At 45.4% G+C, this 144,179-nt stretch overlaps 1 protein-coding gene across 1 annotated transcript; it reads left to right on the forward strand.

Moving 5' to 3' along the window:
• The first annotated feature begins 16,329 nt into the window (after positions 1 to 16,329).
• On the forward strand, positions 16,330 to 97,969 carry CLIC4 (chloride intracellular channel 4). Its single transcript, XM_075336086.1, has 6 exons — positions 16,330 to 16,663; positions 73,642 to 73,751; positions 83,383 to 83,508; positions 83,867 to 83,973; positions 92,637 to 92,818; positions 92,915 to 97,969. The coding sequence occupies exons 1-6, from the start codon at positions 16,595 to 16,597 to the stop codon at positions 93,077 to 93,079; spliced, it is 759 nt and encodes a 252-aa protein (XP_075192201.1). The 5' UTR covers positions 16,330 to 16,594; the 3' UTR covers positions 93,080 to 97,969.
• The last annotated feature ends 46,210 nt before the right edge of the window (positions 97,970 to 144,179 follow it).

Below are 144,179 nucleotides of genomic sequence, written 5' to 3' on the forward strand. Positions count from 1 at the left end.
ATGTGTGGCATCACTAGGTATGTAAATGTGGTGTGAGATCAGTGGCACAAAGCCATTTAACCCTTCAAAACACCAGTTACTTATTCAAATCTGTGAAAACTGGCCATTTGCCCACTTTGATGCCAGTTCTGATGCCCAGAACCTGTTTGGGCCAGGCTGGAGTGATCCGAATTTGATGTGTGGCATCACTAGGTATGTAAATGTGTTGTGAGATCAGTTGCCCAAAGCCATTTAACTTTTCAAAAACACCAGTTACTTATTCAAATCTGTGAAAACTGGGGTTTTGCCCAATTTGATGCCAGTTCTGATGCCCAGAACCTGTTTGGGCCAAACTTCAGTGATCTGAATTTGATGTGTGGCATCACTAGGTATGTAAATGTGGTGTGAGATCAGTGGCCCAAAGCCATGTAACCCCTCAAAAACACCAGTTACTTATTCAAATCTGTGAAAATTAGCTGTGTGCCCAGTTTGATGCCAGTTCTGATACCCAGAACCTGTTTGGGCCAGGCTGGAGTCACTTGAGTTTGATTATGGGCATCACTAGATATGCAATTATGGTGTTAGATCAGTGGCCCAAAGCCATTTAACCCTTTCACTAACATACATTGGTGCCCACTTTGATGCCCATTTATTTGCCAGTTTTATAATTTTCGCAGCTGGTTTTGAGTTTATTTATATTAGGGCACATCAGTGCATTGTATTTTATTATTATGATGTGTTATTTTTGTTGATAAATGCATAAAAAACTGAAAAAACTAAATTGCCGAATAAGAAACTGACTAATAAGAAACCAACTTCAGCCCCGAATAAGAAACTGACGAATAAGAAACCAACTTCAGCATCGTAGGTACCTTTATATAAAGTGTTACTTTTCAAGTAACTGGAAAGTGGCTGCCTGTAGAGCAGCACAGAGATCCATTTGGCACAGCTGTACTGGTCACTGAAATGTAATTATTGTATGGAAACTATCACAATTCATGCATAATCCTATGTCTATTATGTGGATAACAGTACAGAGTACGCTCGGCTCAATTGCTAGATCCTGGTGCTCAGAAAAAGGAAGATCCAATAATAGAAAATATTCTGGCACACAGTATAGAAAAAAGGGGCAGCAAGTCTATGGAATGCTTGTGTTTTTTATTTGCATGAAAAAAGTTACATCCAATACATAACATCCAAAGGAATTTTTGCTCAAGAAATCGTCCGACGTTTCATCTCAAAATAGAGCTTTCATCAAGGACACAATTATAATGCCACTTAAGGTGGATAAAGTAATAATCACGGAGGTGATGTTCAGTAATGTCAATTCTTCAATTGGAAAAAGTACAACCGCATATTATACGCCATGGGAATATTTAGTTAGCAGTAATTTTATGGAGGAAGGTCCCAGTGCTCAGTGACATATGGGAATCATATTTATGAAGTTCCAGCGTCACATATATCAATGTCTGAATAGCGTCTTATTCCGGGAGGACCTGTCAGGTGACTGGTGAATGGGGAATTATCCCAATTGAAAAGCCGGTCGCCAGGGTGGGTCGGAAATGTGGCTGGAGCATTTTGTATGGAAACTATCACAATTCATGCATAATCCTGTGTCTATTATGTGGATGACCTTACTGTGATTGGACTGTCTGATACTTTTTAAGCCCCCAGAGAACCCTCCATTTACTGTAAATAAGTACAAACTAGACCACTTTTTGTCCGATTCATGGGGCAATCCCAAGAAAAATGATAGCTTTTGCCAAGTAATATCCCTAATATCAAGAATGCTGTGAGCAACAGTTCATAAATATCATTGACATCACTTGTTCTGAGCACACCCACTTTTTAGTGACGGAATGCTCTAAATATATACATAGAAAAGTAATGAGGAGCATGTCACTTTTCCTTGATGAGAATGTCGCAATGTTCCATATATTTGAATGAACTACTGAAAACAAAAACATTGGAATGACAGCTGCATGTGAAGAAAAATAAGGTTTATCATACAGGGCAGATTTACTGCAGAAATGTCTGCTACTGTCCCTTTTATCTGAATGTAGTATACTAGTATTTTGTTTTTGGATAACCAAGGAACATAGTTCTTCCTTATAAAGCATCCAGTTTGGAAAGAAAAACAAAGTACAGAATGCTGCTACGCTGGGAAGGAATCAGTCTATTTTAGTAGTTCACTATTTTCTCCTCCTCTGGGATATTTTTAGATTTTGCCCAGTAAAAACACCCAGCCCTCCTAAACAGACATTATGTCATGTTCTATGACATCACCTCATCAGTAAAACATTTCCAAATAAGCAGTTAGTATATGGTCTTAAACTGTCACACACAGACATACACACACATTTCACATATAGTGTACCATCCACACACATACAGTATACACACTTCCTAAGACACACAACCCACACACACGCACAACCCATATACCATCCCCACATACATCTTAAGGCCAGGGTCACACTAATAGCAGTAGTAGTAGGAATACTGTAGTATCTCATGCGAGAGCATTGGATGTGATATTCTAATCACACTCGGCTCAAACTCTGCTGCGCACGTGAGCCGAATGTCATTATACTGTGATCTGATTGTCTCGCATGCTAGAATCGGAGCAGAGGTGCAGAGAAGAAGGGAAGATAACTCTCTCAATCTTCTCCACTACCTGTCACTGCATATTGGACTGTACGCAGATGTTATCCAATGTTTTATCTGCTCCCAAAGACTTGTATGGGTGCACATGATCCGAGACACACTGCCAATCATACCATACTGTGATTCATTCCTCAATCTCAGATCTGACCTGCAACATTGACTAAAGCGGGCTTTACACGCTACGAGATCGCTACAGCGATCTCGTTGGGGTCACGGATTTTGTGACGCACATCCGGCCGCTGTAGCGATCTCGTTGTGTGTGACTCCTAGAAGCGATTTTGGATCGTTGCAAAAACGTCCAAAATCGCTCCTCGTTGACATGGGGGTCCATTCTCAAATATCGCTGCTGTCGCGTGGGCGAAGTTGATTCTCGTCCCTGCGGCAGCACACATCGCTACGTGTGACGCCGCAGGAACGAGGAACCTCTCCTTACCTGCCATACGCCAGCAATGAGGAAGGAAGGAGGTGGGCGGGATATTCGTCCCGCTCATCTCCGCCCCTCCGCTTTGATTGGCCGGCCGCTTAGTGACGTCGCTGTGATGCCGAACGTCCCTCCTCCTTGAGGGAGGGATTGTTCGGCAGTCACAGCGACGCCGCCGACCAGGTAAGTGTGTGTGACGCTGCCGTAGCGATAATGTTCGCTGCGGCAGCGATCACCAAATATCGGCATAACGATATGGGTGGGTGCTATCACGCTCGCCATCACTAGCATCGGCTAGCGATGTCGCAGCGTGTAAAGCCCACTTTAGGCCTTTTTCACACATCCATGATTCCAGTATGTGTAGCATCCGTTTTTTTACACAGATGCCACATGTACCTATTGTTTCCTATTGTTTCACTCACATGTCCGTTTTTCACACGGACTGTGTGGCTATGCAGCACACGAGACATGTCCGTTTTTCTCTGGTCTGACAGCTCACACAGACCACACAGACACATACAAGTGTATGGGTGCGTGTAAAACACGGACAGCACACGGATGGCATCCGTGTGACATCCGTGTGGCACATACCGGATGTAAATTAAATATTTTTTTTTATGTGTAAAAAATGTGAAAAGCTATAAAAATGATAGATAAATGCTTGATAGATAGATAGAATAGATAGATGAAAATACATAGATGGCTATGTAGATAGAGAGATAGCTAGATAGCAGAATTAATGACTAATTTTAATTTTAGAAAAAAATGATGTAGGGTTCTCCCAAATTTAATACCCAGCACAGGGTACAGCAGCTGCAGGCTGCAACCCTTCAGTGTCAGCTGTCCCTTGGCTGGTATTACAAATAGAGGGGGATTCACACTGATTTTTTTAATTATTTGAACAAATAATTTAAAAAAAATGACGTAGAGTCCCCCCCATATTTCAAAACCATCCAAGGGAAAGCAGACAACTAGGGGCTGATATTTTTAGGGTAAGAAGAGCCATGGCTATTTGGCCCTTCCCAGCATAAAAATTGCAGCTTGCGATCACCTCAGAGGTTTTCTAGTGCTTTACCCGGCTCTTCCTGATTGTCCTGGTGTGGTGGCAATAAGGGTAATATAAGTGGTTTATGTCAGCTGTGATTTGTCAAAAATCACATCTGCCATCAAGCCATGGTTTAGAAATGAGGAAAGGTCTATGAGACACCCCGATTACTAACCTGTAAGTCAAAAGAAATAAACAGAAAAAATGAAAAATTCTTTATTGGAAATAAAAACACACACACACACTCGTTCACCCCTTTATTACCCCCCAAAACTCCCCTGCAGGTTTGATGTAATCGACATGATGTTCCACGATGATCCTCGGTCTGGTACATCCAGAGGCTGTAGTGGTGGAAAACATGACCGCTCACTACAGCCTCCATGAAACACTGACAAACGCAGTGAGCCCGGCTGTGAAAAGCGGTGACGCCACTGGGTTCAACGGAGGTCACAGCCGTGCTCTAATGGTACCAACTGTGACTGCCAGTGAACTCGCTGCCAGATTGCCCGACTGTCGGATTGCAGCTGGTCACGCAATCAGGTCACCAGAGATCACACTGGGAGCTCCCCACTACCCTCAGTGAACTCAGTTGAACCCGTTGACAGGTTGCAGAATGCGGTGGCACAGCAGTCAGGCAATCTAGCAGTCAGATTACTGGAGAACACACTTGGGGCACCTATGCTGCCGTCAGTGAAAGCTGAACCCACTGCTGGATTGCCGGCCTGGTGTGCGGCCGTGTCCCGCAATCTGACAGTCCAGAAATCTGGCAGCAGCTTCAACTGAGTTCACTGAGGGTAGCAGGGAGCCCCCAGTGTGATCTCCGGTGACCTGACTCCCCGTTGCCCTCAGTGAACTCAGTTGAACCTACTACCGGATTGCTTGACTGTTGGATTGCGGGACATGGCCACACTGCAGTCTGGAAATCCAGCAGTGGGTTTAATGTTCACTGAGGGCGGAGTGTGAACTCCAGTGACCTGACTGCTGGATTGCTGTACTGCCATGCCCCACAATCTGGCAGTCCTGCAATCTTGCAGCGAGTTCACCAGTAGTCATACGTAGTACCATGAGAACCTGGCTTTGACCTTTGATGAAATCACAAAGATGTCACCGCTTCTCACAGCCTAGCTCCCCATGGCTGTGTTTCCCGGAGGATGTAGTGACAGGTTGTGTAATCCACCACTGCAGCCTCTGGATGTAGTAAAGGCAGGATCATTGTGGGACATCATCTGGATTACGTTGGACCTGCAGGGGTGTTTTTGGGGTCAATATGAGGTGAAAGAAGGTGAATGTATTTTTTATTTCAAATAAAGGATTTTTTGTAGTTTGTGTGTTTATTTCTTTTCACTTACTGGTCATGTTTTCAAATGTGACCGCACACTGTGACCTCAGATGTATCAGAGCCAGGATCATCATGGTATGGATTATGTTGAACCTGCAAATGTGTTTGGGGGTTAATAAATTGGAGAAAGAGGAGTCTTTTTTAAATCAAGGATTTTTCTCTGCGTTTTGTGTTTATTTCTTTTTACTTACACGATTAGTAAGGGGGGTCTCATACACACCTCCCCACTACTAACCGCGGGCTTGATAACAGCTGTGATTTTTGACAAATCCCTATATTTTACCCCGATTGCCACTGCACCTGGGCAATCAAGATGAGTCAGGTAAAGCACCAGAATTGGTTCATCTAATCGATGCACCAATTCTGGGGTGGCGGCTAGTATTTTTAAGCTAGGAAGGGTCAATAACAATTGCTCTTCCCACCTTGATAATACCAGCCTCCACTTTTCAGCTTTACTATGGCGAGTTATCAAAAATGTGGGGAATACTAGTCAGTTTTTTTAAATTATTTATTTAAATAATTAAAAATACAGAATTGCAGCTCTTTTTTTGATAACCAGCCATGGTAAAGCATACAGCTGTGGGTTGCAGCCCATAACCGTCTGTTTTAGCAGTGCTAATTATTAAAAATAGGGCGGGAGCCCACACCATTTTTTTAAATTATTTTTTTTTTACACTACCATACAGGAAACTGACTGCAATCAATCACAGACGTTGACACAGAGGGAGAGGGGCATGTATAGCAGTCTGCAACCAATCACAGTCGCTGGCACAGGAGGTAGGCGGGGAAAGCAGTGAATATTCATGAAGCTAATGAGCGGGCCCGTAAAAGAGTCTGGCCCCATTGTCAGAAACAGTATGTATATCTGTCCTGCTCTTACCACCATTTAGCTTTTTTTTGTAGCACTACAACCATTTTACAGCACATAACTTTTCATCCCCATTGACTTGTTTGGGTTGGGGTCCATTGTTTGGGGTCAAGTTCAGGTCAAGTTTGGTTCCCGAGCCAAACTTTTTTTTTTCTAGTTCCTTCAGATTTGGCGAACCCGAATTTGATTTTATCCACCACTGTAAATGCTATGAGTAACTGTAAAACTGTTCTACAGCCTAATTGGATCAGAGACAAAAACAGCTGAACATAACAAATTCTGTGGTGCTGAAAACAACTATGATGCTTAATGCTTAAATTTGCTGATTAGCTCTAATTTTCAAGATCCAGAGGATCTTAACCTCATGTGCATGACCTCACCAGCGCCGTGCTCGTACCTGTCCATAATCTCGCGCCTGTGCATTTAGCTCACCGGCGCGAGCGAGGGCAGCTTTGTTTTCTGCTCTAGCCGCGATATGGCAGAGCGAACTGCGCCTGCGCAAGCCGACCTAACCATAGGCTCGAGATGTGAAAATGCGATGAGGATGATGACGGAGGCGTCATCCCGTCAATCAAGAAAGGAGGACGGCGATCAGCGGCAGGAGGGGCGACAGCAGCAGAAAATGAGCCCGCCCATCTGACCAACCAAGGTAATTAGCATACCTAATAGCCAAGTTTTATAAAGTTATTTTTGGGGTCTGGAAGGCGAGTCAGGGCCAAGGTGTACCTTCATAGAATGCAGCCCAGGAGCTGCAGAATGTGATTCTTTTAGTTTAATAGGGAAAAATCTGGTGACAGGTTCCCTTTATGGTAAAATGAATGGTGTCATTCATAAGTACAACTCGTTAAGCAAAAAAAATATGGAAGGAAAAATAAATAGTTATGGCTCTTGGAAGAAGGGGAGGGAAAACAACAAATGGAAAAACGGAAAAGCACCCCGTGGGCGAAGGGGTTAATAGATGCAGAAATGGTGCAGAAATTCTGTAACATCAAAACCTCACCAAAAACCATTGTGGGCACACAGCCTAAAATTACGTTCAAAACCCTGCTGCAAGACAATGGGGGACTTCGGCTGCGGGTGACCTGCAGTGAATTGATATTTAATAGAAATCTGTTTGGGAGCCAAAAGAGCTGTTTTTGCTGAGCAGAGCCAAATGATCCAAAACACCAAAAAGAGCCGGGTTGCCTATCACTACTATTGTGCTTGTAAGCATTGCTTTGAAACTACCCAGGATCATGGAAATGCGCTGTCACCTCATTTTCCGTACTTAGAAGTTAGTCAACAGCAGTGGATGACCTCTTAGGTAATGAACTGTAAGGGTACGCTCACACGAGTGTGAAAATCGGACGAGTGAAATGCGAGAAATTCTCGCATTGCACTCTGACCAATGTTAGGCAATGAGGTTGAGCTGTTGGTCAGCATGCTGCGTTTTGCTGCTACTGCCGTATCTCTTGCACCCATTCAAGTGAATGGATGCGAGAGATACATCGGACTGCACTCGGATGTTATCCCAGTGCAGTGCGATATACGCACAGGCTGACAGTGGAGGAGATGGGGGGATTAATCCCTCCCTCTCCTCCGCAGCGCCTGCACTCAGCTTCACAGCTGTGACCCGATCGCCAGATCGGGTTACAGTCGCATGACACCCGGCTCACGCTCGCAGCAGAGCCTGAGCCGGGGGACATTAGCATATCGCATCCGATGCCCTCGCATCGGATGCCATACGCTCGTGTGAGTCCAGCCTAAGCAAGAGAAAAGCCTTAATATTTCAAGAATGGCTGTAAATTTTAGTAAGTGGTAAAATCCAAAAGTACATGTATTTACCCGTAGTCCGTTAGTCGATTTTGTCCTAAGGCCTCCTTCAGTCTAACAAATTAGTATACCAATGGGAATGTTCAAAATCTGATTAACAAGTGTGCATTACAATCCCTTTAAAACATTATTTTTATTAATTAAATATTAAAATCGTCCAGGTGAAAAAACTCCAAAAAATAATAAATAAAAGGGGAGCTATTAAGGGTCAGGTGCAACCATATATTCTGAAGTTTACACAGGCAAATATAAAGATAGAAAAGCCAATCCAAAATTTATTTATACTAAAGTGACCCTAATATGTCACTATATCTGGCTCTGCCTGACAACGGAGGGTATGACGCCCTAACGTAGCTGGGCGCCCCCGTTCCTCGACGGCTGACCCTCACTCACCCTACTCGACCCTACCAAAGGATGATAGTATCTGTACCAAATACTCTCACCAACATAGTATATAATACTCCATTTTGATAAAAGGAGTACCTCAATTATCAATTCTATAGGCACATGGAGGGGAACAACTATAAACGGGTACAGCAATAAGTTATGATATCTGCAGGGGCAGATCAAATGACCAGGTCTGTCCAAATTTAGTAATGTTAAAGTGACCCTAATGTGTCACTTTACCTGGCCCTGCCTGGCAACGGAGGGTATGACGCCCTAACTTAGCTGAGCGCCCCCGTTCCTCGACGGCTGTCCCTCACTCACCCTAGTTGACCCTACCAATATAGGGATGGTATCTGTGCCTAATAATCTCAGTAATGGACACTAAATGTAATACTCCACAGAGAGTCCAATTAGAGGATAAATACCTCAATACACAATTTTACAGGTACAGTACAAAAACAAGGACATCTGCTGCCACAATCAGCCTACAGCATGTCTATCAGTATACAATGGGGACAAGATGTACTTCCCTCAATTAGATGCTGTTTACATGGCCTCAACGCGTTTCCCCGCCCGTCATCGGATCATCAGGAAGCCCACGGGTGATGATAAAAGATATACATCCCAGCATCATGTATGGTAGTGCAAAATGGAGTATTTTGGATTGGCTTTTCTATCTTTATATTTGCCTGTGTAAACTTCAGAATATATGGTTGCACCTGACCCTTAATAGCTCCCCTTTTATTTATTATTTTTTGGAGTTTTTTCACCTGGACGATTTTAATATTTAATTAATAAAAATAATGTTTTAAAGGGATTGTAATGCACACTTGCTAAGGCCTCCTTCACACATCATTGTTTTCCCATCATGCGCAATCAGGTGTTTCCGGCGCCTGATCCATTTTTTTCTCATAGACTTGTATTAGCATCGGATTTTGACGCATGGCCTCGTGTTTCATCCGGCGTGCGCCGGATTCGGCAAAAATTGTTTGTGCGGCTGCCGGAAGCAATGTCCAAAGGAATGTTTTTTGGGACCAGCGAAAAAATGGAAGGCGACGGATCCAGCGCTGTCCGTCTTATTCTACAATGGAACCCTATGGGCGCTGGATCCGTCGTCATCCGTCAAATTACGGAATCAGGTGACGGATCCGTTTTTTGTTTCTGGGCATGCCCAGACATTGTGTAAATTCACTTCTCGTAAAAAAAAAGTTCTCTCTCTCTCTCTCTTTCTCTCCTCAATAGCAAATAACCTTTGGACTGAAGGGGAAAAAATGAGATGGATTTGTTTTTTTACCGGATCTGTCGCATCAGTTTTGCCACAATCTGCGACGGATCCGTCACATGAGGCACAAACCGGATTGTGCCTGATGGCAAAAAACTGATGTGTGAAAGAAGCCTAAGGGTCCTATATGTGGTACATTTCCATGTGTAGGGTGTGCAGCATGTCCACAAATGGACCGTGCCCTTAATTTTCATTATTCTTCTAATATGACTACCTATAAAATTTTACATTACATCAGTTGCAGGTCCAGTGGCACTCTATATTGGGCTGTTTGTCCATGTGAATTTATGTGGGCATCACCTCACCAGAGTTTAGGGTGCGAGAATTGGAGTATATGTGGGATATAAGAAATGCAGCCAAGGCTAAAAAACCTGAAGAAATTCAAGTGCTAAAAAACATCCACAAACACTATAGGGAGGCGTAATTGCTATTGGCACCTGCTAAGACTTAGGAGCATTGATAGGGATCACTTGGGGACTTCAAAAATATTCTTGATCAGAAGGAAGCCCACTGGATCACGTTATTGGATACAGTTAAACCTAAAGGGTTAAATGATAGGAATAGTTTCAAACCATTTCTCATTTAATATTTGATTAATTTTTGGATCGGAGGTGATACGTTTTTTGTATTGTGAATCATTGTTTTTATATTATTTTTATTTGTCTCATCATGTCTTTTTTATGTATACTTCTTCAGAATGCGGCCATAAATGATTGCGCGTATATGTGTATGTACGGAGAACGACGCCTATGGAAAATATCTATGATCTCCACTAGATGGCAGCAGTGCTGTCTTAAGCTGGAAGATACTATTGATTATTCCGTATAACTTTTTCTGTATTTTGTATATGGCTGGTTATGATGTGTATATACTTATGTATATGCATAATAATCAGGGGCGCAACGACCGCAGTTGCAGAGATCGCAACTGCAACGAGGCATGGCGTCCAAGCTACAGACAAGCAGCTGGTTTCTCCCTGTGATAGAGAACCTGCACTGTTCAGTGGCAGACCACCACCGCTATGAGGCCCATGTGTAAGGGGGGCCTGATGCCAGTGGCAGCATGGTCTGCCACTGAATAGTGCCCTGCGGGCACAAAGTCATGATGATGGATAGAGCAGAATGCTCCGCTATCCTTCATCCTTCTCCCCCTGTGCCTGCGTTCGACGTCTCAGTGCAGCAGAAGATGGTGACGTCACTACTATGCGACTGCTGTTCTGAGATGTGCAGAGCGCAGAACGGGAGGACGCTCTGATTGGAGTAGCGAGGAACGACCAGAGAAGAGGACTTGTACATGGTGGCCAGAGGCCGATGGGGATGCATTAAACAATATGGGGACGGCATAATACAATAAGAAGGACACCTTATACATGGACTATGGGGGTGCATTATAATACATGAAAGACTATGGGGTGCATTAAACGGTATGTGGGCTGCATAACATAACATGAAAGACTATGGGTGTGTATTATAATACGTGCAGGATTATGGGGCTGCAATATACTATATTGAGGCCTATGGGTGTGCATTAAACAGAATGTGGCTGCATAATACAACATGAAGGACACCTTATACATAGACTATTAGGATGCATTATAATATATGGAGGACTATGGGATGCATTATAATATATGGAGGACTATGGGGGTGTATTATAATATATGGAGGACTATAGTGGTGTATTATAATACGTGAAGGATTATGGTGCTGCATAATACTATATTGAGGCCTATGGGTGTGCATTAAACAGAATGTGGGCTGCATAATACAACATGAAGGACACCGTATACATGGACTATGGGGGTGCATGATAATACATGGAGGACTATGGGATGCATTATAATATATGGAGAACTATGGGGGTGCATTATAATACAAGGAGGACTATGTGATACATTATAATATATGGAGGACTATGGGGGCGCAGTATAATATATGGAGGATTATGGGATGCAGTATAATATATGGGGGACTATGGGGTGCAGGTTATATATGGAGGACTATGGGGTGAATTACAATACATGGAGGACTATGGGAGGTGCATTATAATACATGGAGAACTATGGGGGTGCATTCTAATATATGGTTATGTGGGACCAATTATACTATATGGAATGCTATGTGGGGGCCATTATAGTATTTGGAGAGCTATATACGAGGGGGGACAAACATAAAAGCATGGGATGGGAAAGTTTTGTGCTGAGGAAAAGAGGCTCTTTCCCTCAGCACCCAGCTTTCCCATGCTCTGCTATAGATCTTTCCCTCAGCACCAGGGCTGTGGAGTCGGAGTCTGAGTACATTTTGGTGGAGTCTGAGTACATTTTGGTGGAGTCTGAGTCGGAGTCAGAGTCGGTATAAAATGGACCGACTCCGACTCCTAAAATGTATAATAAATTGGGGACAGTAGTTCAATGCAAAATGTGCTGAATATTTTTTCATAGGAATTTACGAAAGTTATGACATGTTCTATAAATGGCTATTCTATTCCTGATCTAAAGGGTGCTTTACACACGCTGCGACATCGCTAACGATATATCGTCGGGGTCACGGTGTTTGTGACACACATCCGGCGTCGCTAGCGACATCTCAGCGTGTGACACATCAACAATCGCAAAAACGTCAAAAATCGTTGACACGTCGCTCCTTTTCATAATATCGTTGGTGGTGCATGCCAATGATTGTTCGTCGTTCCTGCGGCATCACACATCACTATGTGTGAAACCGCAGGAACGACGAACATCTCCTTACCTACGTCCACCGACAATGCGGAAGGAAGGAGGTGGGCGGGATATTAAGCCCGCTCATCTCCGCCCCTCCACTTCTATTGGACGGCTGCCGTGTGACGTCGCTGTGACGCCGCACGAACCGCCCCCTTAGAAAGGAGGCGGTTAGCCGGCCACAGCGATGTCACAGGGAAGGTAAGTCCGTGTGACGGGTGTAAGCGTTGTTGTGCACCACGGGCAGCGATTTGCCCGTGACGCACAACCGACCGGGGCGGGTACGCTCGCTAGCGATCTCGCTAGCGAGATCGCAGCATGTAAAGTGCCCTTGAGGCTACATTCATAGACAGTGTTTTTGCAGCATTTTTTCAGGATACGTTTTTCAGCTGCAAAAGCAGATCAGCTTTTTAAAAAACCGCATCACCTGAAAGGTTTTTGAGCTCATAGATAATGTTTTGCATAATTGCAAAAGCAGATTAGAAAAATAACGGACAATGCTTCACACATGATAAGTACAATTAAACTGATGAATGAGAGTAATAAACAACAGCCAGAAGAAAATTTAGGATTCAGTATGGTTGAGATGGATGGCCACAGTGCTGTTTATGTAACTGAGTAACAAACAGATATTTCAACAGAAGAACAGCAAAATGATACTTTAGGATTAGATGATCTTGTTGAAGCTGCTTCAAAACACTTTCATATTCATCACATGCGCTTTGTTGTGCACACGCTGCAGCTGGCAATAAGAGATAGTCTGCAAGAGGGACTTGCTGGAGATCTGATTGGAAAAATGAGGAAATTGGCTATTGCCGCCAGAACCCCTAAAATTGATTCCATCTTGAAGAGACGTGCTGGGAAAGGGGCAATTGTCGATCAAGCCAACCGGTGGAGCAGCACTTATTTAATGATTGAGCGATTGCTTGAACTAAAACTGTTTCTTATAGATATGGCAAACCCTCAGGTAACCCTAAATGAAGGTCAATGGACACAGGTGGCTGAATTGAAGGAATTGCTCAATCACCCATTTACTGTGACTAAAAAAATTACAATTTAACTCCTGGCATTTTCATAAGGGAGTGCAAGAAACTGCTATTTTGCCTGTCCCAAAGAGGAGGTTTAATCGCAGATAGCATTTCTGCTTCAATGAAATGGAGAGAGACACAGCTATTGGAAAATAAAATACTTCTGGCAGCTGTTTATGTGGACCCAAGTCATCGTATACAGCTCAATGATCAACAGTTTACTAAAGGAAAAGAAGCTCTGACTGAGGTAGCAGTTAGGAAGAGTGGCCTACAGGACTGCCAGGTGCAAGAGGACTTGGGTCCTGACAGTGCTACTGCTGCCATATCTTCACCTCATCAGATAAGGAATTTAACTTTGACAAGTATTTGGATGACATGGAACAGGCAAAGCGTTGCCGCAAGGAAAAAGAGTTCACTGCGTCTCCAATAGCAGCAGATTGACCAGATTTCAGCAAAATTTTTCACTTGCTTTCAAAGAAATAGAAAAATTCAACCGTTCATCAAAACTGACTGTGCATGAGGCAATTCCTTTATACCCGGAAACTATTAGTGATGTTGCCCATGTGGTTACGGCTTTGCCTCCAACCCAAGTTACTGTAGAGAGGTTGTTCTCCAGCCTTAAAATGATTAGGTCAGATTTGAGGTCATCTGCGTATGAGGATCTGATGGAAGCAATTCTATCTCTTACAACAAATTCATAGACTGCACAAATGTTATTTAGTATGCTTTTGTTGAAAACTGCTTTTTGCCACTTACATAGTTTATTACACAGTGTTATATACTGTATATATATATATATATATATATATATATAAAATCTATATCACATAGTGTATTGCATATTTACAATCTATTACAGCTTTTTGTGTTCTAAAGTTGTATTCCAATAAATATATTTTAAGTTCTAACTAAATATCTTGATTATTGTATCATAAAAATGATTAAATGTTCGATGTTCACATGCACATGTTAATGTACCACAATACATTTTTCCCTTAAATGTAAGCAATATATGTGGGAGTCAGAGTTGGAGTCGGAGTTGCAGGTTTGGCTTACCGACTCCACAGGCCTGCTCAGCACCCAGCTTTCCCATGCTCTCCTATACATCTTTCGCTCAACACCCAGCTTTCCCATGCTCTGATGTCATGGGAAATCTGGGTGCTGAGGGAAAGATGTATATCAGAGAATGGGAAAGCTGGGTGCTGAGGGAAAGATGTATAGAAAAGCATGGGGAAAGTGCGTGCTGAGGACAAGATGGATATTAGGACATAGGAAAGCTGGATGCTTATAGAAAGACGGATTTCAGATCATGGGAAACCTGGGTACTGAGGGAAAGAGCCAAGTGTCAGTGACACTATCCTGTACCTCGAGTGTCGGCATCACTATCCTGTACCCTTAGTGTTGGCGTCACTATCCCGTACCCCGAGTGTCAGCATCATTATCCCGTACCCCGAGTGTCTGATAATAATTAACCATATTGCTTGCAGGATACGTCGGTTCTGCTGCGTATATTGTCCCATCATTCTATGGCATTTTGTTATGACAACCTGTTATATCTAATAGTATCCCTATCTAATAATAATTGTGCTCCAGTCTTGGCATATCTATACACACGGTGTATTATCCTGTCACCCGTACACACGGTGTATTATCCTGTCACCGGTACACACGGTGTATTATCCTGTCACCCGTACACACGGTGTATTATCCTGTCACCCGTACACACGGTGTATTCTCCTGTCACCCGTACACACGGTGTATTATCCTGTCACCCGTACACACGGTGTATTATCCTGTCACCCGTACACACGGTGTATTATCCTGTCACCCGTACACATGGTGTATTATCCTGTCACCCGTACACACGGTGTATTCTCCTGTCACCCGTACACATGGTGTATTATCCTGTCACCCGTACACATGGTGTATTATCCTGTCACCCGTACACACGGTGTATTATCCTGTCACCCGTACACACGGTGTATTATCCTGTCACCCGTACACACGGTGTATTATCCTGTCACCCGTATACACGGTGTATTATCCTGTCACCCGTACACATGGTGTATTATCCTGTCACCCGTACACATGGTGTATTATCCTGTCACCCGTACACACGGTGTATTATCCTGTCACCCGTACACACGGTGTATTATCCTGTCACCGGTACACACGGTGTATTATCCTGTCACCCGTACACACGGTGTATTATCCTGTCACCCGTACACACGGTGTATTATCCTGTCACCCGTACACACGGTGTATTATCCTGTCACCCGTACACACGGTGTATTATCCTGTCATCCGTACACACGGTGTATTATCCTGTCATCCGTACACACGGTGTATTATCCTGTCACCCGTACACACGGTGTATTATCCTGTCACCCGTACACACGGTGTATTATCCTGTCACCCGTACACACGGTGTATTATCCTGTCATCCGTACACACGGTGTATTATCCTGTAACCCGTACACATGGTGTATTATCCTGTCATCTTGGTGTGACCATACTGGCCTGCTATGTTTTTACGAGGGTTTTTCCTCTTGCACTCTGTTTTTGTACTAGTCATACATTGACATTTGATTTGCATTATTATGCAGTACTCTGGGTTATGGTTTTCTTTTTATAACTGAGGATTGGTGTGCAGCATGGGCACGGCCCTCCACCCACTGGAAACACTGTGACACATTGTGCGAGTGCCGGGGAGGCAGCGGTTAATGAGTCCACTTGCTCGCCTTGCCGCGCCCTCCTTCCCGCCTCCTCCCTTTCTCTGCCTCAGCTGCCAGCACCGTCCCGTTATCCAGTCTGCCTGTCTGCCGTGTGGAGCGCCTTTATGCTTCACAGTGCCTTGTCCACGCACGAGAGTGACCAAGAACTTAGAGGGTGCAAAGAGAAAGCCCACTAGTGGGAGAGTCGGTGAAGTCCTCCCCGGAGACAGCCCTGTGGGGGAGGGGAGAAGGTAGTGAAGAAAGTGGGACCAGCAGACAAGGAGGAGAGGGGAGCAGCCCGGGAGAAGTTGGCGCACACTACAGAGAGCTGCAGACATGTCTGTGCCCGTGCCGCAGAACGGAGTGCTGGAGGACAAAGACAACCTGATAGAGCTGTTCGTCAAGGTGAGTGAGTGCCATGTGTCCTGAGCTTCCTCAGCGAGGGCATCCTCCTAACTTCCCATCCTGGCACATTATATAACACTAATCCCATCAGAGGCGCCACTAATCCCTGATGTTACCTGGTCCAGGGTGGACGGGCTGGTGCTTCCATCCTAGTCACCATGGAGCAGGGTGGACGGGCTGGTGTTTCCATCCTAGCCACCATAGAGCAGGGTGGACGGGCTGGTGTTTCCATCCTAGTCACCATAGAGCAGGGTGGACGGGCTGGTGTTTCCATCCTAGTGAACCGTGGAGCAGGGTGGACGGGCTGGTGTTTCCATCCTAGCCACCATAGAGCAGGGTGGACGGGCTGGTGTTTCCATCCTAGTCAACCGTGGAGCAGGGTGGACGGGCTGGTGTTTCCATCCTAGTGAACCGTGGAGCAGGGTGGACGGGCTGGTGTTTCCATCCTAGCCACCATAGAGCAGGGTGGACGGGCTGGTGTTTCCATCCTAGTCAACCGTGGAGCAGGGTGGACGGGCAGGTTGGTGCCTTAATTATGGTCACCTATTTTGGATCCCAAGCCTGTCCACCCTGCTAGATGATGACTGTTGTATGCACCAACTGCAAAAGTAAGGCCTTACCCAAAAATAATCCCTATTAAGATTTTTGGGGCTTTTTTGAGTATGCTTAAAGGCAACCTGTCAGCAGAAATTTTGCACAAAACCTAAAAGTTTCCCCCTCTGCAGCTCCTGGGCTGCATTCTAGCAATGTTCCTGTTGTTATTGTGCCCCCTGTGAAACCAAAATAAAGACTTTATAAATGCATGGGGACCGCTGGAGCACTGGGCGGCGTTATCAGCTATGGAAAGGAGCGATGGGGGGCGGCATAAAGGACCAGGAGGGAGAATAACGGACGCCAGAAAGCCCGCCCCCGTGACTATAAAAAAATTTTGCATAGGAAAAAGGTAAGACTCTATAAAGTCTTTATTTTGGTCTCACAGGGGGAACAATAACAGGAACCTTGCTAGAATGCAGCCCAGGAGCTGCAGAGGGGGAATCTTTTAGGTTTTGTGCAAAGTTTCTGCTGACAGGTTCTCTTTAAGATATAAGCCCTGGTTGTGGCTCCATAAGGAAGTGTCCAAGCAGCTCAAAAAGCTAAAGAATACAGCACTACTCTTTAACAAGGAAAGCAGACACCCCCAAAAGAAAGCAGTCCACACAGCCCCCCCCCCCCCCCCCTGCCCAATCAGACCCCAAACAATTACAGTTGGCAAGTGCTGATGATGGATGGACTCTCGCACAGAGCTGTGTCGCTGTCAGGTCCTCGCTGTCCCAGCTGCATTGCCCTGCAACTCTCATATAGATCAAGATCAAGTACCACTATCATTCCTTGCAAGTGATACTGCTTCTAGTCACCAGGGGGACCTGACAGCAACACTGATTTGTATGTGAGAGCCCGTTCACTAGCCAACTCTAAAGTGGGCTTTACACGCTACGATATCGTTAATGTTTTATCGTTGGGGTCACATTGTTAGTGACGCACATCCAGCGTCAGTAACGATATCGCAGCGTGTGACACTGACCAGCGACCTTAAGCGACCTCAAAAATGGTGAAAATCGTTCACCATGGAGAGGTCGTCCCAAACTCAAAAATCGATAAGGGTTGTTTATCCATGTTGTTCATCGCTCATGCGGCAGCACACATCGCTGTGTGTGACACCGCAGGAGCGAGGAACTTCTCCTTACCTGCCGCCGGCCATAATGCAGAAGGAAGGAGGTGGGCGGGATGTTAAGTCCCGCTCATCTCCGCCCCTCCGCTTTGATTGGCCGGCCGCTCAGTGACGTCGCGGTGACGCCGAACAATCCCTCCCCCTTGAGGGAGGGATTGTTCCACAGTCACAGCGACGCCGCCGACCAGGTAAGTGCGTGTGACGCTGCCGTAGCGATAATGTTCGCTGCGGCAGCAATCACACGATATAGCATGTGCGACGGGGGCGGGTGCTTACATGCTCTATCGCTAGCAATTGCTAGCGATATCGTAGCGTGTAAAGCCCGCTTAACTGGTTGGAGTCTGGTAAGTGTGATTCTTTAGGGGGTGCTTGCTTTCTTTTGAGGGTAAACTTAGCAGTACATAGAGAATAATAAATTTAAGCAGGTAATTTAAACCTTTGTAAATATGGTTTGTACCCACCACTATAGGACGGGTTCTGTACCAGGAGAATTGCAGATAAGCAAATGTGCATCTGAACCAGTAATAGGATTAGCAGAAGTTGATGTTCCAGAATGTGATGACCCGATTACAATTTCAATAAATGTTGACAATTTCAATAAATGTTGATTTTGATTTTTTTTTTTTTTTTTTTTTGCCCTCAGAATAAATGAGGATTGTTGTTCTTGGGGATAATATAAGGCCTCTCCTGAAAATAAGCCATTGTGCATCTTTCCGAGCAAAAAATAACAAGACCCTGTGTTATTTTCGGGAAAACATGGATACTTTCATCAGAGTTACCATGCTACATGGTGGACAGGCTGTTGCTTCCACCATAGTCACCATGGAGCAGGGTGAACAAGCTGATGCTGTCACCCAGGGCTGTGGAGTCGGTAAGCCAAACCTGTGACTCCGACTCCAACTAAGACTGCTCAATTTTCAATTTCCCTTGCACCGACTCCACGACTCCGACTCCCATATATATTGCTTAAATTTAAGTGAAAAATGTATTGTAGTACAATGTGAACATCAGACATTTAATCATTTTTATGATACAATAATCATGATATTTAGAACATAAAATATATTTATTGGAATACAACTGTAGAACACAAAAAACTATAATAAATTGTAAATATAGTGTGTGTGTGTGTATGTATGTATGTATGTATGTGTATATATATATGTATATATATATGTATATATATATATATATATATATATATATATATATATATATATATAATGTATATGTAATACACTATGTGAGTGTCAAAGTTTTCAACAAAAATATACTAAATTACATTTTTGCAGTCTATGAATTTGTTCTAAGAGATAGACTAGCCTCCATCAGATCCTTCATAGATGATCTCAAATCTGACCTAATAATTTTAAGGCTAGGGAACAACCCCTCTACACTAATTTGGGTTGGAGGCAAAGCTGTAACCACATGGGTAACAATCTCTAACAATTTCCGGGTATAAAGGAATTGCCTCATGCACAGTCAGTTTTGATGAACAGTTGAAGTTTTGTATTTCTTTGAGAGCAAGTGAAAAATTTTGCTGAAATCTGGTCAATCTGCTGCTATAGGAGACGCAGTGAACTCTTTTTCCTTGCAGCAACGCTTTGCCTGCTCCATGTCATCCAAATACTTGTCAAAGTTAAACTCCTCATCTGATGAGGATGAAGATATGGCAGCAGTAGCACTGTCAGGACCCAAGTTCTCTTGCACCTGGCAGTCCTGTAGGCCACTCATCCTAACTGCTACCTCAGTCAGAGCTTCTTTTCCTTTAGTAAGCTGTTGATCATCAAGCAGTATACGATGACTTGGGTCCACATAAACAGCTGCCAGAAGATTTTTATATTCCAATAAATAGCTGTGTCTCTCTCCATTTCATTGAAGCAGAAATGCCATCTGCGATTAAATCTCTTTTGGGACAGGCAAAATAGCAAGTTCTTTCACTCCATTATGGAAATGCCAGGAGTTAAATCCTCAGCTTGTAATATTTTAGTCACGGTAAATGGGTGATTAAGCAATTCCTTCAATTCAACCACCTGTGTCCATTGACCTTCATTTAGGGTTACCTGAGGGTTTGCCATATCTATAACAAATGGTGTTAGTTCAAGCAATCGCTCAATCATTAAATACGTTAAGGGGGTCTGGTGGCAATAACCAATTTCCTCATTTTTCCAATCAGATTTCCAGCATGTCCCTCTTGCAGACTATCTTATTGCCAGCTGCAGCGTGTACACAACACAGCGCATGTGATGAATATGAAAGTGTTTTGAAGCAGCTTTAACAAGATCATCTAATTCAAAAGTATCATTTTGCTGTTCTTCTGTTGTAATATCTGTTTGTTCCTCAGTTACATGAACAGCACTGTGGCTCCATCTCACACATACTGAATCCTACATTTTTTTTTCTAGCTGTTGTTCATTACTCTCATTCATCAGTTTAATTGAACTTATCATGTTTGAAGCATTGTCCATTACAATGGCAAGAACCTGTTCTTATTTGAGTTCCTAATCTTGCAGAACTTTTTCCACTAAGGCCTGGAGAAACTGGCTGGTGTGATGAGCTTTACTATCTTTTACTGCCAGTGTCCTACTAACAATTTCTTTGTTGTCACAAACATATCGAACATTGATGGCAAAATAATTCAGTGAAATGCAGTGACTCTGGGCACCCCAGCAAAGGCAATGGGTTTCAAGATAGGACATTCAGACACAGCGTTTTGTGAGGATGCATTTTTGGGCTCAAAAACAGATCCTCACAAAGAATGAGCATGTCAGTTTGGGGCAGTTTTCTAATCTGCTTTTGCTATTGAAAACATCTATGAGCTCAAAAACCTTTCAGATGATGCGGTTTTTTAAAAAGCTGATCTGCTTTTGCAGCTGAAAAACGTATCCTCAAAAAACGCAGCAAAAACCATGTGTGTGAATGCAGCCTTAGATCAGGAATAGAAGAGACTTTTATAGGACATTTCATAACTTTACCAAATTCCTATGAAAAAATATTCAGCACATTCTGCATTGAACTGCTGTACCCAATTTATTATATATTTTAGGAGTCGTTCCATTTTATACCGACTCCGACTCCACCAAAATGAACTCAGACTCCGACTCCACAGCCCTGCTTTCACCATAGTCACTATCGAGCAGGGGGAACAGGCTGGTACTTATCAGGGTCTAAATGCTGCAGGGATGACAGGCTGGTGCTTCCATCAGGGTCACCATGCAGCACTGCAGTTAGCACTGACATCATGGAGAGGATTGAATTCACGATTTTTATTAAGTTCGAGTTGTCCCATGAAAATAAGTTATCACCTATCCACAGTAAGCTGCAGAGCGATGTTGACGGTTTTTTTTTCGGTAGTCACATAGGAAACGAATGTAGCAGCAGTTGAACATCCAACCTGTTGCGCCGTTTTGTAATGAATAAAAATCTCCCTCACTGCCAATCTGTGTGTGTCCCATTGTTGGAGCACACATTGACCAAGTTGTCACCTGTTGTGTGGATAGGTGTCAAAGGGAACCTGTCAACAGGTTTTTGCTCCCCCATCTCAGAGGAGCATAATGTAGAGACCAAGATCCTTATTCCAGTGATGTCACTTACTGAGCTGTTTGCTGATATTTTGATAAAATCAATGTTTTCTCTGCTGCAGGTCTAGCAATTATGGCAGCTCATGAATATGCTGAACTACCTGGCAGCATGTCAACTAGTCCTGTAATGATAATCTACTGCTGATTAATCAGTGATTTTATCAAAACTTCACTAAGCAGCCCAGTAAGTGACACACCGCTGGAATCAGGATCTCTGCCCCTATGTTCTGCTGCTCTCAGATTAGGTGGCAAAAACCTGGTGACAAATTCCCTGTGACAGCTCAAAAATGTCTGAGGCTGCTAGTACCATATATCACGATTAGTAGTGTAAGGGAAGGATAAAGTACAGCTCCCCAGAGAAGACTCCCAGATGCAGATGGACTACAAGCAGAGATTTCACATACTGCTCTCAAAAAGCAATATGCAAATCTCTACAATAGTGAAACTGCACAAAGAAAAAACTACCAGAAGCAGGGCATCTTGAGGATTTTGCAAAGTATTTAACTTTTTTTTTTTGCGCAAAGGACGAGTCCGCTTTAAGGCTGTGTGCACACGTTGCGTTTTTTACCGCGGAAACGCTGCGTTTAGAACCGCAGCGTTTCAGTGGCAAATTGCATGCGTTCAGCTTTCCAATCAAAGTGTATGAGAAAGCCGAAAAATCATGCACACGCTGCGTTTCTAAACGCAGCGTTTTGGATGCCAAAAACCGGTGCGGAAAGAAAAGCTGCATGTCACTTCTTTTGTGCGGTGTGGCTGCGTTCTCTCCCCCATTAAATCAAAGATGTGGGGTCAGAATGCAGCTACACCGCAGTGAGCTGCTTTTTTGTTGCGGTCCGCGGGCTTTGTCGGCACACAGAACGCAGGCATTTACCTGGAAGTGAGGTCAAGAGGTTTCCTGTTGACCTCACTTCCTGGCAAAGTCCTTGTAAGCCCCCGGTATCGCCAAAGTGCCCGCCCCGACCCCCGACCCCCCCCCCCCCTCCCCCTCCCGAAAATCCAACATGGCCGCGCGCACAGTAGCGCACCGGCCGCCCTGCTCCTATGATTTCTGTCGCATGTGCCTTGAGACATGCGACAGAAAAATGCCCCCCCAGGCCCTGCCCGGTCACCCCCTATTCCCCCGGTATTTCCTTACCTGTCCGGTCGCAGCGCTGATCCCCCGCAGCCCCCTCCTCCTTCACAGTGCACGCTGGCCGGTCACATGAGCAGAGCAGCTGACAGCCAGCACTGTTTTCAGTGTGAGCTGTGCTGGCTGCTCGGCACTCTGCAGCTGTGACCCGGGGAGAGTGGGTGCAGATTTTTGGCACCCACTCTCCTCAAATGGAGGGTCTGCCCTCCTAGAAAATGGGGGATATGTTCCCTGAACGTGCCCCCATATTCTAGAAGGTCCAGAGGCGACGTGGGACGTCCAAATGGATTTCTGCGGACCCATTTTTTTAAATTTTTGGATTAAATTGGAGAACAAGGGAATGATTTGGGGAGTGTTTTTTCTAATAAAAAAATTTTTGTCTTTTTTTTGCTTTTGTTTACTGTCAATTAGTTATGTCTGGTATCTGATAGACGGCGTGACATCACTAATTGCTGGGCTTGATGCCAGGTGACATTACACATCTGGTATCAACCCCATTTATTACCCAGTTTGCCAACGCACCAGGGCGCGGGATGAGTTGGGGCGAAGCGCCAGGATTGGTGCATCTAATGGATGCGCCACTTCTGGGGCGGCTGCGGCCTGCTAATTTTAGGCTGGGAAGAGTCCAATAACCATGGCTCTTCCCACCCTGAGAATACCAGACCCCAGCTGTCAGCTTCACCTTGGCTGGTGATCTAATTTGGGGGGACCCCACGTTATTTTTTTTTTAATTCTTTATTTATAAATAAAAAAAAAAAAGCCTGGGGAGCCCTCCAAATTGATCACCAGCCAAGATGAAGCTGCCAGCTGTGGTTTGCAGGCTACAGCTGTCTGCTTTACCCTGACTGGGTATCAAAAATAGGGGGGACCCCACGCCATTTTTTTCATTTTTTTTTTTTTTTTTTTTTTTTGGATAAATACTAAGCTAGGCACCCTTTAGTGCCACATGAAAGGTACTAAAGGTGCCAGCTTAGAATATGCAGGCTGCGGTGGGACGTTATATATATTTGACATCCCTTCATCCATTGACGCTTTTTAGGCTGTGTGCCCACAATCAGGGTTTGCAGCGTTATGGGCGCTGAGTGTTTTCTCTGCATCCATAACGCTGCGTTGTGCAGGAGAAGCACAGTGGAAGGATTTTTGGAGATCCCATGCCCACTGTGCTTCTTTTCTCCGCAGCATAAACTGACCAGTGGCGTGGCTTCCCGAGCCTCAGCATGTCAATTTATGCTGCTGAGACGAGAGTGTTCTCTGCAGGTAGCATAGAGCTCCACAGCGGCCTGAACCCAAATCGTGGGCGTGGGCATGAGCAGCTGCAGGAAGGCTGACACTGTGTACTAGACGCCGTGTCGCTGGATCATGGCCACATAGCCTTAGGCCTGTTTCACACGTCAGTGATTCTGGTACGTTTGTGCTTTTTTTTTAAATATACCAGAATCACTGACATACGCAGACCCATTATAATGAATGGGTCTGCTCACACGTCAGTGATTTTACACTGCACGTGTCTCCGTGCGGCGTACCCGCGTGTGCGTGATTGCCGCACGGAGACATGTCCATTTTTTTCTGGCATCACTGATGTCCCACGGACCACGCAGTGGTGTGGTCCGTGAAACACGTGCCAGAAAAAAAACGTGCTTTTGAAATAAAAATCATTTTAACTCACCCGGCTCCAGCGATGTCCTCTGCAGCCCGTGCAGCTTGCTGCTTTTGAGCCGGATCATTTCTGTCGCGCATATTCATGATGCGCGACACAGCCGACCCGGAAGTAGCTGCTGCGGGGGTCAGCACCAGCCGGATGCTGCACCGCGGGAGCGATCAGCACCACGGAGAGCGGGAGCGGGCACAGGTGAGATGATTACTGAGTGCAATCACGGGCCACGGAGAACGGAGCCCAGATTGCACTTAGACAACCCACGTGTGCCGTGATTCACGGCACACGGAGGGACATGTGCGTGTTTTACACGCCAGTGAAAAACATCAGTGTTTTTCACTGACGTGTGAAACGGGCCTAAAAGTGAGAATATTGTTGCTACAGCAACATTTTGGGGGAAGTAGCTGTGGATTCAAAATGCTTAATATACTCCTGAATAAAATCCTTGAGGGGTGCAGATTCCAAAATGGGGTCACTTGTGGGGGTTTTCTGACGTATAGGTACCCAAGGGGCCCTGCTAATGTGACATGGTGCACGAAGTATATTTCAACTTTTCCAAAATTCAAATGGTGCTCCTTCCATTCCAAGCCCTCCCATTTATCCAAACAGAATGTGGAGAAGGAAATGACATCACAGGTTTTTTTTTTCCAAAGGTCTGTGTTCAACCAACTTTATTAACACTGACAAGTCTTAAAAAACGCACCTAAAAAAACGCATGGAAAACGCATGAAAAACGCATGCGTTTTCGATGCGTTGTTTCTCAAAAAGCATTGTTTACAATTCTCCCCTCTGCCAGAGGGTGCGTTTTTTTCCGCGCTGAAAAAAAGCAACGTGTGCACATACCCTAAATCAGGTTTTTATGGTTGTTTTTTTTTTTTTTAATTTGGTCGGTTTTTTTTTTATATTTTTCTAGTATTTAAAAAATAGACATAGACACACACTCTAAGTAAACAAATCCAAAATTAGTAATCATGCATTTCATACACTAGCCACAGGCCTAAAGCCCCCGTCACATTTAACGACTTTCCAGCGATCCCAAAAAAGATACGACCTGATAAGGATCGTTGGTGAGATGTCAGTCAGATCTTCCCAATGACACAGCAACGATACAGCGACCATAGCTACCTGTATAACGATCTCTGTGGTCGTTGCACGCCTACGTGGCTGTACATTTCTGAGCTCTGAGTCGTCAACTAGGTCGTTGGTAAGACGTCAAACACACTGATGCATCCTGCCCAGCAGGACCTCAATGATCAAAAAATGGTCCAAGCCATTCCAACACGACCAGCGATCTCACAGCAGGGGCCTGGTTGCTGCTATGTGTCAAACGTAGCGAGATCGCTGGCAAGGTCATGTTGTGTCACAGAATCTCTGACTCAGCAGCGATCTCTCTATGTTTGAAGGTACCTTTAGATTCATACTTCCTGTCCTTTCAGAAAACATTTTCAGCAGGCTCCTTATCAGCAGAGTCAGGACATGTAGCACCTCTATAAGCAGCTGATAAGCATCACCCAATCACAATAGGTGATGTCACACCTGATCCTTCTTCTCCCTCACAAATGACCTTTGCACAGCTTCATTAGATGCCTCTACATAACAGATCTGGGTCTGGCCATTGTAGCTAATGTACATGATGTTTCCTGAACAAACAGGAAGTTACACTTTTTAAAATGCCAAAGTGGCCAATATAGAAATTGCGCTATTTCAATTAATTTGTTAATATAGATTGTGAGATGTAAAATAAAAATGTAAATTTTACTCAAAAACCTGATGTAATAAATAATTTTCTTATGCTAGCTTCCCTGTAACATTCATGGTCATTCTTTGTGCTGTCCGTACGTAATTGCCCAGTTAGGGCATGATAATGTCTTCTTAATTGGGGTTCAAACATATAGGAAAAGAATGAAAGCCAAACCCGTAGATTTTTGGTGACTTTAATTTCTGGGGGGAGTGGATGTTGGACGATAAGAAGGGATGAGCATGTTTTGATGTGAACGTGCCTGATCCTTTTGTTCTCAAGAGTGAGCGGTATCTAGCTGCAGCTTACTTCTCTTCCTCCATTCAGAACCGCCAAACCAAGAGAGCATTTGTATTGGGGATTTAGGAAATATAGCTGTTGGTCAAATGAGCATTTATAAATAAAGTCATTAAAGGGGTTTTTTCATGTCAAATATTTATGGCACTTCCACATGATATATTATAAATATCTGATAGATGAAGGTTTCACACGTTGAGACTGGACCACTTGTGCCACCGTGAATGAAGAGGAGGCCACACATACTGCTCTCTCCATTCACCCATCTAAGGTGTTCCTCCACGTACTGAAACCCACACTATACACATGTATGCTTGACTCTGCAGAGCTAGCATGTATTCCCAGTGGGGTGAGGACCTACTGGACTGTCTTGGGAATAAAGAATTTGACATCTTAAAATCTGACCTGCCTCATCCCGCTGTCCCGTAATAATGAACTTGTGTCTAGTCATAAATCTATCAGAGCAGCTGATGAATTTGACTGTTAAAGGGGGTGTACACAACCCATAGTCTAAAAATAAAAGAATCCTAATTCACTTTTGATCCTGTTCTACTGTACTAGCACCTGTGTCCTTTAATATCTCTTAGTCCTGTCTCGACGCCACATGACCGTCATTTATGTGAGGGCTCCAGCCAGAAGAGCAGACCTAGGCGAACCAGGATCTGTACAGAGGACGGGGGGAATTGGTAGTTGTGTGTTTTTACTAAACAAACAAACCCCCCATTCTAGGCCTGGTTTAGCCACTACATCCCATGTTATTTCCCCACCCAGAACCAGCCTCTTGACTCATTGTTCCGTGCCTGTGTGATGTCAGGAGCCAGACAAAGAAACTGGACCGTGCAAGCAATCAAAATAGAGGCCAGTGCTGGGTGGGGAAGCCACCTCGATAAGGCCGGTTTCACACATCCAGCATTTCGCTGCTTTGCTGGATCCGTCACACTCCAGTACAGTGCAATACAGTACAATGGCATCAAGGCAAGCTCCGGTCACATGCTGTCATGTGACCGGAGCATGTGACCGGAGCTTGCCACGATGCCATTGTACAGTATTTACACTGTACTAGTGTGAGATTGATCCGGCAAAGCAGCGAAATGCCAGATGTGGGAAACCGGCCTTATTAAAGGCTCCAAAGTGCTTTGTCCTGCTGATAGCACTTAAAGGGTTTATCCAGGACTGTTTTTTTTAATTGTTAGTTTTTAAACCCATTGGAAAAAAAACAACAAGCAGGCCGGTTATTAACTACCTGCCTGTTCTACCCGACTCAGTGGTCACCGACCACTTCTGCTGGCGATTTGTAAGTTGCTCCATTTCAACAGAGCAACTCTTCCTCTTCGACAGGGCGTGACTGCCGATGTCATGCTGATTGAAGGCCGGTTCATGCTTCATAGCGTTTGTAGGGCACTCCGTGTACTGAGTTGAGTGATTTGCAGTTGGTAAATGGCTGTATATATTAACGTATGGCTGCCTTCTGACCACACTGACATTCCAGAACAGATGAAGCCTAAATCCTTCAAATGCCTTGCCTCTTTCATTTTGACAAATATAGGGCTTATCTGTCAACATAGCCCAATGCCAGTGCAGAAGACATGGCATGCGACGTTTGCTTACATCCCTCTTTACTTTTTATATCTGTAATATAAAGCAGAATGGGATACACAGTGTGATATATAGTGTTACTTTAATGTTTGGTCAACCTTCTTTATCAATAGGGATTCGATCTACCAATATATGTATACAGCTTTAAGATTTCTATGCCATCTGCTAGGAGCATATAGGACATCACACAAAGCATTTCATTTTAGGTTAGCGGTAGAAGTAATGCCCCTGTTGATGGATGGCTTTCTTTTGACCTGATATTTCTCTTCTTTTGTCCTTATGTTATTTATTCAGACTGCACACTGAGTGTTTGCTCGAGGGTGAATATGTGCCCTATTTTCATCTGCTATCCAACAGCTCTGTTCACTGATAGTCTATATTACCGCCACAGTATAAGACATAACACAGGTTCTACCATATGTAGTGCAGGTAGATTAATTCTACTTTTTCTCTGTGTGCACTAAAATAGTCAGGGCCAATATCAACTGTGACATCTGGATGGGTAATGGCAAATTACTGGTTAAAGATTGATCTCCTAATGCTCATTATACAAGCTTACTTAGACTAGGGATCAGAAAAAAATCCATCAACCTGATTTGCACCTGCAGTTACCACACATCTCAATGGTAACAAGTGAATGGTGAAAGTAACATTTACATGTGCAATAGTTAAAGTGAAAGCTGATATGTTACATTATAAAATGCAAGTAAAAAAGGGGTTTGGCTGCTCTTTAGAGAGCAGCGTATGTTAGACACCATTTCATCCCTCAATATGACAGTGAAACTGCTCTTATGAAATCTCTATCGATATACAGTGGGTATGGAAAGTATTCAGACCCCTATACATTTTTCACTCTGTTTCATTGCAGCCATTTGGTAAATTCAAAAAAGTTAAAATTGTTTTCTCATTAATGTACACTCTGCACCCCGTCTTGGCAGAAACCCCCCCCAGAAATGTAGATATTTTTGCAAATTTATTAAAAAAGAAAAACTGAAATATCACATGGTCATAAGTATTCAGACCCTTTGCCTAGACACTCATATTTAAGTCACATGCTGTCCATTTTCTTGTGATCCTCCTTGAGATGCTTCTACTTCATTGGAGTCCAGCTGTGTTTTTATTAAACTGATAGGACTTGACTTAGAAAGACACACACCTGTCTATATAAGACCACACAGTGCATGTCAGACCAAATGAGAATCATGAGGTCAAAGGAACTGTCCAAGGAGCTCAGAGACAAAAGTGTGGTAAGGCACAAATCTGGCCAAGGTTACAAAAGAATTTCTGCAGTGCTCAAGGTTCCTAAGAGCACAGTGGCCTCCATAATCCATAAATGTAAGAGGTTTGGGACCACCAGAACTCTTCCTAGACCTGGCTGTCCACCCAAACTGGGCAATCGTGGGAGAAGAGCCTTGGTGAGAGGTAACTAAGAACCCCAAGACATTGTAGCAGAGCTCCAGAGATGCAGTAGGGAGATGGGAGAATGTTCCACAAAGTCAACTATCATTGCAGCTCTCCACCAGTCGGGCCTTTATGGCAGAGTGGCATGACGGAAGCCTCTCCTCAGTGCAAGGCATATGAAAGCCCACATAGTTTACAAAACACATGAAGTGCTCCCAGACTATATGAAATAAGATTCTCTGGTCTGATAAGTTTTTTTTTTTTTTTTTTTTTTTGAACTTTTTGGTGATAAATCTAAGTGGTGTATGTGGTGAAAACCAGGCACTGTTCATCACCTGCCCAATACAATCCCAACAGTGAAACATGGTGGCAGCATCATGCTATGGGGATGTTTTTCAGCTGGAGGGACAGGGCGACAGGTTGCAACTGAAGGAAAGATGAATGTGGCAAATTACAAAAAATATCCTGGAAGAAAACCTCTTCTAGAGTGCTCTGGACCTCAGACTTGGCCGAAGGTTCACCTTCCAACAAGACAATGACCTTAAGCACACAGCTAAAATAACAAAGGAGTGGCTTCAGAACAACTGTGACCATTCTTGACCGGCACAGCCAGAGCCCTGACCTAAACCCAGTTGAGCACCTCTGGAGAGACGCTGTCCACCAATGTTCACCATCCAACCTGATGGAAGTGGAGAGGATCTGCAAAGAAGAATGGCAGAGGATCCCCAAATCCAGGTGTGAAAAACTTGTTGAATCCATTCCCAAGAAAACCCATAGCTGTACTAGCTCAAAAGGGTGCTTCTACTCCATATTGAGCAAAGGGTCTGAATACATATGACCATGTGATATTTCAGTTTTTTCTTGTTTAATACATTTAAAATAAAAAAATTCTACACTTCTGTTTTTTTTCTAACAAGATGGGGTGCAGAGTGTACATTAATGAGAAAAAATGAACTTTTTTGAATTTACCAAATGGCTGCAATGAAACCATGAATAATGTAAAGAGGTCTGATACTTTCCGTACTCACTGTATATGTAACAAGCTAAATATCATTTACCCCCTAAAAGCTCCACTTATTTTTTATTTTACTGCTGGAGGTGTGCTTCTAATCTAAATTCCCTAACCCCGGTTATAGGCTATGTGCGCACAGTGCATTTTTCGCGGCGTTTTTGGCCTCAAAACTGCAGGACTTTGCTTCCCCAGCAAAGTCTGAGTTTTCATTTTTGCTGTCCGCACACATCTGTTTTTTTTACCTGCGTTTTTGAGTTAAAAAAAAAAAAATGCACATGTCAGTTCTTTTCTGCGTTTTTCTGCGTTTTCCCCCCATGCAATGCATTGGAAAAACGCAGCAAAACGCAGAGATCAAAACGCAGCCAAAAACGCACCAAATCTCGGCAAAAACGCATGCGTTTTTGATTCGTTTTTTCGACGCCAGTGCGTTTTTGTGCGTTTTTAGCGGCCAAAAACGCACAAAAACGCAGCGTCAAAAAGACGCAGTGTGCGAACCTAGCCTTATGCTCACCCTCTGGTATCTTCAGCTTCTATCTCTCCGCACATATTGTTCTTTTGCAGTATTTGACCTGCCCGGCTGCGTCACTGTTTCATGGAATGAACTTGATGTCACTCGATGTAAGTCTATAAAAGCCTCGTTCTTGCTCTCGTAGAGATGCATTGAGAGAGTGTGATGTAACTTGTGACTTTCAGCCAGTCACAATCTACAGCCACAAAATGGCAATGGCGCCAGGGGACCGGAGTGGCGTCAGTAAAAGGTCAAGATGCTGCAGTGTGAGTATAAAACTAGGGGCAGGGATCTTCAATTTAAAGCAGTTTTCCAGCACTGAAAAAAAACAAACAAAACAAAACGCAGGACTGGTGCTTTAATTGCCTTTTGTGAGGAAACTTAAAGGTGTTGTCCATTTTCAGAAAGTCCCAGTCCCTGGGTGCAGTTTGTTCTAAAATAAACTGTCCTTAATTTACTGTCCCCAGGTCCATCGCTGCTTACCTTGTCTGATATTGGCTGCAACTATATCACGTCAACAGTGCAGCTCTTAATGACTAAGCTCCATGATGTCAGCTCTGTAGCCAGTATCAGATACTGAAGCTCAGCAGTGAAATTTCTAAGAGATCACATCCCCTTTAATATAACCAATACAGGGGTTTTCCCAGTATCTAATGTTATGTGGCCTTTTGGGCTGTGGATCCATAAAATATTGTGACCCTCCATGGTTACAATGCTGTATCTGTGCTGCTGCTCCAGCCTTTCTTGATAGGCTACAGCGGTGACATTACTTTTACAGCGCCCGTCATCACTGCTACCAGTCACTGGGTTCAGTCTCTAGATTGGCATCATTGCGAGCCCAGTGATGGGCTATAGCAGTGACTTCACGTCTATTCCACTGTATCCAATCAACTGAGGAGCAGCAGCGCTGAACCCGGGGAAGTCAGTAGCAACTGATTATTACTTTATAGGCCTGCAACCCTATGATCTAATGGACAACTCCATTTACTCTAAGATCCGATCAACATGGCACAGATTTGCAAGTGTTGCATGTTTATATTTCGTATCCTAAAACATGCCTTTCACATACAGGATTGGTTGAATGTCAGCGGATTATGACAGAATTCTGACGTACGACTATGGTCCAATAGGTGATACAATTTAAGTATAAAGGGGTGTTACCATCTAATAGAGATTTAGCTGTATGATCTGTGGAGAGTCAATATCTGTAACTGGTATCAATCGCAGCTCTGCACCCATTTATTGTCCCACCCCTCAAAGTGATGACCACTTGCCAATATGCTACATTATCAGACTGGAAATCAGTATTTATTAAGGAGTAAGAGACTACAGGTTACACTCTCTATTTGGAGAAGGGACCCATGAACACCACAAAGATGGGTGATGGTGTCAACTATGACTGAGGTCACTGTTTTCCTTGGGCCCCACAGCAGCGAGAGTGCCCTTGACCCCCTACGTCATCTATGCTGTTTCTACAAAATCTATCAAACAATATAAAGCAATTGACAATCCCAGCGTGTGAGGCTCCAAAGCAAACACAGCTATGGTAGTTCAGTCAAACATTGCTGGATTTATTACCGGCATGTAAGGAGGCAGAATACAATGCGCCCTGGCCTGCCATGCATGTGCCACTCTATAGGGCCTCCGTGGATGGTTGTTGTCCCAGCTCTTTTGTGAGTAGCTGAGCAGTCCGCACTCGCATACAAATGTTTTCATCTCTTTGTGATGTATGGAACTACTCACATGGGACTAATTCAGCTATTGCGTTGATTGTCACTTGATTGACTTTTGATATGTGGTGTTTAAAAGCCTCTTCTGTGACACGGTGAAAGCTGTAACACTTTGTTGTAATGCTTTCAATGCATGAGGCCCAGTGTTGCCCATAGCAACCAATCAAGTGTGGGGACCCTTTTAATATCCCATGCTTGATTACTAGTATTGTAGTCCACGTGGACATTTTCTTTTACAATGCCTGTAGAGCTTTCTCTTATTGGAAAAATACTTAGAAAGTTTGTAGGATGTGTAATAAGACATTTGTATCGAATATAGAAATGAAATATATCCTTGGACCTGGATCTCATTGGGTTGCTTTCAGTTTTGTGAGAACATTAGTAAAAAGTAGGTGCATGTACTTATTGTGTCTGCTGTACCTGAGTTATTCTTATACATGGCACTGGTATTTTCCATGTTAATTAGGCATTTGGATTCTGTATGAATCTGAAGAACACAGGGTCACAGTAAGGTCTGTAGGTGCCATAATATATAGCCATGTTATTGAGGCTTGCTAAGGGTACTTTCACACTTGCGTTTATTTCCTTCCGTTACAATCCGCCCTTTTGGAAAACAGCGGAATCCGTTAACGGATTCCGCTGTTTCCCATAGACTTGTATGGGTGACGGATTGTACCAAAAGGACCTGCGTTGCTTCCGCTGGGCGACGCTCCGTTGATTCCGCCCAGCGGGAGGAACGCAGCATGTAACGTGGTTTTGAGCAGTGGAATCCTCTGGATTTCACTGCGCATGCTCTTCTTCTTCTTTTTTTTTTTTTTTTTTTTTTTTTAAATCAAACTTTATTTTGGCTTGCGGTGGCCGAACGTTCAGCTGAGCGACCGGCCGCCAGCATGCCTGGCCGCCGGCAAGTGACAGCGCTCAGCTGAGCGCCCGCCCGCCGGCATGCCCGGGCGCCGGCAAGTGACAGCGCTCAGCTGAGCGCCCGCCCGCTGGCATGCCCGGCCGCCGGCAAGTGACAGCGCTCAGCTGATCACCCGGCGGTCGGCTGCAGGGAGCGATCAGCTGATCGTTCACAATAGTCTGCCGCTGGTAAAACTGGAAAAAAAAAAAATCAAAACTAATTGCGTTGTTTTGCAGCATCCGTTGTGCCACTATATGCAACACATCCATTGCATCCGTTACACAACGCGATGCAACGGATACCGTTCAACGCAAGTTTGAAACTAGCCTAACTGGGCTATAGAAAGTAATGCCGTTGTACAAGTAGAAGTTGCAAGCTGTGACTTTTTTTTTTTTTTTTTTTGCTTCCTTACAAATCAATAGTAAACCGCATGACTGAACTGTACAGTATAAACCCAAAATAAACTTTTAAAGGTCTTGGTAATTTTGTAGAGAAATTGCTGCCAGGCTTATACTCCTATCTTAAAGCAGTATAAGGTAGTAACAGAAACTTTTTATTTGTTTTAGGTGACTTATGCTAGTGCAGCACTTTTCATGAGAGAGCTCTTTAAAGGGAACCGGTCACCAGATTTGTCCCTTATAAGCTGCGGCCACCACCAGTGAGCTCTTGTATACATCATTCCAGAATACTGTATATAAGAGCCCAGGCCACTCTGTAGAACATAAAAAAAATTTCCATTGTGCTCATGCGCATGCGCACCTTTCTCTGCCCTGTTGAGGGCAGAGCAAAGTACTGTAATGCGCAGGGAAAGATCAAAGACCGCCCTCGCATGCGTAAGAAAATACTTTGCTCTGCCTTCAGCAGGGCAGATTAAAGTGCGTGTGCGCAGGAGCACAATCCAGGCCTCTGTATGAACAATGTAGGAATCCTCCTCCACACGGAGCTGGGAAGGAGGATAGCAATGGAAGGAAGATGGGAGGCACAGGATCAAGATCAGCGACGTCCATCAGAACTGGCCGCCTGCAGGTGAGTATAATAAAAGATGGGCCTTTTTTTTTTCTTTGTTACACAGAGCGGCCTAGACACTTTTTTTTTTTTTTTTTTAAATATACAGTATTCGAGAAGGCAGTATATAAAGGCTTACTGGTGGTGGCCTCAGGTTATAGGGGCAAATCTGGTGATCGATTCCCTTTTAACCCCTTCATGACCTTTTACATTGGGGCTGTACCCCCATGATTGCCGCTGGGTCTCCGGCTTATCTTGTAGCCGGAATCCAGTTCTCACTGCCAGGAGCGGTCCCTGCGCTGATTCCGGCAGTTTAATCCCCTAAATGCTGCGATCTATGCAATCACAGACTTCAGATGGCAGGGAGAGGAATCTCTTACCTGTCCCTGGCGATTGGGTCCCTGTAACTTTAATCGTAGGAACCCGATCGCTGGCATGGCAACAGCTACGGAAAGCGTTCAGAAAGCAAACAACTGCGTTGTGCAGTACAAGCACAGTGGATGGAATTTCTAGAAATCCTATGCCCACTTTGCTTCTATTCTCCACAGCTGACATGCGGTGTGGCTTCCCTAGTTGCAGCATGTCAATTTATGCTGTAGAGACGTGAGTGTCCTCCGCTTGGAAAACGGAGCAAAAGTCCACAGCGCTCCAAACCTTGCTAATACAGACTTTTTTGTTGTCAAAGTTAGATGTTTGGACAATGTAAGGTTCTTCTTCCCATTGATCATTGAGTTTGTGAAGTCTTCTTTTTCTTTTTTGTACCCTTTCTCCAGGGGTCAATGGCACAGCTTTTGCTCTTTTGTTGTAATCGTTCTTGTTTTTCCCTACTTTGATCTAAATTCCTTTCAACACATTCTTGAACCTTCTTGTATTGAGCTTAACGAGCTGTATTCCAATCACTTTGTGGATGGTCTTCAAGGTTTAGGACTCCCATGTCTAAAGGTCCAGTCACACATAACGAGATCGTGAACGAGATCGCTACTACGTCATAGTTCCCGGATCGTTGCGGAGTTGTTGGTGAAATCGTATGTGAGGTGTCACACACACACACACACACACACACACACACACAGACTTTAGGAACGAGCATGCGACCCGTATAACAATCTTGTAAATCGTCGGGACCCTGTCACACAACGGGGACGCAACTACACGCCTACGTTTCACTCATCTAGGTTGTTAACGAAATCGTTAGCTAGGTGTCAAACATACAGATCCAGCAGGACTCCAACGAGCCAAAAATGGCCCAGGCTGTTCAGCATCGACCAACGATTTCACAGCAGGGGGCGGATCGTTGGTACGTGTCAAACATGACGAGATCGCTAGTGAAGTCGTTGTTGCGTCACAGAAACTGTGACGTAGCAACGATCTCGTTCACGATCTCATTATTTGTGAAGTGGCCTTAAGTCGACAGGTAGGGGTGCTTCACACACAGCGAGCTCACTGCCGAGATCGCTGCTGAGTCACGCTTTTTGTGACGCAGCAGTGACCTCATTAGCGATCTCGCTGTGTGTGACAATGAGCAGCGATCTGGCCCCTGCTGCGAGATCGCTGCTCGTTACACACAGCCCTGGTTCGTTTTCTTCAAAGGCGCTCTCCCGCTGTGACTCACAGATCGCTGTGTGTGACAGCGAGAGAGCGACAAATGAAGCGAGCAGGGAGCAGGAGCCGGCGTCTGACAGCTGAGGTAAGCTTGTATCCAAGATAAACATCGGGTAACCAAGGTGGTTACCCGATATTTACCTTAGTTACCAGCCTCTGCAGCTCTCACGCTGCCTGTGCTGCCGGCTCCGGCTCTCTGCACATGTAGCTGCTGTACACATCTGGTTAATTAACCCGATGTGTACAGCAGCTAGGAGAGCAAGGAGCCAGCGCTCAGTGTGCGCGGCTCCCTGCTTCCTGCACACACAGCTAAGCGGTGTGCGCTGGTAACTAATGTAAACACTATGTAAACACTATGTTACCAGTCTCCGCAGCTTCCAGACGGCGGCTCCGTGCAAGCGCAGCGTCGCTTGCACGTCGCTGCTGGCTGGGGGCTGTTCACTGGTCGCTGGTGAGATCTGCCTGTTTGACAGCTCACCAGCGACCATGTAGCGATGCAGCAGCGATCCTGACCAGGTCAGATCGCTGGTCGGATCGCTGCTGCATCGCTAAGTGTGAAGGTACCCGTAATCTTCCTGGTCTTGCTCGCATAAGATAAGCTGGGGTGAAGTTTGTAGACCCTACGGTGATGTTGTTATTGTGGTAGTGAGGAGAGCCTGCTTAAATGTACGTGGTACAGGATTACAGAAGCACGAGCTGGGCATAATGTACGGGCACTAAAATATACTGGGCACAGCAAGGACTTATTTGTAATTTTTAATTCTGCAACATTCATTGTATTTGACACCATTGGTGTCTTCTAGAGACCAAATCGTCACTACACCCATAGATGAATACCAGAGGGGTGTAGTTTCCAAAATGTGGTCACTTGAGGGGCATTTCTTCTGTTCTGGCACTTGGAGCCTCTGCAAATGGAGTTTGCAATCTACACTAGGAAAATAGTCCATGATGCAATTTTTTTTTTATTTCCCATATGGACAAAAAACTGATCCGATCAGCCCTATTAAATTTTACTGGTTAGTGTGCTGTATGATTTTTACTTGGACACCACACATCTATATTATATACTCGTATGGCTGAGCTCTTAGCCTAACTAATTATGTGCTCATTTTAATGCAGGAGTTGTAGTTTTTCCTTAGATGGCCAACCACAGATGGCAGACCACTGCTGAGAAGTAAAAGGCTCAGCATTTTCCAGTGTTGAAAATTGACCTATCTGTAGTAAATGTTTTACAGAACAGAATGATGTGCCGACATCTTAAATATCTCAGGCTCATTCCTGTAAGGTTTGGGATGGTAGTTATTCTGTGATCAGTTCTATAAACCATTCACAGAAGAATACAGCTATTCTAAGAATTATCTAGAAGTGCCTCTTCACAGGGGACTGGTAGCCAAGGGAGATATATCCCCAGGGATGGACTCTTATCAGGTTATCCCCTAGGCTACATGATTAGATGAGGGGTGTGCCAACTGTCAGTGCTGTCTAAAATGATATATTACAGTAATAAAAGGGATGGAATTCATTTACTTCACTTCACCCTACATTTTAACAATACAAAGAGAAGAGTAGAGAACTGAAAAGCATAGATAAGCAAGTTGAATGTCAAGATAAAAAAAGCTTCAACACTATAGAGATCCCAGATGGTTGGCATTGCTGCACTTGTCAGCTCTGGAGGCCACGACCTGTGGCTTGATGTAGCCCTGGCCATGACACCTCTTGTATTGAGCCGTATAATGGAATAATGGTACACGTGCAGCATTGGTGACATGCCGCAGCAGCCGAGGCTTTTCAAATATTCCCGGCTTTAAAGCTGATTTAAATAGACCTTTTGTTTTTACATAATTAAGCGGCAAAAACCCTGAAAGCTGTAAGAATTCCTAATCTCTTCCAACGGACACTGTGGGGAGACGGTTGTTCCAGTACATTCCCTACATTTCACATTTCTCAAAGTTTGTAAAAGATTTTTCATAGCTTCTCTGCTTAACACCCTTCCCCCTTCAGGATTTTCAATCTCTCTTCCACCAGCAGTTTTTCCACCTCTTCCCCCTCCTCTCTCACGCTCTCTTGACTTCTGGTCCTTCTGCTGCCTGTGTGCTCCCTCCCTACATCTCTTGACTCCCTTCCATGGAGGCTATAGCTAGACAGAGGCTGTACTCAACCTGCGAGCTACTGTTTGAGCAGCAGTCACTTTTTAGTTTGTATTAGATTTATCTACTGCTACTATTCACGTGGACATTTTTTATTGGAGAGAGAGGTTGATGCTGTAAGAGCCAAGATTCCGTAATGGCGGTTATATCTAGACAACCAGTCATTTATAAGACCTTCTGTAGGTCACTTGTGCCATGATATATACAGATTGGCCTGGTGTTTTGCCCACTAATACATTTCCTTTATGTTTAGGGTGGGATTCATGTAGTAAAATGAACTTTACACTGGTGTAATATCTCCACCCATGGTAAGCAGGGTGGCAACTATGATTAAATGTCGTTGGTACATTTTGTACCATAAGATTTTGAAATTTAACTTTCCTCCTTGAGTTATTCCGCACTGTCATGTCTTTTATGTTTCTGGTAAAGCTGGATAAGGCTGCTTTCACACATCCGGTTTGAGCCGTGCGGCTCAATCCGGCTGTGACACCTATGCAACGGATGCGGTGAAAACACCGCATCCTTTGCATAAGTTTTTGCGCAGTGGACAAAACCGCATGCGGCAGCCGGATGCTTTTTTTTTTTTTTTTCCGCATCGCGCCGCATCCGGCGTCCATAGGGATGCCTTGAAAAATGCGCCGCATCGGTTGGATGCGGCGCGATGCGTGTGTTTTTTTTTTTTTTTTTTTTGCTGGAGCAAAAAACGTGCCAGGGAACGTTCCATCCGGCCGCCGCATCGTCTAAATCTGCCGCATGCGGCAAAAACCGGACGGAACGCAAGCCCATGCAGCACAATGCGGCGCCAATGCAAGTCAATGCTGGAAAAAACGAAACCAGCGGCAAAAAAAAACTTTAGTTTTTTCAGCAGAGCGCCGGATTGTGCCGCACTGCTACAGCCGGATGAGTGAAAGCAGCCTAATACCGTGTGACCGTGTGACTGTATTTACTGCTCCCCAAGAGCTGTTGCACAGCTAACCAGAAGGCTAATATATTACATAGCACCGTAATGTGGAGAAGGTTACATTACAGCATATCTGGAAAGTGTCTGGAAAAGATATATTTTACTCATGAATAGACATGAGCGAACCCGTGAAGGTTCGATGGGTTCAGCTGGACACGTCAGATAGTTTTGGTTTGGGAATTGGACTTGACCTGAAGCTTTATGGGAGTCACTAATTGGGAAGTCCAGGTCTCCGCACACATGCAGCCAGCCAGAAACTGATCACTTCCGGGGATGGGTGGGCTGGCTTTTTTTTTTTTTTTTTTTGCACGTACATTACATCCGATGACTCGGTTCTTACCCCAAGTGTGAGCTATTCAAACACTGCAAGCAGCTCCCACTTGGCTGAGCACCGCACGTACCCGAGCACAGCAATGGTGGCTCAAGTGGTTTGCATACGTAAAGCCTCCGAACCCAAACTATGTTTTTTTGGTAAAGTCTATGTTCGGTACGAAAACTGAACACTGAACCTCGGGTTTGCTCATATTTGCTCATGAAAACCTCAATATCTCATTATGAAGTTTGTTTTTCTTTTAAATGCTATCACAAACTTATAGCACAAATTAGGGCTGAGCGGACCGGGACTGAAAAAGTCTGGATCCGCGCGGTTTTAACGTTGCCCGGGTGCCGGGCCTGGGACTCCGGATGTTTGATCTGGATCTGACACTCGAGAAAAAAATAAAAATAAAGGAAAAATAAAGAAAATAAGAATGAAGCGATGCTTCGGCCCGGCTATACGCTGCTTCCATGCTGCTCCTGTGGCCTCCATGGACCGCTCATTTCATATGCATAGCTTTCCCTGCCCACCGACCGTCCTGGCCTCTGTGATTGGTTGCAGCCAGACGCGCCCCCAGCCTGTGTGACACATCTCCCTGCATCCAGTCACCACTCATCACGGTTCATTCTCTGGAGCGCACAGCTAGCGGTCGTGCCCTAGGCCGCTTGCTGTAAGGTTCAGATGTAGCAGAGCTGAATCGCCGTGGGATCTCGTGTGGATTACTTCGTACCTGCATAGAACTATATGCAGCCAACCCCGCTCCTGTCAGGCGAGTGTGCGACCGTGCTGGATGATGCGATGCTAGACTCGTGCAAGTCCGTCAAGTGTGACTTGACTCCGGCCTAAGAGGAGCTGCATGCGTTTTTTTTTTTTCTTAAATTATTTACATATAATTTAAAAAAGCCGACGTGCGGTCCCCCTAATTTTCATACCCAGCCACGATAAAGTTGACAGCTGAGGCTGTAGTCGCAGGCTGGAGAGACTCGGCCTAAAAATATCAGCCTCCAACCGCCTGGAATTGTCACATCCATTAGGAATATGTGGATATATCGGCCGCATGACTACATTATGGAAGCTTCGTGCCAATTCCAAGTTGTAAAGAGTCCTAATGCGTGCCCAATTCCAAATAAGTTGAAACGCTTTGTTAGGATGCAGTGTGTGAACATAACCTTTCTTAAACACAAAGATGCAGCGCATTTCGCCCCAAAAAAATGCATTAAAAAAACACGTTTTTTTTTGTGTTTTTACCGCATTTTTCTAATGCGTTTCAGTCACATCTACTGACTGACTGGAAGGGCTCAAAAAGTCTAGAAAAACACAAAAAGAATTGACATGCTGCATCTTGGCTGAATCTTCTTAAATGCAGCCAAAAAAAGATGCCCAGTGTGGACAGCAGAATGGAAATCTCACTTTGCTGGGAGAAGGAAATGCAATCATTTAGGTGTTTGGAAATCACTTATATCCATATTTTATTCACAACATAACATATCGGAAATTTAAATTAGATCTTTTTGAGTTCATTTGAAAAAGTAATCAAATTAAATCTTGATGGCAACAACACGTCTTTTTTAATAAAAAAGAAAAAAAAAAAAAAAGGTTGTAACAGGCCATGTCTACTATTGTCTTTTTACAACATGAGCGAAGTACGATACTATTTGCTGGATATTTAGGAGATGAAAGTTTTCCCATTCTTAGCTGATGTAGGATTCTAGCTGCTGCACAGTCCAGGATCTTCCTTGCCAGATTTTTCATTTGATAATGCGCCAAATGTTTTCTATTTGTGAGAGGTCTGGACTGCAGGTGGCAAGTTCATCATCTGAACTCTTCTGTGAAGCCATGCTGTTATGATGAATGATGAATGAAGTATGTGGTGTAGCATTATATTTCTGAAATACACAAGGCCTTCTGTGAAATAGACATTGTCTGGAAGGGAGCTTATATGATTCTAAAGCCTCTATATAATGCTCAGTATTGATGGTGCATTTCAGAATATGGAAGCTACTTATGCCATATGCACTAATACAACACTGTATCATTAAGGGTGCAGGTGGATCTTCAACTGTGCAGTGATAAGCTGGATAGTCTATCTCTCTTTTGAGTCAGCAGGACACGGCGTATGTAGTTTCCATAAGAAATATTAGATTTTGATTCACCTGACTACAGAACAGTTTTCCATTTTACCTCCTATTTAAATGGAACCGGTCATTAGATTTTTCCCTTATGAGCTGTGGCCACCACCAGTGCGCTCTTATATACAGCATTCCAGAATACTACTGTATATGAGTCCAGGTTTCTCTGGTCACTGTCACAGCCTCTGCTTCTCCCTGAAGCAAAGTGTCATGAGTGAATCTTGATTCAGTAGCTGCTCTGCCTCTGCGTGCGGTCATTGTGTGATGTGCACAATGACAGTGCATTCTCTGATCAGTAGTAATGAGCACGCACTAGGATTCTCAATTGAAGCGCCATCATACAGGAAGTAGGGGAGAAAAGTACAATTACAGATACTGTAGTTAACCAGGTTTTTCCCTTATCAGCTCTGGCCACCACCAATGAGCTCTTTATATACAGCATTCTAGAATGCTGTATATTAGAGACTAGGCTGCTCTGTAGAATGTAAAAAAACACATTTATTATACTCCCCTAGGGGGGCGGTCCAGTCCAATGGGTGTTGGTGGTCTCAGTCCGGTGCCTCCTCCATGTTGTGCGATTTTGTATCCTCCTTCCCAGCCCTGTGTGCATGATGTGCCCTGTGTCATTCAGAGAGGCCTCTATTGCGCTCCTGTCTTTGACCTTTCCTCGTGTCTGTGCATTACAGTACTTTCCTCTGCCCTTAGCTGGGCAGATCAAAGTGCACATGCACAGGAGTGCAATGGCGGCCTTTGTGTGGATGGCGCAGGATATGCATCATGCATATGGGGCTGAGGAGGAGGAGGTGGTGGACAGAGACCAGCGATACCCATCAGACAGGACCGCCCCCTAGGTGAGTGTAAATCAAGGTGTTTTGTTTTTTTACACTCTATAGGGAGGACTGGGCTCTTATATACAGTATTCCGGAATGCTGTATATAAGGGCTCACTGGTGGTGGCCGTAGGTTATAAGGGAAAACCTGGTGATCGGTTCCCTTTAAATTATGTTTGGCCCAGAGAAAACGTCAGTGTTTCTGAATTGTTGATACAGTATATGGCTTCTTGGTATGATAGAGGTTTCACTTTAATTTTTGAAGTTCATGGCAGGTTGTGATGCTGAGTCCATGCAGTGATTTGCATGGCTGAATTATGCCCATTATTAATGCAGTGCTGCCAGAGGTTCCATAGATCATGAGCATCCAATTTTGACCTTCACCCTTGTTCTTTGTACACACGGGTTTCTCCAGAATTGCTGAATATTCTGATATGTACTGTAGATGGTGGTATATTTAATTTCTTTGAAATTGTACATTGAAGAGAATTTTTCTGAAATTATTCCACAATTTTTAGACCGTTGTTCACAGATCAGTGAACTTCTGACCATCGTTTCTTCTGAGAGACTCTCTAAGGCTATGTGCGCACAGTGCCTTTTTCGCGGCGCTTTTGCGCGTTTTTCGGGTGCGTTTTTGGCCTCAAAACTGCAGGACTTTGCTTCCCCAGCAAAGTCTGAGTTTTCATTTTTGCTGTCCACACACATCTGTTTTTTTTTTTACCTGCGTTTTTGAGTTAAAAAAAAAAATGGACATGTCAGTTCTTTCCTGCGTTTTTCTGCGTTTTCCGCCCATGCAATGCATTTGAAAAACGCAGCAAAACGCAGAGATCAAAAATGCAGCAAAACGCAGCCAAAAACGCACCAAATCGCGGTAAAAACGCGTGCGTTTTTGGATGCGTTTTTTCGACGCAGGTGCGTTTTTGTGCGTTTTTAGCGGCCAAAAACGCACAAACGCAGCGTCAAAAAGACGCAGTGTGCGAACCTAGCCTAACAGATTTTTATACAGTGTCCTATAACTTTGATCCTGTAGGTGTTTTTCATTAGTACCACTTACCTTTCCAACCTTTTGTTAACCTTGCCCCAACTATTTTAAGATGTGTTGCTGCGATCAGCTTCTAGATAAGTAATTTTTCTAAAATAACGTGAACATATCTAACTTTCAACTTGTGATCTGTGTTTTGTATATAAAATGACTATAGGAGATTTCCTAATTATTGCATTCGTTAATTTCTTTACGTTTTACACAGCATATTTTTGGCATTAGGGTTGTATGATATCCACATAATTTGGCCCCGATTCATCAACTTTTACTCCATAATTCTGGCTTGAAAAGCTTACAAAAGCCACAAACTTTAAAGCAACGCAAGACTGCCCTAAAATGTAACAACTTTTGGTGTTCTTGTTCCAGTTGTAAGTAGTATATGCGTTATTCCTAGTGATGAGCGAGTACTAAAAAGCTCGGGTGCTCGAAGCTCGGGCCGAGCCTCCCAAGATACTCGTGTACTCGGGCCGAGCAACGAGCCCAATGTTATCCTATGGGAGACCCGAGTATTTTTGTGAAATGACCCCCCGGCAGCATGGAGAAACCCTAAAAATGTCACAAAAGTCTCAGAAGAGTGCTCAAATGACATGGCAACAGCATGGGGAAGACCCCTTGAAGCATTTATCACTGAAAAGTCACAGCTGTGAACAATTTTGTCCGCGTTTTACGCCATTTTTACGGACTCACCAGAAAACCTTCCAAAATGACCCCAAAATGATTTTTCATGGCGGAAATGTTAAGGGCACATACACCAGCTCTATCTCACTATTGGGTATGTTACTTTTTGAGATTAATACATGAAAGATTTTACGTGAAAACATTGTGTGGCACTCCGATGTCTCTGAGAAGAGACGTACATGAAGGCCTCTTGAGTCTAATGTGCCCATTTTGAGGAAGTGAGTCTTTGTAGTATTTTCCTTTGCCAGGGCAGTCCAAAATTGTGAGGTTCACCAATGCCCCTGCATACAGACGTGCATGAGGGCCTCAAAACATTAAGTGTCCATTGTCAGGAAGTGGGTGTATTATAGTATAGCCCTTAGGCAGGGCAGCCAAAAATTGGGAGGCTCCACGTTGTCCCTGGATAGAGACGTGCATGATGGCCTGTAAACCTGAAGTGCCCATTGTAAGGAAGTGGGTCTATTGTAGTATAGCCCTTAGGCAGGGCAGCCAAAAATTGGGAGGCTCCACGTTGTCCCTGGATAGAGACGTGCATGAGGGCCTGTAAACCTGAAGTGCCCATTGTAAGGAAGTGGGTGTATTATAGTATAGCCCTTAGGCAGGGCAGCCAAAAATTGGGAGGCTCCACGTTGTCCCTGGATAGAGACGTGCATGAGGGCCTGTAAACCTGAAGTGCCCATTGTAAGGAAGTGGGTGTATTATAGTATAGCCCTTAGGCAGGGCAGCCAAAAATTGGGAGGCTCCACGTTGTCCCTGGATAGAGACGTGCATGAGGGCCTGTAAACCTGAAGTGCCCATTGTAAGGAAGTGGGTGTATTATAGTATAGCCCTTAGGCAGGGCAGCCAAAAATTGGGAGGCTCCACGTTGTCCCTGGATAGAGACGTGCATGAGGGCCTGTAAACCTGAAGTGCCCATTGTAAGGAAGTGGGTGTATTATAGTATAGCCCTTAGGCAGGGCAGCCAAAAATTGGGAGGCTCCACGTTGTCCCTGGATAGAGACCTGTTAGGTTCTTAGTGCCTCCGTGCTTGCATTTAAAAACCGCACGTGTGTGCCTGTTGGTGGCAGCTTTCCGCTGCATTTGTGTGAGTTTTGCAAAAACTTGGATATAACGCACAAGTCTAGTGAATACACATCAGCACAGCATTGCAAAATGCGCAAGGGCGTTGTCAACGAACAAGGAAGTGGACGTGATGGTGGTGCAGGCACAGACCGAGGTTGTGTGCAAGCTCTAATTTCGCCACAACAAAGGGCCACATCTAGTCGCTCGCACGTCCTGTCCCAAATTCTTGGGGACCGCAGCAGTACACCGCTCTTGAACCAAGACCAGTGTCAACAGGTTGTTAGTTGGATAGCGGATAATGCTTCCAGTCAGATTGGCACCACCACAAACACTCTGTCTTCCACACGGTCAAGTGTCAGTAGCCGTGATACTGCACCGCACATTTCAGAACCTGATCCTCCTTCCTACCACCAGGCCGAGTACACGTCCACGGACATTACTGATCCCACACTTGGACACTCAGAAGAGCTGTTCGTTCACGTTTCCATTCACAAATTCTGGCCTCTCGCCAGCTCCTGTTGAAGTGGGCCATGACGAGATTGTATGTACAGATGCCCAAATATTTGAGCAGCCACGTTCTCACGAAGTTGGCAACGTGTCTCAACAAGGGGTGGACGATGATGAGACACAATTGTCAGGAAGTCAGGAGGAGGAGCAGGGTGCGGAAGAGGAAGACGACGTGGTGGATGATCCAGTAACTGACCCAACCTGGCAGGAGGATATGCAGAGCGAGGACAGCAGTGCACAGGGGGAGGGAGGCGTAGCATCACAACAGGCAGTAAGAAGCAGAGTGGTGGCCCCAGGCAGACGTCAGGCAACTGTTCCCCGGAACAACACGACACAAGGTGCCTGTACAAATGTTAGGTCTTCCCGAGTCTGGCTGTAATACTATTGTATGTATTGAGGATTTCGATTGCGTTAGGGCAATGACAACCAGAGACGAGTTCTTGGTGCAAGACGTTTATAATATGCAACCAGCAAATATGTACATAAACGGAACAAAAACACAGTAGAACATAAATACAAGAAATACCTTCCAGGGACGGAGCGAAAGGGAATTCCCGGGACCGCGCACCGGACTCCCCCAGGGAGACCACCAAGAGCGAACCCCTCTACAGGGACTGTCTGGCAATCACCCCAGAAGCCCTAAATGCGCAGCAGCCGGGACACAAAAGGGCAATAGGTAAGTCCAAAAATGTCCGTACGTGATGTGAGTCCAGAGTGGTATTAAACGGAAGGAACCGGGCAGAAGTGCCGACCAAAGACGGCAAACGGAGTCCGGGCACAGCTAGATGATACCAGATGAAGTCCAGAGTCGGTGTCGGTTGTTTTCCAAGAGGATCCGAATAACAATCAGGAACCAAAAGCAGCAGGGCAGGAGCACACAGGAAGCAGTATACTCAGGCACTGGACTAAGCTTTAGGGGCGGCTTTTAAACAGATGGACAGGAAGTAGGGCAACAGAACAGAAAACTCCATGTTAACAAAGGGCAAGCTCTTTCAAAAGAAAACTGGAAAACCCGGAACTCTGACACTGGCAGTTTTTTAAGTTGGCTCCAGATGATTCTAAAAAGGCCATTTGCAACACCTGCCATGCCAGCATCAGCAGGGGTACCAAAACTAGCAGCCTGACCACCACCAGCATGATCAGGCACATGTCAGCCAAGCACCCGACTTTGTGGGAAGTACAACAGAGTCGAGGAGCAGTGCTTGCTGATGTCACTGCTACGTCTTCGCTGGTTGTGCATGCGAGCCAATCCCCTGTCCATGCTGCCTGCGAACAAGCCTCCTCCACTCCTGCACCTGCAGTTGCCTACGCAGAAAGAACACCATCATCAAGCACGTCCTTGTCCCAGCGCAACGTTCAGTTATCCATTCAGCAAACCTTTGAACGCAGGCGCAAATACACTGCCAACACCCCACATGCCACAGTTCTAAATGCTAACATTTCGCGACTGCTTGCGCTGGAAATGTTGCCTTTTAGGCTGGTTGAGACAGAAGCATTCCGCGACCTGATGGTGGCAGCTGTCCCACGTTACTCGGTCCACAGCCGCCACTATTTCTCCCGGTGTGCCGTCCCCGCATTGCATAACCACGTGTCACAAAACATCACACGTGCCCTGAACAACGCTGTTTCAGCCAAAGTCCACCTAACCACAGACACGTGGACAAGTGCATGTGGGCAAGGCCGCTACATCTCGTTGACGTCACACTGGGTTAATATTGTGCAAGCTGGGACCCAGTCTGAGCGAGGGACGGAACACGTCCTTCACACACCAAGTTTTGCAGGCCCTACCTCAGTCAGGGTTTCACACACACTCTACAGCTCCGGAATGTCATGCTCCTCAGCCTCCTCCTCCTCCTGCGCATCCTGATCCACTTTACCCTCCACACCAGTCCCAAGCTGGAAGTGTCGCGGGCGGAGGAGGGGACGGTGCGCTCTCCCACTGCTCGGGTCCGGCTGACGCTGCTCTACGGCTGCTGCTGCTCGTTGGCTCGAGCGATGGCCGGATCCCGGGGACTCGAGCGGCGCTACTCGCCCGTGAGTGAAAAGGGGTGGTTTGGGTTTTGGGGATATTGTCCGTGACGCCACCCACAGTTGTGGTGATTGTGTGGACACCACCGCTGCTCTGGACGGGGATCCCGGGAGCCTGTGACAGGGAGCAGCTTTGTTGTTATTTCTCCCCTCCGTGGGTAGGGGGGTTGGTTGTCCCGGGGCCTGGTGATGGGGTAGACATGGATGACAGGCGGGTTGCGGGGCCTGATGAGGTGCAGGGTCGCAGGGGCAGCGCTGTGCCGCACGGCACGGAGGTACTCACTCAGCCCAATGATGATGACACAGTTCACGGTAAAACAAGTGGCTGGATGGACGGGTCACTCGGACGGCTGCGGTTGTTCCTCCCTGCAGGTTAGTGATGACTGTCTCTCCCTGCACCTAAGTTAAGTGTTGGTAGTGATGGTTTCCCAACGGTAACCCGCTCCCCGACCTGGATATGGGCCGGAGGAGCCCCTTTTGCCCACAGGCGCTGGCCCTGGGAGACGGTTGCCCTTGGCGGTGGCTGTGTCTCCCCTTCACGGTTGTACGGTTGCCTTCTATCTGGACTTGGCTGTTTGGAAACCCTGAGGTTCCCTTCACTAACGGATTTGGCAAATTCACGGCGACACCAAGCCTTGCCGGGATCCGAAAGGCCCCTGCCAATGGTGCTGGCTTCTCTTTGTATACCGGTCCGGTACGGCCGGGTCACCACCCGTCCACGGTCCTTACGGCAGCCTCCAATCGGCCTCCACTGCAGACGGTCACCACATCCTGCCAACCTTGCTGTCCTGTCCGGGCCACACACCCGGACCAACTTCAGGCTCTTTGCTGTCACTTTTCTCCTCTCTACTACTTTCCTCCTTCCACTTCCTTAGCTTAACTCTCACTGCCTGTGTTTTCCCTCCTCCTCGGTGGGTGGAGACCAACCGCCTGGCTCCACACCCTGGTGTGGACAACAGCCCCTGGGGAAGGCAACAAGGATTTTGTGTTTTGACTATGATATGCCTGCAGGGAGTGTGGGGTGTTTAAGTGTTGTGCTCTGTGGCCCCTGGCTTGTCCAGGGCGACACAGAAGCACTGCAGCACTGCCTCGGCGAAGCGGCAACAGGCAGTGCTGAAGCTAATCTGCATAGGTGACAAACCCCACAATGCAGAAGAGGTGTGGACAGCTCTGAAACAGCAGGCAGATCACTGGCTCACAACTCTGAACCTAAAGCCAGGAAAGGTCGTGTGTGACAATGGCCGGAACCTGGTGGCGGCTTTGAGGCGAGGCCAGCTGACACATGTTCCATGCGTGGCCCATGTGCTCAACCTCGTGGTTCAGCGGTTTCTAAAGTCATACTCAGAGCTGTCTGATCTGCTGGTAAAAGTTCGCCGCCTGTCTGCACATTTTCGAAAGTCACCTACTGCTTCAGCCGGCCTTGCCGGCTTAAGACGCCGTTTGCATCTTCCGGCACACAGACTGGTGTGTGATGTCCCCACGCGTTGGAATTCAACTCTGCACAAGTTGGTCAGGATATGTGAGCAGAAGAGGGCAGTTGTTGAGTACCTGCATCACCTAAGCCGTCGGGAAATGGGTCAAACTCCACACATAACACCTGAGGAGTGGAGATGGATGTCCGACCTATGCACCATCCGCCAAAACTTTGAGGACTCCACCAAGATGGTGAGCGGCGATGACGACATTATTAGCGTCACCATACCGCTTCTCTGCCTTCTAAAATGGTCTCTGCTCAAAAAACAACCATGATGCATTGCAGGCGGAGCGCGATGAGTTTGAGCAAGAAACAGTAGTGGGTGTGGGTGATGATAACACACAGCCCAGCCTCGTCTCATCACAACGTGCAGTGGAGGACTATGACGAGGAGGAGGATGAAGACATGGAGCAACTCTCTGGCCAAATTGAGGATATGACATGCAGTCATATCCTCGGTTCAGCGTGGCTGGCCAGAGGACAGGGTAGATGAGGAGGAGGAGGAGGAGGACAGCATGTTCAGTCATCGTGTTGGTCAGGATACTGAAGTGATTGCTGTTAAGAGTCTGGCACACATGGCTGACTTTATGGTAAGCTGCCTGTCTCGTGACCCTCGCGTTAAGAACATCTTGGCCGACAATCATTACTGGTTGGTAACACTGTTAGACCCACGCTAAAAGGAGAACTTTATGTCTCTTATTCCCGAGGCGGAGAGGTCAGGCAAAATGCAGCAGTTCCAGAAGGCCATAGTCACGGAAGTAGGCAAAGCATTCCCCTCACAAAACGCTAGCGGCATAGGTCATGAATCAGTGGACAACCGAGGCGTACAGCCGAGAGAGGCACAAGTCCAATCCGCCAGAGGTAGGGGAACAGTCTTTAAGATGTGGGACAGTTTTCTCAGCCCCTCACGTACCACAGCCCCTGAGGTGCGGGGTAGTGCCACAAGAAATCCTAAGTTTGCCCAGATGCTGAATGAGTACCTTGCAGATCGAACAACTGTACTCCGACATTCCTCTGTGCCTTACAATTATTGGGTATCCAAGCTGGACACGTGACATGAATTGGCTCTTTACGCCTTGGAAGTCCTGGCCTGCCCTGCTGCTAGCGTTTTGTCAGAGCGTGTTTTTAGTGCCGCAGGTGGAATCATTACAGATAAACGCACCCGCCTGTCAACTGAAAATGCTGACAGGCTGACTCTGATCAAGATGAACAAGGGTTGGATTGGGCCAGACTTCACCACACCACCAGCAAATGAGAGCGGAATTTAAAGTTTGCCATGTACCTCCACTCACCCATGGGTACACACTTCTGGACTTTGGATAATCGCTGGACTGCTCCTCCTTCTCCTCAGGCGCCACCATGATGATGACCGTTACAAATTGCAATACTTAGGCCTTTGTTTCAGGTATACCCCCAGTGGTAAATTTTTTCGCCCATTCTTTGCAGAATGGACATTACAACGACAGGAGACCCGCTCCTTTGCAATGGGAACAATGTTTTGAGGCCCTCATGCACGTCTCTACCCAGGGACAACGTGGAGCCTCCCAATTTTTGGCTGCCCTGCCTAAGGGCTATACTACAATACACCCACTTCCTGACAATGGACACTTCAGGTTTACAGGCCCTCATGCACGTCTCTACCCAGGGACAACGTGGAGCCTCCCAATTTTTGGCTGCCCTGCCTAAGGGCTATACTACAATAGACCCACTTCCTTCCAATGGGCACTTCAGGTTTACAGGCCCTCATGCACGTCTCTATCCAGGGACAACGTGGAGCCTCCCAATTTTTGGCTGCCCTGCCTAAGGGCTATACTACAATAGACCCACTTCCTTACAATGGGCACTTCATGTTTACAGGCCATCATGCACGTCTCTATCCAGGGACAATATGGAGCCTGACGCTGCCACCGACTGCCACACACATGCTGTTTTTAAATGCAAGCACGGACGCAATAAGAACCTAACTGGTTTTTAGGAGCGACAATTACTGAGAAGTCTGACACTATCTGGACTGTTTTACACTGTGTACACCAGCCCCAGATATGATGAAGGCTGGTATACGGTCACCACTACCCTGCCTGCCTGCCTGTATACTGCTACAATAGTCCTGACAAGGACTCTTCTGGTCACTAGCCTGTATTCCGACCTGGCTATACCCTGCCTGTATATAGCAACAATAGTCCTGAGAAGGACTCTGCTACTGTACTCCGACCTGGCTATACCCTGCCTGCCTGTATACAACTAGAATAGTCCTGAGAAGGACTTCTGGTCACACTGTTTGCAGCCCTGCTCCGGAACTAACTATAAAGGGCCGCAAAGCTTTCCCTGAATCAGCGACACTCTCCCTGCACTGACTGTCTGGATAGTTGTGAGCAGAGCACAGCGCGCCGGCCGATTATAAAGGCTCGGTCACGCTGTGCAGGCCGGCCAATCACTGCAATTCCACAACTAACAGGGCTGTGGCATTGCAGTGGTCTGCCAGCCAATCCCTGCATGAGGGCTGGCTCTCAAAAGAGCGCCAACATGCAGAAATGAAGACCACGAGTACAGCACGAGTATCGCGAGATTACTCGGTCCCCGCCGAGCAGCCCGAGTACAGCGATACTCGTGCGAGTACCGAGTAGTGACAAGCATGCTCGCTCATCACTAGTTATTCCCATTAACAAATTTTATTAGGGTATAGAAAAAACACACCAGCAGTGTAAAAAGTATTTTGACCATCACGTCACAATAAACATGATACAATATAGACATACAATGTTTAAAAGAGAGGTTACAAAAATAGGGGATCAAATCGAGGCTCAGGACTTAACTTTGAGACCATATTATGTTCATCCAGGCAGCGCCACACAATAAATGAAATAAGATGCTTGCTGTCAATAAACGTCCAGATCGATGTATACCGATGCTCTCCAAAAGTCCCCTTAGTTCTTATAATAACAGAGATGAGACATCAAATCCTTCAATTTAGCAGAAGTGAGCCATCAATTTCATGGTAGATTTACAACAGTCTCCACCTCGACTCCATTGATCTGCATATCTAGTACCTCATCTCCCTGGCCTCCTGATGAACCACATGTATAGCATGTGGGGAAACGCGTCGAGGTGGAGACTGTTGTAAATCTACCATGAAATTGATGGCTCACTTCTGCTAAATTGAAGGATTTGATGTCTCATCTCTGTTATTATAAGAACTAAGGGGACTTTTGGAGAGCATCGGTATACATCGATCTGGACGTTTATGGACAGCAAGCATCTTATTTCATTTATTGTGTGGCGCTGCCTGGATGAACATAATATGGTCTCAAAGTTAAGTCCTGAGCCTCGATTTGATCCCCTATTTTTGTAACCTCTCTTTTAAACATTGTATGTCTATATTGTATCATGTTTATTGTGACGTGATGGTCAAAATACTTTTTATACTGCTGGTGTGTTTTTTTCTATACCCTAATAAAATTTGTTAATGGGAATAACGCATATACTTCATGCTGAAAAATATTCTCGGGCCTTGGTCCCTAATCTTGATAAACACTTGTTCCAGTTGTGCCCAGCTCCGGCAAAGTGGGCCTAGCTGGGTGTGGTCAGCCCCACTCTTTAAACTTGAGTGGCAGCATAAGATTTATATTGAGGTGCACACCACTTGTCAGATGCAGCGGGCATGCGCTTCATAATGAATCAGGAGCATCTGACACCAGCACGCCTCCTTATCGAGACCGGTGTGAAAAATGCTGGTCTTGATGGACTTGGGCCTTTGTTTGCAGCTGCCATGAGCATGAGGCCATAGAATTTTCTGTAAAATTACAAACGCCAATGAACTGCAGAACCCCTTAGTGATAACATTTCAAAGGAGGGTATACTAAGTTTCCATGCTTTCTGTTTTTTGGGATAGCAGGGACACTAAAGTACATTAGCCTAGACCATATTGGATTTCCTGTGGGGAATAGTATTAAATGGGAGCCACTTGTGGACCCTCGAAAGATACTAATGCCATCTTCGCACATCAAACTAGGCCTCCTGAAACAATGTGTCACAGCTTTCGACAAGGAATCTGTGGCATTCAAGTATCTACAAGATCTCTTCCCAAAGCTTTCAGAAGCAAAAGTTAAAGCTAGCGTTTTCGTTGGCCCTCAAATCAAGAAAGTTATGGAGTGTGAAGTTTCCCAAACTCCTCCTCCAAAAAAGAAAACAAAAAAAGCATGGCCCGTTTTAATGTACAGTGGGAGCCTATTCAGAGCAGCAAGGAGAGCGTTTTCATCAAGATATTCTACGTTTTGAACTTCGTTATCAGGGGGACTACAATGAAAGCATGATGATAGGGGACTACATTTAGGATATAATGCGTGAAAGTGATCTGACATACCCTTGCTAAAGTAAACATTTCTAGGTTCCTTTTCAGCAATTTGTAGCATTTTGATTTAATTATACTAATGATTTGAAGTATAATGCATTTTGTGTTTTTATTATGAACTTAAACCCAAACAATTGTCATTTTCCTTTAAAGACTGTATTCCAATTTCAACTTTTCACTTTCCTGACTTTAAAATCAGTGGTTTTTTTCAGGCTAATGCATTTTTTTCCATGTTTTTATGATTTAACAAATTAAGAAATGACATTTATTCCCTGACATTTGACATTTATTCCCTGGGAACAGAAATCATGTTACATATTTGGTGCTTTACTGAAATCCCAGAATTCTAACTTGTTCATTTAGGATATAAGCAAGGATGGGTACATAGCTACATATGGGTACATAGCTACATAGGAAAAAGGCACCTAAACCACCCGAGACATGATTGCCATTATTTGTAATAGTAGACATGCCTTATTTTACTCTGAGCTGACTAATATTTGTTTGTGTTCTAGATTTAGATTATTTTTTTTCTTGATATAGCACCATACTTATCCGTGGCCAGTACATCTGAGTAGGGCTAGGTACTACGAGACCGAGCGGTTAGACAAGAATGGAGTATTGCTGAAAATTTACAAATAAAGCACAGAAAGATAAAGCTACATACCTCCAGCAACTATCTACAAGGTGGGGTCCCTTACCTACCTAATATGCCTTGAGGATTATCGTGTGTACTAGAGAAATGTCAATAGGGCCATCCATCTCTACCTCAAGATAGGGGGGAATGAAAGCTTTGTTCAAAATGCCAAATCCTTTAAGACGAGACAAGCTGAAGGATACTTTACAGGTGTTTATATAATGGCTCGGATATTTTGATACTTGCAATTATTGCATGCATTACATTGGACTTCTATTGTAAATTCACTGCACCCACGTGGAAAAACACTTAAACAATGACATATTTATTGGCTTATTTACCCAGCAGGATGTATGTATAATACACTACTTGGCTCGTTCTTTCTCATTCTCTACTATGACCGTCCTGGATTGGTTTAGTCACTATATACATTGATCTTTCCACACATCTGTTCTCTTTTAATTTTCCTTCCATGAACAGGTGTCATCTTTATCATGTTCCATAGATACAGTCAAACATCAACCCTTCCAGGATATCTTGTAAGCAGGAAACAGGATTATATTAGAGTCACATATTCTCTGACCAGACTATTGCTTGTTTTCCTTTGTACCCAAAGCTGTCTGTATTCGGGTGCCAATTATTGTGTCTGCAGAGCAGTCTTTAGCTGTTTGTTCTTTCTACCCTTCCAAATAAGTCCTTGTTATAATCTCTCTGAAACACAGGTCTGGTATCCATCATAGGACTGGCAAACACTTCACTTAAAAGTCGCCAGCTGGAGTTTCTCTAGCTATATTATGGACATCTGGGAAGAGCCAGCCACGTTTTGTGGCTTCTCAGAGGCTGAAGATCATAGGCCTTTTTTATCAATATATGTTCAGAAAACAATGAGTGTTAGGACCATAATGTTGTTTCCCATATAAGCCTATTTTGTGCAAAAGAGATTGAGATGGAAGAACTTCATAAGATACCTACTTTTCTGTGTATTGGATACACATTCTTGATCACCCAGTAAATAGAATGAGTAGTCCAATAAACACAATGCTGCTTTAAATTATTTAATAAGCCTCTGTCACACAAACCTTTGCAATGTCAGCAGTGCTCAACATATTGCATTTTGTGCTAAAAGCATCAATAACAATAAGAAGCATAATGTCTCCATTTTTTAATTGCATTCTGTTTGCAGTGGGGATTTCCCCTCCATCTTTGCATCTATATTTCTATGTTCCTATACATCTGTGCACTCGGAGACCCTGAAATGTTTTTTTGCTTGCTAGATGCTGCAATAAAGCAGCTTTCTTTCTCTAGGTTATAAAGGTGGCACTTTAAGGGGTACTTCTCACATAGCGTGATCGCTAGATCGCTGCTGAGTCCCATGTTTTGTGACGTACCAGTGACCTCATCAGCGATCTCGCTGTGTGTGACACTAAGCAGTGACCTGGTCCCTGCTGTGAAATCGCTGATCATTACACACTGTTCTGGTTCATTTTTCGGTCGTCGGGCTTCCGCAGGGCAGCACTAGTCGGCGTGTTTCACACCTTACCCAACGACCTCGTTCGCAACTCACGTAGGCGTGTATCTTCGTTGTTTTCCGCGACCTCTCTGTTCCGATTGGTGATCACTACTGCGTTCGGATTGGCTGCTTCCATCCTCTGTTCTGGCTTGTAGATCACAGAACATTTCAGAGGGCTGAATTCACTTGTCCCGGACCGCGTGTAGCAGCAGATCGTAATACAGTCCATTCTGCATCGGGACTGTAGGATGAAGGATGGAAGCGCTATTATGTTGCCTTCTCTAAAGGCAAGGCCGCCCAGTCACAATGCAGTTGCGACCACCAATCCGGAGCAGAGGGGGAGCGGAAAAGGCAATGTAGATGCACACCTATGTTACTAATCAAGATTTGAATCGTGCTATGTGACAGGGTCCCAGCGACCGCCGTATTGTTGCTGCGTCGTTTAGAAGATCTGACTGTTTGACAGCTCACTAGCGACCCTATAGCGACATACCAGCGATCCTGACCATGTCGTATTGTGTTCGTAATCGCTGGTACGTCGTCTAGTGAGACGGTACCCTTACAAACAATGGAGCTGAGCAAATTTGTTAGTGAGGTCATCTTTAGCCATTGTCATTCATAATTAATTGTGTCATTTTAATCATTTTTCTCACCAGAGGGGTGAAATCTCCCACAGTGCCCCTATCTATCACAGGTCTTACAAGAATTGGTTTTCTCATATGGGCAAAGGAAACTGCAACCCATTAATATTGTTTCATGCTTTATTTATATAACACCATTAGTTGCCCACAGCGTTTTATAGACCACATCATCACTGCTCCCATTGGGGTCCACAATCTGAATTCCTTATCGCTATATCTTTGGCGTGTGGGAAGGAGCCGGAGTACCATCAGGAAACCCAAGATGGTGAGAACATCAACCCCCCTGGCAGATGTTGTCTTTGGTGGGATTTGAACCCAAGACCCCAGCATTGTAAAGCAGCAGTGCTAACCACTGAGCCACCGTGCTGCCATTATTGTTACTGTTTTTTGCTCTGTACATACACTGATCATTTTAGGTAACGAGCACAGGCATGAAAAAAATACAGCAAATTTTATTTTTTTTTACCTATTATGAGCTTTGAGTTTTCTGTCGTCCTGTTCATTATTGTATTGTTACCATAATCCTTTCCCACCCTCTCCAATTTTAATTTTTGCACTTTCTTTTTCTCCCTTCCTCTTCCAGGTTTGATGGCTTATTTTCTTTGTAACAAGTTTCAGTATTGAATGTACATTTTTTTTTGACTCTCATTAGGCACTGTGATACCGCTACTTGGGCACTCAGCTCTTGCAAAAAATATCACAGTCCATAGGAAAATCATTAATAGTAAATTGGCAGTCAATCCACACTAAAGTGTTTATATACTCACCATTAAGAGGCCAGTTCATGTGGGCTCATTTGCAAGGCTATGTGCGCACAGTGCGTTTTTGTGTGTTTTGGTTGCTTTTTTGGGCTCAAAACTGCATGACTCTGCTTCCCCAGCAAAGCCTATGAGTTTTCATTTTTGCTGACCGCACACTTTTTTTTTTTTTTTTTTTTTTTTAAGCTGCGTTTTTGAACTGAGAGAAAAAAAATGGTCATGTCAATTCTTTTCTGCATTTTTCTTTTTTTTCACCCATGCAATGCATTGGAAAAATGCAGCAAAACAGTGATCAAAAACGCAGCAAAACGTGTTAAAAACGCATGCGTTTTTACTGGTGCATTTTTGCTGCGGGTGTTTTTTTTTTTTTTTTTTTTTTGCGGCCAAAAAAACGCAGCTTAAAAAAACGGTGTTTGCACATAGCTCAAAGGTTCAACAAAACAGGTGAAATACGGGTCACTATGGATCCAACACGGAAAAAACAAATGATGTTACAGTACAGTGGGCGTGCCCACTTCTGGAAACATGATTCTGTGACCGTACTTGCATATGTTTTATATTTTTTGGGGGGGGGACCAAATGACCAGATTTTGGAAATTACACCCCTCTGGGAATTCATCTTCGGGTGTAGTGATTTAGTCTCTGGAAAAACCCATGGTGTCAAACAGTGAATGCTGCAGAATTAAAAATTGCAAATAAGCCCTTGTGCCCAGTACATTGTAGTGCCCAGTACATTGTAGTGCCCAGTACATTGTAGTGCCCGTACATCGTGCTTCTGTAAACCTGCACCCCATACATTTTAGTGGGTTCTCCTCAGTACAATAATGGCAAACGTGGACGCCAACTGTGGGGCTCAGTAGAGAGGGGGGCATTTGTATTGGGACCGCAGATTTTGCTGATTTTCTCTTTTTGACGGAAGAGCATGGTGTTTTTCGAGAGCTTTTGTGCTACCAGTAACGTGGAAGCCCCCTATATTTCCGTTAGCCGATGATGGACCTGAGTTTGGACTTGTGTTTTGTGGGTTGAGTTGAATACTATTTGGTGACTATTTTGGTACAGAACATTTTGGATCCGTTCATATTTATCCTATGCTCTGTGCTGAGTGCTTACATCAGGCTTTCCATCTACATCTACGAAGTACGTGATTCAGGTGAAACCCACGATCGATCTATTCACTAATGAGTCAGCATACTCTGTTTTCCCGGGTGAGGACACTCGCTTCTCCACAGCATAAAATTGACATGCTGCATCTAGGGAATCCATGCTGCATGTCAGTTTATGCTGTGGAGAAAAGCACAGTGGGCATGGGATTTCTATAAATGCATTGACTGTGCTTGTACTGCACAACGCAGCGGTTTAGAGGCAGCGAAAAGATGCTGCATCCAATATGCTGCTATTCCTGATTGTGGGCACGTACCCTTAGACATAATCCCAGTACAAGCGCTAAGCCTAAAGTGCAGGATCAATATCAGCCATGCCGTACTCCGATCAGAATGAACAAATCAATAGCAGTTGAACTGGCTTTTTTTTTTTTTTTTTATAAAGCCATTCACCCCGCAGTATAAGGCTATGTGCGCACGTTGCGTACTAGCCCTGCAGATATTTCTGCAGCGATCTGAAGAGCACATGTGCGCTTTAGATCGCTGCAGAAATGTCTGTCCGTAGTGAGCGCCGATTCCATGCGCTCTACCTGCAGCTCCTGCCATAGACAGAGCAGGAGCTGCCGGCAAAGCGCAGGAAAGAAGTGACATGTCACTTCTTTTTGCGCAGCGCTTCGGCAGTAGCCGAAGCGCTGCGCTCTTAGACGCCACGTGCGCACGGCCCCTGCACAATCTCCATAGACTGTGCAGGGGACGCAGGACGCATGCAGTTACGCTGCGCTACAAAGCGCAGCGTAACTGCATGTTTTTACGCAACGTGCGCACATAGCCTAAGTGGTAAGGTGGCTTTATTCCTCTGGTCAGAACGATTACAGGAATACCAGGTTTATCTTTTTTTTTTTTTTCTTTTCTTTTAGCATCACCGGACTTTGGAGGCTATAATTTTTTTTTTATTTTTTTGCTGACAGTCATGTGAGGGCTTGTTTTTTGCAGCATGAGTTGGAGTTTTTATTGGTATCGTTTTTGGTCACCATTTTTGATCACTTTCTATTTCACTTTTTGTTAGGCAGAATCTAGAAGAAACAACGATTCAAGAATAGTTATTTATTTGTTTTTCCGCCGTTGACCATACCATAAGTGATAGCTTTATTCTTCAGGTCGGTACAATTACAGCAATACTACATTTTATATAGGTTTTGTTTTTTTTCTTTTGCCTCTTTTACACCATAAAAACAGTTTTCGCATTGCTGTATTCTGAGAGCTATAACTTTTTATTTTTTGGCTGACGGAGCTGTACGGCGGCTTGTTTTTTGCGGACAAGATGACGTTTTCAGCAGTACCATTTTTATTTTTTCTATTACTTTTTGATTGCGTTTTATTATTATACTTTTTTTGTCAGCTGTATGTTGAAAAGACAGTTTTTGCTACGTTTATTTTCTTTACTGTTTGCTGAAGGGGTTAACTAGTGTCAGTTTTATAGCTTGGGTTACGGATACGGCAATACCAAATGTGTACTTTTTTTTAGTTTATTTTTGTTTACACAAATGTCTCTATTGGAATGTTTTTTCAATTTTTTTTGTTCTCCTGCTTTTTTTCTTAAACATTTTTTACTTTCTTGAAAAACTTTTTTTTTTTTTTTTTTTTTTTTTATACTGTTTCACAAAATCCTTTTATGGGACAGCACCCCACAATGCTCTGATCGCAGCTGCAATGTTCTGCAGTGCTCGATCACTGCAGGACATCACAGCTGTCAGCTCTTCAGAGTGTGTGTGTGTGTGTGTGTGTGTGTGTGTGTGTGTGTGTGTGTGTGTGTGATCACACAGCAGGCAAGATCAGACGCTCTCTGTAGGCCCCTAGCAGTCATGACAACGATCAGGTCCTTGTGATTACATTACAGGTGTCCGGATCGAGGGTAAGAGGGAGTGCGATCCCTTTCCTAATCCACTAAGTGTCACGATCGGTATTGATCACGGCAATTAGGGGGTCAACCAGCCAGTAACTGCACATGCACCATCCCTAGCTGTGGTGCTGGGACTCAGCTGTCAGGTAAGCAGAGTCACCGACCGTGATCGCAGAGCCCCCTGTGCCCCCATGATTTTTGGGATGTATGGGTACGTCCCTGGTCATTAAGTTGCGTAAAAATAGGACGTACCCGTATGCCCTGCGGTTGTGAAGGGGTTAAACATATTAGTAATTGTAGTCCCTGTACTATATCTATGGCGAATGATATTGACACATGGCTGGTGTCCTATCCATAGGAATTGATAAAGATATGGAATGAATTTGTGTTATTAGCAATAGTAGTTTCATAGTGTGCATTTTTATTGTAATATAATTTTTAATGTAATTTTAATATATGATTTCAAAGTTGTTTTTATTTATTAGTCTTTAGTATAGGGGTTTAGTTGCCTTTGGCAAAGCAACAATAACTGTAGCACAGAGAAAGATAAAAAGTAAATTTTCTGATGGTAACAGTCACCAATCAGTAGGAAGTGTACAGGCCTTTAAGGCTTTGAATGACTTCAGCACATCTGTGGCCACAGGACATCACTTGGCTCTCACACTGTTCTGGTATGATTTTGGTCCACTCTTCTTCCAGTCTCTTCCACAGTTCTTTGGCTGTTGTGTGTTTCTTGGCCAAAACTTTGTCACCAAGGATTTTCCAGAGGTTTTCTAATTGGGTCATTCCATGTCAAGTGGACCAGTGGTCCCCACTCAACCTTCTCCGATTTTGCTTAAAATTTATAAGGATGTACATGTATGTTTGAAAAGAGGTTCTGTAAATTTTTAGGGCCAGATCTCAAATACATTGGGCACTGTTGACCTTTCACTGGAGGCCCCCCCCCAAGCCTGCGGCTTCAGCTAAGAGGATTTTGCAGACTTTGGCACATAGCCATTAGAGTTCTATACTGGCTATGATGCTGAAGTTTGGCATACTAGCTCGACTTTTGCTGCTAAACACGATAAAATTATTACCGGCTATGACAAATCAATATTTTGGCCGCAATTTTGTGTCAAAGTAGCTTGCAAAACGCCTCGCATAAAATTTATGCCTAACTTTGCCCATATATAACTCAAGACCAAAAACAAATAGTAACTGGTGCTTTGCCCTGTACACCAAACATCTTCATGACTTTGCATTGCTGCAATATCACGGTCAAAGCATATGTATTTGTGGAAATATTCACACCCACATATGATGAAAAACTTAACCCGAATTTTACCTATTTTTAGGTCAAATTTTTCAAAGGGTACCCCTAAAATATATTAATTCTGATATCATTAGAAAGAGCACATTTTTCCCTTTCGCCCATGACAGCACCACCTGAGAGGTTCCGCCCACATCAGGACAGGAAACCCACTGATAAAAAGGCGGTACCTCTCCTCCACATCAGTTTGGTTTCCTGTCCTGATGGGACAACCCACGGATTCTCCCAGGTCTGACCCGGTGTGGAAGTTTGGTTTCTTACCAAAAGCCAGCATTCGGGCCTGGATGCACCTCCCCAGGGCTTCGGCTCTCTGCGATGGTGGGGTGCGGGCCTGGAGCGGGAGCTCGGCTCTGCGTCGCCCCAGGCTATGTGATCCTCACACGGAGCCCGCGAGACGGGCGCCCTGCTGACGGAACGCCGGGGTGAAGAGGAAGTGATGCGGCACCCGGAAGTTCATCACCTGTGCATGTGCAAGGTGTTCCAAGATGGCAGCGCCCAGTGAACGGATTTCGGGCGGGAAATTTGAACCAGGGAGGTATGAGGAGTCACCTTCGCTGCATTCTGGTGAGTATGACTTCTCCCCTATTCAGGATGGAAGACAACTCTCCTTCAGAGCAGGATGTGCTGGAACAGCATACAGATTCCCAGGGCAGCAAGGGGAGCGCTCCTCCGGCAGGGCTAGTCCCTCCAGTCCGGCAAGTCGACATTCTGGGGATTTGAGAAATCCAAATCTGGAAGTCGTAAACTGCCTCCGAAACCGGTACCAGATCCGCCATCTTGAGGGGTGAGTGTCTGCTGCAGCATTTCATTGTTTAAAAGTCCCCCCTATGTTCCCTTCTTTCTTCAGGAGGTACCTCTAAGAGGAATCATAGGAATTGTGGGGTTTACAAGGACAGTCTATCCTCAGATTACCAAGGGGGCCTTGTCCCACCTGTCTCAGAGAGTTCTTCTGTTTTATTTAGATCATAATGTTGAAATTACATACAAAATGAAACATGACCAAATCCTGACATGTTTCGGACCCTAGAACAGGGTCCTTATTCTTAGGTAACATGGACAAATATGTATGCTGAATTTATAAGAGGAAACATGAACTTGTCTCAGTGAATCAGTGTCCAAGTGAAAACATCTGTTGTAGACTGATTGCTCCCGATCTTGTCTTAAATGAAGAAAAAAAAAAAGAGGCTGCTGAGTGTTGTGGTGCGCCTGTAACCCTGGATATATTGGGAGGCTTGGACTGTTTGTATCTCTTGTGATTCTCAGTTCTGGTCCAGATTGTGCTATGTGGATCAGGTGGTTACTGTCCTCTGATCACTGAGGAAGGGTGGTGCCTGGCCAGAAAATCCCAAAGCAAATCAAAGCACTGTTAAAAAAACAAACAAACAAAAAACAAACCAACAAAAACACACATAATGTTACCACAAAAAGCTTAATATACCATTTTGACACTCTAGGTGTGATCAAAGATACATAGTTTATAATTATATCATTCCAGATGTTGTAAAGTGTAAATAAGCGAATCCCTCAGCACCAGAAAAGACTGCTTCTATTGTTCTCTGTTGTCAGTCTTTATACACTGTTATTGGTATAAAGAGGCTGCAACTATTATCCCTTGTTGTCACTCTTACAAGTCATAGAATAACTGTTATAATGTGGGAGAACTACTGCTTTTATTCTGTTGTCAGCTATTACTAACCAAGAAAAGGCTGTTATAATATGGGGGAACCACATCCACTATTCTCTATTGTCAACCTTAACAGGCTAGGTAAGAAACTATTGTAATATGGAAACTAACGTCTATTGCTCTCTGTTCTCAGCCATACAAGCTGGGAAAAAAAGAGGTAATTTTAGTAGAAGGAAACTGCATCTCTTACTCTTTGGTTTTGGCTTATGTATGGAAGCACCAAGCCTCAAGGCTGAGTTGAGAGATATTAGCCGAGCTGAAGTCAGGGAAACACACAAACAATCCACTAGGAAAGATGGGGGAACTTCAGATAAATCAGGAGGCTCTGAACGGGGTTCCAGAAAATGTTCAACCGCCTCTTCGTCAGCCTTGGATTCCTCATCTTCCTCAGACGTGGACGGCAGATTATGCTTCCCATCCTCTGAGGTGACACCCCTAGTGGAAGCTGTCCACTCCACTATGGGGCTGGTGGATGATAAAGATCCTGAATCCACACAAGACCTCATGTTGGAGGCCTGGAATGCAGGTCCGTGGTACCTGGAAGGCTGCAGCAGGAGCTCTTTGCCCGGCGGTGGCGGGTACATGTGTAACAAGGTCCATAATGGTCTGGGTCCAACAATTAGAAGACTAACTTAAGGGTACCGTGTCTAGTAAGGACATTATTTCCTCATTTCCACGTATACAGGGGCGGCAGACTTCTAGCGGATGCTTCCATCGACTCGCTCAAATTATCTGCAAAGGTAGCAGCTCTTTCCAATTCAGCCAGAAGGGCCCTATAGTTTAAATGCTGGAAGGGAGACATACAGTCCAGGAACAGACTATGCAGGATACCTTGCGAAGGAGACTTTTTGTTTGGATCACAACTGGATGACCTTCTGTCCAAAGTGGCAAACAATAAACAAGGATTTCCAGCTGTAAGAACTCCATTCCCTCATAGCCGTCCGTTTTGGAGGAAGCAATTTTCCATAAGGAGCCTCCCAGAGACCAGAACTCCTGGAAGGATAGACAGAAGAGCTCCTCAGGATTATGTTTGATCCATCATCCTCTACCAAGCCACGAGGCCTTCAATGACTCTACCATCCCAGTGGGGGGGGGGGGCTCTCCCTCTTCCTTGAGACTGTTTGTTTCCTCCAGCCCGTGGATTCTACAGATCATTGCAAAAGGACTGACATTACAACTGAAGTCGCCCCCTCGGGGGTATTTTATTGTAACCTCTATATGACAGGGAGAGAAAAGAATAGTGATCTCCATCCTAGAGCACTTAGGGTGGATCATAAATCAGGAAAAATCTAGAACACAAACCTCAACAGTGTCGGTCTTTCTTGGGGCTGATCCTGGATTCAGTCGCTCAGAAGTCTTTTCTCCTGGAGGAGCAGATACTGAAGTCACAATCCCTGGTCACCTTGGCGATTGAAAAACCAGTCATGACCCTCAGACAGGCTATGTCTCTTGTGGGGACCCTCACATCCTGCATCCCCACGGTTCCTTGGGCTCAGATAGATATGAAATCCCTTCAGATGGAGGTCCTGGTCTGACAGCAACAGTCAGGAGGCTTCTTGGATATGAGACTCCGCTTGGATCCAAAGGTGTTGCTTTCTCTGTCCTGGTGGCAGGACTTAACTCTATTGTCCGCAGGGGTGTCTGGGTGTCCCAACATCACGGATATCATCCCAACAGATGCAGGTCACTTAGACTGGGGAGCTTACCTGAGAACTCACCTGCTACAAGGACTATAGGACGATCATGTGAGGACTCAGTCCTCAAACTTCAGTGAACTAACTGCAATAAAATCAGCCAGGGATCATCCCATGACAATAGATGCAATGCCGATCCCCTGGTCACAGGGTCTTCTATATGCCTTTCCACCCCTGGTTCTTCCGGCGGTGCTCGGGAAGGTTCGGGAAGAAGAGGCCCTCGTTATCCTCATAGCTCACTTCTGGCCAAAAAGAGCCTGGTTCTGTTGGCTCCAAAGACTGGCAATATCAGACCCTTGGATACTGCCGGACAGGACAGACCTACTAGTCCAGGGACCAATGTGCCAACCCAAGGCTCCTACCCTCCACTTGACAGCGTGGCATTTGAAAGGCGGCTGCTCCTAGCACAGGGATTCTCCTGAGAATTTAGTAAAACTCTCCTTTAAAAGTAGGAAGCCGGTCGCCACTGGTATTTAGGGAAGGGTCTGGTGAAAAATCCAGCAAGTTTCCTGGGCACAGATCGGGGGTCCCCCTCTCTTCCCGGCCATCCTGGAAATCCTTCAGTAAGGGTTGGATTGAACTTATCCACTAGCACCTTGAAGGTACAAGTTTTGGCCCTAGGAACCCTCTATAAACATAACCTCAGAGAATAGATGGATTAGCAGGTTCATTAAATCCTGTGCTAGAGCGACTCCTGTCCCTTCTCCTCGCATGCCTCCCTGGGAATAAATCTTGTCCTTGATGCCCTTATAAACACCCCATTGAGCCCCTTTCAGATGTTCCCTCCAAGACCCTGAAGGTGGTACTACTCATTGCTTGACGTCCGCTAGACGGGTGGGTGACCTACAGGCGCTCTCCATTGTCCATCCATATACCCAAATTTTGGTTGATAAGTTGGTATTGCGTACAGATCCCTCATAGCCTAAAGTGGTCAAGCCCTTCACAGGTCCCAGAAATTTATACTGCCTTCCATTGTGACCCTCCTTCCAATGACAAAGTGGACAGGCTCCATAGCTTGGATGTAAGACTTGCCCTTATAACCTACTTAGATAGGACCAGGGAATTGTGAGAATCTCAGGCCCCGTTTTTGTTATTTTACAGCCCCCGGACTTTCCCTACAACGTATCTACAAGCACCTTGGCTAGGTGGGCCCGGGATACTATGTTGCTGACCTACTCAGCTATGGGGGTGCCAGTTCCCCTGCAGATTAGGGCCTTTCCACTGGGTCACTTTCTACTACTTGGGCTGAGCGGGCAGAGGTGTCTATTGATCATATATGCAGGGCCGCCACTTGGTCCTCTTCCTCTACCTTTTTCTGTCACTATAGACTTGACTTGTCCTCCACGGCCGACCCTTCTTGGTAGACGGGTATTACAGGCGGTGGTCCCTCCCTAAGGTGATTTGTCTCTAGAATCTCTCAGGTGATGCTGTCATGGGCGAAAGGGAAAAATCTTAATTACTTACCGGTAATGGGATTTTCAGAAGCCCATGACAGCACCCTTAGTCCCCCCCCCCCCCCATATTCACTGGTTATGGGCACCCTTCGGGGAGTGTTAGAGTTAATGGTGTATTCCTTTTGGTGGTGTGATTTTAACATTTTTGTTTGTGTTTTGCTGGTCCTCTCTGGCTCTGTAAACCTACTGATGTGGAGGAGAGGTACCGCCTTTTTATCAGTGGGTTTCCTGTCCTGATGTGGGCGGAACCTATCTCTCAGGTGGTGCTGTCATGGGCTTCTGAAAATCCCATTACCGGTAAGTAATTAAGATTTTTCTCTACAAGGATCATTTTTTTTTTTTCTTTTTTTTTGGAGTCTCTCAGTTTAAGAAAAGAAAAATGCCACTAAACTTGGTGTTATTTATTAATACGCAATGAATGGTAACTGTGTTGTGTAATTTTTCCTATTAGCCCTTTTACAAATTAAAAACTTGGGGCTGAAATACTTCAATGAAGTTCAACGTGTCATGAAAAAAGCATCTGAGAATCATCGGGATCCAGATGTGATGGTGTGATATTGTTGGTTGTGGATCATTTTGTGTAGGTTTGCAATTTTAGGCGTGGTGTTCTGTCCATTCTGTGTATTCCTTGTCTTGTCTGCAGGTTAATTAGCTCAGCTCAATTACCATTTGCTTGCCTTGTGTGTACATTGTCCTGTTTGCAGGTTCATCACCCCCTGCCGGGCTTTTGTCCCTAAGTCTGGGGGAAGGGAGCCTGGAATCTACCTAAAGGCTCTGCTTACATGTTGAATTATTCAGTCTGTCTGAGGACAGGAGACAAACAGGAAGATTCATCCTCTGGGGGAGAAGCTGCAGCTACAAGAAGTACCCCAGAGAGCCGTTGAGAAACCCCGATTTTCCCTGGAAAAGGACTGTGTGGGGATTGTGACTGATTCCAGAGACATTTATTCCATTACTGGACGATTTTACCCTCTGTGTGGTGGATTATTTTATGGCCCTTCTGGATTGCATGGAATAAATATTCTTTGGATTGTTCAATCATCTCTCGCTCTGTGGATTGTGTGATACTGGAGAAGGACCCCATGACACCAGAGTTATTTATTACTCATAAAGTGACATTGGTCATAATTGAAACAAATTGCTTGGTCAGGAAGGTGAAAGGGGTGAAGGGGTTAAAGAAAATGGTGTTTTATGGATCCTGTGTTTATGGGGAATGACATATTTGTCAAGATCATGTCAGTCCTCTCCTATGTTGCCTACTAGTTATTGCATGAGCAGTGTCATCCTCCCACGTTTATCTATGACTTAAAGGAAAATGAACTGTAAAAAATAAAAAGGGCAGCACTTTCCAACTCTAGTGTTCTGATAGATGCCAGTGTACTGCACAATATTTGATCTTTATGGAGGGTAAGCCGCTTAGAAGATAAGTGAATGATGGTCTTACTCTGTACAGTCGGTAATCTGGCTGCTAGAAAGCCCCGTGTAATGTACATTGATATGACCATCTCACACCCAGTCTATGGAATGGTTACACGTGTTGGCAAAGGGAAGTGTTATATTAGGAAATTCTATTTTATTACCAAGTATACTAATTGCAATAGATTAAGTGAAGCCCTAGTGACAAACGAGGCGGTAGCACTATCTGAGCTGTGAGTCCATTGAGATATATTTTGGCAAATACCTTGCAGTTTTTTTTTTCTTAATCCTAAAAGAGAAAATATGTGATAAGAAAAATTTGAGATTGCGTAAGTACAATAAGTGTGTTTAAAAAAAGAGAAATGAACACCGCTTCAACTGACGAAGGGCATAGTCTATTTTTCTTTATAGTACCCTTTATGTTTGGTATATGACTTTTTACTTGTATAAAGTCTATTACACAATTACTATTGTCTTGGCCTAGCAAACAAGCACAATGTAAGTACAGTTTTCAAGCCAGGAACATCGGCCACATCTGGAAATTGTCTGCAAACTACTGAGAAAAGCCTCTTTCAGACAGACGCATCAGGTTTCTGTTTAATTTTGGCACTTTTGTGACTAGTACAAGCCGTCTGCAAAACACTCTCCTGGAGTAGAATGCTAGAACGGAAAATACAAGCAGCTAGCACAACCTCAGTGTATGTGGGACTGAAGGAGGATTCTGGAGAACAGTTTACTCTAGAGGTTATTTGACTATATTAGGTTTTCGAGCCATGCAAATGTGCTGCAGATAGGAATAAGCAGAAGGCACTAAGAATAGCACATTGTGTTAGGGCAGTACAATTTGAATGGCCATTGACTCTTACAGACTGAATGACACTTAGAAAGTTGATTAGATACAACTTAAAATAAATATAACTATTAAAATGTGTAACTGAAAAATTAAACAGCTATGAGTATTTGTCTAATCCAATATCAGCATGGTAATATATGTGCAGTGTGTGCGTAGATATAATTACATATTAAACCCTCATACACATTAGATGGCCATTAGCCGAACTATTTATACATATCGTTTGCCCGGCAGCTATGCCTGTTGTGTCTCCCATACATCTGGAGTGGTCATTTTGCCAAGCGTTGCTGTGATCTATGAGAAATCTGCTACCAGACCTGTCTGGTGACCGCTTATCTCGGTGAGAACAAAAGAATCAGAGGTCCAAAATTGGACATGCCATATTCTTCAAGGGAAGCTGTCATGTAAAAAAAAAAATCTATTAACCTACAGATTTGAGGTTAATAGTGTTTTATATAGCTGCATGACCAAAGCAACTGAAAGCCCCGCTGCCAGGAGAAAGTGAGTTATTCCTCCCAGCAGCCTCAGGCTTGCAGTCATAGAGGTGCGGCCAGAGCAGATTTTCACCATTCAGTACACAGTGAGCAGCTGTAACCACACTGGTAGCCAGGCTTTCAGTGCGGCGGTCAGTGTTAGAACGCGATTAACCCCATATTTTCAGATGAACGGTTCAGATTTTTTTTTTTCTTTTAATTAATGGCAGGTTTCCTTTTAACTCGCCCAACAATCCATAGTCTGGGGCTCCCATTCACATTAGGCCCCTTTCACACATCAGTTTTTTGCCATCAGTCACAAACCATCGAATTTTTAAAAAAAAACAAAAAACTGATCCGGCGACTGATACCGCTGGATCCGTTTTTTTCTCATAGACTTGTATTAGCGACGGATTGCAACAGATGGCCTCATGTTTCATCCGTCATTCTACGGATCCGTTGAAAATTTTGTCCGCCAGACGGAGACAATGCCGTCTGTCGTTTGTTAGAATGGAAGCCTATGGGTGCAGGATCCGTCGTCATTCGGCAACTGATAGCGTGTTGGTTTTTTTTTTTTTTTTAACTGAGCATGCTCAGATGGGGTGTAAAAAAAACACTAAATATAATGTTTGGCTTGAAATCTCACTCACTCTCGTGTTTGGGCTGAAAAAACTGATGCGACAGATCCGTTTTTTCACGTCTCATCAGTTTTTACATAATTTGCGATGATTCCATCTAGCCAACGGATTGTGACTGACGGAAAAAAACTGATGTGTGAAAGGGGCTTTAGACTGTTGAGCCAAAGCAGTCATTCTGGGCAAGTTTGGCCTACATTATTCTAATGTGTTTAAGGACTATAAATATGTAGATAAAATACATTGCTGTTAAAAATTGTTAGGCTATGTGCCCACGGGACAATGTACCCACGGATTTTGATGCGGAAAACCCACGGATTTATCTGGATTTTCCAGATAAATCTGCAGGTTTAAGCAAGTACAGACACTCCCCATGTTACCCTATAGGATATGGAGAGTGCTGTATCAATGGTGCGACTGCGGAATATGCTGCGGATTTCCCACAGCCTCACGTAACTGCATGTCAGTTATTCATCGCGAAATATCTACGGAATTCCCGCTCCTCCACTATGGAGATACAGGGCGGGAATTCCGCAGGTTTTTTCGTACTTGTCCCGCAGGTTTACCGCAGCAAAAATGCTCGGAACCTGCAGCAATGGATAGCTGCGAATTCCGGAGAGCAGCCTTGGGAAACCTGCGGACAAACCTGTGGAAAAATCTGCGGGTACAAGGTTTGGAAAAAATGCAGCAAAGTAAGAATGTTTTCACAAATAGTGTTTAAATAATTTGTGTTTTGTTAATGGATCAAAATAAAGTGAATGAACAAGAGCTTTCATTTAGATTTCACTATTTGGTGTGACCACCCTTTTCTAGGTACATGTACACAGGTTTTCAAGGAACTCTGCTGGGAGGTTGTTCCAAACATGTTGGAGAACTAACCACTGATCTTCTGTGCCTGTAGGCTTGTGCAAATCCTTCAGTCCCTTCTTGTAATCTGAGAGACTTGATGATGGTGATGAGATCATTTCTCCTTGTTCTTCTTTACAATGAATATACAGTGGGTACGTAAAGTATATAATATTCATTTATATAGCACTATTAATTCCACAGCGCTTTACATACATTGGCAACACTGTCCCCATTGCAGCTCACAATCTAAATTCCCTATCAGTATGTCTTTGGAGTGTGGGAGAAAACCGGAGAACCCAGATCAAACCCATGGAAACAGAGAGAACATACCAACTCCTTGCAGATGTTATCCTTGACCCCTTTAAATTTTTCCCCTGTTTTCATTGCAGCCATTTGGTAAATTCAGAAAAGTTCATTTATTTTTTTTCTCATTAATGTATACTTTGCACCCCATCTTAACAGAAATGTAGACATTTTTGCAAATTTATTAAACAAGAAAAACCTGACACATCACATGCTAATAAGTATTCAGACCCTTTTGCTTAGTATTGAGTAGAAGCACTCTTTTGAGCTAGAAAAGCCATGAGTCTTCTTGGGAATGATGCAACAAGTTTTTCCACACCTGGATTTGGGGATCCTCTGCCGTTCTTCCTTGCAGATCCTCTCCAGTTCCATCAGGTTGGATGGTGAACGTTGGTGGACGTCCTTTTCAGATCTTTCCAGAGATGCTCAACTGGGTTAAGGTCAGGGCTCTGGCTGGGCCAGTCAAGAATGGTCACAGAGTTATTCTGAAGTCACTCATTTGTTATTTTAGCTGTATGCTTAGGGTCATTGTCTTGTTGTGAGGTGAAGCTTCGGCCAAGTGTGAGGTCCAGAGCACTCTGGAAGAGGTTTTCTTCTAGGATATCTCTGTACTTGGCCGCATTCATCTTTCCTTCAATTTCAACCAGTCCTGTCCCTGCAGCTGAAAAACACCCAAATAGCATGATGCTGTCACCACCATGTTTCACTGTTGGGATTGTATTGGGCCTGGTTTTCTCCAGACATACCCCTTTAGAATTATCACCAAAAAGTTCTATCTTCGTCTCCTCAGACCAGAGAATCGTATTTCTCATAGTCTAGGAATCCTTCATGTGTTTTTTTTTTTTTCCCCCCAAACTGTGTGGGCTTTCATATGTCTTACACTGAGGATAGGCTTCCATCGGGCCGCTCTGCCATAAAGGCTAGACTGGTGGAGAGCTGCAGTGATAGTTGACTTTGTCCAACTTTCTCCCATCTCCCTACTGCATCTCTGGAGCTCAGCCACAGTGATCTTGGGGTTGTTCTTTACCTCTCACCAAGGCTCTGCTCCCACGATTGCTCAGTTTGGCTGGACGGCCAGGTCTAGGAAGAGTTCTGGTGGTCCCAAACTTCTTCCATTTAAGGTTTATGGAGGCCACTGTGCTCTTAGGAACCCAGAGTACTGCAGACATTCTTTGTAATCTTGGCCAGATCTGTGCCGTGCCATAATTCTGTCTCTGAGCTCCTTGAGCAGTTCCTTTGACCTCATGATTCTCATTTGGTCTGACATGCACTGTGAGCTGTTAGGATTTTATTTGGAAAGGCACACTCCTGTCTATATAAAGGTGGCTTTACACACTGCAACATTGCAAACGACATCGCTGTAACGTCACCGGTTTTGTGACGTTACAGCGACCTCCCCAGCGACATTGCAGTGTGTGAAACACATCAGCGACCTGGCCCCTGCTGTGAAGTTGTGATCGCTACAAATCGTTCAGGACCATTCTTAGGTCCTTTGTTTCCCGCTGTGCAGCATGATCGCTAGAAAGTTTCAGTGTGTAAAGGGGACTTTACAGCGACTTCCCTTTCAAAAAGCTGCTTTACAACGTCCCCAACAACCAGCTAGGTCGCTCTGCAGGTCCGGATCGCTGTTGCGTCGTTGGCCAGGTTTGCCTGTTTGACAGCTCACCAGAGACTTTGTAGCGATCCCGGCCAGGTTGGGATCGCTGGTGGGATCGCTAGAAAGTTTGTGTGTAAACCCAGCTTTAGACCTAACAGTTTAATTAAACACAGCTGGACTCCAATGAAGGAGTAGAAGCATCTCAAGGACGATCACAAGGAAATGGACAGCATGTGACTTAAATGAGTGTCTGAGCTAAGGGTCTGAATATTTGACCATGTGATTTCATTTTTCTATTAATTTGCAAAAAGTTATACATTTCTATTTTTTTTTTTTTTTTGTCAAGATGGGGTGCAAAGTGTACATTAATGAGAAAAATGAACTACTTTGAATTCTCCAAATGGCTGCAGTGAAACAAAGTGAAAAATTTAAAGGGGTCTGAATACTTTCCATACCCACTGTATTTCTTCACAACATTGGCTGTATGTTTGGAGCCACTTTCCTGCTGCAGAATACATTTTGAGCCAATCAGATGCCTTCCCAATGTGGGTGTAATACAAATACACTGCAGCATCATATAAATGAGATTAAAAAAAAAACAACCAATCCTTGTTTTGTAGTTTTAGTCGTTTCAGATTATAAATGTCGAAGTCTTGAAGAATCTGACTAAATATTCTGAGGAGATCCATTGATGCTACCAGCAATATTTTAATCTAAACTGCATAATGAAGGGCTGAACCTTATAAATGTATACTTTAACCAGAGTTTTTTGTGTTTCTCCAGGCTGGAATTGATGGGGAGAGCATCGGAAATTGCCCTTTCTCACAGAGACTTTTTATGATCTTGTGGCTGAAAGGCGTCGTGTTCAATGTGACCACAGTTGACTTAAAGAGGTAAGAGAGCATGGTCAGAAGTAAAGAAACCTTACACAATGTAGACGTGAATTATTTATTTCTTGGTTTTGGATAACATACATTTGACAGTGTGAGGGTGTAAGTGTCTTGTTTTGAGTGTAATACATCTTGTATTATCCTCAGGCATTGTACAGTAACATTTCAGTACAAAACATGGAACGCTGCACAGTCGCACGTGAGATCTATTTGATTCCCAGTAACTTGAAAAGCGTATAATAAAAGCACGAGTTGCCATCTGCACATCGGTGTTAATATGCATTTTAGCAGTAGCTTGATTGTGATCTTCATTGCCATGAACGTAAGTAGGCGTCATACGTGTATGGCAAAAATGTCCTGTCGTGCTTGTGACGGGGACTTTAGCCTGGTCTTCAAGGGTGCAATAGTCTTTGTAAACTAGCAAAAATGTAGCACGGCCCTATATATGTCCCATGACAAATTTTTTTTAAGGATTTTTGGATTTGCCACAAAAGATCATGCACACAAACCATAAAAGCCTCTGTCTCTATTTGTAGGTTCAGATTAATTATGGTTTTTGGTAAAGGGTAATCCAGTCATGTTCACTTGTCATGCAAAAGTAAGGTTGGCCAATTTACCCCTGTAAAGCGGGCTTTACACGCTACGATATATCTAACGAGATGTCGGCGGGGTCACGTCGTAAGTGACGCACATCCGGCATCGTTAGTGATATCGTAGCGTGTGACAGCTACGTGCGACGGTGAACGAGCAGAAATACTCACCACCTCGTTCATCGCTTACACGTCACTCATTTTCTAAAAATCGAACGTCCGGTTGTTCATTGTTCCCGGGGCAGCACACATCTCTCTGTGTGACACCCCGGGAACGATGAACTGCAGCTTACCTGAGTCCCGCCGGCAATGCTGAAGGAAGGAGGTGGGCAGGATGTTACGTCCCGCTCATCTTCGCCCCTCCGCTTCTATTGGCCGGCCGCTGTGTGACGTCCCTGTGACGCCGAATGTCCCTCCCCCTTTAGGAAATGGATGTTCGCCACCCACAGCAAGGTCGTTTGGAAGGTAAGCACGTATGACGGGGGTTACAGCATTGTGCGACACGGGCATGTTCTCAATGGGGACAGGAGAACAATTCATTATCCTTCTTTCCCACAACAGCTGCCTCAGGGACACTAAATGCTCATTACATAACTGCCTGCTATTTGTGTAATGGTCAACAGCATATAGTGTAATAGAAAAAATTTAGATTACAATACCCAATACTAATTCCTTTGTTAGACAGATTTTTAGGATTCATGTATAGTAGGATACGTCATCATAAATTTGGGAGCTTGAGTGTACATAAACTATTGCATTTATCATTTTTACTTATTTATTTTTTTGCAAGAAAAATACCATTAATGTTCAATACCATCACTACTTTTTATCTTTAGAAGTAATGCAGGAAAGTGAACGTTTTACTTTGTAACTTTTTTTTTTTCCCCCTCCTTTTTATGCTTCAGAAAATAACCATAATTTTTAGTTTCTGTAATTCAAAAGGTGAATTGCTGAAATGTGCCTGAAAGCCATTGCTCATTGTAAAAGAAAATAAAGTTACTCTAAAAATAGGGTTGTAGAAACAGGAAATCTTGTTAAATGTTAAGCTGAAAATGAGATGGAGAGAGGGTGAATGAGTCCACTTCATAGCGCCTGTGCTGCGTTCTTCCGTCAGAGCTTTACACACAGCCTCTTGTTCTGTGCAGACCCTGCCAAGGATTCTGGGAGATGCCTATTGGGATTATGTCATGGTGAACCAGATATGTGGGGGGATTTCTACTATCCATAGGACAAACACATCCGTGCATAGCCAAAATGTTAAAATATACATCAGTATTAGGACAAATGTGTCCTTGAAAGACTACATTTAGCCATCATAGCTTCCTATTCAGATAGATATATAATATTAATAAGTTGGTCCAAGATTGCAAATATTTCTTTTTTAAGGAAGTGACTGAACAAGACAGTTGCCTAAACACACATGAATTTACTAATGGACAAATGCACTCTCCCTACTATTATAAATTTATTTAAAACTCTGCACTGATCAAGTTCCTAATATAGCTCTATATTAGTCATGGCTTTAATTGTTTGACATAAGCTACTAGTTCCATGTGTTAGACATAGATTTACAGTACCTGCAGTTAGCCAATTATTAGAGAAGTGTAGGCTCACTGCATACTGCTTATATATTGAGCGGGTAACTGCAGGAAGTTGGTCATCTACCTGTAATCTAAATTGGTTATTTAGAGCTAAGTATGAGGAAAAAATTGAGCTGTAAAAACTATATGAAGAAATTCATAATCACAACTGTGAGCAGTAATGTGACGGAGTTTACCTGCAGGCACAGCTGGAGGTTCCCACGGCACCCCACCTGTGACTGCAGGTAAACTAACACAGGTGAATTCAGTGACCTCACCTCAGGTGAACTCATTGAGTTCAATCAGACCTCAATCTCCTGGCGTGAAACCATGTTTTTTTTTTTCTTTGTTTTGTTTTGGTTTTTTTTCCAAGAGATGCAGATTTGATGCTGGAATTTATGCACCAACTTCCTACCCCAAATCTGCATCTTCTGGCAAAATACCTCACGTAAACACAATGCAGTTTTGATGCATTTTGGGTTTTTTTTTGCCAGTAGATGCAGATTTGGTGCTGGAATTTATATACCAAATTTCTGCACCAAATCTGCATCCCTGGCAAAAAAAAATCGCATCAAAACCACATCGCTTTTAGATGCGTTTTTTTTTTGACAGTAGATGCAGATTTGATGCAGGAAGTTGTATAAATTCCAGCACCAAATCTGCATCTCTTGGCAAAACTTCTCCCCATGGTTTTCTGCAAGGAGATCAGGACAGATTCAACTCAATAAGTTCACCCGAGGTGAGATTACCTTCGGTCACAGGTGGAGTACAATAGGAACCTTCAGCTGTGACCGCAGGTAAACTCGGCGACGTCACTGCTTACACCTGTGGCTCATTCAGTGCCAGTGGGCTGTCATGTTCTCTTGCCAATTTTTACATAATTTAAAAAAAAAAAATTTGCATGGGGTTCCTCCTTATTTTGATATAGCCAAGATAAGCACACGGCTGGTGGCTGCAGCCTGTAGCCGACTGCTGTATGTGCACTGGGTTTCACCGATCACAGATGCTGTTACACAGGGTGTGGACGCGCTGTGACTGCAACCAAGCAGACGTAGGTACTGATGGTGAGCAGGGGAAGCAGTGAATATGTATGAGAGGTAATGAGTGGACTCAGAAGTAGTGTTAGAGCTGAGGGGGAGGTCGTTAAGTATAACGGTCCTGCTTTATTCCTTTTCTTTTTTTCTGTTTTTTTTTTTAATTATTATTATTATGAATATTAGCTATAATTTCTGTCATTATCCGTGTGGTAGAGCCCGAACAGTTTCACTGATTTCACTGATAAGTCCTTGTTTGGGGTTCATGCATGGTGCACGGGCATTAGGTATCTGGTACAGACCCCTAACTTTACAGTTTGGGTTCACCCATCACTACATGTGACAACAAAATTTCTTTAGGGTTTACTTTAATGTTACTATATGTCTGCATTCATTAGACAGAGGTCAATTGTGTGTCCTTTTGGCCTCGGCCTGGCTGTTATACGCCTGCATATTTAACTGTATAAGATAGAAAAGCACACTGTCCACTCTTGTACAAAGAGCCACTGCACAAAGAAAAAAGATGTATACCAAGCCCGATATGTAATTTTCTAGTCTTTTTCTATATGCACGTGTATGGCAGTAGTGTCACAGCAGAACTGCAATAGGCTTCCGTTTAGGCTGGGGCCACACGGGGACTACTGCGATCCCCTAGCATGACACTCTGTTCGTTCTGGCAGTACAGCAGAGCCGAGTGTCATGCGTGTGTCCTTGCAACTGAGGTCCGTTCGTGCGAGCAGACCTCAGCTGCGGGGGGCGGGCCAGCACTCAAAAGGGGAGGGGGGATTTCTCTCCCTCTCTCCCCCGTAGCCAGCTATAGCCATTCTCGCACTCCACTAGCGGTACACCGGTGTACCGCGAGTGCAGTGCGATTTTTCTCTTGCCCCATTCACTTGAATGGGTGCGAGAGAAAGAGACTCAGCTTACAATCGCAGCATGCTGCGATTGTTTTCTCAGTCCGATTAGGGCTGAGAAAATAATCGCCCATGTGTGCTGACACACAGGCTAGAATTGGTCCGAGGGAAATGCGATGTTTTAACGCACTCCACTCGCACTGTTTTTCTCGCCGTGTGGCTTAGGCCTTAGGCTATGTGCGCACGTTGCGTAAATACATGCAGTTACGCTGCGCTTTGTAGCGCAGCGTAACTGCATGCGTCCTGCGTCCCCTGCACAGTCTATGGAGATTGTGCAGGGGCTGTGCGCATGTGGCGTCTTAGAGCGCAGCGCTTCGGCTGCTGCCCGAAGCGCGCGTTCTAAGAAGTGACATGTCACTACTTCCGTGCGCTTTGCCGGCAGCCCCTGCTCTGTCTATGGGAGGAGCTGCAGGCAGAGCGCATGGAATCGGCTTTTTTTTTTCCTCTACGGACATTTTCTGCAGCGATTTGAAGCGCACGTGTGCTCTTCAGATCGCTGCAGAAATTTCTGCAGGGCTAGTACGCAACATGCGCACATAGCCTTAGACCCAGCCTCTAGTGAAGTAACTGCACAGAAGCTCCGTATGTCATACAGTAAAATTGGACTGATTGTGGCCATTCACACTGCTGGGATATTGAAGCCACTGACCGGTCGTGTAACTGGCTTCTTTCCTTTTACACTGGTTCTTACAAGTAATAAATAATAACTTCTCTGTAAGTGAAATAATAATTTACTTCCACTATTCTAGCAGTAACACTTAGTGTAAACATTTACTGCTTAAGTGGTTGTTGCCCTTTGCTTCCACATAGAAACTGACCATAGTGGGACTTTAGCCTGCTGAAGTGCAAGTGTTTAAGAGCAAAGGAATTTGGGTTATGAGTGTATAAGGGGCTGCCAGAAGCACAGTTTGGCATCCAAGTGGTTTCCTGCACTTGTTATGAGCAAAGCCATGAATTTTAATTGCAGAAAATCCCCTAATACATCTTTAGGATCAGCTCATTGAGCTGTACTTGTTAGGACATTTTCAAGTTCTGCATAAGCCATTGAGATTTAGATAACGTTTACTCTCCATTTCTATCCCATTGTTGTGGAGATGGGAAGATGTTACTTGAAAAGTGATTGGCTCTGCAGATAAGGTCACTGAAAAAGTCAAGACTTCCTTTTAATTCAGAGATTTCTGGCAAAATGTAAAAAAAATAAATAAATCACTTGCTACTTACTAACAAACCACACTTTTTGTTCTTACAAGTCTTCTCAACATCATGAATGGGTAAAGCTGCAAAGCACTTGTAAAACAAGCAACTGTGAATGTTATTGTTTTTATGAAAAATCCTCTCCACTCTCAAGAACACTGCTCGTTATCTAGGTTAGGCTACGCTACTTTCACACATCAGTTTTTTGCAATCAGGCACAATCCGGTTTCTGCCTAATGCAACGGATCCGTCTCAGAGTGTGTAAAAATTGATGCGACGGATCCGGTAAAAAACCGGATCCATTTTTTTTTTTTTTTTTTTATTAAGCTGAGGGAGACCTCATAATCATTGCACACGCAGGCACTCCCGCACGCACCATCACCGCACATACACCGGCACTCCCGCACGCACCATCACCGCACATACACCGGCACTCCCGCACGCACCATCACCGCACATACACCGACACTCCCGCACGCACCATCGCCGCACATACGCCGGCACTCCCGCACGCACCATCGCCGCACATACGCCGGCACTCCCGCACGCACCATCGCCGCACATACGCCGGCACTCCCGCACGCACCATCGCCGCACATACGCCGGCACTCCCGCACGCACCATCGCCGCACATACGCCGGCACTCCCGCACGCACCATCGCCGCACACGTCCCGTGTGGCCGCGGGTAACCTGAGTGACGTCACCACTGACGGCGCGACTCTTCAGTTGCTGCGTGGAGCTCCTAGGAGCGGCAGTGTTCTACTGCCGCTCCTGTCAGCTTCATGTAGCAGAGCTGAAATTGTCGCGGGACCTCGTGGACCTGGAGGGGTATTTGGGGATTTTAATAAAATGGTGAAAGAGGGTGTTTTTTTGGTCTGTTATTCCAAATAAAGTATTTTTTTCGGGTGTACGTGTTTTTCACTTACAGGTTTAATCATTGGGGGTGTCTCGGATGCCTGCCATGATTAACCCCTTATTACCTCGATTGCCACCGCACCAGTGCAATTCGGGATGAGCCGGGTAGAGTCCCGGGACTGTCGCATCTAATGGATGCGGCAATTTCGGGTGGCTGCTGGCTGATATTGTTAGGGTGGTGGGCTCCCCATAACGTGGGGCTCCCCATCCTGAGAATACCAGCCTTCAGCCGTGTGGCTTTAGCTTGGCTGGTATCAAAATTGAGGGGAACCGCACGTGTTTTTTTTTAAATTATTTTACTGCAAGATATAGACCCGCCCACCGGCGGCTGTGATTGGTTGCAGTCAGACACGCCCCCACACTGAGTGACAGCTGTCTCACTGCAACCAATCATAGGCGCCGGTGGGCAGGGAAAGCAGTGAATACGAGATTGAATAATGGGCGGCTGGCATTTTCAAATCAGGAGAAGCCGCCAGCAGTGTGACAGCCGTGCCGCGCCGGTGATCGGTGAGAGTCAGTGAGTGTGTGAGAGAGAGAGAGAGAGGCTGGGGCCACACGGAGCACTACTGCCATGCTCGCATCACACTCGGCTCGCGCTGGCAGCACAGCAGGAGCCGAGTGTCATGCAAGTGTCCCTGCGTCTGCGGTCTGACCGTGCGAGCGGACCACAGCTGCGGGGGGCGGCCAGGCTCTCAGGAGGGGGGGCCAGCACGGAGGAGGGGAAGGTGGGATTTCTCTCCCGCTCTCCTCCATAGCTGGCTATTGCGATTCTCGCTCTGCACGCACTGTACACCGGTGTACCGCGAGTGCAGTGTGATTTTTCTCTCACCCCAGTCACTTGAATGGGGGTGAGAGAAAACCCGCAGCATGCTGCGATTGATTTCTCGGTCCGATTACGACTGAGAAAATAATCGCTCGTGTGCGCTGACACACAGGCTAGAATTGGTCCGAGTGGAATGTGATGTTTCATCACACTCCACTAGCACCGATTTTTCTTAGGGCAGAGAGAGAGATTTTCTGACAAGCAATGAATTTATATCACTTCTGGACATGCTCAGAAGTAAAAACCAAATCCGGTACATGCTTCCAGCATTTGATGCATGCCACTGGATTCGGCGTGCATAGACTTTCATTATACACAGCGCCGCACCCGGCGCGATGTGGTTTTTTGTCAGAGACAAAAAATGTTACAAGAGACGTTCCATCCGGCCGCCACATTAGCCAATTACGACGGATCCGGCAAAAGCCGGATGCAACGCAAGGCCAATACAAATCAATGGGGATAAAACTGATCCGGTGCCGGATCAGTTTTATCCTTTTTTTTCCGGATTGTGCCTGATGGAAAAAAACTGATGTGTGAAAGTAGCCTTACCGGCCAACTCTGCATACTCTCAGTGCAGTGCTGGCCAGCTCTATTTTATAGCTCTTGTAAGTGCTACACTGAAACTGGACTAATTGCTTGCTCCAACCAGCTTCAGTGCCCTTGTGCTCCTCAATACTGCAAAGGAGATCTAGCAGATTCGGAGAGTGCACAGTTCAGGACAACCATGTGAGCATGCCACTGATCAAAACTGTCAATCTGGAGCGCACACCCTTTCCCAGGCAGGCAGGCAGGCAGGCATTCAGGAGTCTGGGGATCGGTGCGCTCCTGAATGCTTTGAAGGTGGAAATCATGTGCAGTAGATTTTAGAAATCTCATTCATTTTACTGGTAATGTAAAACACTGCTTTTTTTTCAGCCACTAAACGCAACCCGTTAACAAGCCCTTAGGCTATGTGCCCACGTTGCGTTCTATTACGCAGCGTGTAAGTCACTGCATGTGCGTCTCAGAACGCAGCCAAAAAGCTGCATTCTGAGATGCATTGTAACTGCAGAATTTCTGCAGAATTCATGCATTCTGGATGCTTGCTCTGCCATGGGAAAAGCATCCAGAACGCACATTTTTGACAGTGCGGTCCCATTCGGCTCTGCTGCATCCCCATAGACATGCAGCAGAGCCGAGTGGGACCGGACTGTCAAAAAGAGCATGGCTGGCTGCGAGAGAGAGCCACGCAATCAGAATGAACTCTGATGCTCACCCGACTTCATTGTGATCGCGCGGCTCTGTGCGTGTGCCGCGGCTTGATTTACAATCACAGGTGAAGGACTCACCGGTGACCGCATATCTCCTGAGTGACTGAAGTGAGCCACGCGATCACCGGTGCCGTCACTCAGGTTACCTGCGGCTAGCTCGAGTCCTCCACCCAAGACCTGTGGCCGCGGGTAACCTGAGTGACGTCTCCGCTGACAGTGCGACTCCCTTCAGTTGCTGCGTGGAGCTGACAAGAGCGGCAGTGTTCTACGGCCGCTCCTGTCAGCTTCATGTAGCAGAGTTGGATGTGTCGTGGGATCTCGTGAGGATTACGCCAGACCTGGAGGGGTATTTGGTGATTTTAATAAAGTGGTGAAAGAGGGTGTTTTTTGTCTGTTTCAAATAAAGGATTTTTTGGGTGTATGTGTTTATTTACTTTCACTTACAGGTTAATCATTGGGGGTGTCTCATAGACACCTGCAATGATTAACGTAGGACTTAGTGGCAGCTATGGGCTGCCATTAACTTCTTATTACCCAGATTGCCACTGCACCAGGGCAGTTCTGGATGAGCCGGGTAGAGTCCCGGGACTGTTGCATCTAATAGATGCGGCAATTCCGGGCGGCTGCTGGCTGATATTTTTAGGCTGTGGGGCTCCCCATCCTGAGAATACCAGCCTTTAGCCGTGTGGCTTTATCTTGGCTGGTATCAAAATTGGGGGGACCTCACGCAGTTTTTATTTTTTGTTTGTTTTTTTTTTATTTTACTGCACTAAATAGACCCGCCCACCGGCGGCTGTGATTGGTTGCAGTGAGACAGCTGTCACTCAACGTGGGGGCGTGTCTAACTGCAACCAATCATAGGCACTGGTGGCGGGGAAAGCAGGGAATACGAGATTGAATAATAAGCGGCCGGCATTTTCAAAAACTGGAGAAGCCGCCACAGTGTGACAGCCGTGCAGCGCCGTGCCGGTGTTCGGTCAGTGATCGGTGAGTATGAGAGAGGGGGGAGAGAGACAGACCGACATTGCAACCAAAACTCACAAGAGTGACATGTTTCTTTTAAAACACAGCATTTTGCCAGCATGCAAATTGCTACGTTATAAAACGCAACGTGCGCATGGATTATGCACAATCTTCATAGATTGCGCTGGGGACGCAGGACGCATGCAGTTACGCTGCAGTGTAATACGCAGCGTAGCTGCACGCAAATACGCAACGTGGGCACATAGCCTTACTTAGGATTGCATTCCAAAGTGTTGATGAGATATTTTTATGTGACCACTAAGGATTGATATTACCTTCATTATTCATGTCTGTTTGTTGTTTTCTGCAGGAAGCCAGCAGATTTACAGAATCTTGCACCTGGAACCCATCCTCCATTTATAACCTACAACCATGAAGTCAAGACTGATGTAAATAAGATAGAGGAGTTTCTGGAAGAAGTACTCTGCCCTCCAAAGTGAGTGAGCTGTCCATTGATGGTCCAATGCTTGTGATTGGATAGCCAGATTTGATTCCAGTAAATGATCAAACATTAAGTAATGGCAACCATAAGATGAGCTCATTGACGTTAGTCACCTGTCAACTGACACCTCTATGTGACCTGACCTGACAAGTGTGTGATGGAAATAAGAGACTCTTTGTGCTCCAGTGCACTGACCTGTAGTAAATTCAGAGCCCAGTCAGAACATAGCTGTCACACAGTAACGTACAAGACCGGCTTTCTGAAATCAGACCCTCTTGGCATAAATTAGGGTTTCACTAGTAGGTCAAATATTTAACTTGTAATTTTTTTAAAAAGCATATAATTCTTTTAGGTACCGCAAGCTAGCAGCAAGACACCCAGAGTCAAACACAGCTGGTATGGACATATTTGCTAAGTTTTCTGCATATATCAAGAACTCCCGGCCAGATGCCAATGAAGGTAATTCATCCAGACTGCCGCTTATTTCGTATGCAGCTTACTATTACGTGATTTAGCTGCCAATGATTGCTGGTTTGGCCAAAGACTGCCTCCTCTGACTTTTGAGTCAGGTGGATACGTATATTTATTTTAATAGTGAGCGGAAAATAAGCCACTACTGGAGACGTCAAGCAGCCGATTAGCCTCTGGGGAGCAAGTAATCAGGCATGTTGAAATCCAACTACTGTCAGTGCCCAAATATATATTACACTATTGGCTGCTCTAGCTGGAATTAAAGTGGGGAGAGTTTGGATCACATGGAGATACTGTTCCCCAACTCTAGTCTTCACGGTACCGTAAAAGATCATGTTTTCAGAATTTCCCTAATTCCACTGCCTGTGGAATCAGATTAGGCTATGTGCGCACTCTGAGTATTTGGTTGCAGAAATTTCAGTGACTGGCCTCATGTATACTGCCAGCTTTATATTATACAGTGATTTATTTCATTATACTTTGTACAAAGTATTTCTTTTCTCACCTTCTATTTTGTCTTCTAATAGTGTAATCTCAATTTTGAGGGGTTTCCCGGTTTCAGAAAACCCCTGCTGCTCGGCTGCACTTTGGTTTTATAAATATAGAATATAGTGATTGAGAAGGGGAGGTCCCCAGTGGTGGACAACCCCTTTCCACTATGGCAAATATCCTCGTATTTGGTCAAAAACCTGATGACTAATCTACAGTGTGCCAGTCACAAATTGAACTGTAAGGGGTACTTTGCACGTTGCGAGATCGCTACTGCGATATCGTCGGGGTCAAATCGAAAGTGACGCACATCCGGCGCCAGTAACGGCGTCGCAACGTGTAAAGCTTAGAAGCACCGATAAACTATCGCAAAAGCAGCGAAAATCGGTGATCTGTGTAGTGTCGGTCATTTCCATAATTTCGCTGCAGCGACAGGTACGATGTTGTTCCTCGTTCCTGCGGCAGCACACATCGCTGTGTGTAAAGCCGCAGGAGCGAGGAACATCTCCTTACCTGCGTCCCACCTGCAATGAGGAAAGAAGGAGATGGGCGGGATGTTTACACCCCGCTCATCTCCGCCCCTCCGCTTCTATTGGCCGCCTGCCGTGTGACTCCGCACGACCCGCCCCCTTAGGAAGAAGGCGGGTCGCCGGCCAGAGCGACGTCGCAGGGCAGGTAAGTGCGTGTGAAGCTGCCGTAGCGATAATGTTCGCTATGGCAGCTATCACAAGATATTGCATCTGCGATGGGGGTGGGGACTATCGCGCTCGGCATCGCTACAATCGGCTAGAGATGTCGCAGCGTGCAAAGTACCCCTAAGTGTACACTGATGCAGTGTGCTGTTGAAGGACAGAACTATAAACACTATTTTCGTTTGGCAACTTAAAAAAAACAGAAAAATTAAGGTTTCCATTAAAGTGTTAGAAGTACCGTATGCCAAAATACTGTAGTCCAGAGACCCCAAACTGAGTGTAAATCTGGTCCTGCTGAGGGAGGAGGGAAACGAAGTGGAGACATTCACAGTGCTGCACTGCCCTCTGCTGTTCCGTGATTATAGCTTATGGGAGTCGTTATGAAACTCCATGATTGTTAGAAGTTGATAAAAGCAGGAAAGCCCTTCTTTCAAAAAGGAGAACCTCTATTAACAATGACTTAAAACTGTGTGCCAAAATCATAGCAAAAAGAATACAAAACATAATACCTGATCTTATAAACCTAGAACAAGTGGGATTTACAAAAGAGAGAGAAGCAAAAGATAATGTAATTAAAACACTAAATTCCATTCAATATGCAAAACATAACAATATTGAAACTGCAATCATCACCTCAGATGCAGAAAAAGCTTTCGACCGCGTCAATTGGCTATTTATCGAACAAACTTTAAAAAAATGTGGCTTCCCACACTTATTCATTGACAAAATCCTGGCACTTTATACCACCCCAACCGCAAAGCTAAAAATAAATAATGAACTCTCCTCTAGTTTTAACATAAAAAATGGAACCAGACAGGGCTGTCCCCTTTCACCACTTCTATTTATTCTAACAATAGAAACCTTTCTCCAGAAAATAAGACAAAATCCCAAGATCTCATGCCTGAAATGCAACCAAATAGAATACAAATCCGCGGCATTTGCAGATGACATACTTTTCATTTTAACGAACCCTTCAAATTCAATTAAGGCCCTTACCGCAGATTTCAAGTTATATAGTGAAGTCTCCAACTTCAAAATAAATTTTTCAAAATCCCATTTATTAAACATTAACATTCCCCCCAAAATATGGAAAAATGTATCAGAATCATCCCCTTTCAGTATTAGCAATTCCATCACCCACCTAGGCGTAAGAATTAGCAACTCCCTGTCTCAACTATACGATCTGAATCTCAAGCCACTTTTTCTCAAAATAGAAGCCGACATTTCCGCTTGGAGCAGTTTACCAATCTCGTGGTTTGGGAGAACCAATTTAATCAAGATGATCATTCTGCCAAAAATCTTATATCTTCTACAAGTAATCCCTACAGATATCCCACAACATTTCTTCCGCAAATTGAAAAACATGATCTCAAATTTTATATGGCTTAAAAAGAGCCATAGACTAAAGTACACTATACTGACTGCTCCTAAATCTAAAGTAGGTACAGGACTCCCAGATTTTGAACGCTATTGGCTAGCCACACACATAGCCAGACTCATGGAGATGAGGATAAACCCCCCCCTAGAAAACTGTGGACTACCTTGGAAATCGGCAACTTAAAAGGAGACCTATCACATTTTCTATGGCCAACCCCTCACAACAGATTCAAATATAAAGACATACTGAACCCTTTTACCAAAGTAACACTTAAGCTTTGGCACAAATTTAATAAAAAGCTAGATCTAATTCCGAACATTTGCAGAGCCACCCCCATTTTACATGTAATCCCGCAAAAATTTAGACTCCTAAAAAACAAAATTAGGACATCAAACAATCTCTGCAACATAACACTGTCAGAGATAATCCATAACCATGAACCATTAACTACAAGAGCTAAAATCCATCTTTAATCCAATAGATTTAAAAGATAAAGACCTAGCCATCATTAGAGACCTAGCTTCATATCACATCCCAGATATTTCCCCTTCAAACCCGTCCCCCAACAAGAATTTCTACTACATGCTTAACCCCTTAACGACCGCGGGCCGTAAAATTACGTCCTAAATGACATAATGTTACTGCCCGCGGTCCTCCGGCGGCAGCATGCCGCGATCGGCACACATCTCAGCTGATTTTCACAGCTGAGATGTGTGCCTGCTAGGCACGAGCAGAACCGTTATCTGCTCGTGCCGATTAACCCCTTATATGGCGCTGTCAATACATGACAGCGCCATTATAAGCGCGATTGCGGTAATATTTTCCTTACCGCCCGATACCGGAAGTCACGTGACGCAATCACGTGACTCCCGATAGTTGTCATGGTAGCACAGGGTCATGTGATGACTCCTGTACTACACCTGACTTGGTTTCACTTTCGCTGTGCCCGGGGCACAGCAAAAGAGAAAGACAGCGTATCTGCTGTTTACAGCCTTGCAGCTGTGATCAGCAGATACTGCAGAGCGATCGGAATGCTGATCGCAATAGCCCCCTAGGGGGGCTAGTAAAATAAAAAAAAAAGTTAAAAAATAAGTTTTAAAAAATTAAAAACAAACAAAAAAACCTAAAAGTTCAAATCACCCCCCATTCGCCCCATTGAAAATTAAAGGGTTAAAAAAATAAAAAATATACACACATTTGGTATCGCCGCGTTCAGAAACGCCCGATCTATCAAAATATAAAATCAATTAATCTGATCAGTAAACGGCGTAGCGGCAAAAAAATTCCAAACGCCAAAACGACGTTTTTTTGTCGCCACAACTTTTGCGCAAAATGCAATAAGAGGCGATCAAAACGTAGCATCTGCGCAAAAATGGTACCGTTAAAAACGTCAGCTCGAGACGCAAAAAATAAGCAGTCATTGAGCCTAAGATCCCGAAAAATGAGAACGCTACGGGTCACTGAATATGGCGTAAAACGTGCGCCACTTTTTTCGGACAAACTTCCGATTTTTTTTTTAACCCCTTATATAAAAGTAAACCTATACATGTTTGGTGTCTACGAACTCGCACTGACCTGAGGCATCACACCCACACATCAGTTTTACCATATAGTGAACACAGTGAATAAAATATCTCAAAAACCATAGTGCTATCGCACTTTTTTTGCAATTTTTCAGCATTTGGAATTTTTTTGCCATTTTCTAGTACACAATATGGTAAAACTGATGGTTTCATTTAAAAGTACAGCTCGTTCCGCAAAAAATGAGCCCTCACATGACCATATTGACTGAAAAATAAAAAAGTTACGTCTCTCAGAAAAAGAATGGCGAAAAAAAAAAACGGAAAGCGAAAAATCGGCCGGTCGGGTTAAGGGAAGAATAGGCTAATCTCAAAAATATACAAGCTACTATATAACATTTCGGAAAAACCTTCTTACATTAACAGATGGGAAATGGAACTAAACACCACCTTCAACCCTAGTGAAATTCAAATGATCTTCAACAACGCCCACAACCTATCAACCTCCTCTAGATATAAAGAACTCAACTATTAAATTATCTCACGGGGGTATAAAACCCCAGACATTCTCTACAAAATTGACAACTCCTTGTCACCACACTGCTGGAGATGTAATCAAATGTCCGGCACCCCTTCACACATTTGGTATCATTGCCCAAAAATAGCAAACTATTGGGATTCCATTAAAATTCACATAGAAAATGCTCTCAAGACCAAACTCCCTTTCAACCCAAACTTTATTATCCTCAATCTAGATCCACAAAAGGAACACCTAAACAAACTCTCAATAATACCTCATCTCATAAATGCAGCAAAACTTCTAATAGCCAGACACTGGAAAGAAGGTGATGCACCGAGTCTAACCGAGTGGTTCAATGAATCAAATCTTATAAGCATACATGAAAAAGCCCGATTTGCATTACACTAGGAAAAATGCGAAGCTTTTAGAATCTTGGGACAAATGGGATAGATACCAAAAGTTAACTAAAATCTCTTGACAAATTTTCTCATCCAAAGATAGCACATTAGCTCAGAAACCGAATAGACAGTTAAGCAAAACAAACACGTTGCTCATACACACCTCTGAAAACCAAAACCTTTTCATATTTTCATATATATAAATCCTAGTAACCAGACACCTTCTTAGAAATAGGTGGGAATCTCACCTTTTTCCCCTTCCCCTATCCCCTCTACATTCCCAACCCCTTGTCCTCTTTACTTTACACCAACCTCACGTCCCCATCTCTCCCTCTTTCCTTTCCGTTTCTCTTTCCTTTCATCTGAAAAATACATGTTTATGCTTATTTGTTGTTGCAATTTAATTTCTGTAATATTAAGAAACATCTTAAATAAAGAATTTACAAAAAAAAAGAGAACCTCATACAATTGCTCATATTGAATAAATCATAGTCAAATATTACTGATATACGTTATTCATTGACTAAACGTTATGGAACACTGTACAGTTCAAGATAGTGAGATGTACATACAGAAATACATAAACTCACAAGCTTTTTTTAATTTTTTTTTGCTTGGGGAGGGTGAGTTGCGTGGGAGGGGTCCAATAAAGTCACTGCTGTATTGCTTTGTGACTCAGCAATACATGGCGGGTCCTGATAAATCAAATCTGTCCTATTTTTGTGAATGATAGGCCACTGTACCAGCACACAACCTTCATGGTATTGTTCAGTGTGGATTTGGACTACACAGTGTTAAGTTGGTGACCCATCTTCAGGAAAGGTGATGACCGTTTTACTCCTAGAAAGCCCTTTTCGGCTTAGGCTATGTTCACATGTTCCATTTCTGCAGTGTTGTTTTTTTTGTTTGTTTTTTTTTTTTTTTATGGGGATAAAACTTGCTTACAAGAAGTAGGTCTTCCTGTGTTTTTTTTTTTTGTTAGGCTTGTCATTTGTCTGCAATACTTGTTTGATAAAGTTTTATTCCCAAAAAAGATGCAAAAACGTGTGGTTGTGTTATGCAGTGTTTTTACACTTTTTATGGGTCAAAAACCTAGCCCAAATCGCAGCATCTCAATTCTTGCTATGTTCCCACAATGAGCTTTCGGTGAGTCTTTGATGTAGAATATCTGTACCAAATAAAAATGAAAAATAAAAATATATATTTATTTACATATGGGTTTTTTATTTTCAAATCCTTTTTTTTTTTTTTTTTTTTTTTTTTTCTTACGCTTTTCTCATGTGCATTTATTATGCTTTTGACGCTGCGGTCTCTTAATGGTATGTCTTGTTTTAAATAAAGTTGCTTTGTTTTTGTTACTTCCTGGTATTTGACCAAACTTAATGTGCCTATTACATGCGTTCTTAGTGTGTTCCCGTTGTGTGGTTTTTGCCTGTTGTTTTTGTACCTGTAATGCAAGTCTATGGGGAAAAATCTATGCTGAAAACTAAAAATTTTTATAGTGTACCAACAATGAGTTTTTAGTGAGCTTTTGCTGCTATGCATTTTTGCTGCACCAAAACATGCGCAGTGCAGCGTCTTACAACTCCAGCAAAGTGGATGGGATTTACAGAAATATTCTTCCAATTATTTTTTTGGTTTTTTTTTACTCTGCGTAAACCAAGTTTACACTGATTATTTCCCTATAGAATTGCATTAGATGCGGAAAATCCACAGATGAAAAACTGCATATGCAGTTTTAGGGCATATTCATGGGGGGAGTGCATAAAAGAAACCTCATGTAATCCACACACTAGTGTATCAGCAAAGTTTTGATAAGGCCAAATACCAGGAAGTATCAAAAACAAAGGAGCTTAAAGCCAGATATACCAACAAGAGACAAAAACCACATCGTCAGAACAGTGTAAAAAAAACACAAAAGCAAGTAATTTACTTAATGGGTACAGAAATGCTGCAGCAATTCTGCACCATCGAAATCTCACCAAAAGCTAGTACTGGGAAAAAGAACAATGTGTGCATGGGTTTTCTGAAATCTCAGACAAGTTTTTGCTGCTGCTGAAAAACGCAGCATTTTTTTTGCAGGGGAACCCCCCCCCCCCCCCTGCAAAAATGCAATGTGTGAGCATAGCCATAAAGGGTTTTTCGCATCTCCAAGATCCTACCCAATATGTAGTAGATATGGTAGTAATATTAGCAAATACCTCAAATTAGAAATGTAGGATAGTTCTTCTAACATAACCATGTCTTAATTGCTGGGCAGGGCATTGCAGCTTAGGGATCCATGGTCACAAACAACTGTCACTGTATGAGTGGTCATAACTGTGGATTCCTAAGCTGTAATTCCCTGCACATGATGTAAGAGACTTTGCTTTATCAGAAGACATGTACTACATTTTTAATTGGAGGGATTTGCTATTATTTTTTTTTATTATTATTATTACTACATATTGGGGTAGGATCTTGGAGATGGGAATAACCCTTTAAATTGTAATTTCCATCTGAGTTTCATATTGAAGTTGGAAATAACTACTTCATGGTCCCAGTCACCGGAGGCAGAGTTAAACACAGCTACTACACTGTTTGCATAACTCCTGTGAAAATGAATAGGAGTTATGAAAACAACTTACCACAGTGAGCTCTGTCATTTCAGCACCTTGGGAGGTACACAAACAGCATAGCTCACTCAGTTACACTGTTTTGTAACTCTCATTAATTTCTATGAGCATTTAGGAAATGGAAGCTTTTATTGACCTCTGTTATGACCGGCAGAGATGGGAATAACTTTCAAGTGGTTGTCGTTTTTATTGTTCACCTATTTTGTTTGAGGTCCTCATCAGATCAGTGGTGTGCAAGACTGCATCCCCAATGGTCAGCTGTTATCAGCTCTGGCAGTGCCTACATGTAATCTGTCTATGACCTGTGTAGTGGTCATTGCCAAAAACTGGAGATCAGGTTATTGAATTTGAGCTCCAGTACCAGGGAGGGTCCACGACACATTATACAGAGCTTTGATGCTCCGTTCTGTACAGTTTACATCTGGCCACTTCCATGACTAATTACACTTTATTGGTGGGAATGACATGTTTTAGACACCGCTAATCTGATATTGATGACCTAAGATAAGGATAGATCATCCTTACAAAAGGGTGAACAACCCCTTGAAGATTAGGAGACCACTAAAGGTACCGTCACACATAACGAGATCGCTAGCGAGATCGCAGCTGAGTCACCGTTTGGTGACGCAGTAGCGATCCCGTTAGCGATCTCGTTATGTGTGACATCTACCAGCGATCAGGCCCCTGCTGTGAGATCTCTAGTCGTTGCAGAATGGTCCAGGCCATTTTCTTCAAAGGTGATGTCCTGCTGAGCAGGACACATCGCTGTGTTTGACACTGTGTGACAGGGTCACAGTGACTGCTGAGATCGTTATACAGGTCGCTACTGCGACCTGTATTGTTCCTGCATCGCTGGTAAGATCTGACTGTGTGACATCTCACCTGCGATCTCCCAGCGACTTACCTGCGATCCTTATCAGGTCACATCGTTTTCGGGATCGCTGGTAAGTCGTTGTGTGTGACTGGGCCTTAAGACGTCTTGTGTTCTTTTTGAAAGGTAAAAGTTCTAATTTAATTTCTTGTTTATTTTATTTTATAGCACTAGAAAGAGGATTACTGAAGACGCTGCAGAAGCTTGATGACTACCTGAACTCGCCCTTACCTGATGAAATTGATGAGAATAGTATTGATGATGATGCCGTTTCCAACCGGAAATTCTTAGATGGTGATGATATGACTCTAGCTGATTGTAACCTTTTGCCAAAGCTCCATATCGTAAAGGTACAAAAGAATGGAAAAACCTTAAGTATGGTGTGCAAAACTAGGCATTTTTGTCAACTCGCCAGCTAACCATTTCTACATGTTTTTCTTGTATAGGTGGTGACCAAAAAATACAGAAACTTCAATATCCCAAAATCGATGACTGGGATCTGGAGATACCTGAGCAATGCATACAGCAGAGATGAATTCATCAACACTTGTCCTTGTGATCGAGAGATAGAAGTAGCATACGCAGACGTAGCCAAAAGGCTCACCAAGTGAACTGTGCGCTGTAACCACATGCCTTAATCCACAAAAGAGCTCTGGAGATTCACATGGGCAAAATATGCTTTTGTTTGTGTGTTTTTGTTTTGTTTTTTTGTTTTCTTCCAAAAAGCAGAATTTTACTTTCTCTTATTTAACACAGGTTAAAACCAGGCCTGAAGTAAGCAAAATAAACCCCCACTTTCTAATTTAAGTCCCTTTTTACTACGAGATGTATGTCTTGTGATCCGAGTAGGTTATATTCGTAGAAATTGGTTGCGAAGTACAATATTTGTAATAAATCAATCCCATCCACTTCCACCATTACAAGGAATCTTTGATTCATATATTGACCTAAGCAAGGTTAGGTATATATTCCCGAACACTCAGTCATAGCCATCCAAGTAGATTAGGTACTGTGCCATACTAGAATTAATGTACTACCCCTTTTAATAGTAAAAATGTGCCATTATGACATATGTAAAGCAGGAGATATTGCATTTTATATATCTAACACATATTTAGCCTTTAAATAAAAAAAGTATAGTTTCTTTATATTGTACAGGTTATAAATATATTAAATGTCATAACTAGGGCCTCCATAATGAAGAACAATAATATATATGACCCAGATTTTTCTCAAGTTACAACAGATCCATCTTTATTAAGTTCTTACAAATAGTATTTCATCTCCTAAATGTTACTGAGCTGCTGAACCAAGGACAGAGGTATAGAAAAGATCCTTTAGATTGGATATGTAGTAATTTAGATACTGTCACGCTACTAGTCTTGTCAGCCACTAATTTGGCAACCTAACCACTAGTTGTTTGTGGCAGTGTAACTTTCAGATAGTGGATAGTCTCTACATAAGGTTTTAGGTCAGAAAAAAAGTAGAGGACAATGGTAAGGCAATTTTGGTATGTTTTTAATCCTGCCATCCATAGCTGATAAAAACTAATACACTAATTTTTTAAAGCCGCTTTCACACCGCGTTCTGGCCTACGTTCAGTGCTGGTCCCATCTGGGCTTCTGTCTGAACCCTCCCGCAAAACTCGTTTCGGACGCATGCGCCGATGAGGCCATTGAATATAATGGAGCAGACTGAGTCAGCGTGTGCTCTGTCTTGCACCATTTTCGGGAGTGTGCGCTTTCCGGAGGTGGACACCCAGACATAGTAGACTGCTTGTGGGTGTCCACCTCCAGAAAGCATATACTCCCAAAAATGGTGTAAGTCAGAGCACACGGTGTCTCCGTTTGCACCATTATAGACAATGACCCCGTCGGCGCATGCGTCCAAAACCTGTTTTATGGGGGGGGTTCAGACGGGGGGATAGGGGGATTCAGACGGGAAGCTCCTATGGGACCGCTGAAAGGAGGATAAAATGCAGTGTTAAAGAGGCCTAAAACTGCCTAAGCTTTGACTTGATTGGACAGAAACAAAAAAAACCCTCTTCTAAAGAGATACATTTCAGACAATGTAGTAGATGCTATGATGGCAGTACTTACAAATGTCTGAGTGCCTCATGGATTTGGTACAATGCTGATTCACAATCATTCTGAGTGATAAAATGCTGCTGTATGGAGTGAATGGAGCACTACGTGAGTGGACTAGGCCCTTGCCATAAATCCCAATTATTTCAGTTGAGTGGTTGTGACCATCACCAAAATGGGACAAGAACAACAATGGGTCTCGGTAGCTGGAAGGTTCCAAAGTGATTTCATTATTTGACCACTTATCTTTAAGGAACATGTGTATATAGTTTGTTTGTTATTATTATAATTTTCCTGGTATGACAAATCAGTATAATTGAGTAATGTAGATGACTTCCAAGTCTAGAATCAACGAGGATCAGCAGTGAAATACGTTTTTTAAGCAGGTCTGATAAAATAACTGCCTACTGTAGAAGAGCAAACTATTGGCACTGACATTCGTTATTGGTTGTATCATCCATATAATTTGCGAGTCTATGGCCATACTTAGCAATAGCTACTAAACCACCACCCTAAGTAATGCTTTTGAGGTGACACTAACTTGATTTTTTTTATTTTTATTTTACATAACAGCATATTTAATGTCTATGTAATCTACAGCAATGCACCAAAGGATTTCATAAGTTTAATATTTGAGTAATAGAGTACTAACTCTGTACAAAGATTATAAAGTTTGATGTATTGATGTTATTTATGTCCCTAAATTTGAAAAAATAAATTAATCTTGCTTTTGGCCTTAAATAGGGTACTAAAAAAAAAAAACAGTTTAGCGGTCTACAATATGGTACAAATCTAATTTAGAGATGAGGTTTTACAAAGTACTTTAAAAAAATCTGTCAATTTTAAGTAGGGCATAGACTTCTGATCCAACTGTTACCATTCAGTGTGTCCTTTTAGATACTTTAAAAATAATTGAAAAAGTTATTTTTCCGCCCTACTCTAGATCGAAGTGGTGAACAAATTTTGAAGATGTCTTTAAACAGTTATTAACTTGTGTTGGGTGATGTATAGCTTGAATCTTAAGTTTTGGTAGAATGGCATTACACACATTGTCTAAAGCTGTCCTGTCAGTCAACACTTTCCATTGCCTTTGCTTTATATGTAGGGCATTGTGTCCCATATACAAACCAGAAATAAACATTTACTGTACATTCCCCTCCAAACAGCAATATAAATTGAACACCATAGACGTGCACAGAATCTGCCGTATAGGATCAAGCATAAGGCAATAGACTATAGACTGGCCAGGAGTTTCTGTTGACAAGCAGCTAATACATTAAGTTCAGTGCCTGGAAGTGGCTTTTGTATCAGCATGCTGCTTAAAGAGAATCTATCCGTAAGACCAACCAACTCTCTGCAAACTTTGCAAACTGCATAAATGGGCTTTAAAATAGAGATCCATTAATACCTTTTCATGCAGTTGTGTAGAGCAGGATGTTATGGACAGATTCCATTTTAAAGGCAATCTGTAAGCAGGTTTTTGCTACCTCATCTAAGAGCAGCATGAAGTAGGAAAAGACATCCTGAATCCAAAGATATATCACTTATTTTACTGGATGTGGCAGTTGTGACAGAATTCTTAGCTGTATGATGAATAGTTGAAAAAGATAACCCAGCCCACACCAGGCTCTCTGTGTACAATGTCTATTGACAGTGAACGGCTTATCAAAGGAAGCCGCATGGTCAGATTAGCAGTCTGTGAGCTTCAGACCTGGCAGTGATAAGCAACTAGTGATAAAATTTTCATTACAAGTAAACGGTGCACAGTGTGAGAAGTGACACCACTGAATTCTGTTATCCCCTGCCTCATGCTGTCCTCAGATTACATAGGAAAAACCTGCTGACAAATTACCTTTAAACCACACGGTTGTTTCTTAGTAGGATTTGTAAGAATCCCATTCCTGCTTGATCTGTAGACCGTGCAAAATAAACGTCTTAGGTGGTCTGCTGACAGGGAGTTATTCACAGTGATGGCTACAATGTGCACATATGTATAAAGCAATAAATACAATGTACCAATAATGCTGTTTGAGATTAATCTATTGTAAAATGTGACAGGTTGCTTGGCTTGCACTTTTCCTTGCTACCTGACTGTTATTTCTTTTCTTATCTCTTCAGGGATTTATGAGACTGTTAAATGCTTTTATGTTACAATTTTATCTGAAAAGTGTCCTTTACGTATTCTTGTACCATCCTTTTGCGAGAGCATAATCTCCAGTAAGACTAAAGTTTTGTTTTTACTGACTTGTTTCTTTTTTATACTTTTTACAAGAAAATACAATGAAAGCTTTTTGACAATAGGCATATCTGTCCAGTTTTAACAGTTCAACAGTTTTCTAATAACAATGTATTTGTTTTCAATTGAATATGGCAATTTCATGTTGTGATCTATAGATTATGCTGTATATAACTTGTTTATATTTGACTTTTCTGTGTATAAGCAGTTTTTTTGTTTTTAACTACAATATGGGGCTTTAAAGGTCCTGTGCTTTATTTTACGTTCACAAAGTGTGTTCAAGAGAAGTTTGTTTTACTATATTAATGTTCTACTATGTTATTTTATCTTCATTTCTTCTAAGGTAATCTACAGGTTTAGCATGTGAATAGTGTATACAGCCTAATTCTCATGAAGGGGTTAATATACAGTGTTAATTCAAGAATATTCTTATGTGGCACTGTGGTGATTTAAAGGGGGTTCTCTATTATATCCAGAATGCATTGGTAATGCTCTACATATCTAGTTGTAGTATTATTGCTCTAGCATATATTCTTACTTATAAATTATAATTCAGCTCTAATCTTCAGGTCCATAATATTACGGGGCAGACATTTACTTATGAATGTAGATTTTAATGGATATCTGCTCGTGCAGTCCATAGAGCGATTTATAGGGAGGAAACGCAAGTAAAGCGGAATACTCAATCCTAAATATTGGCCAATTGAATATAAGAGTCTCTTATTGCAAAGTATACTAAACTGTATATAACATCCCATAGAATTCTTTAATATACCTACTAAAAGCTTGTCACCTGATTTATAAAAAGTTATGTATGACTCAAAGATTAGAGTTGTCCAACAGAAACATTTTTTTTTTTCTCCCCTAGCCATGGATTGGTTAAAAATGACAAATTCAGGCATGCTTACCTTCTAGACACCGCTTCCAGAGTGGTATGCACTGGATCTGTGGGGGCTCTGGAAGGTGTTTTTGTCCCCTTTCTATTGTCAAAAATTCTATGCCTACAACTATAGATTTTATTTTTTTTTATACTGTTGGGCAACTACTTTTAGGAGAAATGCTACAGAAATATGATGTGATACCAGTCATGTTCTTGTTCTTATCGTCTCCTTTGTAACCAGTGACTTAAGAAATTGTTACTGTTTTTATTTCTGTTAACAAATAAAGTTTGGTTTTAAGGATGCCATTGTCTTGAGTAAACATCAGCCAAATCCTATGCAAATGTGGACAGAAGGAAACAGTGCATGAAGGAACCCAAACTAAATTGTATTTTATTTATACACATTTGGTATTCTAAAGAAGATGATTGTATGTGACATAAAAAAAAGTAAGCAATAGAAAAAGCTATGGCAGAATTTCTCTAGTCACCCTCCACGACAGCACACAGGAGGCTTACTTTCCACCCTATTAGGGACAGGAAACACAAAGAGGTTAAATAACCCCTCCCATCTCCAGTGTTGTTTCCTGTCCCTATGGAACATGAGAGGTTACTGCGGTGCTCTCGTGGCCGGTGATGAGAGCGCTGCGTTTAGGTGCATACCGAGCAGCTGAGGTCAGGGCCAAGTGCTTCCTCCTCCATCGCTTCTTCCGTCTCCTTGGGACTCGAGACCTGTCTGCTCTTCCTGCGCCTCTGCGAGGTAAAGCGGGGCAGGCTGACTTGCCATGGGCCTCTGGTAGCTCCATGGCACCTCCTCCTCACACACGCGGTAGCGATGACGCGCAGAAGTGACTTTGGCGACCTTTCATGACGTAACTTCCGGGTCCATACGTTCCACTGTGAACCGCACGCGCGGTCGCTGCCCTTGAATGCCTGTGCTTGCTCCTATGGAAGCCTGCACCCCCCCCCCCCGACTGATGGAGGAGGAGGAGTCGTCCATGGCTGGATATAACCCATACGGACCTATGTATGAGCACTTCCAGAGATAGGATGGAGGGAGATCGCTCTGCATCTGTGGAGCCCAGCTCAGCCCCCGGTTCTGTGAGTAAACAGTGACTAGCGGGTTAGGTTGGGATGGTGGGCTATCATATGCCAGCAGGCTTCACTTCTGGGTGCTTGATTTTTAATGGCCTCTTCTCTCCCCCTTAGGGAGACAAGACTCCTGCCCCTAAGAAGGAGAAACCTTCTGTTAAAAGGTGCATGATATGCAATAAGAAGCTTCCTGCTGAGCATTGCAAGAAGCTCTGTCAGCCTTGTACCGATCAGGTAGTAAGAGAGGAGCAACCCTCCCTTATTGATGAACTAAAAAATATGGTGAGTCAGGAGATTGTCCTCCCTGGCATCCCTTTCACAGCCCACCCCCGCACCTCATGCAGCCCCACCTGTACCTAAGAGAAAAATCAGCCCTGTGGAGGACTCAGTCAGACTATTTGGAGGGGCCCGCCTCACCGCCGGAAGAGCTGTTTGAAGAGGATGATGGTTTATCTTCTGATAGTTGAAGCCAGATATTTTTTTCTTCATGAAGGATATGGATGAACTTTTAGGGTACAGTAAGGGAGACTATGGGGGTAGAAGAAGAAAAATCTACTCGATCGGTACAAGATGAGATGCTCGGGGGCCTTAGGACCCGTAAGAAGTTGCCGTAAGAAGTTGGGATTTCCGGTCCACAAAATAATTTGAGATGATTTTACAAGAGTGGGGAAACCCTGAGAAACGCTTCACCGTTTCTCGAGAATTGAGAAATCGTTTCCTGCTGGAAGAGGATTCAGCCTGCTGCTGGGATATCCCTAAGGTGGATATTCAGCTCACCAGAGTGGCATGGCAGATAATGCTGCCATTTGAGGATTCGTCTCGACTCAAAGATCCCATGGACCGTAAGATGGAAAGACTCCTTTGGAAATCCTGGGAGGCATCCGCAGTTCTCCATAGGACAGGGGTCGCCTCCACCTGTGTGGCCCGCTCCTTGTTTAGATGGCTTGGACAGCTGGAGGAACATCTCATCCAAGACACCCCCAAGGAAGATACCCTGGCTTCCCTGCCACTTTTCCATAAAGCAACAGGGTTTCTGGCTGATGCTTCTGCGAAGTCTGTCCGTGTAGCGGGAAGAAGTGGGGTCCTTTCCAATGCAGTAAGAAGAGCTCTCTGGCTTAAGCTTTGGAGCAGTGATGCAACCTCCAAAGTAAAAGTCTGCTCTCTCCCATTTAGAGGGGAGCATGTCTTCGGTGCAGCCCTAGAAGAGATTCTGGAGAAGGCTATGGACAAGATGAAACTCTTACCAGAAGACAGACCACATGAGAGAATTTTTCGTCCCCCCCCCACCCCCCTCTTCAAAATCCAACTACCCATTACAGAAGGAAGGGTAAGACAGGCCGTTGGAGTTACACGAAAGGGGGCAGAGGAAGGAGAATCTTTCAGTCCCAGAGGTCTGATGATCGGCGACAGCAGAAAGATAAACAATGACGCTCTCAGGATAGGAGGTTGACTGTCAGCATTCCTAAGTCAGTTGCAGGAGGTATTATCAAACCCATGGATCTTAAGCACCATCAAAGAGTGTCTCAAGGTGGAGTTCTCCATTTATCCTCCTCACTGTACTCGGGTCACTTCCTCTCCCTCTCAGAGAAGGCATGTCACTCTCATGGGCTGCATTCAGAACCTCCAAAAAATAAGGGTAGTGTCGGTCGTACCAGAGTCTGAGGCGGGTCTCAGCCATTACTCCCGTCTCTTCCTGATAACAAAACCCAACGGCACCCCTCTGTTAATAATCAACCTCAAACCCTTAAATCGCCATGTCATCTACTGGTGTTTCAAAATGGAATCCGTCAGGTCCACCACGCCCCTTGTCGGTCCGGGATTTTTTATGGCCACTATGGATCTAAAAGATGCGTACTACCATATCCCGCTCTTTGACGCCCACAAACCTTTTTTCTCGCTTTGCAGTTTTCCACAAGGGGCGTCTTCGGCATTATCATTTCAACTCCTTTCCGTTTGGTCTTTCATCTGCACCTCGGATATTCACCAAAATAATGGGGGAGGTGGTAGCATTCCTGCGGGGTCAAAACATTTGTATAATCCCCTACCTCGACGATTTCCTGGTAGTGGCCCCCGCTGCCCAATTGCTCCTTCAACATGTGCAGCTCGCTCTAAAAGTCTTCCACAACCTAGGATGGGTGGTGAACCCTCAAAAGTCGGACCTTCTTCCCTCCACAAAAAAGATCTTCCTTAGTCATTTTGGACTCTTCGAAACAACAATCCTTCCTCCCAAGAGACAAGCAGTTGGGATTAAAGGAAAAAAAATCGACATCTTGCATCCCGGCGGTCTCCTGCCCACTCACGAACCTTTCAAGCACATATCTTGGGATGGCACCCAGAGCTACCTAAACAAGAAGATATTCCTGCCAGGTCCGGTGAAAGCCTTGTTGTGGTAGTGGATGATCACTGGCCATCTCCAAAGGGGAGTTTTATTGGAATCAAGAGCCGTTGGTGACAATCACCACAGATGCCAGCCAGAAAGGCTGGGGGGCGATCATCTCTCAGGTTCCTTTCCAAGGCCTTTGGTCCTCGGACATCAGTCACAGATCCTCGAATTATCGAGAACTGGAAGCCATCCTTCAGGTGCTCAGAGCAGCGAAATCCATGCTCCAAAGGGCACGTCATGGTGTACTCCGACAATATGACGTTGGTGGCTCACCTGCGTCAAGGCAGCTCGCGCCACAAGAGTTTGCAAAGGATTTCCGCAGGAATCCCTTTTTTTTTTTTTTTTTTTTTTTTTTTTTTTTTTGGGCAGAAAACCACCTCCTGTCACTATCTGCTGTCCACCTGAAGGGGTCCGAAAATACTCGAGCGGATTACCTCAGCAGGCAGGTCATTCATCCTGGGGAATGGTCCCTGAACCCAGTTGTGTTCCATTCATTAGTCCAAAGGCGGCGACAACCGGAGGTGGATCTCTTTGCATCTCGGCAGAACTCAAGGGTACATCAATTTTTCTCTTTAAATGCCAGGGATCCAGCAGTAGCAGTGGATGCCTTCTCCCATCCTTGGAGTTTTCAACTGCCTTTCACCTTTCCGCCAATCCAGTTGTTGGCACGGACTCTTCAGAAAGTCAGATCAGACAGGGTTTCTACCATCCTGGTCGTGCCACTATGGCCCAGATGCAGCTGGTTCGGGGCCCTAATAACCATGGCTCAGGACGGACCCTTCCTATTGCCTCATATCCCAGATCTTCTCCATCAAGGTCCGCTCTTTTACCCAGACCTCAAGAGACTGAACCTGGCTGCATGGCTTCTGAAACCGTCATTTTGAGAGCAAGGGGCCTATTGAGAGGGTCATTGATAGGCTTACGGCTTTTCTGCAGCATATCACTAATTTGATCAACTTTAAAATCTGGAATTCCTTTACCAACTGGTGTAGTCCTCAGACTCCTCACCTGTTTCATCCAACTCTGGCTTACATCCTGGACTTTTTTTTTTTTTTTTTTTACAGTCGGGCCTTGAAAAAGGTCTCACCCCAGCACTCTCAAGTTCCAAGTATCTGCTTTAAGTGCGTATTTTGATCAGGACCTGGCAAACCATCGTTGGGTGAAGCGATTCCTTTCTTCAGTGGTTAGAGCTTGTCCTAAATGGCTGGCGATAGTCCCCCCCCCCCTCCCTCCCCCTGGGATCTTAACACAGTGCTTCATGGGTTGACTAAGGCTCCCTTTGAGCCTCTGGCTTCCTCTACCCTGAGGTGTCTGGCTTGGAAAATGGCTTTTTTGATTGCAATTACTACGGCCAGGCGAGTGGGTGAAATCCAGGCACTTACCATCAGAGAGCCCTATATGAAGATTTTGCATGATCGAATAGTCTTCCGTCTGGATCCCGCCTTTCTCCCGAAAGTAGTGCCAGACTTTCATAGGAACCAAGAAATTATTCTGCCATCTTTTTGTCAGAATCCAGCTAACCAAAAAGACGGACTTTCGTTCCCTCGATGTACGTAGGGCAGTTATGCTATCCCTACAGAATACTGAGTCCTTCAGAAAGGATTCCAATCTTTTTTTGTGTAGATTGTGGGTAAGAATGCTGGAAAGAAGGCAGCCAAGAGCACAGTATCCAACTGGATAAAGAACGCTATTAAAGAGGCATATGCTACCCAAGCCCTCCTTCCTCCGGATCACTTGACTGCACATTCTACTTGTTCTATGTCAGTCTCGTCGGCTGAGACGCCTGATGCTTCCATTGATCAGATTTCCAGAGCAGCAACCTGGACCTCTGTCCATACTTTTGTTAAACATTACCGATTGGACTGGCTTTCCAATAGGGATGTGGCCTTTGGACGTAAAGTCCTACAGGCTGTTGTCCCTCCCTAGCCTGTTCGTTGGTATTCCTCCTGTGTGCTGTCATGGTGGGTGACTAGAGAAAAAATTGAATTTATCTTACCGTTAATTCGGTTTCTAGGAAACCCTCCACGACAGCACAGTTATCTCTCCCTATCAAATTATTTGCATGCATGTTAATGGCTTATTTCTGAAAATAAAAGATTTAAACCATTCATGATTTTGTTGGTGGTACTTGAAAAAACACTGGAGATGGGAGGTGGGAGGGGTTATTTAACCTCTTTGTGTTTCCTGTCCCTAATAGCGTGGAGAGTTAACCTGTGTGCTGTCGTTGAAGGTTTCCTAGAAACCGAATAAACGGTAAGATAAATACAATTCTCTGCCTGACCTCAGCAGAGAATAAAATAACTTCTAGTGGTGTTGGATAACTAGCTCCTCATACAAATTGCATAATTGAGTCTGGTCTTCAATTGAAGAGTAGGCATTTTGACTCCATTTTATACTTCTTATCTAATGGGCGATTCCCCCCACCCCCGATTATCAGGAGCCTCGTCTGATCGTTTTGTAAAGATCGGGATCGATATAATAAGATCTTGCGTCCAATCACTGATCTCGGGCTTTACAGTTATGGAATGGGGCAGTGGGGGAGAGAGATGTAAAATAAAGAATATAGTTAATAATAAACATTGCCATTATACTTACAGGTCCTTCAACGTGTCCTACAGACTGTCTACCGGCTGCTTCTGCTTGATCATTGCTGTGACCCCCGTGTTAAAGGACCTTCAGTGATGTCATGGCCATGTGACCAGTCAGGTGTGAATGTTTTTTTACCTCGTTGGTTACAGACTGGTCACATGACTATGACGTCATCAAAGGTCCTGCTGTTAACTGAACTTTGTCACTGGAGTGTCGCATCGCATAACCCGGTACGGCGCACACTTTCCCGACAGGAGCGGATCAGTTGCGTATATTTCCATGCAGCTGACTGCTCCTGTCCTGAGAGCGTCAGGCTTTGTGGGGTGATGCAATGCATACCCTCACGGTTAGCCTTCTCATTCTGTACAGAGCGATGCAGCAGAGCTGACAATACTCTCTTTGCTTCTCACTTTGAATAGACTGTGTCTGTACAGAGTGAAGAAGCAGAATTGACACTGCTCTCTCCTTGTGGATTACATCGTACTAAGGAATTTTTTATAATAAAGATGTAGTCTCAATTGTTTGTTTTTATTTCTAGTAAAAATGTCAGGGTTTTTTTTTTTTTTTATACGGTTTACTAGAAATTCATGGTGGCCACGTCTAATTAGGCATGACACCATGAATTTTGGGCTTAGTACCATCTGAGAATACAAAGCTGGTATTAACCCCTTTATTACCCAGCATGCCACTGCCACCAGAGCCACTGGACGAGCCAGGTAAAGCACCTGGAAATGGCGCTAAGAAACAATGAAACATTTCCAGTTGCGTCTGCAGACTGCCGAGAATCCCAGACCCTAGTTGCCTAGTTTTACCTGACTGGTAATCAAAATACGGCGGGAGCCTACGCCTTGTTTTTAATTTTTTTTTTTTTTAATGGTAAAAAAAAAAAATAAAATAATAATGGGCTTTCCTGTATTTTGATTGCCAGCCAAGGTAAAGCCAGGCAGATGGAGGTGGCAGCCCATAGCCGTCCGCTTTATCTGCGCTGAGAATCAAAAATACAGCGGAGCGCTATGTCATTTTTTTTTGTTACATGTATTTTTTATTTAATATAAGAAATGAAACAAAAAAAAAATTAGCGACCCCATCTTTATTATATATAATTTTTTTTTTTTTTTTTTTTTTTTTTTAAGCCGTATGCTTTATCTGCGCTGGGTATCACTATGGGGAGATGGTACGCCACTTTATTTTTTACACCATTATATGGACGCAGACAGCGTGTGTGATCAATCAATCACATATGCTGTCACATAGTGTGGGGGGTGCAGTTTGACTGCAACCAATCTCAGATGCTAGGCTCACTCTTGACGGGGGAAGCGTTGAATATCTTGGAGTTAATTATCAGACCCGGAAACAATGTGACAGCTGCGAGGCAAACCTGGTAAGTACTGTCCTGCTTTGCAGCCCCCTAGTCCTTTCTATCAGCCTTTTACAGCCAAAGCTTGGGTCCCCATAGACATGGGTTCACCATCTGGGCAGATGTTCAGGTTAAAGTCTGGTCCTGAACCGAATTTTTTTTTTTTTTTGATCTGGCCAAACCCGAACATCTGCTAGTTTGCCATTTTTCTAAACATTAATACAGTATTTAAACATTTATGAAACATGACGGCATGCTGTGGTCCACTCTCCATAGCTCATATTGGACACCGGCACCACAATGTCCGATCCACACGGACTTAAGGCTATGTGCCCACGGGACAATGTACACGTGGATTTTGCCGCGGAAAACTTGCTGATTTATCTGGATTTTCTAGATAAATCCGCAGGTTTTAGCAAGTACAGACACTCCCCATGTTATCCTATGGGACATGGGGAGTGCTGTGTCCATGCTGCGGAATATAGTGCAGATGTCCCACAGCCGCACATAACCATGTCAATTATTCCTGCGGAAATATCTGCGGAATTCCCGGCCCTCTACTATGGAGATAGAGGCCGGGATTTCTGCAGGTAAGTAGCACAAATGTTCGCAGGTTTTCCGCAGATATTTCGCTGGAATCCCGCAGCAATGGATAGCTGCGGATTCCGGGAGCTGCTGTGGGAAACTTGCGGATGTATCTGCGGATATATCCGCAGGTACATTGTCCCGTGGGCACATAGCCTAAGACTACTGCCAGCATTACTTATTGCAGTGTGTTACACTTCTACACCAGTTCCTCTGAAAATTTTGCATTCACCTGCATGACTCAGCTCCCAAAGGCCCAGTGCCCACGCTGCGTATTTTGACGCAGATTTTCAGAAATCTGCTTGCTTCACAATGGACATGCAGATTTTGCTCCAAAGCCTGAAAATTCAGAAGTACTGTGCCCACGTTGAGTATTTTTTTTTCCCTTGCGTATTTGGTGCAGATTTCTTTTTATTTCTGCACCAAATACGCAAGGGAAAAATAAGCAACGTGGGCACAGCATTTCTGAATTCTCATAGACTTTGCTGGCTTCACAATGGACATGAAGTTTTTGCTGCAGATTTCTGAAAATACGCGTCAAAACTACACAGCGTGGGCACCGGGCCTTAGACTTATGCTGAAAAAGGCAAATTGCCAAAACATTGTTTTCTAATTCTGTCAATAAATGAAAAATTATTTTGTCTGCACAAGAACTTAGTCCAGTCAAAATACAAAAAAAAAAAAAAACCTTTACCCTGAACAAATTCCAAGAAAGCGTTTTGTTGTTTTTTTTGGTAGTATTACATGTAGGGAAAAACATACTGAAAGTTTACCAAGATATGGTTACCACAAAGGGTCCAAATGTGACGTCAAAGAATATGGCCACCAAAGCTGTAAAATGTTAAAGGCGACTTTCCTTTCAGTGTCTATCCTATTTCTTTTACAATTACTATTATATTTATGCTATCAGTCTTCAATAGATTTATGAATGGCTTGCATGTTGTAAGGCGTACTGGGCAGGCCTGGGTTGCGACTTAGTCATTGCGCAAGCTCTGATGCGCTCCCTAAAAACTGCAGGTGGACTCACCAGAACAAGTGGAATGTCCGAACATCAAAGGGCCTTGTGGACTCTCTGTGCCAGTGTCCTCTTCCTACAGTGATGCAATGCAGGGTTTCACTCGCCAGAGCTTTGTCACCAGTGAACAACACAAGGAGGCAAGAACGTCAAGGACGAGAAGAGATCGTGAAGACCTGGAGAAAATTGCAGATAAACTCGAGACCTTTTCCCCTTTCTCTGATGAAGTGTCTCTTCACAACATTATCACCAGTGTCAATGCAAATAAGGATGTGAATGTCCATAACCTGTTCACCATTGGCAGAGAAATAGTGGCAACAATGGAGTGTCAATCACTGTTTTCAGTTAAGTACCAGCGGTCAATGAAAGCCAAGACCCTGGCATGCAGTGAGGGGCTTGACGTTGCTAAGAACAAAACAATAGACCCTGCTCTTTTGTTCCAAAGGTTTCTTGTGGTGTCTCAAACTGCTGATCTTACCCTTGATGAGGTGATGGCCTATGAACTTTCACCATACCCACCATCCTTCTTTGAGGCAAAACATCTCTTACGCAAACCAAACAAAGCATAACTGATGGCTGCTATAAAGAACAGAGTTCAGATGAAGCTGTACTCAATGTTCCACTTCTGGTACATCCTTATGTTCTTGATGGAGGTTCTCTTCTCCATCGACTGAATTGGTCAGAAGGAAAGACATATTGTTCAATCGCTGAAGACTATGCATCTTTCACAGTAAAGCACTATATAAGGCTACGATAGTATTTGATGGTTACATTGGAGGCCCAAACACTAAGGACATTACCCATCAGCGACGGCGCAAAAATTGAACAAGTAACAAAGTGAACATTGCTGAAGGTATGAAATTTGTCATGGAAAAAGGAGGACTTCCTTTGGAATGTGGAGAACAAACAGTCTCTCTTGTCAATCTCGTTTCACAGCGCATGAATGACAGAGGTTGCCACGTAATACAATCAGAGGGGGATGCAGATGTGGAGATTGTTAAGCCAGCAGTGTCAATGTCCTCCAACAAAAGTACTAGTCTCGTTGGCGAAGATACAGATCTTTTGGTAGACTCTGTCTTAAATAGCTGTGCTAAAATGTTTTCCACACCTAAGAAAAACCTAGCTGAGATTTAAGACGCTAGGTGTAAAGCGATGGTGGCATTGTTCGGGGGCAAACCTGGAGACAATCTGTCTGCAATGAGGTATTCTACTCTGCAAAAAAGTTGGTTCAGCCAAAATCTTTGTTACACCTGAACGACTGCCACCGACCTCCTCTGCAACGAAGTATCATGCCCTTCGGAGTTACCTCCAAGTGATGCTTTGGATGGACAATTGTGAGGCCATGGACACTACTGAATGGGGATGGGAATTGCAGAACAGTCTAGTTCCAGTGATGATGGATACTTCACCCGCACCAGAAACACTTCTGAAAATAATTCACTGCAATTGTTCTCGTGGTTGTAGTACACTTCGGTGCACTTGCAAAAGACACGGATTTACCTGTTCACGGGTATGCGGACCATGTCAAGAAGGGCATTGTGACAATATGAGTGAGGAAGCAGTGTCTGATAATGAAAATAGTGACTATTGACCTGACACGGTTATTCAGTGATGAAGTAGGTCTTAAAATGCACTGTGTATTAATTCTATAATTTCTAGAAATGTACATGTATGTCATGACGTCATTGATGAAATCATGACCTTGCCTGTCCATGTAGTTAGTATAAAACCTTGTATAAAAATTGTTATATGAAAATATATAGTATAAAAAAATGCAAACTCTTCTGTAACCTACAGCTACAGCTTTGAAATAGGGAAATATTCGTTATTTTTAGTGTGGTGGCTGTCATAGTTAGGACCTTTTGTGGTGATCAATTGTTGGAAAACTTTTAATATGTTGTTCCCCACATACAGTCATGTGAAAAAGTTTGGGCACCCATATTAATGTTAACCTTTTTTTCTTTATAACAATTTGGGTTTTTGCAACAGCTATTTTAGTTTCATATATCTAATAACTGATAGACTCAGTAATATTTCTGGATTGAAATGAGGTTTATTGTACGAACAGAAAATGTGCAATCTGCATTTAAAAAAAATTTGACCGGTGAAAAAGTATGGGCACCTCAACATAAAAGTGACATTAATATTTTGTAGATCCTCCTTTTGCAAAAATAACAGCCTCTAGTCGCTTCCTGTAGCTGTTAATGAGATCCTGGATCCTGGATGAAGGTATATTTGACCATTCCTGTTTTCAAAACAATTCCAGTTCAGTTCAGTTAAGTTTGATGGTCGCCGAGCATGGACAGCACGCATCAAATCATCCCACAGATTTTCAATGATATTCAGGTCTGGGGACTAGGATGGCTATTCCAGAACATTGTAATTGTTCCTCTGCATGAATGCCTGAGTAGATTTGGAGCGGTGTTTTGGATCATTGTCTTGCTGAAATATCCATCCCCTGCGTAACTTCAACTTTGTCACTGATTCTTGCACATTATTGTCAAGAATCTGCTGATACTGAGTTGCATCCATGCGACCCTCAACTTTAACAAGATTCCCGGTGCCGGCATTGGCCACACAGCCCCAAAGCATGATGGAACCTCCACCAAATTTTACTGTGGGTAGCAAGTGCTTTTCTTGGAATGCCGTGTTTTTTTGCCTCCATGCATAACGCTTTTTTGTATGACCAAACAACTCAATCTTTGTTTCATCAGTCCACAGGACCTTCTTCCAAAATGTAACTGGCTTGTCCAAATGTGATTTTGCATACCTCAGGCGACTTTGTTTGTGGCGTGCTTGCAGAAACTGCTTCTTTCGCATCGCTCTCCCATACAGCTTCTCCTTGTGCAATGTGCGCTGTGTTGTTGACCGATGCACATTGACACCATCTGCAGCAAGATGATGCTACAGGTCTTTGGAGGTGGTCTGTGGATTGTCCTTGACTGTTCTCACCATTCTTCTTCTCTGCCTTTCTGATATTTTTCTTGGCCTGCCACTTCTGGGCTTAACTAGAACTGTACCTGTGTTCGTCCATTTCCTTACTATGTTCCTCACAGTGGAAACTGACAATTTAAATCTCTGAGACAATTTTTTTTGTATCCTTCCCCTGAACAACTATGCTGAATAATCTTTGTTTTCAGATCATTTGAGAGTTGTTTTGAGGAGCCCATGATGCCACTCTTCATAGGAGATTCAAATAGGAGAACAACTTGCAAGTGGCCACCTTAAATACCTTTTCTCACGATTGGATACACCTGCCTATGAAGTTCAAAGCTCAATGAGGTTACAAAACCAATTTAGTGCTTTAGTAAGTCAGTAAAAAGTAGTTAGGAGTGTTCAAATCAAGAAATTGATAAGGGTGCCCATACTTTTGCACTGGTCAAATTTTGTTTAAATGCAGATTGCACATTTTCTGTTCGTACAATAAACCTCATTTCAATCCAGAAATATTACTCAGTCCATCAGTTATTAGATATATGAAACTGAAATAGCTGTTGCAAAAACCCAAATTGTTATAAAGAAAAAAGGTTAACATTAATAGGGGTGCCCAAACTTTTTCATATGACTGTATAATATTAATAAAAAAAAAAATCATAACGCTTTCTTGGAATTTGTTCCGGGTCAAACCGTATTTTGACTGGACTAACTTTCTCCTTTAAGATGTGCCAGAATTATCTACAATTAAATATGATCTATTAGGTTTGAAATAACAAAAAAAATAAATGTTATTTTTGATTAACAAAATACAAATAAAAGTGACCTACTAAACACAAATATAGAATGTGTTTAAAAAATCAATGTTAGAATTGCTTAGATAAATTAAAGCGTAACCATTGGTTTCATTTTTATTTCATAAATCAATAGTACACATAAAAATAAGCAAGAAACTTGCTTCTTTCTATGGCAGAATTTTTCAGCCTCCAGAATTTTCAATTCTGGAGGTAAAATCTGTATTCTGTGAAGACTTTTCCATTACTGAGCAGATGGCAGTTGGTGCTGATGAGATTCTATGTAGATAGAAAAGGGAGGCGGGGCAGAGCTCAGCCTCTAGCTCAGACCTGGGCAAGAGGCGGCCCGTGGACTGGATGTGGCCTGCCTACTGTCTGTGACCGGCCCGTCCGTCTTAGCTCAGAGTTGGAGGCGTGGCCTGATCTACGATTTTATACCTCAGCCCCGCTCTCACGCCCCTTTTGCTGTCATCCACACCACCTCTGAATGCTGGACACACACTCCTCGGATGCCTTCCTTGTCCCCTCCTGCTGCTGTTGATGCTGGCCACGCCCATTTACCTGCCCCTTCTACCCAGGATCCTGACATGTGACCGGCTCATCTGCACAGCAGCTGCTTCAAAAATGTCTGTTCTGCAACTGAGGTAAGTTCACCAGTAGCAGCAGGGAGAGTGCAGGAGGGGAGAGCAGGGGAGCAGCAACTTGTGTCTTCTCAGGTCACCCCTGTGCCTGCAATAGAAGAAGCAGACACACAGGGGACTCGGAGAAAGCAGCCAGAGGAGCCCTCAGCGCCACCAGGGCCAGTATGTATGCTCTCCACTCGCCACCAGGGCCAGTATGTATGCTCCCCACTGGCCACCAGGGCCAGTATGTATGCTCCCCACTGGCCACCAGGGCCAGTATGTATGTATGCTCCCCACTGGCCACCAGGGCCAGTATGTATGTGTGCTCCCCACTGGCCACCAGGGCCAGTATGTATGTATGCTCCCCACTGGCCACCAGGGCCAGTATGTATGTATGTTCGCCACCAGGGCCTGTATGTATGCTCCCCACTGGCTGCCAGGGCCAGTATGTATACTCCCCACTGGCCGCCAGGGCCAGTATGTATGCTCCCCACTGGCCTCCAGGGCCAGTATGTACAGTCATGGCCAAAAGTTTTGGGAATGACACCAAAATTATATTTTCACATGATCTGTTGCCCTCTGGTTTTTAATTGTTTGTCTGATGTTTACATCACATACAGAAATATAATTGCAATCATATTATGAGTACCAAAAGCTTATATTGACAGAATGAGTTAATGCAGCAAGTCAATATTTGCAGTGTTGACCCTTCTTCTTCAGGACCTCTGCAATTCTCCCTGGCATGCTCTCAATCAACTTTAGGACCTAATCCTGACTGATAGCTGTCCATTCTTGCATAAGCAATGCTTGCATTTTGCCAGAATTTGTTGGTTTTTGTTTGTCCACCCGTCTCTTGATGATTGCCCACAAGTTCTCAATGGGATTAAGATCTGGGGAGTTTCCAGGCCATGGACCCAAAATCTCTGTTTTGTTCCATGAGCCATTTAGTGATCACCTTTGCTTTATGGCAAGGTGCTCCATCATGCTGGAAAAGGCTTTGTTGGGCGCCAAACTGCTCTTGGACAGTGAGGTAGAAGTTGCTCTTAGAGGACATTCTGGTACCATTCTTTATTCATGGCTGTGTTTTTAGGCAAGACTGTGAGTGAGCCGAATCCCCTGGCTGAGAAGCAACCCCACACATGAATAGTTTCAGGATGCTTAACAGTGGGCATGAGACAAGACTGGTGGTAGCACTCACCTCTTCTTCTAATAATAAGCTGTTTTCCAGGTGTCCCAAACAATCAAAGGGGATTCATCTGAGAAAATGACTTTACCCCAGACCTCAGCAGTCCACTCCCTGTACCTTTTGCAGAATATCAGTCGGTCCCTGATGTTTTTTCTGGAGAGAAGTGGCTTCTTTGCTGCCCTCCTTGAAACCAAGCCTTGCTCAAGCAGTCTCCGCCTCAGTGCGTGCAGAAGCACTCACACCAGCCTGCTGCCATTGCTGAGCTAGCTCTGCACTGCTGGTAGTCCAATCCCGCAGCTGAAACAGTTTTAAGATACGGTCCTGGCGTTTGCTGGTCCTTCTTGGGCGCCCTAGAGCCTTTTTGGCAACAATGGAATCTCTCTCCTTGAAGTTCTTGATGATGCGATAGATTGTTGACTGAGGTGCAATCTTTGTAGCTGCGATACTCTTCCCTGTTAGGCCATTTTTGTGCAGAGCAATGATGGCTGCACATGTTTCTTTAGAGATAACCATGGTTAACTAAAGAGAAACAATACCAAGCACCAGCCTCATTTTAAAGTGTCCAGTGGTGTCATTCCTACTTAATCATGACTGATCGCCAGCCCTGTCCTCATCAACACCCATACCTGTGTTAATGGAACAATCACTAAAACAATGTTAGCTGCTCCTTTTAAGGCAGGAATGCAATGATGTTGAAATGTGTTTTGGGGGTTGAAGTTCATTTTCTTAGCCAATATTGACTTTTCAAGTAATTGCTGTTAAGCTGATCACGCTTTTATGACATTCTGGAGTATATGCAAATTGCCATTAGAAAAACTTAACCAGTAGACTTTGTAAAAATTAATATTTGTAGCATTCTCAAAACTTTTGGCTATGACTGTATGCTCCCCACAGGCCACCAGGGCCAGTATGTATGCTCTCCACTGGCCACCAGGGCCAGTATGTATGCTCCCACTGACCTCCATATTTTCATTGAATCTTTGTATTGTTTAACTCACTGTTTGTTTATGGAGGGATAGTATATATACTATATACAGTATTGGGTAGAACTGAGTTAATTATATTAGTCCGGTCCTCTAAAACCATCCCAATTTCTCATGCGGCCCCATGGGAAAATTAATTGCCCACCCCTGCTCTAGCTCCTTCCTTCTCCCCACAGTTTTAGAATCTCATCAGCACCAACTGCCATCTCCTCTCAATAATGGAAAAGTCTTCACTGAATACAGATTTTACATCAAGAATTGAAAATTTAATAATGACTGTTCTATTCTGGCTGATAAAGCAGCAAGTTTCTCTGATAAGATATATTACAAAATTGTTTATTTTCATGTGTAATATTGATTTATTAATTAAAAATTAAAATTATGGTTACTCTAAACTTCTATTTACAAAGAAATTAAGTGCAGTTGCAAATATCAGAATTTGAAAATCTGGTTTGCTTATTTAAGGGGTACTCCAGGGAGATTACATTTTATTTTAATGGCCAAACCTTCCCAACCTATAATACTGGAATCCATAGTGTTGTTTCTAATGCTGACAGTTCCTGTAATTCAGTGTGACAGTGAATCTGCTCCTCTATCCTCCACCTCCCTTCTGGGATGTCACAGATCAGAGGGTGTGGCCGACCCGTCCTAGTATCAGCCAGCCCACTGATGACCTCTCCTTCCCTTCAGTCTGAGATCACTCGGTATAGCTAGCTCCTGCCAAGTGTCTACAGTCAGTCTATTTGGGCTCTCCATGCCTTCCCACTCCTCACTCTGGATTTATGCCTGCGCAAAAGCTACAAAAGAGGCTGTAATCCACTGCAAAACAACAACTGTGATGTGTCCGTCATGGAGCAGAGGCAGAGCGCTGATCTACAAATGTCACTACATAATGCGCAGTCATGGTCAAACCCACTTGCCCCCATATTATCCTGGTAGGGTCAAGCCTACTGGGACATTATCGTTCTTGATTCTAATGCATCTCCCCAGCATAAGGAAACCATCCAGAGATTTGCTGCACAAATCTTTAAGACATGGTATAGCCCCCCCAGTACTAAAAGGGGTAGTACAAGGGCCAAAGTAATTTTCATTCTAAATCTATAGATACAGTAGTAATCCAAACTATTTTCTAAAACTGTATACTGGCATTAAAAATTCCCTATTTTTCGCTAGCTATACTATCTAACTGCTATTCTATATTTTTTTTTCCCCCTATGTCTGCTCTGATGACTCTGTTGAGTGCATGGCCTAAGATTCTCAAACAAACAGTCATCAAGAGGCAGAGGCTGCAGTCACTGCTCTCTCCCTGAGGCCCCCTTCACACGTCCGTGATACACGTGCGTGTTTGGTCCGTTTCCGTATATACCGGAGACATGGCCAAACGTGCACCAATGTTAATCTATGATTGTGGTCACACGTCCGTTATTTCATTATGTCCGTGTGTGCGTGTCCGTGATCCGTATGTGTTTGTGTTTGGCACGGATGCATGTCCGTTATCTGCACGGAGCACGCACACGTGGACACAATGAAAGTCTATGGGTATGTGCACACACGTTAGTAAACACGTATGCATCTACCTATAGTCCGTGTCCGTTTGGTGTTTTTATTTCTAGTGATGTCGGCTATTCTTTCTATTTCTGTGTATGTCCGTCAATCTCCCTGAGTCCGTCGGTCAGTCTCTCTGTCGGTCTCTCTGTCTGTCTGTCCCTCTCTCACAGTCTGTCGGTCAGTTTCCCCCCCTCTCTCATACTTACTGTTCCCCGATCTCCGGCGCAGCGCTGCACGGCATACACACTGCTGCGGCGGCTTTTACTATTTTGAAAAAGCCGGCCGCCCATTAAACAATCTCGTATTCCCTGCTTTCCCCGCCCACCGGCGCCTATGATTGGTTGCAGTGAGACACGCCCCCACGCTGAGTGACAGGTGTCACACTGCACCCAATCACAGCAGCCGGTGGGCGTGTCTATACTGTGCAGTAAAATAAATAAATAAATAATTAAAAAAAAAACGGCGTGCGGTTCCCCCCAATTTTAATGCCAGCCAGATAAAGCCATACGGCTGAAGGCTGGTATTCTCAGGATGGGGAGCTCCACGTTATGGGGAGCCCCCCACCCTAACAATATCAGTCAGCAGCCGCCCAGAATTGCCGCATACATTATATGCGACAGTTCTGGGGCTGTACCCGGCTCTTCCCGATTTGCCCTGGTGCTTTGGCAAATCGGGGTAATAAGGAGTTATTGGCAGCCCATAGCTGCCAATAAGTCCTAGATTAATCATGTCAGGCGTCTATGAGACACCCTCCATGATTAATCTGTAAGTGACAGTAAAAAAACACACACACCCGAAAAAATCCTTTATTAGAAATAAAAACACACACATATACCCTGGTTCACCACTTTAATCAGCCCCGAAAAAGCCCTCCATGTCCGGCGTACTCCAGGATGGTCCAGCGTCGCATCCAGCGCTGCTGCATGGAGGTGACAGGAGCTGCAGAAGACACAGCCGCTCCGGTCACCTCCACACAGCAAATGAAGACAGCCGCGCGATCAGCTGAGCTGTCACTGAGGTTACCCGCTGTCACTGGATCCAGTGACAGCGGGTAACCTCAGTGACAACTCAGCTGATCGCGCGGCTGTCTTCATTAGCTGTGTGGAGGTGACCGGAGCGGCTGTGTCTTCTGCAGCTCCTGTCACCTCCATGCAGCAGCGCTGGATGCGACGCTGGACCATCCTGGAGTACGCCGGACATGGAGGGCTTTTTCGGGGCTGATTAAAGTGGTGAACCAGGGTATATGTGTGTGTTTTTATTTCTAATAAAGGATTTTTTCGGGTGTGTGTGTTTTTTTACTGTCACTTACAGATTAATCATGGAGGGTGTCTCATAGACGCCTGACATGATTAATCTAGGACTTATTGGCAGCTATGGGCTGCCAATAACTCCTTATTACCCCGATTTGCCAAAGCACCAGGGCAAATCGGGAAGAGCCGGGTACAGCCCCAGAACTGTCGCATATAATGTATGCGGCAATTCTGGGCGGCTGCTGACTGATATTGTTAGGGTGGGGGGCTCCCCATAACGTGGAGCTCCCCATCCTGAGAATACCAGCCTTCAGCCGTATGGCTTTATCTGGCTGGCATTAAAATTGGGGGGAACCGCACGCCGTTTTTTTTTAATTATTTATTTATTTATTTTACTGCACAGTATAGACACGCCCACCGGCTGCTGTGATTGGGTGCAGTGTGACACCTGTCACTCAGCGTGGGGGCGTGTCTCACTGCAACCAATCATAGGCGCCGGTGGGCGGGGAAAGCAGGGAATACGAGATTGTTTAATGGGCGGCCGGCTTTTTCAAAATAGTAAAAGCCGCCGCAGCAGTGTGAATGCCGTGCAGCGCTGCGCCGGAGATCAAGGAACGGTGGGTATGAGAGAGGGGGGAAACTTCAGTCACTCGGGGGATTAGCGGTCACCGGTGAATCCTTCACAGGTGACCGCTAATCAGTACTCGACACAGACAGAGCCGCGGTATGAGGATGAAGTCGGGTGAAGTTCACCCGAGTTCATTCTCATCGCGCAACTCTGTCTGCTGTCAGCCGACATTTATAAACGACATTGTGCATCACACACACGGACATTACACACGGACATTCCACGTACACATACACGTTAATTCCACACGCACACACGGACGTTCTGCACACAAACACGGCTAGCATACGCAATTCACACAGGTGCCACACGGACCATAAAAACTGACACAAAAACGGGACACGGACCCGAAAAACGGCCCGTAACACACGTGCGTGTTTTTCACGGACGTGTGAAGGGGGCCTGAAACAAAGCATCATCGGTCATGTTGGTTTCAGGGGCTGTGCTAGTCCCAGCGCACTGTGCAATGTTCATAATGAACCCCATAAATAACTGCAGAGCGGTGTCCGAATAACTGATGTGCAGAGACCAGTGACGTGACTTGCAGGACATTCAGAAGGACCTTAGCTGTAATGACAACCCATAAATGCCCACAATCAGGTCATGGGGCGCTGATGACAGCTGGTGCCTTTGAGCATTCTCGTATTCCATTTAAAGATTGACAACGATGTTGAAATGATTAACAACTGTTAGCAGATATTGGCTATATTAAATAGCCAGCATCTATGTATGAGGGGTGCTCAGCTCCTGAGCCCTCTCCATTTGCAATCACCCCTGCAATCACAAACCTGTACGTCATGATTAGAGCTGAATGGACTCTGACTGTAAAAGTCCGGATCCGTGTGATTTCAAAGTTGCCCGGGTGCCGGGTCCGGGATTCTGAGTATTTGATACGGTCTGGCACTTGAGAAAAAAAATAAATAAAGGAAAAATAAAGAAAATAAGAATGAAGCGAGCGCTTCATACTTACCCACGCTCTGGCCTGGCTGTACGCTGCTCCTGCTGCCTCCCTGTGCCGCTCATTTCATATGCACGGCTTTCCCCGCCTACCGGCCAGCCTGGCATCTGTGATTGGTGCAGTGACTGCTTCCTCTAACAGATGATGTCTGCGGGTCATTGCCGGCATGGCTCATCCTGGCCTCCTGGTGCACGATTCATGCGCAGGCTGAGCAGAGGGGGAAACATCGCCGGTGTGGCTCATCCTGGGCCTCCTGGTGCACGATTCATGTGCAAGCTGAGCAGAAGGGGATACATCGCCGGTGTGGCTCATCCTGAGCCCATACATTCTAGCATCTACCTTTTACTTTTAGTGCACAATCTAGACCCACGCAGCTACAGAAGAGAATGCGCGACTCGGAAGCAGCTTGCCGCCATGACATGGAGCATGGGTGGGTACAGAGCCGGCGTCAGCACCCGGCAAACCCGATCAAATGCCGGAGCCCTGAGCTGCCGGGATGCCCACTCGTGGTGGCAGGAGTGGCGTACCGCTACTCAGGGAGGCCCGGTGCCTGCGCTGTCACCACCCCCTCCCCCCGCCGAGGATCGCGCTTTCAATTGTATCGGCATCGCAGTTAACGATACAATTGAGAGCAATGATGAGAGTGAGCGGAGCGCTCCCTCTCATCATTCTCCCCTTTGTGACTGTCGGCGCTCTGATAGCTCTGCAGCGGAGCGCGGTGACGTCATCACTGCGCGCCTGCTGCGAGGTCAGAGCCAGCGACAGCAGTGGACACGCCGAGGAGACCAGAGCAGCGGGGGAATGAGGAGTAGTGAGTATGTACAATCACTGTATACTACATGAGGGTGCCTACTACTATCTGGCTCTGCACTGTGCTATATACAGACTGTGCTATATATACTACATGAGGGGGCCTACTAGTATCTGGCTCTGCACTGTGCTGTATACAGGCTGTCCTATATACAAGCTGTATACTACATGAGGCTGCCTACTGCTATCTGGCTCTGAACTGTGCTATATACACTGTGCTATATACAGACTGTCCTATATTCAGGCTGTATACTACATGACTGTGCCTAATGCTATATGGCTCTGCACTGTACTATATAGGGCTGTGTACTACATGAGGATACCTAATGCTATCTGGCTCTGCACTGTGGTGTATAGGGGCTGTATACTACACGAGGGTGCCTAATGCTATCTGACTCTGCACTGTGGTATATAGATGCTGTATACTACATGAGGGTGCCTAATGCTATATGTCTGCACTGTGCTATATAGGGGCTGTATACTAGATGAGGATGCCTAATGCTATCTGGGTCTGCATTGTGCTATATGCGTGCTGTATACTACATGAAGGTGCCTAATGGTATATGGGTCTGCATTGTGCTATATGGGGCTGCTTAATTTTATATGGGGGCTGCATAGTGGCATATGGGGGCTTCATAACACTATATGGAGGAATATGGGGGCAGCATACTACTATACCCCCAGAGTTGTATGTATCCTCCACCCAGGTGCTGTATACCCCCTTGGAGCTGTATGTCCCCCCACCCCAGTGCTGTATACCCGCCAGAGCTGTATGCCCCCCCCCTCATAGCTGTATACCCCCAGAGCTGCATGTCACACCACACCTCAGAGCTGTTTGTACCCCCACCTCAGAGTCACTGCCCTCCTCTAGAGCTGTGTGCCCCCCATTGCTATATACCCCTTTCCTCAGTAATATGTATTCCCCCCAGTAATGTGTATGTCCCCAGCCTCTCTTGTGATGTATATACAACAGTGTTATGGTCGCACAAAGAGCACACTGTCTGTTAGACAAGCGGGGAGGTGAATGAGGCTGTTGCCGGCTTCCCAATATTAGAAATATATGTACAGTATAAATATTTAAAAATAATGTGTGTGTGCATGTATGTCAGTGTATATGACTGTGTATAGATTTGTCTATGTACAGTCATATGAAAAAGTTTGGGCACCCCTATTAATGTTAACCTTTTTTCTTTATAACAATGTTTTTTTGCAACAGCTATTTCAGTTTCATATATCTAATAACTGATGGACTGAGTAATATTTCTGGATTGAAATGAGGTTTATTGTACTAACAGAAAATGTGCAATCTGCATTTACACAAAATTTGACCGGTGCAAAAGTATGGGCACCTCAACATAAAAGTGACATTAATATTTTGTAGATCCTCCTTTTGCAAAAATAACCGCCTCTAGTCGCTTCCTGTAGCTGTTAATGAGATCCTGGATCCTGGATGAAGGTACATTTGACCATTCCGGTTTACAAAACCATTCCAGTTCAGTTAAGTTTGATGGTCGCCGAGCATGGACAGCACGCTTCAAATCATCTCACAGATTTTCAATGATATTCAGGTCTGGGGATTGGGATGGCCATTCCAGAACATTGTAATTGTTCCTCTGCATGAATGCCTGAGTAGATTTGGAGCGGTGTTTTGGATCATTGTCTTGCTGAAATATCCATCCTCTGCGTAACTTCAACTTCGTCACTGATTCTTGCACATTATTGTCAAGAATCTGTTGATACTGAGTTGAATCCATGCGACCCTCAACTTTAACAAGATTCCCGGTGCCGGCATTGGCCACACAGCCCCAAAGCATGATGGAACCTCCACCAAATTTTACTGTGAGTAGCAAGTGCTTTTCTTGGAATGCCGTGTTTTTTTGCCTCCATGCATAACGCCTTTTTGTATGACCAAACAACTCAATCTTTGTTTCATCAGTCCACAGGACCTTCTTCCAAAATGTAACTGGCTTGTCCAAATGTGCTTTTGCATACCTCAGGCGACTTTGTTTGTGGCGTGCTTGCAGAAACTGCTTCTTTCGCATCACTCTCCCATACAGCTTCTCCTTGTGCAACGTGCGCTGTGTTGTTGACCGATGCACATTGACACCATCTGCAGCAAGATGATGCTGCAGGTCTTTGGAGGTGGTCTGTGGATTGTCCTTGACTGTTCTCACCATTCTTCTTCTCTGCCTTTCTGATATTTTTCTTGGCCTGCCACTTCTGGGCTTAACAAGAACTGTACCTGTGTTCATCCATTTCCTTACTATGTTCCTCACAGTGGAAACTGACAATTTAAATCTCTGAGACAATTTTTTGTATCCTTCCCCTGAACAACTATGTTGAATAATCTTTGTTTTCAGATCATTTGAGAGTTGTTTTGAGGAGCCCATGATGCCACTCTTCATAGGAGATTCAAATAGGAGAACAACTTGCAAGTGGCCACCTTAAATACCTTTTCTCATGATTGGATACACCTGCCTATGAAGTTCAAAGCTCAATGAGGTTACAAAACCTATTTAGTGCTTCAGTAAGTCAGTAAAAAGTAGTTAGGAGTGTTCAAATCAAGAAATTGATAAGGGTGGCCATACTTTTGCACTGGTCAAATTTTGTTTAAATGCAGATTGCACATTTTCTGTTAGTAATATTTCTGGATTGAAATGAGGTTTATTGTACTGAGTCCATCAGTTATTAGATATATGAAACTGAAATAGCTGTTGCAAAAACCCAAAATGTTATAAAGAAAAAAGGTTAACATTAATAGGGGTGCCCAAACTTTTTCATATGTATATGTGTGTTTGTGAATTTCTCTTTAAATATATATGTACATGTATGCCTGTATGTGTATGTATCTGTGCATGTCTGTGTGGATGGGGCCCACTGAGACTCTTTCGCCCAGGGCCCACAAAAACCTGGACCCGGCCCTGGGTGGGTACGCCATGCATGCTCCTACCCCTCTATACCTTCCACCAACATTTTTAATCCCTGGATTCTGGTTCCCATAGATTTATATGGGTACCAGATTCCGGACTGGATCCGGATTTTTTTAAGAAAATGAGCAGGTTGTTTGCAAGTCTGCCCAGCTCTTGTCATGATGCTTTAACGGGTTAAAGGGAATCTGTCACTGTTTTTGCCATCCTATCTGAGAGCAGCTTAATGTAGGGGCAGAGAGCCAGGTTCCAGTAATGTCAATTATTTAGGTGCTTGCTTTAGTTTTGATGAAATCACTGTTTTGTAAACATCTCTAGAGGACTAGTAAACCTGCTGCCGTGTAGTCCGCCATAATAATGAGCTCTGCATAAGTACATAAACACTGTCAAAACACAGTCACAGAAAAATAATCAATGTGTGCACAATTATTGGACTAATATTAATGGTCAAACACCATAAAATATTTAAACCTACATGCAAAAAAGTGCAATAAAGACCATAATATGTTATAATAGAACTTTATTGAATAAATGTAGTTTTTTTGGTGTAGTACATACAAATAGCCACTAGATGGCACCACATCACAAACTTCAATTGAAGAAAAGTGGCATTGGTAAATATAGCTTTTGGTATTATAGAGGAAGTCAAACTAAAACTTAGAAGAGGGGATCACAAACTTATTAAAATAACTATACACATATTTAGAAGAATAAGTAGCAAATAGAGAAAATGCAATCCAGTAAGTGAGAATATATTACAAGTGAACAACAGCCAACAAGGTATAAAATAATACCTGTATCAAAGGAGAGCAATGTCACAACCCTAGTGCGCATTTTGGGTGGGCTGAGTTGCGTCATGGCACTTGCATCATTGACGCATGAGTTGGTGGGCACTCCCCTGAAAGAAGGCACTGTGCCAAAATGTGCGCTGGGGTTGTGGCACCGCTCTCAGGTGATACAGGTATTAATATCTACTCTATTGGCTGTTGTTCATGTGTAATATCACTTACTGGATTGAATTTTCCTTATGCCCTACTTATTAATAAAACTTTAAACATATGCTTACCAATACCACTTTTCTTCAGTTGAATGTTATGTATCTCAGTGAGGTCCACCTAGTGGCTATTTGCATGTATTACACAATAATAATGTATTTAACCCCTTCAGCCCCCAGCCTGTTTTCACCTTAAAGACCCGGCCATTTTTTGCAATTTTGACCAGTGTCACTTTGACAGGTTATAACTCTGGAACACTTCAACGGATCCTGGCGATTCTGAGATTGTTTTTTCGTGACATATTGTACTTCATGTCAGTGGTAAATTTAGGCCGATATGTTTTGCGTTTATTTGTGAAAATTTCGGAAATTTGGTGAAAATTTTGAAAATTTTGCAATTTTCAAAATTTGAAATTTTATGCCCATAAATCTGAGAGATATGTCACACAAAAAAGTTACTAAATAACATTTCCCACATGTCTACTTTACACCAGCGCAATTTTTGAAAAAAAAAAAAATTCCGTTAGGAAGTTAGAAGGGTTCAAAGTTCATCACCAATTTCTCATTTTTCCAACAAAATTTACAAAAAAAAATTTTTTAGGTACCACATCACATTTGGAGTGATTTGAGAAACCTAGGCGACAGAAAATACCCAAAAGTGACCCAATTCTAAAATCTGCACCCCTCACTCTGCTCAAAACCACATCCAAGAAGTTTATTAACCCTTTAGGAGCTTCACAGCAACCAAAGCAATGTAGACGAAAAAATGAAAATTTTACTTTTTTAACACAAAAATGTTACTTTAGCCATAAAAATTAGTATTTTCACCAGGGTATCAGGAAAAATGCATCATAAAATGTATCGTGCATTTTCTCCTGAGTAGGCAGATACCCCATATGTGGTGGAAATCAAATGTTTGGGCACACAGCAGGACTCGGAAGGCAAGGAGCGCCATTTGAATTTTTGAGTGCAAAATTAGCTGCACTCATTAGCGGACGCCATGTCGGGTTTGAAGACTCCCCGAGGTGCCTAAACAATGGAGCTCCCCCATAAGTGACCCCATTTTGGAAACTAGAGCCCTCAAATATTTTTTCTAGATGTTTGATGTGCACTTTGAACCCCTGGGGGCTTCACAGAAATTTATAACGTTGAGCCGTGAAAAGAAAAAATTTTTTTTTTTACCACAAAACTGTTGCTTCAACCAGGTAGCTTTTTTTATCACAAGGGTATCAGGAAAAAATGCACCATAAAATGTATTGTGCATTTTCTCCTGAGTACGCAGATACCCCATATGTGGTGGAAATCAAATGTTTGGGCGCACGGCAGGACTCGGAAGGCAAGGAGCGCCATTTCACAGCAAAATTGGTTGGAATTATTAGCGGACGCTATGTTGCGTTTGGAGACCCCCTGAAGTGCCTAAACAATGGAGCTCCCCCACAATTGACCCCATTTTGGAAATTAGACCCCTCATGGAATTTATCTAGCTGTTTAGGGAGCACTTTGAACCCCTGGAGGCTTCACAAACGTTTGTAATGTTGAGCCGTGAAAATATTTTATTTTTTTTACCACAAAATTGTTTTTTCAAACAGGTAGCTTTTTTTTCCACAAGGGTATCAGGAAAAAATGCACCATAAAATGTATTGTGCAATTTCTCCTGAGTACGACGATACCTCATATGTGGTGGAAATCTATTGTTTGGGCGTACGGCGGGGCTCAGAAGAGAAGGAGCGCCATTTCACAGTAAAATTGATTGGAATTATTAGCAGACGCCATGTTTCATTTGGAGACCCCCTGAGGTGCCTAAACAATGGAGCTCCCCCACATGTGATCCCATTTTGGAAACTAGACCCCCCCCATACAAAAAAAATTAGTTTGGCGAAATAAAAAATACAGACATCAGTAGAAAAAAAAAAAAAAAAATGAGCGCCTGCCAAGACCAGTGCCAAACGTGAGAGCAATGCACGAGTCTCGCATCGCATCATCCACTGCAGTCTGAAAGCGAGCAACTGCGCTGGATAATGCGATGCGAGAGGGCGGGGCGGCAGATGAGAAAGGGCGCAGTGGATGGAAGATGGGAAAGGGCGCAGCGGGTGGAGGAGCGGCAGAGGATGGGAAAGGGCGCAGCGGATGGATGATGGGAAATGGCGCAGCGGATGGAAGATGGGAAAGGGCGCAGCGGGTGGAGGAGCGGCAGAGGATGGGAAAGGGTGCAGCGGATGGATGATGGGAAATGGCGCAGCGGATGGATGGGAAATGGCGCAGCGGATGGAGGAGCGGCAGAGGATGGGGGGGGGGAGGTGAGATGGGGATACCTACCTTACAGGATGGATCTAGGCAGCAGGATCACAGCAGACAGAAGAGGCAGCAGATGAAGGAGGCAACAGATCGAGGAGGGTGAGAGGGGGCAGTAGATGGAAAATGGGAGAGAGCAGGCAGCAGATCGGGGAGGGGGGCAGAGTCTGATGGGAGAGAGAGATGGCACATGGAGGAGGGGGGGCCCTGGGGGGAGGGTGGCTTGCAGCACATGTAGGGGGAGGGTGGCTTGCAGCACATGTGGGGGGAGGGTGGCTGGCTTGCAGCACATGTGGGGGGAGGGTGGCTGAAGCCAGCCACCCTCCCCCCACATGTGCTGCAAGCCAGCCACCCTCCCCCCACATGTGCTGCAAGCCACCCACCCTCCCCCCAAATGTGCTGCAAGCCACCCTAACTCCACATGTGCTGCAAGCCACCCTCCCCCCACGTGGGGGGAGGGTGGCTTGCAGCACATGTGGGGGGAGGGTGGCTGGCTTGCAGCACATGTGGGGGGAGGGTGGCTTGCAGCACATGTGCTGCAAGCCAGCCACCCTCCCCCCACATGTGCTGCAAGCCACCCTCCCCCCACGTGGGGGGAGGGTGGCTTGCAGCACATGGAGGGATAGGAGGTGTGGCGATGGAGATGGGGCAGCCGATGAAGGCGGCGGCGGCCGCCGATCGGGAACAGTGGGGGCCGATTCGGGGGCAGCAGCGGCTGAAAAAGGTGAGTGCGACAGCGGCGGGGACAGTGGCGAGCATGGCGGCGGGGACAGCGGTGGAGCGGGAGCAGCGGCGGGGCGATCGGAGACAGCGGCGGAGCGGGAGCATGGCGCCGGGGCGATCGGAGACAGCGGCGGAGCGGGAGCATGGCGCCGGGGCGATCGGAGACAGCGGCGGAGCGGGAGCATGGCGCCGGGGCGATCGGCGACAGCGGCGGAGCGGGAGCATGGCGCTGGGGCGATCGGCGACAGCGGCGGAGTGGGAGCATGGCGCCGGGGCGATCGGAGACAGCAGCGGAGTGGGAGCATGGCGCCGGGGCGATCGGAGACAGCGGCGGAGACAGCGGCGGGAACAGCGGTGGAGCGGGAGCATGGCGCGGCGATCGGAGACAGCGGCGGTGGAGCGGGAGCATGGCGGGGGGATCGGAGACAGCGGCGGGGACAGCGGTGGAGCGGGAGCATGGCGCCGGGGCGATCGGAGACAGCGGCGGGGCGATCGGAGACAGCGACGGGGCGGGCGGCGGGGACGCGGGTGGCGGGGACAGGGGCGGGCGGCGGGGACAGCAACTTACCGCTCTCCTCGGCTTCCAGGGACGGTCACAGGCCGCAGATCCACATTATATTGGAGAGAGCGGTCACAAGACCGGTCTCTCCAATCAGAGCTGGGGGCGGGTGAAGCATCGATCACCCAGCTCCAGCCAATGGCCAGTGCTCAGGGCTGGATTTCAATGTTCCAGCCATTTTCAATGGCTGGAACATTACAGTGGCTGTAATTGGCTGAGCGGCGTTCGTCAGCCAATCACAGCCTCTGTAGGTTCGGGGAGGAGGCACCACCCCTCCTGAGGTCAGGCAGAGGTCCCCTCCTTCCCGAATCCACCATTTAAGTAAACAAATTTCACTCCCCGGGGCTCCGGGACCGCGATTTCGCCAGGACGTACTGAGTACGTCATGGGTCGTTTAGCACCATGTCACCATGACGTACTCAGTACGTCCAAGGTCGTTAAGGGGTTAATAAAGATATTTTGATATATTATGGTCTTTATTGCACTTTTTTGCATCTAGGGTTGAGCACTATATAGTCCCGTCTCCACCACTGATTTGCCGCTTTAGACACAAAAAGCAGTGGTGTTGGTGAGGGTATTGAGATCTTAGTAATAAGAGATTTCGTAGCTGTGCAGCAGAAAAAAACATTAATCAAAACTCCATCAACCAATACAGAAAGTGAGACATTGCTGAAATTATGGTCTCTAACCTTAAATCCCACTGTTCTCAGATTCCATAGCAAAATCCTGGTGACAGATTTCCTTTTAATAGCGCATTGAAAAGCTTATGCAGGGAGCAACAGATGGGATAGTACTCTGATCATTATGATTAGTGATGGGCGGACCTGGACTGTAAAAGTCAGGATCTGCACGGTTTCAAGTGCCAGACACTGGCTCAGGTTTCCGGATGTGGATCCAGCAACTCTGGAAATTAAAATAAAAAAAGGAAACAAAGAGAAAATAAGAAGCAAGTGCTTCAAACTTATTGAGGTTCCATTGAGGCTGTACACTGCTCCATCGGCTGCCCATTCACTTCCAGGGCCGCTTATTATGCATATGCACTGCTTTCCCTGTCCATCGGAGTCTGTGATTGGTTGAAGTCAGACGTGCTCCTAGGCTGTGTGACAGCCAGGGGTGGATTAATTGCATTTGCAGGGGTTGCCATAGCGACCGGGCCCGGGGGCCCGAGTACCTCCAACCAGTGGCGCATCGGCAATGGCTGCAGGCCACGCGACCTGTTATGATCTGGTAACCGTGGACGATCACGAAAAATCCCATTAATAAGGAAAAAACTAAAACCACAAGAGTGGTTGGAAACTGAGCTGACTGCATTCCCTTAACTATCAGACAACATGAGAAGTAGCAGTGGGATGTTCCTAACACACTAAAACACTTCGTCACTGCCTGAAAAATGTGCTACACCTCAAAGATAGAAATGAGGAATTCTAACCTGCCTCAGAGCAGTCCCCAAAGAAATGGCAAGCCCCCAACATGCAACAACGGTGATGTAAGAAAACACAATACACAGAAAATATAGATCAGCAAAGGTGAGCGCCAACTTACTAGTTAGAACAGGACAAGACAGATAACTGATTGTGGCCAGAAAAAAAACCCTGTAAAAATACCAGTCTCCTGATAATAAAAAATACTGAGACCACACGGACTCTCCCCCACTATATCAGGTATTCTTGTGCTGAACACTTTAAACAGAAATGCAGATATAATGGGAAGAAACAAAATCACAGAAGTAATATTCTAAAGTGCAAATAATCCAAAACTGACCAGGGAGCAAGCTCACTTTCTTGCTGGAGGGACTGCCCTGCTCCCAAAAGCAGAAAGACATACAAGGAACCAAACCCAAGTGCAAATCCAGCAATTAAGCACAGAAACAGTAAACTAAACTTATCTGGAGTAGATTCAGGCACCAAATAAATGGGAAAATCAGAAGGGAAAACTCCCAGCCATCTTCAGAAGCAGGCAGGAACCTCTATCACCGGTGACCGCCAGGCACACAATGCTCTCCTAATTAAACCAGGCTGATCTGCAATAGGATTTTCTGGTTCCCCAATTCCATCACCTGTCTGAATCACAGAATCCAGCTCAGCTTCATTACCATTCCTGTCCACCAGAGGGAGCTCCACACCAGTACCCACTCGGATGACATTCACAACAGCGACTGCTGTAGAGCCTGTGACTTAGGAGAGCCCAGTGCCAGCGCTGGCATCGTGCCCCCTGCCGAGGATCGCAGTTTCAATTGTATTGGATACAATTTCAAGCAATGATGAGAGATGGAGCAGTGCGCTCCCTCTGTCATCATTCTCCTGCTGTGTCTGCGCTTTGCCTCTGACAGCTCAGCAGAGCACGATGAAATCACCACTGTGTGCTGTGCAGAGCGGTAAAACGGTGGACACGCTGAGGAGACCGGAGAGCAGAGGAACAAGGAGAAGTGAGCATATGTATTTAATCATGGTGACTAGAGGGCTATGGGGGTCCATTAAACAATATGGGAGCGGTATACTACATGAGGGTACATAATACTATATGGAAAGTGTATTATAATGAATGGAGGACTGTGGGGTGTATTATAATGTATGGAGAGCTATAGGGAGTGTATTATAATGCATGGAGAGCTATGGGGAGTGTTTATAATATATGGAGGACTATGAGGAGTGCATTATAATGTATAGAGGACTATGGGGAGTGCATGATAATGTATGGAGGACTATGGGGAGTGCATTATAACGTATGGAGAACTATGAGCAGTGTATCATAATATATGGTGGACTATGAGATGGATTATAATATTGGATATTATATCAGCGTATGGGAGAGCCAAGTGTCAGTGTAATTATCCTGTACCCCGAGGGGGGTCCCAGGGGGGCCCAAGTCCAAACTTTGCACCGGAAACCATTGAACTCTAGTTACACCACTGGTGACAGTGTCTGCCTGGTTCCAATCACCAGTGCTGTCTGCGGGTCTATATTGTACAGTAAAAAAAAAAAAAATATATTTGATGTAGGGTCTCCCCGTATTATGATACCCAGCACAGATAAAGTATAAGACTACAGAGAGATTATCCCATGTGTAAAGATTTATGCTTTTTACCAAATTATTAAATGCTCAGTATTCTAGTTTTACCTGTAGATGGCGAAAAAGCATAAAACAAATGTTACACTTTTTCTATATGACCCAGTTGTCCATCAGACATCAATATCTTTTCATGCCCATCAGCAGTTTGTTACTAGTGTTGTATCTTTGTATTGAGAGATATTTTATGACTTGTTCAGTATACAAATATATAACTACTAGAAGGTGGCCCGATTCTACGCATCGGGTATTCTAGAATTTACGTATTGTGTAGTTCATGTATGATTTTTGTTATAGATATAGATATATATATATAATATAAATGCTGTTGTGTGTAGTTACCAAGTGTTTGTGTAGGGCGCTGTACATGTTCTGGGTGTGGCGGGGGGTGAGAGCGGTGTTGTATGTGTGTTGCGTTGTTTGTGGAGCGTTGTGTGTGTGTCTGTTGCGTTGTGTGTGTGTGTGTTGCGCGGTTTGTGTGGGTGTGGTGTGTTTTGGGGGGAGGTATGTTTTGTGCAATGTGTGTGTTGTGCGGTATGTGCGTATAATTATGTATGCCGCGGTGTTTGTGTGTTGGGTGTTGTGTGTGTGCAGCGTTGTCTGTGTGTGTGGGTGTCTGTGTATGGCGGTGTTTGTGGTTCCCTGTGTGTGTGTGTGTGTGTGTGTGTGTGTGTTGGGGGGAGGTGTGCACCTCCCATGCTGCGCACCCCCCATCATGCCCCATCCCCTATGCTGCGCATTCCCCATCGTGCTCCATCCCCCATGCTGCGCACTCCCCATCGTACTCCATCCTCCATGCTGCGCACTCCCCATCATGCTCCATCCCCCATGCTGCGCACCCCCCATCGTGCTACATCCCCCATGCTGCACACCCCCCATCGTGCTACATCCCCCATGCTGCGCACTCCCCATCGTGCTACATCCCCCATCGTGCTACATCCCCCATGCTGCGCACCCCCATCGTGCTACATCCCCCATCGTGCTACATCCCCCATGCTGCGCACTCCCCATCGTGCTACATCCCCCATGCTGCGCACCCGCCATCGTGCTCCATCCGCCATGCTGCGCACTCCCCATCGTGCTACATCCGCCATGCTGCGCACCCCCCATCGTGCTACATCCCCCATCGTGCTACATCCCTCATCGTGCTACATCCCCCATGCTGCGCACTCCCCATCGTGCTACATCCCCCATGCTGCGCACCCGCCATCGTGCTCCATCCGCCATGCTGCGCACTCCCCATCGTGCTACATCCCCCATGCTGCGCACTCCCCATCGTGCTACATCCCCCATGCTGCGCACTCCCCATCGTGCTACATCCCCCATGCTATAATAGTTCTCCTATTATACTCAGAGAGGAGTATAATAGGAGGACTGTAATAGGAGGAGTAGTCCTGGGGGGAGAGGAGTATAATGCCGGCTCCCTGCACATGTGTACCGGGAGCCGGTGTACACTGGTAACTATGATACACATCGGGTAACTAAGGGACCTTAGTTACCCGATGTGTATAATGGTTACCAGCATTCACGGGCTCCGTCAAGATCCCAGCATCGCAAAGTTATGTCTGGCGCTGCTGGGATCGTGACGGAGCCGGTGTAGAAGCAAGCGATATCCCAGGATGTTGTGAGTGTGTGGATGTGATGTGTGAGGTGTGTGTGAGAGTGAGTGTGATCTGATGTGTGTGTGTGTGTACTCACCTGGGAGTCGGAGCTCCGTGTCAGTTGGGCCAGAGCGAGCGTGCATTGCGTGAGGGGGGTGGGGCCTGCAGAGAGCCGGGGCGAGAAACCAATCCGTGTGGGGGGGCGGGGCCATGGCGAGCCCAGCGGCCAATCAGCTTTGTGTCACTGTAAGGACAGAATTTTGGAGCATGACAGACAGACAGAATAAGGCAATTATATATATAGACTAGAAGGTGGCCCGATTCTACGCATCGGGTATTCTAGAATTTACGTATTGTGTAGTTCATGTATGATTTTTGTTATATGTTGTTGTGTGTAGTTACCAAGTGTTTGTGTAGGGCGCTGTACATGTTCTGGGTGTTGTCTGGGTGTGATGGGGGGTGAGAGCGGTGTTGTATGTGTGTTGCGTTGTTTGTGGAGCACTGTGTGTCTGTAGCGTTGTGTGTGTGTTGCGCGGTTTGTGTGTGTGTGGTGTGTTTTGGGGGGAGGTATGTTTTGTGCAATGTGTGTGTTGTGCGGTATGTGCGTATATTTGTGTGTGCAGCGTTGTCTGTGTGTGGGTGTCTGTGTAGGGCAGTTGTTTGTGGTTCCCAGTGTGTGTGTGTGGTGTGTTGTGCAGTGCGTGCGCGTGTGTGTGTGTGTGTGTTGGGGGGAGGTGTGCACTTCCCATCGTGCTCCATCCCCCATGCAGCGCACTCCCCATCGTGCTCCATCCCCCATGCAGCGCACTCCCCATCGTGCTCCATCCCCTATGCAGCGCACCCCCCATCGTGCTCCATCTCCCATCCTGCGCATTCCCAAACGTGCTCCATCCGCCATGCAGCGCACTCCCCCTCGTGCTCCATCCTCCATGCTGCGCACACTCAAACGTTCTCCATCCGCCATGCTGCGCACTCCCCATCGTGCTCCATCTCCCATGCTGCGCACTCCCAAACGTGCTCCATCCGCCATGCTGCGCACTCCCCATCGTGCTCCATCCCCTATGCTGCGCACCCCCCATCGTGCTCCATCTCCCATCCTGCGCACTCCCAAACGTGCTCCATCCGCCATGCAGCGCACTCCCCATCGTGCTCCATCCTCCATGCTGCGCACTCCCAAACGTGCTCCATCCGCCATGCTGCGCACTCCCCATCGTGCTCCATCCGCCATACTCTGCACTCCCCATCGTGCTCCATCCCCTATGCTGCGCACCCCCCATCATGCTCCATCTCCCATGCTGCGCACTCCCAAATGTGCTCCATCCGCCATACTCCGCACTCCCCATCGTGCTGCATCCCCCATGCTGCGCACTCCCAAACGTGTTCCATCCGCCATGCTGCGCACTCCCAAACGTGTTCCATCCGCCATGCTGCGCACTCCCAAACGTGTTCCATCCGCCATGCTGCGCACTCCCAAACGTGCTCCATCCGCCATGCTGCGCACTCCCAAACGTGCTCCATCCGCCATGCTGCGCACTCCCAAACGTGCTCCATTCGCCATGCTGCGCACTCCCAAACGTGCTCCATCCGCCATGCTGCGCACTCCCAAACGTGCTCCATCCGCAATACTCCGCACTCCCCATCGTGCTCCATCCCCCATGCAGCGCACTCCCCATCGTGCTCCATCCCCTATGCTGCGCACCCCCCCATCGTGCTCCATCTCCCATGCTGCGCACTCCCAAACGTGCTCCATCCGCCATACTCCGCACTCCCCATCGTGCTCCATCCCCTATGCTGCGCACTCCCCATCGTGCTCCATCCCCTATGCTGCGCACTCCCAAACGTGCTCCATCCGCCATGCTGCGCACTCCCAAACGTGCTCCATCCGCCATGCTGCGCACTTCCCATCGTGCTCCATCCCCCATGCAGCGCACTCCCCATCGTGCTCCATCCCCCATGCAGCACACCCCCCATCGTGCTCCATCTCCCATCCTGCGCATTCCCAAACGTGCTCCATCCGCCATGCAGCGCACTCCCCATCGTGCTCCATCCTCCATGCTGCGCACTCCCAAACGTGCTCCATCCGCCATGCTGCGCACTCCCCATCGTGCTCCATCTCCCATGCTGCGCACTCCCAAACGTGCTCCATCCGCCATGCTGCGCACTCCCAAACGTGCTCCATCCCCCATGCAGCGCACTCCCCATCGTGCTCCATCCCCTATGCTGCGCACCCCCCATCGTGCTCCATCTCCCATCCTGCGCACTCCCAAACGTGCTCCATCCGCCATGCAGCGCACTCCCCATCGTGCTCCATCCTCCATGCTGCGCACTCCCAAACGTGCTCCATCCGCCATGCTGCGCACTCCCCATCGTGCTCCATCCGCCATACTCTGCACTCCCCATCGTGCTCCATCCCCCATGCAGCGCACTCCCCATCGTGCTCCATCCCCTATGCTGCGCACCCCCCATCGTGCTCCATCTCCCATGCTGCGCACTCCCAAACGTGCTCCATCCGCCATGCTGCGCACTCCCAAACGTGGTCCATCCGCCATGCTTCGCACTCCCCATCGTGCTCCATCCGCCATACTCCGCACTCCCCATCGTGCTCCATCCCCTATGCTGCGCACTCCCCATCGTGCTCCATCCCCTATGCTGCGCACTCCCAAACATGCTCCATCCGCCATGCTGCGCACTCCCAAACGTGCTCCATCCGCCATGCTGCGCACTCCCAAACGTGCTCCATCCGCCATACTCCGCACTCCCCATCGTGCTCCATCCCCCATGCAGCGCACTCCCCATTGTGCTCCATCCCCTATGCTGCGCACCCCCCATCGTGCTCCATCTCCCATGCTGCGCACTCCCAAACTTGCTCCATCTGCCATACTCCGCACTCCCCATCGTGCTGCATCCCCCATGCTGCGCACTCCCAAACGTGTTCCATCCGCCATGCTGCGCACTCCCAAACGTGTTCCATCCGCCATGCTGCGCACTCCCAAACGTGTTCCATCCGCCATGCTGCGCACTCCCAAACGTGCTCCATCCGCCATGCTGCGCACTCCCAAACGTGCTCCATTCGCCATGCTGCGTACTCCCAAACGTGCTCCATCCGCCATGCTGCGCACTCCCAAACGTGCTCCATCCGCCATACTCCGCACTCCCCATCGTGCTCCATCCCCCATGCAGCGCACTCCCCATCGTGCTCCATCCCCTATGCTGCGCACCCCCCATCGTGCTCCATCTCCCATGCTGCGCACTCCCAAACGTGCTCCATCCGCCATACTCCGCACTCCCCATCGTGCTGCATCCCCCATGCTGCGCACTCCCAAACGTGTTCCATCCGCCATGCTGCGCACTCCCAAACGTGTTCCATCCGCCATGCTGCGCACTCCCAAACGTGCTCCATCCGCCATGCTGCGCACTCCCAAACGTGCTCCATTCGCCATGCTGCGCATTCCCAAACGTGCTCCATCCGCCATGCTGCGCCAGCATCAGCCTCTCTACCCGCAGCATCAGCCTCTCTGCCCGCAGCATCAGCCTTTCTCCTCCCAGCATCAGCCTCTCTCCCCTCAGCATCAGCCTCTCTGTCCCCAGCATCAGCCTCTCTGTCCCCAGCATCAGCCTCTCTGTCCCCAGCATCAGCCTCTCTGTCCCCAGCATCAGCCTCTCTGTCCGCAGCATCAGCCTCTCTGTCCCCAGCATCAGCCTCTCTGTCCCCAGCATCAGCCTCTCTGTCCCCAGCATCAGCCTCTCTGTCCCCAGCATCAGCCTCTCTGTCCGCAGCATCAGCCTCTCTGTCCCCAGCATCAGCCTCTCTGTCCCCAGCATCAGCCTCTCTGTCCCCAGCATCAGCCTCTCTCATCCCAGCATCAGCCTCTCTCCCCGCAGCATAAGCCTCTCTGTCCCCAGCATCAGCCTCTCTGTCCCCAGCATCAGCCTCTCTCATCCCAGCATCAGCCTCTCTGTCCCCAGCATCAGCCTCTCCATCCCAGCATCAGCCTCTCTATCCCCAGCATCAGCCTCTCCATCCCAGCCTTCCCCAGGATCAGCCTCTCTCCTCCCAGCCTCCTCCAGCACGCCATGCTCCTCTGCCGACACTCACAGATCCGATCGCATACACTCACACACACCCGATCGCATACACTCACGCACACACACATTGACGATATTGCACATACGCGCTCATACTCACAACATCCGGAGATACCACATGCTTCTGGCCATGTGATCCTCTGGCAGGTCCTGGAAGGTCACAACAGCACAGTATCGAGGCCGAGAAGCAAGCGATATCGCCGGATGCTGTGAGTGTGTGGATGCGATGTGATGTATGTGTGAGGTGTGTGTGAGAGTGAGTGTGAGCCGGTGTACACTGGTAACTATGATACACATCGGGTAACCAAGGGACCTTAGTTACCCGATATGTATAATGGTTACCAGCGTTCACGGCCTCCGTCAAGATCCCAGCATCGCAAGGTTATGTCTGGCGCTGCTGGGATCGTGACGGAGCCGGTGTAGAAGCAAGCGATATCCCAGGATGTTGTGAGTGTGTGGATGTGTGTGTGAGGTGTGTGTGTGAGAGTGAGTGTGATCTGATGTTTGTGTGTGTACTCACCTGGGAGTCGGAGCTCCGTGTCAGTTGGGCCAGAGCGAGCGTGCATTGCGTGAGGGGGGCGGGGCCTGCAGAGAGCCGGGGCGAGAGGCCAATCCGTGTGGGGAGGCGGGGCCATGGCGAGCCCAGCGGCCAATCAGCTTTGTGTCACCGTAAGGACACAATTTTGGAGCATGACAGACAGACAGACAGAATAAGGCAATTATATATATAGACTAGAAGGTGGCCCGATTCTACGCATCGGGTATTCTAGAATTTACGTATTGTGTAGTTCATGTATGATTTTTGTTATATATATATATATATATATATATATATATATATAGATGTTGTTGTGTGTAGTTACCAAGTGTTTGTGTAGGGTGCTGTACATGTTCTGGGTGTTGTCTGGGTGTGACGGGGGGTGAGAGCGGTGTTGTATGTGTGTTGCGTTGTTTGTGGAGCGCTGTGTGTCTGTAGCGTTGTGTGTGTGTGTTGCGCGGTTTGTGTGGGTGTGGTGTGTTTTGGGGGAAGGTATGATTTTTGCAATGTGTGTGTGTTGCGTGGTATGTGCGTATATTTATGTATGCCGCGGTGTTTGTGTGTTGGGTGTTGTGTGTGTGCAGCGTTGTCTGTGTGTGTGGGTGTCTGTGTACGGCGGTGTTTGTGGTTCCCAGTGTGTGTGTGTTGGGGGGAGGTGTGCACCTTCCATCGTGCTCCATCCCCCATCCTGCGCACCCCCCATCGTGCTCCATCCGCCATGCTGCGCACTCCCAAACGTGCTCCATCCGCCATGCTGCGCACTCCCAAACGTGGTCCATCCGCCATGCTGCGCACTCCCAAATGTGCTCCATCCGCCATGCTGCGCACTCCCAAATGTGCTCCATCCGCCATGCTGCGCACTCCCAAACGTGCTCCATCCGCCATGCTGCGCACTCCCAAACATGCTCCATCCGCCATGCTGCGCACTCCCAAACGTGGTCCATCCGCCATGCTGCGCAGTCCCAAACGTGTTCCATCCGCCATGCTGCGCACTCCCAAACGTGCTCCATCCGCCATGCTGCGCACTCCCAAACGTGCTCCATCCGCCATGCTGCGCACTCCCAAATATGCTCCATGCGCCATGCTGCGCACTCCCAAACGTGGTCCATCCGCCATGCTGCGCAGTCCCAAACGTGGTCCATCCGCCATGCTGCGCAGTCCAAAACGTGCTCCATCCGCCATGCTGCGCACTCCCAAACGTGCTCCATCCCCCATGCTGCGCACCCCCCATCGTGCTCCCAGCCTCCCCACCATCAGCCTCCCCCTCCCAGCCTCCCCCAGCATCAACCTCCCCCAGCATCAGCCTCTCTCCTCCCAGCCTCCCCCAGCATCAGCCTCTCTCCTCCCAGCCTCCCTCCTCCCAGCATCAGCCTCCCCCAGCATCAGCCTCTCTCCTTCCAGCCTCCCCCAGCATCAGCCTCCCCCAGCATCAGCCTCTCTCCTCCCAGCCTCCCTCCTCCCAGCCTCCCCCAGTATCAGCCTCCCCCAGCATCAGCCTCTCTCCTTCCAGCCTCCCGCAGCATCAGCCTCCCCCAGCATCAGCCTCTCTCCTCCCAGCCTCCCCCAGCATCAGCCTCCCCCTCCCAGCCTCCCCCAGCATCAGCCTCCCCCAGCAGCAGCCTCTCTCCTTCCAGCCTCCCCCAGCATCAGCCTCCCCCTCCCAGCCTTCCCCAGGATCAGCCTCTCTCCTCCCAGCCTCTCTCCTCCCAGCCTCCCTCCTCCCAGCCTCCCTCAGCATCAGCCTTCCCCTCCCAGCCTCCCTCAGCATCAGCCTTCCCCAGCATCAGCATCTCTCCTCCCAGCCTCCCCCAGCATCAGCCTTTCTCCTTCCAGCCTCCCCCAGCCTCAGCCTCCCCCTCCCAGCCTTCCCCAGGATCAGCCGCTCTCCTCCCAGCCTCCCCCTCCCAGCCTCCCTCAGCATCAGCCTTCCCCTCCCAGTCTCCCCCAGCATCAGCCTCCCCCTCCCAGCCTTCCCCAAGATCAGCCTCTCTCCTCCCAGCCTCCTCCAGCACGCCGTGCTCCTCTGCCGACACTCACAGATCCGATCGCATACACTCACACACACCTGATCGCATACGCTCACGCACACCCGATCGCATACACTCACACACACCCGATCGCATACACTCACACACACACACACTGACGATATCGCACATCCACGCTCACACTCACAACATCCGGAGATACCACATGCTTCTGGCCATGTGATCCTCCGGCAGGTCCTGGAAGGTCACAACAGCACAGTATCGAGGCCGAGAAGCAAGCGATATCTCCAGATGCTGTGAGTATGTGGATGCGATGTGATGTGTGTGTGAGGTGTGTGTGAGAGTGAGTGTGAGCCGGTGTACAATGGTAACTATGATACACATCGGGTAACCAAGGGACCTTAGTTACTCGATGTGTATAATGGTTACCAGCGTTCACGGGCTCCGTCAAGATCCCAGCATCGCAAGGTTATGTCTGCGATATCCCAGGATGTTGTGAGTGTGTGGATGTGATGTGTGAGGTGTGTGTGAGTGAGTGTGATCTGATGTGTGTGTGTGTGTGTACTCACCTGGGAGTCGGAGCTCCGTGTCAGTTGGGCCAGAGCGAGCGTGCATTGCGTGAGGGGGGTAGGGCCTGCAGAGAGCCGGGGCGAGAGGCCAATCCGTGTGGGGGGGCGGGGCCATGGCGAGCCCAGCGGCCAATCAGCTTTGTGTCACCGTAAGGACACAATTTTGGAGCATGACAGACAGACAGACAGAATAAGGCAATTATATATATAGATGGGAGCCGAACTACTACTGCATTAGGACAGAAGGATACAAGTGATACAACATGTGGGGAAGGGTGACCTGTAATAAATAATCGGTAATAATCTGTGTCCTGATATCTATTGAGCAGCTTTGTAGTGAACAAAGTATGGAAATGTTCTGTTTAACCCCTTTTGGAGTACAATAATTTTGGTGCGTGGCTGCAAAAGTTGTACATTTTTGTCAGTTTTAAATTTGATTGAATTTGATATTTCTATGGACAAAGCTGAAGAGGCAACTCTGAGTACAGTGTTTTACACCCTTACACTTAGAATTAAAGTTATTATGCAACCTCAATGGCAAAATGTCATTATTTTACTCGCTTATAAAAACATTACAGACATTATGAAATTAAGTTTATTAGCAAATTTTATAAACGTGCTGCTATTTCCAATAAATCAGTCAAAGAGCAGTTTTAATAGCTCAACACAACTAATATAACGTGATTTCTCCAAATTCAATACAAAATGCCACTTTAAATGACTGCAGTCCTGGAATTATTTAACTCTTTCATTTCAAGCATATTCAGTACTTAATAGATTGCCCTGATCTGATGCATAGACAGGCACTGGTCATATTCCTATGGAATCTTAGCCCTATCCTTCAAGGCAATGGCCACGAATGAACTAATATTTTAGGGTTATCAAGTGAGTGGTACAAAAGATAAGAGAAAAGATCACTGCTTTGCACAAACTGGAAACATGATTCCTAAAGTAAGCAAAACACTGAATGTTCTAGGAATACTTGAAAGTTCAAAGTTTAAGGAACACTCGATATACTACCTGGATGTGGCAGGAAAAGTCAGATAATCGTCCGCCACCTGACTATTGAGGTGTCAATTGGTAAAAAAAAAAAAAAAAAAAGTCCTGCAGTGATATTTGGTGGCAGTAGGGTAATGGAAGACCCCCATACTATTTTCCTGTACTTTGACTTGTCCATTTCTACATTAGAGACACCATTTACCAACAACAGGCAGTGGTCAGACATAAAGAAAATAAGGACCGCTCGTGGCTAGCGCTTTAGAAAGTTTTGTGATATAAAATGCTATTTTTAATTAAACTGATTTGTGGATTTTCAATATAAGAATGAACTATCGGAAAATAAAATAAAATAAATATATATACAGTATTTTTATATATATATATATATATATATATATATATATATATATATATATATATATATTACTGTATGATATACAGATACAGTGACCATCTAAGCACTTCTGAGCACACTCCCTGAAAATAAAACTCAATGTCGTCTTCAATTTCGTAAGAAAAATGTGAATCATCAAATGCCATAAATAATTAATCCCCTGTCTCTGCTCCTCCTTGAGATTAGTATGGTACTGTAAAATTTGACCCGGGATGATGACTTCATTCAAGGATGAGAGCATTATTCTAACTGAATTGTCTGAATACACCAATATGAGGTGACCTGGGGGGGGTTTTAAACCTTGTATGACCTGTTGGCCTCAAACCCTTAAGGAGCAAGTACTTGTTACTTTTCTATCCTTTGGATCTAATATAAAATGTGATTCGTATAAAAAATGTGATCCTTCAAAAAACAAAACTATCTTCCCAGCAACCAAAAAATTAGTATACATTAATGCATAAACTGCCTTGCGGTGGTATATATCTGATAAAAAATCATGCTTCCCTATGATGCCCAGCTAATGGCTGGATATCACAGGAGTAATAACATGCTAAACCTTCAGCAGGCCCTTGGCTGTCATGGGAATGCATTGGCAATCGCTTTCTAGGTGCTTGATGGGTGCCTAAATGAATACCTGGGCCTTAGTGGCATTTAAGATCTGAATTAAGTGATTGACAGCAACATGTAAGAGGTTGACAGCAGTGACTAGAGGTAGCCTTGATCACTGCTGTTAAAAGTAGATGCCAGGTATGAACTATAGCTAGCACATCTGCCTTGTGTGCAGGCGCTTAGCACTCTCCAAACAACTCAATATGCTCCATGACATATACTGTATATGTAACAAGGCGCAAGGTGTTAGCAACGGGCATCTTACACCCCGGCACATTACTAAAGTTGGGGATCCTGGCTGGGTTTGTGGACTTCTGCTACTGGCGCATGCCACATGATGACATTGACTTTGGCTGGCCAGGACCAGATGGTAGAAAGTTCAATGAAGAAGATCACTGTTCCATAATAAACTACTTGATGATAGCTTGGTAGGAAGTATGTAAAGTAGATAGCGGGTGCAATGCATGGCTTCATAAACATTTCCTTTACAATACGGAGCATGGTCATACACAGTCTACTACTTCTCCAAAAGACATCTATTTACTTATTTAAACACAATTTCTTGACTACTTCAACACAAACTGGGTTCCTTCAACATAACCCTAGCTCAATACTACAGTTCATTTAGTGCAAGTCCTATTCTCAATCCACACTTCTTCCTCTTAGAGGAAATACTGTACCAATAGGGCTGAACCTTATCTCATTTACTTCTGACACTTTGGGAACTCCCTCTCAGTGCACTCTCATCAACTCACATTCTGTCTCCTCTCAATCACACTTTACTTCAGTCAACTCTCACTCTTTCTCTCCATTAAGGATCACGCTATCTTCTATCTTGGTTTCCTCTCATGTCAGAGACACCAACATCATGTGGCTCTACTCTCTAATCAGACCCTGGGTCCTTCACTATGAGATGCTGGGCCCTATCTGTCTTCGTGACCAATATTGGTGTCTTCAAGAGAGAAAATGGGCAGTATGGACATCTTTTGACATATATCTATTATGAAGTGGTAAAGGGAATCTATAAGTAGCATTGTCCCTCCTAAGCCATTTATATGGGCATGTAGGTTGTAGGAATCTAAATAAATTATCCATAACCAATAATCATAAAACCTTGGTATCTGCAATCTGATGTCTTGTTCCAGATTCATCCACATTTTTCTTATATGTAAATGAGCAGTAACTATGGGGATGACACTGATCTCCCTGACAATCTGCCTCCAGATATTAATTTAAATAAAAAAGGTCATTATCATTGTGAACCAGGAAATAACAGACTTCTCTCATAATCAAACACAGCTTTGCAGTCAGATCAGTGCTAACACAGTACACCAGAGCTAACACATTACAGCAAAGTTAACACAGTTCTGCAGAAGTGAACTGTCTCATAAACACAGTCAGATCATAACTAACACAGTACAGTAGCATTAACACAGTATAGCAAAGCTAACACAGTACTGCAGAAGAAAACTGTCTCGTAAAAATATTTGCAGCAGCAGTTGTTTACCATAGAAAACAAGTAACCTAGCAGGCCTGCGAGGGCCCCAGGTATGCGTTCTAGGGTTAACACAGTACAGCAGAGCTGAGCCTTGTGTCATTACAAATGCAAGCAAAACTAGAGAAACTGCTCTAAAAGACTAACTCCTTGAGAAGACCATCCTTAACCCTTTAGTAACGGAGCTAATTTTCACCTTAATGACCAGACCAAATTTTGCAATTCTGACCAGTGTCACTTCATGAGGTTATAACTCTGGAACGCTTCAACGGATCCCGGTGATTCTGAGATTGTTTTTTCGTCACATATTGGACTTCATGTTAGTACCAAATTTAGGACAATATTTTTTGCGTTTTATTTATGAAAAAAATTGAATATTGGCAAAAATTTTGAAAATTTATCAATTTTCAACTTTTGAATTTTTATACCGTTAAACCAGAGATTTCTGTGACACAAAATAGTTAATAAATAACATTTCCCACTTGTCTACTTTACATCAGCACAATTTTGGAAACAAAATTTTTTTTCGTTAGGAAGTTAGAGGGGTTCAAAGTTTATCAGCGATTTCTCATTTTTACATCAAAATTTACAAAACCATTTTTTTAGGGACCACATCACATTTGAAGTGACTTCAATAGGCCTAGATGACATAAAATACCCAAAAGTGACACCATTCTAAAAACTGCACCCCCCAAAGTACTCAAAACCATATTCAAGAAGTTTATTAACCCTTCAGGTGCTTCACATGAACAAAAGCAATGTGGAATGAAAAAAAGCAAAAATTAAATTTTACCTAAAAATGTTGCTCTAACCCAAATTTATTCACTTTTAGAAGAAATAACACAACAAAATGGACCCCAAAACTTGTTCCCCACTTTCTTATGAGTGCGCCGATACCCCACATGTGGTCAGAAACCCCTGTTTGGACAAATGGGAGGGCTCGGAACAGAAGGAGCAATATTTGAATTTTGGAAAGCAAATTTGGCTGAAATAGATTGCGGGCACCATGTTGCATTTACAGGTCCGCTAAGGTACCTAAACAGAAGAAACCCCTCACAAGTGACACCATTTTGGAAACTAGACCCCTCAAGGCTTCTATCTAGGGGTATAGTGAGCATTTTAGATCCACAGGTACTTCACAGATTTTGTTAACGTTACGTTGTCATATTGAAAATTTTAATAATTTTCTCAAAAATGTTGCTTTAGCATTAATTTTCTCACTTTTTCTAGAGGTAATTCCAAAAATTTGACCTCAAGGTTTGTTAACCACTTTTTTCCTTTCGTCACGACAGCACCCACGAGAGAGGGATCCGCCCCCTTCAGGACAGGAAACCTACAGATAAAAAGGGGCGGTCCCCGTCCCTCATCAGTTGGTTTCCTGTCCTGCTGGGATCGGAACCTACAGTGCCTGGGTCCTGTTGAGTCCGTGCGGTCTCCAAGGGAACGGCGGAGCTCTGGATCTGGAAGCACGGTCGGTGGAGCTCCCCTCGTGGACTCCGTCCTCCGGTGCACCTCGTCCTCTTTCTCCTGGTCCGGCTTTGCCTCCGGGGATATGACGCCTGCAGCAGGGTGTGCTTCTACCGGATCGATGTGCGCGGCGGGGGGGGGGGCCCTGCCGCGTCGACAGTGCACGCTTCCCTGCTGCAGTGACCCGGAAGTATGTAGGAGCGCTTCCGGGGGAGCGGCCGGGAAGGTTCCTAGTGAAGCCCGTGGTCCCCTCCATCCTGGCCGGACGCTGCGGTGCTGGTGAGTCTGTGGCGGTCGGGCCGGAGCCTCTCCCTGACGCGTGCCTGCGTCTTCGCCGCTGCATGGCGTGTACACGTGGTGGGGTGTCCTGGGCCTGCCGTGTCCGCGGTCTGTCTCAGCGTCGGTGGCCGAATGCTGTGCTCCTGCTTCTGCGGTTCAGGGGGGGCTCGGCTGTCGATCTCTGCCAGCCCTTCCCCCTGCCCTTCTGTCCGGGGTTGCTCCCCTTCTAGGTCAGTCCCTCTGCCGTCAGCGTCCCTCCTGCTGTGCTGTGGCCGGCGTCCTGGTGGTGTCTGCCCTGGGGTGTGAGCCGGGGTGCCCTCTTGATCTGTGCTCGGTGGCCTCTGTGCCTCCTGCCTCTGAGCTCCTGGGCCCCTGTGGCCTCCTGGCCCCTGTGACCTCCTGGCCTCGGTGGAACCTGGCCCCTGTGGCCTCCTGGCCCCTGTGGCCGCCTGACCTCTGTGGCCTCCTGGCCCCTGTATCCTCCTGGCCTATGTGGACTTCTGGCCTTGTGGCCTCCTGCCCTCTGTGGCCTCCTGTGTCCTCTGTGGTCGTCTGTGGCCTCTGTGTCCTCTGGGCCCCTGTGGCCTCCTGGCCTCTGTGTCCTCCGGGCCTCTGTGTCCTCCGGGCTTCTGTGTCCTCCGGGCCTCTGTGTCCTCCGGGCCTCTGTGTCCTCCGGGCCTCTGTGTCCTCCTGGCCTCTGTGGCCTCCGGGACTCTTGGATTCTGTGACTCCGGGCCTCTTGGCTTCTGTGGCCTCTGGGCTTCTGTCGCCTCGGGCCTCCTGGCTTCTGTGGCCTCCGGGCCTCCTGGCTTCTGAGGCCTCCTGGCCTCCTGGCTTCTGTGGCCTCCTGGCCTCCTGGCTTTTGTGGCCTCGGGGCCTCCTGGCTTCTGTGGCCCTTATGCCTGTTGGCCTCGGTGCCTGTTTGCCTCGGTGCCTGTTTGCCTCGGTGCCGGTTGGGCCTCTGTGCCGGTTTGGCCTCTGTGCCGGGTTGGCCTCTGTGCCGGGTTGGCCTCTGTGCCGGTTTGGCTTCTGTGCCGGTTTGGCCTCTGTGCCTGTTTGGCATCGGTGCCTGTTTGCCTCGGTGCCTGTTTGCCTCGGTGCCGGTTGGGCCTCTGTGCCGGTTTGGCCTCTGTGCCGCTTTGGCCTCTGTGCCGGGTTGGCCTCTGTGCCGGGTTGGCCTCTGTGCCTGTTTG

Source organism: Anomaloglossus baeobatrachus, chromosome 2 (assembly GCF_048569485.1).
Source record: "Anomaloglossus baeobatrachus isolate aAnoBae1 chromosome 2, aAnoBae1.hap1, whole genome shotgun sequence".
Lineage (NCBI taxonomy): Eukaryota > Metazoa > Chordata > Amphibia > Anura > Aromobatidae > Anomaloglossus > Anomaloglossus baeobatrachus.

Bases quoted from the DNA above. Each gene is read 5' to 3' on its own strand.
- CLIC4 (XM_075336086.1), top strand. From the start codon at position 16,595: ATGTCTGTGCCCGTGCCGCAGAACGGAGTGCTGGAGGACAAAGACAAC. The intron at 73,752-83,382 runs GTAAGAGAGCAT...TGTTTTCTGCAG, and splicing joins ACCACAGTTGACTTAAAGAG to GAAGCCAGCAGATTTACAGA. The intron at 83,509-83,866 runs GTGAGTGAGCTG...TAATTCTTTTAG, and splicing joins GAAGTACTCTGCCCTCCAAA to GTACCGCAAGCTAGCAGCAA.